General features: G+C 39.7%; 1 protein-coding gene and 1 pseudogene across 2 annotated transcripts; both read right to left on the bottom strand.

Annotated features, from left to right (window-relative positions):
• Positions 1 to 27294: 27294 nt before the first annotated feature.
• On the bottom strand, positions 27295 to 130002 carry CACNG8 (calcium voltage-gated channel auxiliary subunit gamma 8). 2 transcript variants are annotated; one of them, XR_010085986.1, is made up of 6 exons: positions 129801 to 130002; positions 69099 to 69649; positions 32242 to 32325; positions 30653 to 30793; positions 27593 to 30132; positions 27295 to 27555 (listed from the first exon to the last, which is right to left on the bottom strand). XR_010085986.1 is itself a non-coding variant. In XM_063436040.1 (5 exons), exons 2-5 carry the CDS (start codon positions 69319 to 69321, stop codon positions 29552 to 29554), a joined length of 1029 nt encoding a protein of 342 aa, XP_063292110.1. In that variant the 5' UTR covers positions 69322 to 69649; positions 129801 to 130002; the 3' UTR covers positions 27295 to 29551. The 2 variants fall into 2 exon arrangements, 1 of the variants encoding a protein (XP_063292110.1); XM_063436040.1 differs by having other exon boundaries at positions 27295 to 30132.
• On the bottom strand, positions 55502 to 57261 carry LOC134577661 (ubiquitin-like protein 5; annotated as a pseudogene).
• Positions 130003 to 144179: the final 14177 nt, after the last annotated feature.

Raw genomic sequence — 144179 nt, 5'->3', positions numbered from 1 at the left:
TGTTTTTGGAAATAAAAAACATCTGGTTGATCCTTTTTGCCACCGTGTTAGTTTGTGGTGATATGTGGAGAAAAGTGTAATTCAGTTGGTTACAAAAGCAAGATACAATTTTTTTTTTTTTTTCATAAACAATGAAGTATTCGAAGATACAAACTTAAAGCCTATGTCTCATATAATCTTATCTGGAATTCCATAAATACCACAGCCAAATTGGAAGAAGTAGGTAATTTTTTTTTAGAGGCACAAGGGACATCTTAGAAATCCTATTCACTTTTATCAATGTCTCTGTATTCTCTCTAGAGGATGGGAAGTCAACAAAGTTTCTTTGTTATGGGCCAGGTTTGTAAAAGGCCACAAGGAGGAGCATGAGTCATCTTGGAATGGGCACACAATGAGCTTGGCATGCATTAATGTAGTCAATAGTGTAATTTTGAAATGAAGGCCATTCTGTCTTAACACCTGGGTTACCTGCCAACTTGCTTGAATGATTTGAAGACAATAGTTCTTCTCTGTGATGTACCTCAATGTACCTTTCAACCAATTATAACTGCCCTTGCCCTATCTTTTCTTCCTTTGAAGTTCATACTGTCCGCTTACTTATTCGAAGACAATAGTTATTCTCTATGATGTACCGCAATTTACCTTTCGACCAATTATAACTGCCCTTGATTTGCAGAGAAATATGTAGATTGGATAGTTCCCCTTTAAACAAAGATAAGGGGAAACTCCCAATCCGACTGGTATTTGAAAAAGAACACTAGTTGTACAAAATATATACCTTGGGTAAGTGCCAAAAAGGAGTAAAAAAGGTATTTTATAGGGAAAGCATAGTAACACTAGATAAATATGTATCCTAGCCTAAACAGTGATACACTGTAACTTTATTGAAAAAAACTGTAGAGAGGATACAATATAACCGTGTCCAAGATATGCTTAGAGCCCTTAGAAAACCTCCCCTTTAGTGAAGTGGAAAAAATCTCAGTATCCGAATGACAATGAAGGCATTTAAATGCTAGGATATAGAGATAAATTACTATTGAGTAATCCACAGAAAGGAGAGGAAAACAATTTGATACCTTAAATACTTATAGAAGTTAGATAGATGGGGTAGTGGGGACAGTATAGCATAGTCTAAAAAGAGGTACCCAAACTGACCATTAGTAGAGAGTCTGGGGTTACTTATAGTAAAAACGAGGGATGGTAGGATGGGATATAGACAGTGGTATCCACATTTGAATAGAGGAAAAAAAAACCTGATAATCGCCACTGTTCTAAACTCCTATCCACTCCCCCCAACACCTTCATGGGTGTTCTATTCCTTATAGATAGTAAAGGTTGCCTAACACAGCTGAGGATGGATAGGATAGAGTAGAAGTAGTGGTATAAACAGTTCGATAAGGGATTAAAAATCCCAATAATCACCACTATACTAAACTCCTATAAACTCCCCCCAACACCTTCGTGGGTGTTCTATCCTTGTTAGGTCGCTATGCTCTGTCCCCTTAAAATACCATTATCCAACTAGTCCAGCTTCTAAAGAACAGCCAGCAAACATTAATTTAACGAAAAAAATAAGTGAATAAGTGTCAGAAAAAGGATTCCCTCGTGCATCTTAATGTGCTCCGTGAGTGAGTGGAATCCACAACATAAACCCGACGCGCGTTTCGGAGTACTAGACTCCTTCGTCAGGGGTAAGAAATTGCCGCCCGAACCCCCCCGGTATTTAAATGTAGGCTAGCCAATCAGACAAGATGAAGAGGGGTTTCGTCATCAGTGACGTGTCGCCGTGCGGCCACGTGGACTTACTTGTGGGCGGAGCATAAGCCGCCGCGTCATTAGTGACGTGTCACCTTGCGACCACGTGGGATTAGCTGTGGGCGGAGTATCAGCCGCTGTGTCAGGATGATTGGCATCTGGTTTGTTTACCTCAGTGTCCAAACTAGCGGCGATCTCGGGAAAAATTGTAAGTGCTCCATATTAAACACAAAGATATTAGTAATTACTTTGCTATTTATGTTATATGAATTTATATGGGGATATATGGAGATAAACTCCTACTTAGGGACATATTTGCCGATCGCTAGAATAATAGTGACATAAGCTACCCAATTATTTATGTCTCAATCATTGGGAAGAAATGTCTTACATTATATTTTGTATTTTGGAAGAATAGACTCATTGGTTATTTTATTAGCTTGAGTTGCTAGAGACAGATATCTTCTATAATCTCTAGTGGCTAGATGAGTATATACAGATTTAGACAATGTATATATAGGTTTATTATTATTTAATCTTTCAGATGAGGATGGGAGAGGCAGCTTAGAGGGAAAAAAAGGGGGGGGGGCGGGCAATTTCGATACAGAATATATTTGTGATTCAAAGGTGAGACAGCCTATAACGTTAAAGAAAAGAATATATTCGCAGAGGAATTGGACCGCCCAAGTATAGCGGTAATATTGTTAAATGTTCTAAAAGATGTTATTTTTAGAGGCTTTGTTAAATAAAAGGAGAGTATGAAAATCCTTCGTTAAGTCCCCTGGGGGACAGTGTCTTTAGGCGGTATATCCAGTAGCAGTCACGTCGTCTAAGACGTTGATCCCAGTTGCCTTTTCTTTGGTCCGGTCTAATTAGTTCAATGCCCGAAAATTTGAGGACATTGGGGTCCCCATTATGGGCAATTTTGACGTGTCTGGAAACAGGAGTTTCAATGTTCCTTGCTGTTTTGACCGAATTGATGTGCTCAAGAATCCTCTTCTTCAGGGGTCTGAAGGTTTTTCCCACATACATGAGTTGACATTGACATGTAATCAGGTAAACCACCCCCTTTGAATTACAGTTGAAAAATGACAGGGAGTCAAAATTTTCTGTGTGAGTGCTGTTACTGAAGGTTTTTGAGCTTGAGCTTATATGACTACAGGCTTTGCACCTTCCGCATCTGTATGTACCCTTGATTTTATTTGACAGCCAATGTGTTGGTAGTTTCTTTGGTTGGAAGTGGCTGTGCACTAGCATATCTTTTAGATTCCTACCTCTCCTAGCTGTTAGGGAGGCATGCGCAGGAAGAACATCCTTCAATTGTGCGTCTTGTTTTAATAGGGGCCAGAATCGGTTCATGATTGTCCTAACCTGCTCCCAACCGGCGTCAAACGTAGCGATACATCTTAATTGTTTCTGCTCTGTTTCCTTTGTAGTTGAGGAGGAGGTTTTGTCTTCCCTAAGTAGACTTTCCTGTTCTGTTAGGAGGGCCCTATGGTATGCCCTCTTGAGACATTTGTTGGGGTATCCTTTTGACCTGAACATCTGACGCAATTCCTTTGCTTTTATCTTAAAGTCATCTGTATCTGAGCAATTGCGTCTTAGGCGCAGGTATTGACCAATTGGGATCCCCTTTTTCTGTTGAATTGGGTGGTGACTTTTCCAATTCAGCAAACTGTTAGTTGCTGTGCTCTTCCTGAACAAGTTTGTTTTAATCCTACATTGTTGGTCTGGGGATACAACAAGATCTAAAAAGCTTAATGAGGGGGTGCCAATTTCGGCGGTGAATCTAAGGTTAAGATCATTGGTATTAAGATCTTGCACGAAATGGAGGAACTGATCCCCTGACCCAGTCCAGATGATTATAATATCGTCAATATACCTTTTCCAAAGGTGAATGTACTGGGTCAGGGGATTCTTAGGAGGAGATGAAAACACAACTTGCTCCTCCCACCAACCCAGGTGCAGGTTGGCATATGAGGGTGCACACGATGTCCCATAGCCGTCCCCTGCACCTGGTGGTAAAACACCCCATCAAAAAGGAAAAAATTGTGGGTTAGCACAAATTTCAAAAGATTCAATGCAAGATCTGTATGCTTGTCCAGATGTGCACCTCTCTTCCTCAGGAAGTATTCTGTATGTTTGATGCCTAGAGGGTGTGGGATAGAGCTATAAAGGGACTCAACGTCCAAGCTACAAATTAGGGAGTTGGTTGGTAGTTGAACCTGAGTCAGGACTGATAGCGTCTGCTTGGTATCCCTCAGGTATGATGGGAGTTTGATTACCAAAGGTTTCAGAACTTGATCCAAATATACGCTCACATTTTGAGTCATGTTGTCATTTCCTGAGACGATGGGTCTACCTGTTAGTACTTTATACAGTTTATGGATTTTGGGTAAACTGTAAAAAGTAGAGATACGGGGACTGCCAATGGTCATATAATTGAATTCATCTTTCGAGATAACATTGTCATGAAGGCCTTGTGTCAAGATATTTTTTAGTTTACCTAAAAATATTTGAGTAGGATCTTGTTTTAAGATTTTATAAGTAGTCTGATCTTCAAGAATCCGTTTGTTCATCTCAACATAATTTGAGGTGTCCATGATGACAATATTGCCTCCTTTATCAGAGGGTTTGATTGTTATTGCCAATAACAATCAGAAACAATTCAAAACAGAGCAGAAACAATTAAGATGTATCGCTACGTTTGACGCCGGTTGGGAGCAGGTTAGGACAATCATGAACCGATTCTGGCCCCTCTTAAAACAAGACGCACAATTGAAGGATGTTCTTCCTGCGCATGCCTCCCTAACAGCTAGGAGAGGTAGGAATCTAAAAGATATGCTAGTGCACAGCCACTTCCAACCAAAGAAACTACCAACACATTGGCTGTCAAATAAAATCAAGGGTACATACAGATGCGGAAGGTGCAAAGCCTGTAGTCATATAAGCTCAAGCTCAAAAACCTTCAGTAACAGCACTCACACAGAAAATTTTGACTCCCTGTCATTTTTCAACTGTAATTCAAAGGGGGTGGTTTACCTGATTACATGTCAATGTCAACTCATGTATGTGGGAAAAACCTTCAGACCCCTGAAGAAGAGGATTCTTGAGCACATCAATTCGGTCAAAACAGCAAGGAACATTGAAACTCCTGTTTCCAGACACGTCAAAATTGCCCATAATGGGGACCCCAATGTCCTCAAATTTTCGGGCATTGAACTAATTAGACCGGACCAAAGAAAAGGCAACTGGGATCAACGTCTTAGACGACGTGAATGCTACTGGATATACCGCCTAAAGACACTGTCCCCCAGGGGACTTAACGAAGGATTTTCATACTCTCCTTTTATTTAACAAAGCCTCTAAAAATAACATCTTTTAGAACATTTAACAATATTACCGCTATACTTGGGCGGTCCAATTCATCTGCGAATATATTCTTTTCTTTAACGTTATAGGCTGTCTCACCTTTGAATCACAAATATATTCTGTATCGAAATTGCCCGCCCCCCCCCCTTTTTTTCCCTCTAAGCTGCCTCTCCCATTCTCATCTGAAAGATTAAATAATAATAAACCTATATATACATTGTCTAAATCTGTATATACTCATCTAGCCACTAGAGATTATAGAAGATATCTGTCTCTAGCAACTCAAGCTAATAAAATAACCAATGAGTCTATTCTTCCAAAATACAAAATATAATGTAAGACATTTCTTCCCAATGATTGAGACATAAATAATTGGGTAGCTTATGTCACTATTATTCTAGCGATCGGCAAATATGTCCCTAAGTAGGAGTTTATCTCCATATATCCCCATATAAATTCATATAACATAAATAGCAAAGTAATTACTAATATCTTTGTGTTTAATATGGAGCACTTACAATTTTTCCCGAGATCGCCGCTAGTTTGGACACTGAGGTAAACAAACCAGATGCCAATCATCCTGACACAGCGGCTGATACTCCGCCCACAGCTAATCCCACGTGGTCGCAAGGTGACACGTCACTAATGACGCGGCGGCTTATGCTCCGCCCACAAGTAAGTCCACGTGGCCGCACGGCGACACGTCACTGATGACGAAACCCCTCTTCATCTTGTCTGATTGGCTAGCCTACATTTAAATACCGGGGGGGTTCGGGCGGCAATTTCTTACCCCTGACGAAGGAGTCTAGTACTCCGAAACGCGCGTCGGGTTTATGTTGTGGATTCCACTCACTCACGGAGCACATTAAGATGCACGAGGGAATCCTTTTTCTGACACTTATTCACTTATTTTTTTCGTTAAATTAATGTTTGCTGGCTGTTCTTTAGAAGCTGGACTAGTTGGATAATGGTATTTTAAGGGGACAGAGCATAGCGACCTAACAAGGATAGAACACCCACGAAGGTGTTGGGGGGAGTTTATAGGAGTTTAGTATAGTGGTGATTATTGGGATTTTTAATCCCTTATCGAACTGTTTATACCACTACTTCTACTCTATCCTATCCATCCTCAGCTGTGTTAGGCAACCTTTACTATCTATAAGGAATAGAACACCCATGAAGGTGTTGGGGGGAGTGGATAGGAGTTTAGAACAGTGGCGATTATCAGGTTTTTTTTTCCTCTATTCAAATGTGGATACCACTGTCTATATCCCATCCTACCATCCCTCGTTTTTACTATAAGTAACCCCAGACTCTCTACTAATGGTCAGTTTGGGTACCTCTTTTTAGACTATGCTATACTGTCCCCACTACCCCATCTATCTAACTTCTATATGTATTTAAGGTATCAAATTGTTTTCCTCTCCTTTCTGTGGATTACTCAATAGTAATTTATCTCTATATCCTAGCATTTAAATGCCTTCATTGTCATTCGGATACTGAGATTTTTTCCACTTCACTAAAGGGGAGGTTTTCTAAGGGCTCTAAGCATATCTTGGACACGGTTATATTGTATCCTCTCTACAGTTTTTTTCAATAAAGTTACAGTGTATCACTGTTTAGGCTAGGATACATATTTATCTAGTGTTACTATGCTTTCCCTATAAAATACCTTTTTTACTCCTTTTTGGCACTTACCCAAGGTATATATTTTGTACAACTAGTGTTCTTTTTCAAATACCAGTCGGATTGGGAGTTTCCCCTTATCTTTGTTTAAAGGGGAACTATCCAATCTACATATTTCTCTGCAAATCATACGTAATTACAAGGGTTCAAGCCCACACTTTAGGTGGAACTGGTACCACCGCCCTGACCCCATATACCGGTCCCCAACTCAACAGTTTGTTGATTAGGGACGACGGGATCCAATACATAGTATTTATAACTGCCCTTGCCCTATCTTTTTCTTCCTTTGAAGTTCACACTGTCCGCCTATTTAAACTCACTTCTTTAAGAATTAATATCATCTACCACGGGACCCCATTGTCATCATAGGCTATTCATCGAGCATGTTTCTTTCTGGTTACTCCATTTCCTCTCCTACAGCACTCTGACTTGGGGTTTCAATATCCCAATCAACAACTCCAACTGCACTGATGCCTTTCGTGTACTCACTGTAACATCCTCCTTTGGCCTCATGCAATGGTCTAATTCAAAACACAACTGAAAAATATCTACAAAGAAAAATGTAACTCATAGAGTAATAAAGTATGGACACCAGAAATATTAGAATTTCAAGGTTACACTCACACGATAAATAAAAATTCAGGTTCATCAATGTGATGTTGATCCCTTGTCAGGTGATCCCTTGTCAGGCACATATAGAAGGAAACAAAAGCAAAATATAGTACAACATTGTATTTGTAACAAACATACACTTTATTACGTTACACTCACAAGATTAATGTAAAAGGAATGCCCATCAATAAATTAGTCCTGTAGTCACTGGTTCATGTCCTGGGATGTTGTAAAATATGGTAAAGAAATTTTCCAGGTCCAATGAATGGATAAGGCAAGGTAAATAGTAAAACTATTACAAAATTAATAAAGTAGACAATATAAATAGCCCTACATGTTTTGTCTAACACTTAACACTTCCTCAAGGGCAATGAATAATTTGTGGATGTTGTCTCCGTGATGAAAATCCAAATTCTTCCATGTAACAATTTATATGTCTCTACCTGTATTGGCTACCACCACAGAGCCAATCCACTTCTTCCATCTCATCTGATGATAGGTTTCTTCTAACTATCTCCTTCTATTGTGTTCTGGATCTCCAATGTTGGTGGAATGTATATGCGTTCAACCGGTGTTATCATTGTAAGTCCCACATGCGTCTTCTTCCATTGAAACGCACGAGTTGCTGGAACGCAATGTGCATTCCACAGACGCGATCTCCGGCATATTCCAAAAAGATTCCCCTTGTAACTGCCATCTGTTCACAAATTGCAAAGTCCCTGCCCATGCAACGAAATCTCAGATCCCAAAATGGTCTAAATCCGCAACCCATACAGTGGAAAACACTCATGATCTCGTCTTCATCAACCTCTGTACTGCCTCTAATCTCTCTAATGTTCATTTCCCTCTATCTGTCCACCATCTGCTTACCTTTGACATTGGCATACCTAGTACCAAAATGACACCACCCTCAGCACATCAATTTCGTAGTTAACCTAGAGCAATTCTCCACTAACCTCCAAACTCTCCTTTTACCTATCTCAAACCTTTCTTGCCCTAGCTCTGCAAATCCTTCTACAAATCCACCCTCTATCCACCCTCTCCTCTCAACTAGACATTATGGCACCTCCTACACTTAAATGCAGTAAGCGCCACTAACTGCACTAAGGCTCACCAACCTGACTTGATACCTCTAAAAATGCACCAGAACTGCTAAACGCTGCTGGAGAAAGTTTTACTCTGCATCTGACTTTCTCCACTATTAATTAATGCTGCGCTCCTACAGCTTGTCTCCTTCCTCTGCAAAAGTAAATTACTTCAATACCCACAATGTCCTAGGAACCCAGACACCTATTTCACACTTTTAACTTTCTTCTTCGCCTTTTTGCTCCTCTTCTTCTTACCAACTTGACCGCCACAAACATTGCAAGTCACTTCATTGACAAGATCTCTACAATCAGAGAAGAGATCTCTAATCTCTCTTCTTCTCCTAACAATACTTCCCCTAACCTCACTTCCTCTGCTATTCTATGCTCATTCGTGCCCACTACAGCAGAAGAGGGCCCCACCACCTGCTCCATTGAGCCTATTTCCTCGTATCTCATCTTCACTTTGTCTACTTGTCTTCTCAATCTCAATTCTCAATCTCTCCCTCTCCTCTGGCATTTCTATCACTCTTTAAATATGCAACTGTAACCCTGATTAAAAAAAAAAAAAAGCCCAAAACCCTATCTCGCTACTGCCTTTTGCATCCAAGATCCTTTAAATTGTTGTGTATGCGAGATTGACAGACTTCCCCGAATCCAACTCTCTGCTTGACCTGCTGCAGTCTGGTTTCTGCGCTCAGCACTCTGTGGAAATATCTCTGCCCAAGGTATCCAATGATCTAATTGTAGCAAAATCTCTTCGTCACTATTCTATCTTAATTTTCCTTGACCTTTCTGCTTCTTTTGACCATTGGTGTTCCCCAGGGTTATGTCCTTTGTCCCTGTCATGGTTCTCACCGTGACATCCAGACGCGGTCGCCCCAGAAGTGCCCAACAGCAGATTTGAACCTGGGTACTTTGCGGTCCTGGGCCTGCTGTTTTCCCTCTGAGCCACTATTCAGCTCATGTATCAGCCTGAAGTCTGATCTTACCTTGTCTCCAGCACTAGGGGGTTGGATTTTCCTATGACTGGTCTAGTCTCTCAGTATCTCTGTCCACCTGAAGCAGATGCCTAATCAGTCAGGTATAAAACACTGCCTCTCGCTGAGGACAGTGTCAGTTCATTGACTCTGGTTCCTGTGTTGATGTTTGTGATCCAGTTTTCTCCAGTCGGCTCCTGACCTTGGCTTTTTCTTATCGTGTGTCCTGGCCTCTGGCATCCTCTGACTTTCGCTTACCCTCATTTATCTTGACTTCTGGCACCCTCTGACTTTTGGCTTACCCTCGACGATTCTCCTGCTTGCGTCCTTGCCTGTACTGCGACTTGCAGCAATATCCTGCACAGCCCCCATGCACAGACTCACAGGCCAGGTGAATTCTTACCTGACCACCTTGGCCTGTGTTTATTTGCAAGGATGAGCATATATCTCTGCATACCAGACTCCACATCAGGTAAGATCCTGACAGTCCCCTACTATTCTCGATCTATACTGCCTCCCTTGGTAAACACAACAGCTCCTCTGGCTTCCAATATAGTATCTATGAAGATGACACGCAAATTTATCTGTCCTCTCCTGATCTCTCCCCGTTCCTCTTGACTTGTGTCTCTGACTGCCTCTCTGCTATTTCTAATGGCTGCTGCCCACTTCCTTAAACTCAACCTGTCCAAAACAGAACTTCTGATCTTTCCTCACTCAATTGTTGTTACTCCCATTTCTGTCTCCTTCAACATTAATGGCACTACCATCAGGTCCACATTGCAGACTCGCTGCCTAAGTGTTATCTTTGACTCCAACCTCTTCTTCACCCCTCATGTCCAGTCAATCGCCAAGTCCTGCCACTTCCATCTCTCAAATATTGCGTGCATCGGCCCCTATTTAACACAAGATGGGGCTAAGGTGCTGGTCCATGCCACTATCCTTTTTGCCTTGACTACTGTTATCCACTTCTCAGTGGTCTTGCGTGCTCCTAACATGCACTGTTACAGATCTTTTTCCCATAACAGCTCTAATCAAGAAACAAGATCTAATATGGACAACATACCGCAGGATCGAAATTCCCATAGTAGAGATTTTTAGAGAAGGAGTGAGACCCAAGAGCCAAAGAGAAAGAAATAACCCAATATTTTTCTCCAACACCTCCCAGAGTGAGTCTGACCAACTGTTTTGCACCACTCAGAGAGTCCAATACTCAAACAAAAAGGAGGAGGACAAGTGTACAGAGGGGAGATTAAAGTCAGAACAACATATTAAAGAGGAATCTATGGGGATATTTAATATTTCACCCTTACTGAACAGGAATATAAGATTCTAGGTAATGGCTTAAAATATACCCCTAATGTCCCCCCTAATTATTTCCAGGTCTATGTAGACATGCAAAAATGTATTAGGAAAATAAGTCTAAAAAGATGTTTTATAAAGAAAAAAACTAGAAAAATCCTAGAGATTCTGAGAGTACTCAGGCCAGTGAACCGAGCCTATTTAAACACTTCAAACCATCGTCTACTTTTTGCCCCTACGCCAAGGGCAGTCAAATTGAATTGACTTAGATAAATTAACTAAAAAGAAGTAACATTGTAATAATTTAACTAGGAAAGAAATGGAGGTTCTGAATTAATTAAAAGAGAGAGATGACATAATTATCAAAAATGCAGGCAAGGGAGGATACATAGTAGTTATATTGGTTGACTATTATTTGGGTGAAGCATACAGACGTTTGGGTGACACCAATACATATATTAAACTCTCTAGTAACCCAATCAGACGTTCAAAGGGGAATTGTGCAGTTTGTTGGAAAAAGCTCTAAAAAGTGAAATTATTGACACCCGGGTATATCAATTTCTGTATTAAGAATTTCCAAGAATCCCCACTTTCTACTTTCTCCCGAAAGTCCATAAGTCTAAGGAACATCCACCAGGTAGATCCATTATCAGTGGAATTGACTCCCTCACCTCTAGATTGTCACAGTTTATAGATCACTTCTTGCAAAAGTATGCTCAATCAACTCAAGGACACTAAACATCTTTTGCAGGAATTGGACTCCATCAAATGGCATCTGGACTACAGTAGATGTGAGTTCCTTATATACAGTAATAGACCATAATTTGGGACTAGGATCTGTAAAAAAAAACTTGATGAACATACGACCTTGAATCTATGTTTCACTTCGTTTTTTATTAGAATCTATTCAGTTTATACTTGCACACAATTTTTTCATGTTCAATGAAGAATTCTTCCTACAGATTAAGGGAAATGCAATGGGCACCAGGTTTGCCCCTAGTTATGCGAACATATTTATGGATTGTTGGGAACGTTCATTTATTTGGGACAACAACCCATATGGGGCAAGCCTGGTGCTCTGGTGTCGATACGTCGACGATATTCTTGTAATCTGGAAAGGATCTGACGAACAGCTACAGTACCTTGATAAAAATACTTTCTCATTGGCTTTCACTCCTTTTTCAGTTCAGTTTCCGTAGATTTAACTATTTTTCATGTAGACTCCAAAATAAAGATGAAAACGTTTTTTAAACCAACAGATATGAACAGTTTCATCGAGCCAATATACTAGACTCAGACGAAATTACTCAGATCTAGAAACTTATTTTGAACAAGCGGAGATTTTAACCAGAAAATTCCTGGAAAAGGGATACCAACTTGAATCCCTACAATCAGAAGTTCAGAGAGTCAGGGATAATAATAGAGGAGATCTCCTTAGTGATAAACCCAAAAAGGGTCCCTAATTCTAATCGTCAATTTGAGTACTCTTTTAATACGCAATATGACTCCAAGGCCTTCTCTAAAAAACATTGGTCCATTCTTCAGCATGATGAGCACTTGGGATGAGAACTGCCAGATAGACCACCAGTCATTTTTAGGAAAGGAAGGAATTTTGCAACCTACTTGACACCTAGTCTGTTTTCCAATAAGAGAAGACAAGTCTACACTAGGAAGGGTTTTTATACTTGTAGACATTGCAAAGCATGCCGCTTCACACCATCACATACCCATTCTTTCTCCAGCACTATGACTGGGGAGATATTTAAGATTCAGATGGAAAACGTTTCCTGGATAATTATTGAACAGGTTGCTTTGGATGTGAGAGGTGGGAATATTATATTGAAACTAAGACAACGAAAGGGATTTTGGATACACAGGCTTAAAACACTTCAGCCATGTGGGCTGAATGTGGATTTTGATTTAGTTTGTTTTTTTATGATTCTTTTTGATGGTTTTCCATTAGTAGTAATTTTTTATTTTATGTTTGTATTTTTCATTTTTATTCTTATTTTCATATTCATACCATTGATCCTTATCCATTTAAATTTATTTTTTAGCCTGCATTTTTTTTTAGCTTTGGTAGTGTCTCCAGACTCCCTCTCTAGTGTCTGATCCATTGTCTGATCCATTGTATATGGACCATGAGCTCACTTGGTACATATAGTACACACTGGGTAAAATGATTTCATTAGTCCCTTCACTATGTGTTATGTATCAACATATATTATCATTTCATGTTTCCAGATTTCATTATCTATGTCTGATCCACCTATAGTGGATTATGTATTCGCTAATTGTCCTTGTTTCTGGAGAATATAGACTGTTAAAACATTATACGTTATAATGATTCGTTTTCTCTATTTGGTTGCTAATTATTCTTTTGTCGTCTATGTTGTAATATGTGGCTGCGGATTCTCTGTATATATATGGATGATTTGGCGCACCCACTACATCAATTACGGCGGATCTACTATTACAACTTCCTGGTGTGTGGAACGCATTTGCGTTCCAGGGTGAACTACCCGAACTCCGTATATGGACTGTGACTATCCGAGAAAGTCTCAACACATGTGAAGAAAGAAAGGGATTGGCTGAGAACAAGCTGACAGCCGAAAGAGGGATATTTAAAAGAAAGTTCCGGTTTATACAGATCACAGCACTTTAATTATGCACTAACCAGCACTTTTTAATACACCTGAAGAAGTCTATATGTATTAGACGAAATGCATAGAGTGAGTTTTGATTTTTGTTTATACTTTGTTTTATATGCTGCTGTTTTGTTCTGCCTACGGTGCCTGTGAAGATTCCAGTTACCTATACCATTGAGATCTGGACTGGGGACCACAGGATTATACTGATGGGCTTTTAACCTATTTTTACTCTGTAAGTGTGACCATTAAAGCATGTATTTTTACTTTATATTAGTGTTGCACTATGGTTCTTTTAATTTCTTTCCACATGAACCTTTGGATTTCTGAAAGCTATTGAATCCGATGCAATCTACATATTATTGATGAGCTTGAACTTTCTGCTACTCTGTGAGTGCAACCTTAAATTCTGGGGGTCTTTTAATATTACGTTATTACCCTATGAATTATTTCTCCATTTTATGTCTTTAGGTATATTTTGTTTGTCACCTAAGGAACAGTTGACTTGTCTAAGTCTCAGTAAGGCTTTAGCAGTATTACCCCTTCAGGATATAATACAATTTTGAACACTGTTATAAATGTAGCATAACTGTAAACCGATGAGTTACCCTCTCATAAGGAATTTGCCAAAATGAGTGATTTGTCTGTTAAGAGATTTATCATAAAATCCACTTTAGCCCTAAAAGTGGGGCATGAATAAGAAGATAGTAAAATATTAATAGTGATCTGATTCAAGAAGCCTTTACATACAACTATACATATATAACCCAGCGATTGCTCTGACAGCAACTGAGGAAGTGTTCCCTTAAGGCTGAAGACAGGCTTTACGAGTTACCATGATCTGCAATGCCTCGGCAAACTGATCCATTCTATAGTCGAGATCTTCTATGTGGATTTTACATATTGACACCTGAGGGTCCAAGCCTGTGAGGTACATGTTATAATATCAATACACTCAGTACTTGAACTCACTTATCCAGATATGTATTAATGTGTATTACCAGTTCTTAGAATGTCCGGGCTTAACACTGTATCGAGAGAGCGTACTATGAGAGAATAGTTTGAGACAGGTTAAGGTCAAGGAATGCTAGAAATCAGAGAGACAAGCAGAGTCAGGGATACAGAGATAACGAGAGTTAGGACTAAGCCGCGTCAAAAACCATTATATTTCACAACCACGTGGAACACGTTATTGGGATCACCAGGGAACCACAACAGAGCTATTTATATAGGGATTGACACCATGAGTGCTTCCTATGTCAAACTTGCTCACCCAGAACATGTGCATTAGTTATTGTTGGAATGGCGCAGGATGTCCTCCCTCCTAAATTTAATGCATGTTATAAGAAATATAAAAAGACAGAGATTCAAAACATCCTAATTGCCTTAATGGAGCATGTTGGTGTCAAGGTTTGGTAACCAAAGGTTTCCTATCCCTTCTCTACTAAGGATCCGGTGATATTTGCTACAAAGCATTTTTAACTTGCTAATGTGAAATAAACGATGTTCATTTATCTTTACTGGCTGCAGTGGAAGTCTATACATTTGGGCTACTAAAGGTAGAGCAGAATTTTCTGCTCTATGTTTGTGAGTTAATTTCCTATTTTTTTTCATCAATTGAGTACTCTTATACTACAATATTATACTATATATGTTTTTTTGTCCTTTTTTAATGTACTTCAATTGGAGTTGTGGCTTACCTCAGAAATATTGTTAGTGTAAGTTGCAATTAATATATGCACTATATCACTTTAAGTGGTTCTTTGCATTTTGCACTTTTAGATATATCTGTCAGGATTACAGTATGATCCAGCACGTAGAATTGTGTAACACAGAGGACTGATAGGTAACGTATACTGGAACTTAGAATGGCCGGAGTAACGTACCAAAGAATAGTCAGGAATAGCTGAGGTCTAGGGACACAGAAAGAGACACAACGGTCAGGGATGCCAGAAAACAGGGAAGTCAAAATCAATGCCAAAGTCAAATAACCAGAAAAAACAGAATCTCGGACAACCACAAGGGAAACCACGACAGGGCACTGAGCAAAAGGAGAACTGTGCCTAAATACCCTGCCTGTGGATCCGATTGGTTGTAACCGGCCTTTGACCCCAAAAGCAGTTACCAGGTTCCTATTTGCATGATTGCTGCTCTGCACAAACCCTCCTGTGGATTGATTGCTGCTCAGCACAACTTTTCCTGTCAGAACAGTAAATGCCACCAATCACATTTTTATGTGCGGAATATGTGACAATATTACATATTTGTGCTGATTGTTTGTATACACTTTATCACTTGTGAGTGAAGCAGTATATTGCACTTTATATTACACACTTGATGCTGCTATATGAATTTGCACTTTTTTAGCGCACCTTTTTTCTATTTTTACTAATTGGAGTGTTTTTTGGGCTAATACACAATATAGGTAAAATCAAAATAGAGAGTCAGCGCTAAGTTATGGGTAAGGCAGCAACCACAAAGGGAATCCCTCAAAGTCCCCTTAAAAAACAACAGCAGAGAAAATACAGAAAAGAGGCTGCGCCACACAAAATAAATATAATAGGATAACAATAATATATCCCAAAAAAGTCTTAACTTGACAGTTCTTTCTTTAGGTCAAATGGTCTGTAACGTGCTTGGTCAGGGATAGTGTCCACATGGGTCTTCTCCGGAAAGATCCAATAATATATGAAGACAGAAGATAGAACAAAATAGTGCAATATATCCAATAGGGTAAAATAAAAGATAAAAGGAAGACGGTAATGCACTCACATGAGTAAGAGCTATAGCTAGTTCTAGTATGGACAGCGTACAGCGGTACAATCCCCGCTTATGGGATATGGTGCAGGTGTCTTGCTTCAAATGTATGTTCAACACTCAGAGAATAAAATAGAGACAACCGATAGTGCTCTCCGAATAAAACAATGGTGTTAAAATATATATAAAAAGGTACTCACAAGGGTGGGGCAGACAAAATGCCCACTGGTATAAGCTTTGGTGGTTTGATCCCCACCTAGGATCAAAAGAATTATTATAGAGTGTATAAAAGATGATTGGCACAAATAAAAGTAACCAACAGATCTTTAATGAGTAAAATACAGAATATAAAATCCACAAACGCGTTTCGCCTAAAAGGCTTTCTCAATATGGAATTAGAACATAATACCTGGCAGGGTAAGTTTAAATAGGGTAAGAATTAATTGAAATTGGCGCCTAAAATCCGGTCAGCCAATTAAAATACAGATATAAGTAATATTAATAAAACATATTAATAAGATAATAACAATAAGATGGAGTAGTAGACATAATGTAATACATTAAAATATCAAAATGAGCGTTAATCCGCTAGATAGAAACATTATAGTGCAGTCACGTGACTATATTCGTGCCGCAATGGGAGTTAGGAAATGTAGTAGGCGTGCGCGCATATGCGCGCGCACTAGGGGCAGCCGTCGGCACGCATGAGTATTGCGGCCAGTGAGAGAAGGAGGGCAGAAAGTGGGGGTTATGGCTAGATAGCCAATAAGGGAGGGGGGCGGGCAGGGAAAGCAGAGACATGCAGAACAGCTAGAATGGTGATCATAGCCGTCGGCAAGATAGGGGGAGGGGCAAAACAATTAATGTGAGTGGGAAATGGCCTAGGATAAGTACATAAACTAAAAGGTAAATAAATAAATACAAAGACAGAGTAAAATAATACAAAGGGAATTCACAGCATGTACAGTAAATACCAATACAAATAAGTAAAATTGTAATGTGTACATTTTCATAAAAAATTAAACAGATCAAATTCTGCATTCAAACCATGGGGCATAAGTGTCTGAAGCTTATCTACTCTAAGTCACTTTCTAGTTCTGGTATATTGCTTCATCCAGTACAGTATGGGATTTGATTATGTAATAGTTGTGTTTTTCTCAGGGTGTTCTTTCTCATACATACTTCAGGTCCTTCTAGTGGAAGGATGCGCTGTGGGCTAGATTCAGTACATCAGGTATTCAGCGTTCAAGGTAATCTGTTAATTTTCAGTTTCTCCACTTGTCTGCTATGTTATGTTTTGATATGCCTACTTGCTCCAAATTTGCGTCTGTTTGTCCTCCACTAGATAATTTGTGATTGTACCCTCGCCTTGATATATACTTAACAGGGGTCATATTGTTCAATTATTCCAGCCACCTCCTCTTATGGACTTTCTTACATATCGACACACGCTAGGAGTATATCAGTATGTCATGTCTCACCAGGATTACTTCATACCGACCATTGCATGTATGGTCAACTGGGTCACTTTCCTTTGGTTAATTGGTATCAGATATCAAGAGTGTTTGTATTCTGGGCTCATTGCACTTACTATATCTACCTTAACAGCAATCTCGCTGTTGCATTTTCACTGTGTAGTCATAGTTCTGGATTATGAAATCCATTGTGGGATTTTGGTTTTGGACATCTGCACACATTTTCTTTTGCCCATAACTTTTTATTCACTTATTTTTACCATCAACTCTTTGTCTAATTAATCATGCCACAGTTTATTGTTTTGCATTTACATTTTTCAAGTTACCATGCAAGTGACTCGATATATGGTACTACCTCCCTTCTTACAACAACCACTTGCTCTACACAACTTATGTTTAGCTTGGTCTGGCTGTTAGGGTTCCTGAAGTAGTCCTAGATAGATTTTGGCTTCTTGTGCCATTATTTAGCAGTCCCGCGAGGCCAACTCCCATCCTCAACTATGGAGATATTTGCCCCTCGGGCGAAATCATAGTTACTGCCTCGCATTTCTGCCCCTGTGGCAAAAGCAGTTAGGGCCTCACCTGTCATGGCCAACCTATTTTAAATCTCTTTAATCCTCATCAAGAGGCCAACACCTCTCCACAACGCTCGGTGGAAAACGTACCCAACAGGCCAAATCATAGGTACAGCCTCTCATTGCTACTTGGCAATTAGTTAGGTTCCCAAGTCACCAATTTAGCTTAATTGTTTCACCACTTGGCATAACATAGGTCAGCCAGTATCTTGGTGTTATGAGTATCTCCCACTAACAAAATTTCTTTCAGGTATGGTTATAAATGGTTATAAATGTTCAGGTATGGTCATATAAGGCATAATTTATCTGCCAGGTGTATGTCTAATCATGCCACATTTATTGTTTCACATTTACGTTTTTCAAGTCACCACGTAAGTGACTCACTTTATGATACTGCCTCTCTTCTTACAACAACCACTCGCTCTACAGAACTTATGGTGAGCTGGGTCTGGCTATTAGGGTTCCCAAAGAGGCCCCAGATAGTTTTCGGCTTCTTGTGCCATTATTTAGATGTCCTGCAAGGCTAACAACCATCCTCAACTACGGAGGTATTCGCCCCTCAGGCCAAATAATAGTTGCTGCCTCGCATTTCTGTCCTCTTGGAAAAAGCAGTTAGGGCCTCAACTGTCACGGCCAACCTATTTTGAATCTCTTTAATCCTCACTGAGAGGCCAACACCCTGCCACAAGGCTCGGTGGCAAACTTACCCAGTGGGCCAATTCGTAGGCAGAGCCTCTCATCACCACTTGGCAACTAGTAAGGTTCCCAAGTCACCAATTTAGCTTAAATGTTTAGCCACTTGGCATAAAATAGGTTAGTCAGTATCTTGGTGTTGTACAGTATCTCCCACTAACACATTTTCTCTTTCAGGTATAGTTATAAATGCTGATAAAATGTAAATTATTAATTGTGTAATGTAGACATGACATTAAGACATTAAGGTGTTAAGCTATTAACTTTTCCCCCTCTTCTTACAGGCCTACTCGAACTTCAGTTTTGGCACACCACAACCGATAACAGAACTCTGCTTATTGTCCCCGACCACAAATTAAAGGCTGGGCCTGTAGTTGTGGGATGGGTTATTCCAGCCTATAAATACACAGGCTGCACCTTTTACTGGGCTGAGACTGTCTGGTTCACCCCACCCACCACTCACTTTATCAAGCCATTTAAATTGGTGGACCCTCTTTTTACAGGCCTACCCGTACATCAGCTTCGGCATACCACAACTGACTTAGGCACCTATAACATTAGCTTATTGTCCCTGACCACTAATAATGTATGTATGTATTTATTTATTTAGACTTAAATATTTGAAGAAAAAAAACATTTACCTACTTTGGCCCAGGTTCTGAACTTTGTACTTTCACCACGTTACTGTTTAGTAATAAATTGATTGAAAATATAGTAAAGAACATATCCATGTAGCACCTTTGAAAACCATTTGATTGAAGAAAGCTGGTTTAAGTTGATCTATATCCATTTTAAGTTGTCCGATAGGTGATCAAGTATGGGAAAGATGTCTTACTTGAAATGTTCCTTTTATTGATAGGTTACTAATAAGAACATTGTTATAAGCCGGATTCCAAAGTTAATTTCCAAGAATCCGCAAATAGTAGCAAATAGTTCACAAAAGAAATCCTAACACCGCCAATTTACCCATGTTGTAAAAACATTCAAAATATTACAATGTGTAAAAATAAGGAGATGAAATGAACACTCTATATAGGACAGATGGAGCGCCCCGACCAACTGTCTCCCAGACTCCTTAATATTCATGGTGAACCTACAAATACTCTATGTTCTTATGCCGTATTTGATGGTTATTAACAATAATAATAATAACAATGTGTTACAAGGGTAATCCATAGAGTATAGTACCTGAGAGCTCCATCCCAAAACCTCTTGGCTGTGGGAGAGAAAGAAAAGTACAATTGGAAGCCTCTAATTACATATATCAACCTCTAAACCGGCAGACATGCTACAAAGCTATTAAGGACCCAGTTACCCAGCTAACTCATTAAACACAATATTACAGCACACAGGGTGAGAGATGAAGCAGCGAACATTAAGGAAGGCCTTTTTCTGTGCATTACAATTCATACCATTAATTACAGGATGAACGAAGATAAGTGAGCCAATTATTAGGAGAACTGGGATTTATCATTCTCATCCCATAGCACGCTGGATATTAGAAGTGATGGCGGTGGGTAACACATCACTATTAACCTGCAATCTATGGCACATGTGGTAGGAAACAAGGTGTAATTAATAAAGTACAAACAATTTTATTATAGGCTCTGTATACTAAGGACTCAAAGACCTCACAGTTGCCTTGGATTGTATTTAAAGAATTCTAGTGCTCCCATCCAGTTTATTAAGTGGCACACTCATTTATTTATGTACTTATTTAAATTATTTGCCCACTGACATATTCTGCTACCAGGTGGCTTTTACATTAGTTGGTTAATTTCAGAGACATTTGGAACAAATATCCAAAAATCCCATACTTGAATATTTAGTAAACCCTACATATGTTGGCTACAATTTAAAATGAAAAGGCAAGTTCATATACTAGCACTCAGGTGCAGTAGTTGATTTTGCAATCAACTTACCTTTAGTGAGTAGAGAACTTGCAAGTGATTTATTTTTGCTTGACATTGCACTGTTTGTTCAAAAAACATCCGGACTTTTGAGAATAGAAATCTCATGGTTTAAATGAAATCCTAATTCTTCATGTTTCTGTATTTTTTTCCTTACAAGGTTGTCTCGGCTAAAATATTTAAATGTGTCCTACTAACATTTTTAAGGATATACTTCAAAATGTACAATGACTTTTAAAGCATTTAAGCAATGACAAACAATGGTTTATCATTACGTATCCCTAAAGGAGAATGTGACACAAAATTAAAAAAAAAAAAAATCTAAACATATTTCTTAAAGTTTAACTAGCAGAAATGTAGAACATTTTGATGTAAATTCAAAATTATATTTGAAAATCAGAAGTCGTGTTTTTTCATTTCTTAAATACCATTCTTTTTCCGTTTGTATTTTTTTGTTTGTTAGACATTTAAGTTGAAAGACTGATTGCATAATAAAAAATGTATACATTGTTGAATTTTCTTTTTCCATCGAACATCAGATAAAATGTACTTTTAACTTTAATGCAGTCAACCTAATGATATCCATATTGTCATCATATTTATTAACTTCCAGTTCAGTATCTAAACTGTGAATCTGTTTTTTTAAAACTAATACAAAATATAAACTCATATTTTAAATTACAATCAATACAATCAATTTTATACTCCTCTTTAATAATATGATTTAATTTTGCACTGTTATATTAAATCATAGTCATTCCTTATTGGCTCTTGATACAGTCAGCAATTTGTTGGCATTCTTTTTCTACAAGTACCATTTTTTTCTGATGATATGCTCTGTCCATCAGCAAGCATTGTTATGCTTTTAAAATATCAGTACAGCACACCATTAAGTCCTCAAAACATTCACCAGAAGCCATTGAAATTCGAGATCTGGTGTAAAGTCTCAAACTGATTAGAAGAGTAAAATAAACATATTTAATGGCCATAACGTGCAGACAAATACAAAATAGAATTAAAAACAAAAAGGAAAAGAAATCATTTTATGACAACAGTGTAGATGTGCAACATAATGCCAAAGTATTAACCACTGTTATTTTTGCTTTTTTATTGTTTTTTTTATTATTTTTATTTATATTTTTTTATCCCTTGTAGATTTTTATAGGATACAGAAAGTACCTCTGTCAGACATTATAGGATATAGAAATAATTATCGTTCTTCAGTCTCCCAAATAAAGTAGTGAATAATCAGATGAAAAAAAAAGGATAAAATAACTCATATTAATTGAAATAAACAACGTAAGCCCATGTAGTACTATATATCAGTTACTTATTATTATTATTTTTATATTCACACACACACATACATATTTATCATTCAGTCGTTTGATCACCAGCATACACACTCTTTTTTTTTTTTTCTCATTGTGCCCTACATTTGAATGTTATTTTTTATTATTTCACAGTTTATAAGGGCATAATATATAAAGTCCTATCAATATCAATATCAGTCTTCTCTGCCAAATATTCATCTTCACATTTCAAATCAGGGAAACAATTAGACTGTAGCATCACGGAGTATGTTTTGTTTTGTTTTGTTTTCCCAAGGGAAAAAAAAAATCAGTAGTTACAGTTGACTTCCCACAACTTGTGAAGCATGTAATGGCTCTGTATATAATACATTCAAATTATGTAATTGCAAAACCAACTGCCAGTTTTGTTCAAATTATCAGGATTATTGATAAAAGTATCGTGTTCTATTATATCTCATCATTAAAGTTTTTACAGCCTCACACAAAGCCAATAAAATATTTCCATTTTTTTTTTTTTTTTTCTCCCAAAGCTCATTTTTCTCTTCTTGGGATCTGCTATGCCACACACATCTATATACAGAGAACAAGGCTGATCATTCATTTAGAAATCTTAAAAAATTTAAGAGTCCAATATTTAAATGACACTGCAGAGATATTATTCTTTTTAATTAGTGAAATGGATTAATTAGTGTGTGCAGTACTGCAGGAGAGGACATGCTGCTCTTTAACATGTGTGATCATCAACTACCATGTTAGCTTAACTGCGAAAGTAGAGAACGGCCACCTCTGTGCAGTGGAAATATTGGATTAAGTACGGGAGCAATAAGTGGCTTGTTAAAGTGCGTACTGTGTTGGCATGACTAAAAAGGCACTGACATGTCCCTGTATCACCGTTGTTTTTTTTTTTTACTGGTCCCTATTTTTTCGCTCTTCCTTATGGATGTGATTTACAGAAGAGGTATATTAATGCATTTGCAATATGACACTTTGTAAGAGTAGGATTAAATGCATACCTGCATTTGTTTACTGAACAGCTAATTACTTTGAATTGGAATATTAAACCCATAATAGCTAACTTGAGAGACTACTACAAGTTAGTCATCTTCGTGATGTGATACTGTAAATAAATTTTGATTCAGTTCATTACAATTCTCTGTTTAGCAAATAAACCCAAGTCTAAAAATTTTTAGAATTTTTGAAGAATCATCATACAATGCTGGTAACAGTGATATTAACATATTTTCGTCTATACTTTTTCAAAGGCGTTTTAGGGCAAAATATTTTTAGATATATTATTATCTTATTCAAAATATGTTTAAGACAATCATCCATTATACCGTTGTACTGTAGCTTGTATAGTATTTCATCTTGAGTTTTTGATAATTTGGTTAACCAATGGTATGTGATGTCTGACTTAACCTGTTTACAACAGTACTGAATATTGAATTACAGTTGATATATGAATCAGCATATGATGAGCATATCGGCTTTATTCCATCTGAGTCTATAGCTCATTCACTAAACTGAATTTAGGATAAAATAATGCAGCTAGAAAAATAAATTAATCTAGAGATCCTCTTAGCATTTCCAATCCTACATTTTTGCCTTTTATTTAGCAGATTATTTCTAAACTAATCTCAATGCATTTTATGAAATAGACAGCTAAGTAATTTTAAAAAACTACAACAAGTTTATAGAAATAATGCAAGTCATCAATACATTGTATTGCAAATTGGTGACATTGGGAGTCTAGTAACATAAAGATATTCTCCCTTCCCTACAAATAAGGAATGGACAGCTACTGCCCCAGGCAAAAAAAAGGGAGTAGCCAGAGTTAAGTCACTCATCGAGTCAATGAGCTACAAAACCCAACAATGAGGTGTTAAGTCTCAGGGACCCAATATGGCTTTGAGGTGTCCATTTTTAGTTGGGTCCCAGCATGCACTCCATTGTTGTTAAGGCATATAAAGCCCTTAGCTGAGCTTATTTTACCACTAGATTTGGTGTCAATAGATTTATAGACAATCTACATGGATACATAATAAATATATGAAAGCATTTATTAAAATATACAGGGAATTTTTATATAACATATGTTGTGCATCTCTTAATACGCTAATATCATAAAATTTGATGATGTGAATGGAAGACTATCAAACCCTCATAAATAACACATCTGTGCCACTAACCTACAATTTTGTAATTCCAGTTAGTAATACTTCGTACACTTCAGAATATGCTCAAAAATATGTTTAATAAGACGTGGTGTATCTGTCAAAAGTATGCTTGGAGGATCACTGCTGGGAAACAATGAAAAAGTACATGTAAGACTGTTTGCTAGTGATAGTTAGAATGTATTTGTTGTGTCTTTACAAACTACCGAAGCTCAGTTGTTAGGATACTTTTTAAAATATATTAATATATTAATATACGTTAATGGACTTGGAATCTTGGGGGGAAAAAACGTGTGCAGGAAAATGAAATATTCTCTAAAACATTCTGTAGTGGGATAGTAACTGTGTATCAGAAAACTCTAAAGCTAATGTGTTGGTTGGTATCTAAAGTCATTAGGGTGTAGGCTTGGTGTTTACTATTTTGTGTGTGTGTCCTTCCCCCCCCCCCCCACCCCCCGTTCATACGTGTTTTTGAAGATCTATCTAATTACATTATGTGAAAGTACTACGTATTTCATTTTATAAACAGTGCAGTATAGTTAGCCAAGTGAAGGGACACACTGGCAGTAAGAATCTAGTCATTGTAACTGAGGTTAAGAATGTGTTTTATTCCAGATGCCCCCTGTGGCCATGTGTAATAATGCAATAAATCATAGGAGATAAGTGCTAAATGGTTAGCTAAATTTTTTAAATCAGCCCATAGCTGTCTATCCTGGATATTTTAGGAGGTAATTCCAAGTAAAGTGACGTTGGCAGGAACATTAGAAACATATATATATATATCTATGCACAGACATGAAACTCTTTATAAAGATCAATTAAAGTGTATCAGTTTTGGTTAAATATTTGACTTTTAACAACCTCTGACTTTACAGTAAAATAAGTTGCACCTTTGTTAGTTACCAAGTTACCTTTTGAGTTCACTGATACACATTGCCTTCATCACAGTCTAGCCTTAAAAACCTTATTCCAGCATGGAATGTTTTCCTGAGTTAGCTTGAGAACATCTACATGACCCTGCTATACAAAGCGAGTAAAGGAAGGGTTATAATAAGATCTTTAAGAATAAAATTGGTAAAGTGAAACATATTGGTCCTTAATAGATTATGATTTATAGGCGTAATAATATATGTTTAGTGTAGAGAAGAGCTTGTAGTTAAAAAAAAAAACAACTAAAAGCAAAGATTTTGCAAATAGCCTCTAGATAAAAAAAAAATGTTATCTTAAAATGAAAACTGATAAACATGATCTTTTTCATCACATAAAGTCTTCCAAAGAGTATAAACTAATCCTCTAAAACAAACTACACATCATGCAATGAGGTCAGGGAGATAATAGACATTGAGTCATTCTAATAGAATTTTCCCTGAAAGGGATCCTATAGTGCCAGGAAAACAAAGCTGTTTCCCTGGCACTATAGAATTCTAAGGTGTCCCCCTACCTCACACCCTTCAATCGGCGCTGAAACAGTTAAGACCCCTTCAGTCACTTACCTGACTCCAGCGCAGATATCCCTGGGTGCTGGGTCAGGCTCCGCCCACGCTGGTAGACAGACACTGAGGCATGCTTAGAGCTGCAATGTAAATGTTCTCTGGAAATGCAATGTTTTTCATTGCAACAATAAGTGCAAAAGGGACACAGCACCCAGACCACTTAAATCAGCTGAAGTGGTCCGAGTGGCTACAGTATCCCTTTAAGATTTGTTTTAATATACATTTTAGTCCTTTCAGCCCTAATTGCTGCCACCCTATTGTATTGCCCAGAAGAATAACAGCAATCTGTGTTTTTTTTCCCTTTGGGAAGAACAAGTGGAGTTCTCTTCTGTATGGTTATATTCTCTGCTTGGTCTTCTCTGCTGAGGTTTTGATGGGTGCTCATTGCTGGTAACAATTTCCTGGAAAGAGATCTTACTAATTCTATTCTTCATAAAAAGTCTGGCACTATTCTCTACTGGGAGGATAGAATCCCAAATCAGTAAAGGTTTCAAAGTGCTATTAGTTTTTCCTTTACGAGACACATTTTCTCATTGCAGTATGTTATTTTGACATGCTAGATAGATGATTATTTTGCCTATAAAATGGATGAGGCCCAGCAGGTGCTGCTTGCAGAGGTAAATTGCAGTATATGTCAATGTCCATGAACTCGAAGAAGATATATCCCAGCACAGCAGCCTTAAAGACATCTGGCCCACACACCTGTCTTGATGTGTAAACTTCATCTTTCTTAATTTTCTCTTTCACTTTAGTCTGAGAAATATAATTGTCTAATGCATTCCTTGTTGAGCTAAGCAAGTAAATATCTTAACCCCTGAGCCATGCAATAAATTAATTATTTGAGTTTCCTTTCACAATTCTAGTTAGCACAGACCGATTTTATATTTTGTAAATACAGAAGGGCTGCAGAAAAGGCCAATCTGGATTTTGTCATTGAATTACATTACTCTCAAAGTGGTGGGATTATATCATACAGAATGATAGGTATGGTGCTCTGACTCATTGAGAAATGTAGGGGGACAATAACGGAGCTCTTAAAATTATCTGCACCCAATTAAGTGCAGAACATGATGTTCTTGATGAAGTGAGGGGGCACAGGGCCATGCAGAGAGATCTATTGTTCTTCCTGCTGACTCAGAGAGAGGGACTCTACACAAACAGAACTGGAGCCCTAGGCAGGGCCTATGCCTATGCCTCCTTAAGAGTATTCTGGCTCTGATTTAAATATCTGTTCATAATGAAGTGCATAAAACAGATTATCACACAAAACAATACCTACACATTTCTATCTTGAATTAATAGTAAGCTACCTTGGCAAAACAAGTATGATTGCTAGCCTTAAATCTACATATGTGATTGGAAGGACGGACAGATCGATGGTCGGATGGATGGATTAGTAGAAAGATGAAAGACAGACAGATGGAATATATAGATGCATCTATAAAGTGATCAACATATGTATTAATGTATTTATTTATTTGTTTCTAGCTGTGATAAATGTATGGCATTTCATGAATCCGAAAGAAATTTAGAGGAATAAATGCATTGAAGCCCTATATAAATCAAGGCAAATAACAGATTAGAAGAAAAGTTAAATATTCTATTTTATAGAAACGAGGGGAGGCTGTAAAGTGGATATTAGAAAGAAAGGAATGTTGTGGAAAGCCAAAAATCTAAATGATAGCTGAGGGCTTGGCTTACACAAGAAGGAATGCACTTTATGAAATCCTTAGCGGATTACAGACTCCTATTTTTCCTCAGCAACCTTTACTAAAGGTTTGAAAATTGGGATCCAATTCCAATATGACTACCTCCACAGTGTAAATCTGTAAGATATAGCTAAATATACTATAACTTTGTTTGATGGAAATACTTTTCACTTGTTAGCTTTATTGTAAACTGATTAAACAGACAAAAACACTGGTAGCCATGACACTTCACTTAGTGTTTCTATAACACCTTTAATACACGTGACAGACCTATCATTCCCTTTTTATCAACAATTGCCTTTTTGCTGTGTTTCCCGAGGTATTCCAGTGAAATTGTTTTTTTTTCACAGTCTGTATAAAATGTTATTATAAAAGTGAAATATTTAAGGTGAAATATAAGCCTGTGTATGTAACTTTCAACATATATGCATGCAAATAAAGTAAAAAGTATAACAAATCAATATTCAGCACTGATATCCTGTTAGCACAGAGAGACACCCAACCATTGGTTACAACAAACATTCCAATTTGTGAAATATATTTCATTGATGCTCAGTCATTGTTAATAGAAATGGTGTTCAAAAATCCCTCTGGTGAAATGGCTAGTCAACATTGATGTAGTCGATGAGACAGGATAATTCCTATTTTCAGGGTTTTGATGAGAACAGAACAATGCCTATGAGTTAGCTCCTGAATCCCAACATCATGACTGACTCATGATATATATACCCTAATACAAAAGCCCATGGTCAGATCTAGTTACTAGTATGTGACACCATTTTCTCATTTAGTTTAGGACTGCGGTTGTGTCTAGCATGTCTCTGTTACACATTTGTTGTGTTTGAAGTGATATTGTACCCCAAGCTTCATCCTTAAAAAGCAGAATGCATCAAACACCTTGCCAATTTCTATCTCTCAGGAAATGCTCTAAGAATTGAGCAGAGAACTTGTGTAGTGAAACAAGTCCATTATTTGGTTATCACCTGATAAATATAAATGCCAATGGCATAATTTTAATAATTATAATAATTATTATTATTATTGTCACCTAACTATGGCCAGTAGGGTGAAGGAAAACAGACTTCTGCAAATCAGGTACATCGTCTATGCTATAATTTTCCTAGTTTTATTAGAGTCAAAGTTACTTAAACATTCATTCACTCTGACATGTGTTCACTTTTGGCAAATCAAATTGTAAATTGAATAACTTTTGAAGACTGGCAAAATCAGTCATAATTGTAGCTGATCTTAACTCCTAGAGACTAATTTCTCAAGGAAATACATCAAGTCAGCATCATATTTGTTAAAAATTTCTAAGAGTAGAGTAAATTAAAATATTTATACTATTTTCTTTTTCATTTAAGGCTGCTCTGTATATTTAAGTCTCTTATTAAACTAAGCACTTTGGCTTTTAGCACACATGGTATATGTAAATGCAACTGTTGGGGAGATCATCTTGTTGTGAAAAGCAAAACAAAAAAAAACAAGAAAACTTGCAACTGTTTTACACCCAGCTTAATCCTACTATTCTTGTCTATTTTTTTTACTTTCCAAGATCTTGTAATTATCTTTTTCAGTATGTGCTAAGTTTAGATTTTACACTGATTCTAGCTTTATAATTATGTTGCAAATGTGCAATAACATGGTAAAAGAAACTACAGCAGTAAAAGGGACCTTACATATGCCAAATGATGGATGGTTAGATAAAATCATTTTAGCCTATCTGTGAAAAAAAAAGTTGAATTCTATGATCCTTTTTACATGTTCTCTTGGAATATGTATTTTCTTTTTACCAAAATACTTATAATGCAGATTTCAGGATGTATATCATTTGGTTCCAAAATGTAAATATTTCACTGGTACAAAGGTCTAGGGCCATTATGTTCCTCTAGACCAGTAATTGGCAGCTACATGGCATAAAATGGCTCCTATCTCCATTCCAAGACTCACACTATTACACGCATAGAACACACACTTCCTCACACTCATTTAGAATATGTTTGCCTTGGGCCCACCTACACAGGTGTAGTTTTCCTGTTTAGCGTGTTGGTATTGGAACCGTCTTTGCCCAGGGTGCCTGTGTTTGAGGCTGGTCCTGTGACGGTGACGGTAACCCCGGAATCCTTAGGAAAGCAGTTGTGAAGCTGTAGAAAACTGTGATCCCCACGCTCTGTATTATATAAGCTGCTTACATTGGCTTTAGAGGTATCTCTTGACAATGTATACATGGAGATGTCAGTTGATGGTATCCCTTTCACTCCAACGGGAGAAGTGTCCCTTGACTGAGAAGGTTCAGTGGAGCGTGAACTTGATCTAGAGCGTCGACGATATCGAAAACGGTAACTAGGGAGACGAAGGATGGCTGATGGATTTTTAATCAGTTCTGTACGTGATTTACAGTGGGCTTCTCTGTTTTTCTCAATGTAGATATTTACTGCAAGAACTCCTATCATCTCAGCAATGATAAAAGAAAGCCCTCCAAAGTAGAAAGACCAGCCATATGAGTAATGACTTTTCTTCTCATCATCTCTCTTAGTCCCTGGATCTCCTGCATTTGCAGAAATGTAAACAATCACACCAATGATGTTGCTTAGACCTGCCATGTGAAAAAAATATATATGTGTATTATTGTAATAAAATATACATTGCATAAAATGGATTTTGACTTGATTCTAGTATCTTGAGAAGAAAAATAATATTGTTCTCTACTGCAAAATGTATATTTTACATAAAAAAAGACAATTTCATGTTAACAGAATATGTATACAATTATCTGTATATGCTAGTGAATCAAATTCATTATTTGCTTTAAATCTGTTACATTTAATACATCAATGTTTCTAGAATGTTAACCACTTGGCTATTTCAATACAAATCACATCAAATAACCCAACTTTTTTATTTATATAAAGTATTTTGGGATCTGCTTGAAAAGTATACCAAGTCATATTTGAAGAATCTACATATATATATATATATATATATATATATATATACATTCTCAGATTATAGCTATGGTTGTATTATTTGATGGAATTTGTTGGGAATATGACAGATGAAAAGAATATTGTTTCTGAGAAAAAGAAATTATTATTAAGTATTTTTATTTTTCTTACCTGCAGCAACAAATAGAATACCAGCCCCTAAGATTATGTTACGCTTGGATTTGTAAACACGACTGGCAGCAACGCATAGGCCCCCAAGTAAAAGGAGCATGGCACTGAGGATAGGGAAGATGCTTGAGGCACGGACAACACCTGGCACACCGAGAAAAAGAAGATGAGTTATGTGATCATGATTATATTTTGGTTTAATTTGTAATGAATCTGAATGATTCCAAGTGTATGCATATTAAAATGTGTGATACTTAGGAAAAAATTCTAAATATTCCTGGAATGTATTTATTTAATGTGATTATGGCACTGGCTGTAAAAACAAATCTGCAAAACTCAAAGCAAATATTTCAGTTGTGTTGAATCAATGAAATATATGAATAAATCTCTACTGGGCTGTTCTCGGTTATTTTAATTTTTTTTTTTGGGGGGGGTGTGAGGGCGGGGGGAGTTTGCATTAGCTAGGGGCTTGTTCATGGGTGGACTAGCAACTTCTGAGCTGGAGTGCAGGTAGAAACAAATATAATATATAATGCATAATATTTCGGTTAGACAGATGAAGGCTGCTGGAGTTTCAAGATGTGCCATCCTATATCCTTGCAGCCTCAATCCGTATGACCTGTACAGTATGAAGGAATATTCACAGATCTATGCATGCCTAAGAGATGTAGACTCTGTTCTAACACACTCCAACGCCACCCAAGACGCCTATGAATATCATGATCATTGCTTCATCTCACCCTGCAATCACTGTGATCCCTCATGCTTCACCATTTTTGCAGCATGAGCACCTCAACCAACCATGCAGTTAGAGCAGCACAGGTGCAATTAAGAGGAATAGACCACAATTGTAAATACCTAGGCGCACTCACTTTTTACAAAGATGTCAAGTGAAAAAGAGCTGGGGAGACAAAACAGGAGTGAAATCAGAGAGTACTGGTGACAGTGATCTGAATACATAGAGTGAAAGAATGAAACAGATGAGAGAAAAAGAGTAGGATCATGAAAGAATGAGCTGGAGATTTCTAAATAAGTAAAGAGTGATGAAGAAAGTGATTAGAAGGATGTTGTGAGAGAGTTGAGCAAATATAGAGCAGGAATAGGAGAGCTGGAGGAAGAACGACATAGACAGAATCCAAGAGTAAGAAATAGAGAGCTGGGGAGTAAAGCAGAGAGACAGAAAGTTGGAAAGTCAGAGAGAATTGCACAGTTAGACAGAGACAGAGAGGAACAGGAGATTGAGGCACACACAGAGAAACAGAGAGATGTGGACAGTGAGACAAACACAACAAACTTTTTCAATGCTTCAATTCCTGATGTTTGGTTATGAAAGGGAGCATGAGACTAAATAATATATCAATAAACACAGGCCTAACTATAGACATTCATCAGTTTAATATAAAATGAAGTGATTGTGGTCAAGACTAGATATCAAGATTCAAGTCTAGAGGTAGGGTTTACAAAGTTATGGAGTTGGGGAAAATTTAAAGGAGTCTTTTCTAGCTCGCTACAATCGTAAATCTTGATCAGCTACCCTCACTTACTCTTCTAAATTGGTTAAAAACAGAAATATTACAAAGAAAAATACTTACGCAAAAGATATTCAGCACTGTCATGATCATAGTCTGTGTCTTCTGGAAAATGATTTATATTTACACATATACCTCTTTTTTGGCCTATGTTTGAGAGAAGAAAAATACAAATGCTAAATTATTATAAAATATTTTTTTTAAATCACATTTTATTTCATAGTTTTAGAATTGTTCTATTTTAGGTCACCTCAAAGAGCTTAATAATTAAACTGCTGTAACTAATAATAATCAATTTTTTAACAGGTACAATAAACAAATTGGAAAGTCAGTAGTGCTGTAATGTAAATATATGTTAAAAAGTCCAAGGAATGTTTGAATACATTTGTATTAACTATTGTACGTGCTGTTTTTGCTTTTTACAATTTGAATTATCTCTGTGTTTTAGAGAAGGATTGAGTACCATGTTTTTATAGAGGGACAGAACAGTCCTACCAAATATGAAAGACATCACTGATGCTTTTGAAATGTATCAGGCATCATATTTCACAAGTAGAGAAACGTATAGTGGGTCTCCATATGGCTATAACACCATGAGATACCTTTTAGTCAATTGAACATAAACAATAGTTTTAACCATATCAATATGAGCCCAATACACAAAGGAACTGGGTCATTGTAAAGATCAACTGTACCAGATGTTACTTGATACCAGTAGCAGAGGGGTGAGCCTTCTCCTGAAGAAAGCCCTTCAGGACAGACAGTCAGGCTACCTACTCACTCTACAAGCCACATTAACTCCAGCAAGTTAACTACACATCTTTGTCCTAACTACCCTATCTTCTAGCCACCCAGGCTCCCTCCTAGAAATCATTACTCAAATTTCTTGCTAAACATACTGGATTTCTGCCATCTCCTGCAGCTAACCAGCCAATCTCCCTCTCCAGAGTGCTCGAATAGCAAGACTACCCAAACCTACAAATTATTTCTTAAACTTCTAGCAACTTTATCTATTTATTTGACACGCAAAAAGTCTCCCTGCCCCCAATCGTTCTATCTATTTTTACGCTCACATCACCTTCTTTCTTTGTTCGAGTTATAGGTTATATCTCCTAGCCAGACACCATCCTATTCAGCCATCTTCTCTTTTAATATTCTTTCTTCTAGCCATCCTTTATTTTTCCTATTTACCATAATTTCCTCCTAGAATCATTATTTCCTAGCTACATTTACCCAACCTCATTTTGGTTATCTTGTCTCCTAGAATAGTGGCATACAACAATAAACTGACTTTAAGCCTGTAATAATTTGAATACAGTCCTTAAATGTGTGTGTGTTGAAGGTGGGGGGAGAGTTGACTTGTAAAGCTTATTTAATTTTTGAAATATTTCACAAGGTATAAGTACAGTCACAATATTCACAAGTTGCTGTTATACAGAAAATAATGATAGTGTTACTAAACAAAGCAGTAGTACAATAATATATGAAGGTGTACACCTAACGTTGTGTCAAGCTGTGCTCTGTAAATATACTTTACTTGTCATCTACAACTAAAAGGCAGAAGGAACACGAGAACAACAGTGGGTATTCATTATAAGGGGCGGGGATTGATATGAAGATGGGCAGGGCACTTTTCCATTCTCAACTGATGTCACCTCAGATATTAACCTTGGACTTTGCGGTGCCTCTTGTTTATTTGCTGGGATATTATCAATATTTACAATTATAGCATAATGGGAAGTTAACATTTGTAAATTTCCCCTGTGTCTAATCACTATTTTTTTCAATTATTATTATTTATAAAGAGCCAGCAAATTCTGCAGCACTGTACAATGGGCGGACTAGCAGACACGTATTTGTAGCCAGATGAGTTGGACACACAGAAACAGAGGGATTGAGGGCCCTGTTCAATGCACTTACATGATATAGGGAGTGGGGTATAGTGACAAAAAAGTTAAGGGTAGGGTAGAAAAGTAGGTTGCTAGGATAGTGTTCACTGGGGGCTTAGTGTTTTGTTTTGATGACAGTTGCAGGAGAGAATCAGGGTGCGGGGAGAGAAAGCTGTTCACAGTTTAATTGATATGCTTTCCTAAAGAAGTAAGTTTGAAGGAGTGGAGACTGGGTGAAAGTTTAATAGAGAGGGGAAGGGCATTCCATAGGAATGGTGCAGACCTAGAGAAATCTTTAAGGTGAGCATCAGAGGTTAAATGTAGGTCTCCGGCAGAGCATAGGGGCCTAGACGGGACACATTTGTGTATTAGTGAGGATAAGTAGGTTGGAGAAGCGTTGTGTAGAAATTTGTAAGCAAATATCAGGATCTTAAATTGAGTCCTATATATTTTGGGAAACCAATGTAGGGACTGACAGAGGGGGGGGAGGCGTGGTACGGGCGGACAGGAAGATGAGCCTTGCTACCCCATTCATTATAGACTGTAACGGGCTAAGTTGGGAACACATGAGACCACTGAGAAGTGGATTACAGTAGTCAAGGCAAGAGAGGACAGCGGCATGATCAAGCACCTTATCCGTATCAGGCGTTTAATAGGGGCTGATGCATGCTATGTTTTTGAGATGGAAAAAGCGGGATTTGGTGATTGATTGAATATGAGGGGTGAAGGAGAGGTCGGAGTCAAAGAGAACACCTAGGCAGCAAACCTGTGAGGCAGAGTGGATGGTAGCGCTGTTGACTTGGAGTGAAAGAGACAAGGGAGTAGTAACACTTAAGGGAGGGAAGACCAGAAGTTCTGTTTTGGACAGGTTAAGTTTAAGCTGATGAGTTTACCAATGGAGGCAGTGTCGATTGAGAACAACAGAGGACTAATGACTTACCCCTGGGGAACACCAACAGAGAGGGATTGGAGACAAAAATCAAAGCCAGAGAAAGAAACACTGAAACAGCACTGGGGAAGGTAGGAGCACCAGAAGTAGGCAGTTTCTCGTAGACCGAGATTACAGAGGATGAGAAGAAGCTGTTGATGATCAACAGTGTCTAAAACAGCAGAAAGGTTGAAGAGAATTAAGGTAGGCTAGTGGTCATGGGATTGTGAAGTGATTAGATCATTGGATACTTCTGTCACAGCTGTTTCAACAGAGTGGCGACCGGGAAATCCAGATTAAAGTGGAGCAAGCAAAGGGTTGAATTCGAGGTAGTCTGTCAATCTTGCATTCACATCTCTCTCAAGGATCTTGGAGGCAAACAGCAGTAGCGAGATAGGGCGGTAGTTGGACTGGGAATTATGGTTAATGTTGGGCTTTTTCAGAACTGGGGTGATTGTTGCTGTTGCATGTTTGAAGGATAGAGGAAATGTGCCAGAAGAGAGGGAGAGATTGAACATTTTAGTGAGAGGCAGAGACAAAGTGTGGATGAGATACAAGGGAATAGGATTGAGGGAACAGGCAGTGGGGTGGGAGGAACGGAGCAGAGAAGAAACCTTTTTTGCATGAGACAGCTAAGGGAGTGTGGTTGGGGGAAATGTTGGTAGCGGATGGAGAGAGATGAGAGATCTCTTCCCTGATTGTATAAAGTACAAAGTAGAAAGTTGCAAAGTTAGTGGTAGTCAATTTGGTAGTAGGAGGAGGCACAATAGGGCAAAGAAGTTAAAGAGTTAAAAGCACAAAACAGTAATTTGGGCTCATGGGAAAGTGTGGTTATGAGTATATTGAAGTAGTTTTCTTTTGAAGAGGAAAGAACCAGATTGTAGGCGAGGAGCATGAATTTATAGTGGAGGAAGTCAGACGCTGAGTGAGATTTCCTCCAGCAGTGTTTAGCAGTTCTAGAATTTTTTTGGAGATTTGGGTCAGCTTGTGTGCCAGGGTTCTAGTTGGGGGCAAAGAATATATAAAGGTGAACAGCGCTAATGACAAAAAAAATGATTTTTTTTTTTGTATATCTTTTTTTTTTTTATTCTTTTTTTTTTCATGCTTGGTTAAACGTTTAACATACATCAAACACGCAAGCCAGGACATAGGCCTGCTTCCCCCCTTCCTTCTATCGACACCATATTCTTCTCCCCGTCCCCCCATCCCCTCTCTCTTTTGACATGGTCTCATGCTCGATATCCACCAGACAGACACACAATATACAAGATAGATAAATTATTGCACACCCTTCATGTATAAGAATTACTGGAATATTTAAATGTGCTTTTCCCTTCAAGGGACCTGCGAGTCCTGCTCGGGTTACGATACATCGCAAAATAGAGACCTGCACGTCTCATCTAATGATATGCATGAGTCTGATCTGAGACCTGCATGTCTCATATGACAGTACTTACCATTCTTAATTAACACGCTATAAAGACCGGGACCTGCAAGTCCCACCCCTGTTTGAAGCCATACAATATAGCATGCAAAAGAAACACAACAAAAATATATTTACAAAAAAAATCATAAATCAAACATTTCGATAAGTTCAGAAATTTAGTATGATGACTGGAATACAAGATTATTAAGTTTTCATGCAGAACTTTGCTATGTCTTCTTCTGTGGTTGTATCTCGGTCAGCGACCTGTTGTACATCTTTTTTGACCAGGGCTACGTCAGCTGCAAGAAGCTTCTGGATGTCCACCAGGAGCGCTTTCAGGTCCCTTTTGGTAGTGAGGGCTGAATCCTCTGGTTAGAATGGGGGGTTGGGAAGCTCGGGTGTCTGTGTGTCCGGAGTTGCCCCTTTATCTGACTATGGGACAGCAGCCATGTTTGGTGGGTGTTCCGCGTGTGTTGGTGTGGCTTGTGCTGGCCATAGCAGCATTTCCCCAATGTCCCTATCTTGATTGCCGATGCCTGTAGTAGGTTTAGGGGTGCGGCAGCCCATGGTTGGTGTGCTAACAGGCGCGTTAGGTGGGGAGTATTCTGGGTAGTCGCGACCCTCTCCCTGTCCGCAGAGAAGCGACTCGAGGCTTAGGAATGGCGTGGCGCGGTAGGCCGTGGATTTGCGCTGCTGCCTGGGTTGCTTAGCCGCCTGAAAGAAAGGCATCAATCTGTGCGTCTTGTCATCATGGTGCAGGGTAGGTATTTTTTATGAGCAGATGGTCCCTGGTTAAGTGCGATATTCCTCCGATTTTGTTGGGCTCTCAGGAAGCAGGTAGAAATGGCGTCTGGCCAGGATGGCTGACAGGCTCCGCCTGCCCAGAAGAGTATGTTTTAAAGAAAAAGTAAAAAGAAACAATAATAGTGCAGCATGTAGGGGTGATAATGCAAACAATTGTATAGTGCCAAAGGAATGCTCACACTTTGTAGAGCTTTATAAGCCCTATTTTGGGAGCCTGGATGGAATAATCCCTGTCTGTGGATTTCTTCGTGTAAAACAGCACTACTAGGCTCTAAGATGGATGTAGTCAGAACATAAAAAGGAGATAAACCAAATGGTGTAGAACGTTGGTGTGCAATAAAAAGAAAAGGGTAAACCTACTTACATCTACTAGAGCAATGACCTGCTCTAGTGTAATGGGCTTCAGGTGGAACAATCCCCACCTAGGGATATACTGTACCCGGAATCAGCAGGAAAAAAAACTGGATGTGAGGTGAGTAGAGCATAGAAATGACTGGGTATATATAAGAATTTTATAAAGTATTCTATTTATGTCTTTTATTACACTTAAACAGAGTTAAAATAAAGTGATATATATATATATATATATATATATATAAATATATGATAAAAACCAGTCCTATGTAGTAGTCCTCACTCCTCCTCACTGCTCACTTGAAGCGTTTTGCCGAAGCTTTATCAAAAGTGGAAGCTTGCTGGTCGGGTCTCTGGTGTTTTTTTTGTCATTACTGCTGTTCACCTTTATATGTTCTTTACCTCGATTTGTTTTGCACAAGGTTGGGGGAACACCTTGTTGGTGAATTGCAGCTTGTGCCAGAGAGTGAGCGCTTATTTCTGTTTTTTTGTATCTTGTAATTGGGGGCTGTGACGAAAAGTCGTCACTGAGTGCCATGCCTACATATGGGCCCTGTTAAAAGCATGTGAAAATACTTGGTTTATTTTTGGGGTTCCTATATGTGTGGAATGTATATTTAATAGTTTATGTTTTGTGATCTGTAACTCTAGTGCCTAGGGGATAATTAAGTTAAGCAAATGTCTCTTTTCGATATGGTATTGAATCAAGGGTTTCCTTTTTCTGGAAGGCTTGATCATTACCATATCAAAGGACTTCCTATCTTAGAGGTAAGCAAGACATATGGCAAATGTGAGCTCAGATTTCCGGGACACTGCCGTGTGACTTCCCACACTCTACAGAATAGATCTGCTGGAGTCCAAGCTTCAAAGAGGAACTGGTGTGGTAAACTAGGACATTCCATGCAATCAATAAACCCCTTTAGAAATAGTAAAATGTGGGGGGGGGGATTTGAAAACTGTAGATTTGCTGTACCTGAAAGGGGACATAATCCTCTCTCAGACACAGAGGATCATGGGAGGGAGGACCCTGTAATGTTGTGTTGTAAACCCCTTGCAGGGGGCTTATGTCTAAAAGCTGTGTACACCAATAAAGATTGTCAGAGTTGTACCGTTCATCTAGTCTAGGCTGATGTTTGGGGAATTGAGAGCTATATTCGTTGCATCCCTTGGGACTTGGGAGACTTATAACGAGACATATAACGAATATACTCAGCCGGAGTATTGATGTTTGGGGAAGGGATTGCTGAACCACTGAATTTACTTGTATGATTCCTGGGAACGTAAAAATCAGTGCCCGAACTGCGAGCTATAATCACTAAGTACCTAGCAGCTTGGGAGGAACCAAGCAAACAGGGAATGCAATACCAGCATTTGTTACAGGGGCGCTTGCTGCGTTCAAGTGTAGGAGGTGCCATTATATCTAGTTGAGAGGAGCAACTGGAGTTGTAGAAGGAGGTTGCAGTGTTAGGGCAGGTGAGGTTTGAGATTGGTGAAAGGAAACTTTTGAGGTTGGTGGAGAATTGCTATAGGTCAAGACAATGGAGGTTTCTGTGAGACTGATGTGGTGAGGGTGGTGTTATTTGGGTACGGGGTATGCTGATATCAATAGACAGCAGATGGCACTCAGATAGAGAAAATGGAACAATGGAGACATTAGAGGTGGTACAGAGACTGGTGAAGATGACATTAAGAGTTTTTCCTGCTGTATGAGTTGTCTGAAATAGACCATTGTGTGAGTCCAATTGGGGAGGTTAAAGAGAACAGACGAGAGGCATCAGGGCAGTTGGGGTTGTTGATTGGGATATTAAATTATTTCATATCATGCATGGCTCTCGAGTCGCACTCCCAATTTGGTTCTGGTCCAAAGGCATCCTCTCATATTTAAAGTTCAATGAGAATTTAGAAATTAATTCTGGGATTGCTGTAGCCGTAATAAATTTCCATTTTATAAAATTCAATAGGATAGCAGCAATCAAAATTTGGAATATTATTTTTGAAATGTATGTGATTACCTGGTCTTCTGGTAGGATAAAGACAAGGAATATTTATATTGATGGTTCTACTAGAAACTCTACGACTGCTGAATTCAGTGTAGCTATCACTTTCCAGAAAGAGGTCAATAAAGGGCAAATCAATAATATGTGGAGCATAGAACCCACGTTTGTGTGGCATCTCCAATAGAAATTGCTAGTAGTAGGGAACATGTGCACCAATTCCGCTGGTACTAAATACCATCTGTAAATAATTTTTCAAATTATTTCTAAATGTGTAGCACATGCTGTGAGTAGTGATGTCGCGAACATGAAATTTTACGTTCGCGATTGGCGAACACGAACTTCCGCAAATGTTTGCGAACGGGCGAACCCGGCGAACCGCCATAGTCTTCAATAGGCAGGCAAAATTTAAAACCCACAGGGACTCTTTCTGGCCACAATAGTGATGGAAAAGTTGTTTCAAGGGGACTAACACCTGGACTGTGGCATGCCGGAGGGGGATCCATGGCAAAACTCCCATGGAAAATTACATAGTTGATGCAGAGTCTGGTTTTAATCCATAAAGGGCATAAATCACCCAACATTCCTAAATTGTTTGGAATAACGTGCTTTAAAACATCAGGTATGATGTTGTATCGATCAGGTAGTGTAAGGGTTACGCCCGCTTCACAGTGACAGATCAAACTCCCAGTTTAACACACAGCAAACAACCGCAAACAGTCCATTTGCACAACTGCAAACTCCCCTTTTGCACAAGGTTGGATACCAAGCTAGCCATGTCCCGTTCCTTGTCCTCACTGATGTCATTGAAGGTCTCTTCCTCCACCCAGCCACGTACAACACCAAGGGTCCCGAAAGGTGACAACAAGCCCCCTGTATTTTTTTTTTTAAATGCACACTACTGTTACACCAGATAATGTTACTGGCTGTGGGGGGATAATGTATAATAAACACAGGTTACTGGCTATGGGGGGATAATGTATAATAAACACAGGTTACTGGCTATGGGAGGATAATGTATAATAAACACATGCTACTGGCTATGGGGGGATAATGTATAATAAACACAGGTTACTGGCTATGGGAGGATAGTGTATAATAAACACAGGTTACTGGCTATGGGAGGATAATGTATAATAAACACAGGTTACTGGCTATGGGAGGATAATGTATAATAAACACATGTTACTGGCTATGGAGGATAATGTATAATAAACACAGGTTACTGGCTATGGGAGGATAATGTATAAAACAGGTTACTGGCTATGGGGAGGATAATGTATAATAAACACAGGTTACTGGCTATGGGAGGATAATGTATAATAAACACAGGTTACTGGCTATGGGGAGGATAATGTATAATAAACACAGGTTACTGGCTATGGGGGATAATGTATAATAACCACAGGTTACTGGCTATGGGGGGATAATGTATAATAAACACAGGTTACTGGCTATGGGGGATAATGTATAATAAACACAAGTTACTGGCTATGGGGGATAATGTATAATAAACACAGGTTACTGGCTATGGAGGATAATGTATAATAAACACAAAAAAAATAATACAAAAAAAAATGTATGCAGCTTCAGAATTAATCTAAATTGCATGCTGTCTAGGAGGTGGGAGGGTCTGGGAGGGAGGGTCTGCTGCTGATTGGCTGGAATGTGTCTGCTGACTGTGAGGTACAGGGTCAAAGTTTACTCAATGATGACGAAGGGGGCGGACCAAACATCGCATATGTTCGCCATCCGTGGCGAACGCAAACATGCGATGTTCGCCAGGAACTATTCGCCAGCGAACCGTTCGGGACATCACTAGCTGTGAGCCCTTTGTGAGCTTTATAGATACCTGACCAGTTTGCTGGTTCAGTTCCCATGTACTTAGTGGGTAGTTTATTTAGGTAGAAGCCTGTTTTTTGAACGTGCATGTCATTCATTTGGTGTTGGATGTCTGCCACTCACTGAGGTAATGGGGTCACCTGGTTTTTCCGATGTAACACTTACAATGCATAGTCTAGAACCAAGATCCTTTTGTGGTATTTAACAATTTAACATTATGTCTCATATTTGGGTTGTTCTAGTGTCATGGTATGGATTAAAAAAGCTAACCGTATTTTTACTTGAGGTCTTGTAAATATTTATAGAGATATCCAATGTGCTGGAAATGGTGAAATTATTGGGACGAGGTTTGGAAGGAAATGGACACCCACTAGGCCAAAACTAAAACAAGAAAAATAAAACATTTAAAAGAAAAAGAAGCTAAAACAGCACATTGGTAGGGTAAATCATCACTATTAATATTGTGAGGGGCGTGAGAGGCAGTGGATGAAAGGTATTGTCAACTCCAAGACGCTGCTGCTTCAGCACTTATATCAATATGCATAGGTTATACATCAACACTTTTGACAATTGTTAATAAGCCCAAACAGAAATCAACTATGCACGTAGCTGTGATGATTTCTGACCCAATGCTGAAATAATCTTTTTGCATGAATGTTGATTGGAAGGCACCTAAATGTAGACATTAACTCATATCACATATAGTTTTGTTAAATTAACCATGAGCTTTCCTCTTTAGTATATGTTACATAAATTACTTTAACCCCTTAAGGACCAAACTTCTGGAATAAAAGGGAATCATGACATGTCACACATGTCATGTGTCCTTAAGGGGTTAAACAACCAACAAATAAGAGTTTTTCTTTTGTTTGTTTTTTAACTTATAATCTTAGAACTATTGTGAGGATTCCTCACAGTGTACAGTGTCTCTATAAGGACGCTGCATTTTAGGGTCACATAGGGGGTACCCTATGTGACCCTTAACATTATCGACAGTCAGAGACTGTAAACTGAGGATGAGAGGTTATATGGGAGCCCCTATCCCTAGGTCCCATATCCCTACCATAGTGATTAGCATATAACATTGGCTTAGACAAACATAGTTTAATAGTGGTAAAGTGCTTAAACAAAACAGTATTATTGACTGAAAGACCTTAGAGTATATCACACATTGAGACAGTGTTCTACGTGTGCGCACACTTCCACTACCATTGCAAACTTGGTGTACTCGTTGGACTCTTCGGAGGAGGCATTTGTGCATAACCCTAGGAGCAAAACAAGTGAGATACATCTGCTGGGGAGGAGATGGGATCTATCTTTCCAGTCTTTCGCTGGAAAGCCCCATCAATATAGAACTTGGTTGTTGCAGAGAGCCTCTATGGTTTTCTTGAAGGCACTGCGCAGGGTCTCTGCTGAAAGGTTTGCAAACACTTTGACCTCTTTTTAATTATCAGGCAAGTCTCTTTTTGCTCTGCTGAATTAGAGCAGCACTTCTTTAATGTGAAATTAGTTTACGCATGCCAGTACATCCCTGGGCACAGAATTTGGCAAATGTTTTAGCTTTACAACACTGTACGCCTGATTCACCGGCAACATATCAGAGAGCAACATAAGGAGCCAGGGCTTAATAAGGGCCCTGCAGGTAAGCTGTCAGTGCAGTGCGTACCACTTCTACAGGGAAGCCACATAAACAAAGGTTGTTCCTTTAGGATCTAGACTCCTGATAATCCTTGAGGTACATTTTAACATCATATTTCTCTAATTGGGCTTCCAACTGCTCGACTCGGTCAGCTAGACTTTTGTGGGCCTCTGTAAATTCCTCCATTTTGGATTCTAAGTGTGACATGCAGGAACCTAAATCTTGCAAGTCCTTGCAGAATTCTCACATTGCCTGTTTGCCTTTTGTAGTGTAGATTCAAACTTGTTGGACACTCTCTTTTCTAGCTAGCTAACCTTATTATCACCTAGGCATTTACATTTCCTTTGTCCTAGTCAACCAGCTTCCCTATAGTGTAGAAAGCCAACCTGCCTCTACTAGACATCCAGCTTCCCTACTTTTATGCAGACAGCTCACTAATTATCTCAAGACATCCAACATTCACTCAGTCCACCTCCTGGTACTGAGAATTCTATGAAACAAAGTGAACTCCTACGCTAACCTATGAGGAAAGCATATACTTTTAAGGTGCATTAATAGTCTTTGAAAGCACGTAATCAGTTACTGATATTAGTGTTGGCTGGTGCTGATATTGAATTTGAAAATACCTGTATACCACCAATGACACATTTAATTTATGTTACGTTTACCCTGTTGCATAATAGGATCACAATTTTTTGGATATCACTGAAGGCAATTAATTCTGGTAACACTTTAAAGAACATTAAGAGGGATAGAAATGCCTTATTGGTTGGATAATTATGCCAATAAAATTATGAATTTCTACAAAGCAAATATGATCTTCCAGTCTACCATGTTCCAGAGAACTTACTAAAATAAAAAGACTAAAATCATAAGTATCTATACCTTACTGAAAATGCAGTGAGAACAAAGATGTTGCCATCTCTTTAAAATACGTAGTGCAATGCTTAATGTTTTAAAGAGACTCAATTTCTTATCTACTTCATTCGATTACATGGTTGTTTGCTATAGTATTCACAGGAGGGTTTGCGCATATAGACAAGTAACCGTACTGCACTCAACACTAGACTCTTGACTTGTTATCATTTTGAGCTTGACAGTTGAAGTGGCTATAACTGCAAGCTTGGTCAGTGACCATAACACTGATATAATAGTAGCTCTCAGCCTGCCTGCTATAAAATTCTTATATCTAAATGTCCCTTAACAATTATTTATGTATTTCCGCACATGTATTTTGTTACACTAACCATAACTAGGTTGAAATATGGATGCCTCATTGAAAATTACTTGTCAATCAATCGCAAATGTCTCTGCTTAAAACACAACACACACTTTTCTATATGTGCTTATGATCTCCTCACAGGAGGATTGGTATATTATTTTTCTTAATTAAAAAAAAAACACTTATTGGCTGGGATGCAGGGTCTATCATGGGCTTGGAAAGGTATTAACATAGGCATGTAACAATGCCATAAGTTACAAACAGTTATTGCTTACTTAATGCCCATGTTGTGTTCTGCCTGATTATGCTCTTAATAAATACGGTACCTAATGAGATCATTATAGTTATGCAGGTCAACTTTTTTGAGCAACATGCATAATTCCTGTTAAATTGGACTGAGCTGTGCGCATGTTGTTTTCGCTTGCATGTAATTTGTGTCAGGATCCCGCGGGCGGCTGTTAGGGGAGGTTGCAATCCGCGGTCTCCCCTTCCCCTACCTGTTGGCGAGCGGCGTCCTCACAGCCCCGGACGGCGCTCGCATCCTCCTTCTCGTCTCCCAGCGGCAGCATGTATTATGCTGCACGCTGGGAGACCGCGCATTCATACAAACGCCGGGGTCAACCACGTGACCCGGCGTTAAAGTCACAGCACTACAATCACAGTGGGAGGTTTAGATATCTCCCACGTGTCATTGTTAATTCTGATTGGAAATTATCCAATCAGAATTAAACACAGGATTTATATACTTACCTTTCCTGTCTCTCAGTGCCCTGTTGTGGTCTTTGCTTGCTAGTATTGCTCCTGAAACTTGTGCTTCTGGTTACGTACTCTCTGGCTCGATTATCTGACTTTGTGACTTTCTCCTACCCTTTGACCTTGGCTTGTTTCTCGTTATTCTGTCTTCTGGTTCCCCTTACTCGGCTTGTCTCCTGACTATTCTTTGTGTGCTTAGCTCGGCCACTCTAAGGTCCGGTACAGCGCCTTTTCTGTGTGTGTGTTAGCGTGTTTGGTTCCCCCAATCGTGACAATTTGTAGCTGTATTGCAGCATGAAATTCGAATACTCCAGTGATAGTGTTAATGCAGTGGAGAAGCAAGAAAATACATATTCATAAATACTCTCTTAAAATATCAATGGGTATACTAAACATTTTAACAGCATAAGTGAATCACAGTAAAAAAAAACAAAATGCATGTTTAAATAAAACTGTATATACACAAAATTAAAAAGGCATGTATTTATAAACTCATGGATTACTTGAGTTTATAAATATTTCCTGATCAATCATGGCAGCATTTACGCATGGGTTAGCTCCTCCCCTCACAGCAGAAAGGACAGGAAATAGAACTCTTAAGTTGCTATCAGGCAATCTTTTTTCCTGTCATTCATAGCAGTTTTTTATGGAGTCTGCTTAAGCAGGTCTAGATTTTTTTTTTTTTTTATGCTCACCAGGCCAAAACATTTTTGGCCCTGCCAGGGATTAGACTCTAAGCCCTGAGGACACTTTTATTCTACTATTTTGAAATAATTAGTACAATTTACAATATTTTTAACTTTGCATTTAGGTTGACGTTGTTGGCCTACATTGCTTACTTATAATTTAGTAGTTTCCACAATTTCTATGGTCCATACTGATTTTAATTGTTTTTTTCTAATCTAAATGATGCGGTTCTTCATGACCTTGCCTAGTAATATCTACCTTGTGTTATTGGTTTCTACCTCTCCTGTCAGGGGATGACTGTTTTCATCCAACACTATGTATAAATTTCATGGATTGTTCCAGTCTGATATCTGGAAGTTATCCTTTGTCAAGGTTCTGTTTGATACCACCATCCATTTGGTATTTAATTTATATTAGAGAAGGACATTATAGGTCTAGAATTTCTAGACTGTGTCTTGGTTTTAAGGAGTTTATCTAATTTTTTTTTTTATTATCAATAACAGGACAATTGTCTTTTTCTTACAGGAGTTTGTTAATTAAAATACGAATAAGCAATGCTCTTGTGCATGAATCACTTTATACAAAAATAAAATGTAGTTTTGGTAGTACGATCGTTTTCCATGTGGCTGTTCTGCTCATCATAATATCATGCAAGGAAGAAACTATTTGTATCAACCAAAATTGTCCAGTTAGTGCACTGCAAAATATAATGTATAATATATGTCAAAGTACACTAATAGGAACCTTTTCATGCCATTTAGTTCACAGATCAAGAGAGGGAAGGAACAGGAAAAAAAAATCAATATATACATATCCATCAAATATATAATCTATACAGATATATATTTTTACTACTCCTTCTTTGTTATCCTCTTTACCTTTATTACTTACTTGATCTATAACTAAAATCAACACTTAGTGGCTGTTCCAAAACCATCAATCATTTTTCTTTCCCAACAATAATTTCTTTTTTTTGACACCACAACTAAAAAATTTGAATCAAACAAACATGCTCATCCTTTGCACGTGTTATATGTTGCTTACCGTATATACTCGAGTATAAGCCGACCCGAATATAAGCCGAGGCCCCTAATTTTACCCCCAAAAACTGGGAAAACTTATTGACTCGAGTATAAGACTAGGGTGGGAAATGCAGCAGCTACTGGTAAATTTCTAAATAAAATTAGATCCTAAAAAAATTATATTAATTGAACATTTATTTACAGTGTGTGTATATAATGAATGCAGTGTATGTGTATGAGTGCAGTGTGAGTGCAGTGGGTGTGTATGAGTGCAGTGTGTGTGTGTGTATATATTAATTGAATATTTATTTACAGTGTGTGTATATAATGAATGCAGTGTGTGCGTATGAGTGCAGTGTGTGTGTATGAGTGCAGTGTGTGTGTATGAGTGCAGTGTGTGTGTATGAGTGCAGTGTGAGTATGAATGCACTGTGTGTATGAGTGCAGTGTGTGCATGAATGCACTGTGTGTATGAGTGCAGTGTGTATGAATGCAGTGTGTGTGTGCAGTGTGTGTATGAGTGCAGTGTGTGTATGAGTGCAGTGCGTATGAGTGCAGTGCATATGAGTGCAGTGCGTATGAGTGCAGTGCGTATGAGTGCAGTGCGTATGAGTGCAGTGCGTGTGCAGTGCGTGTGCAGTGCGTGTGCAGTGCGTGTGTGCAGTGTGTGTGTGCAGTGCGTGTATGAGTGCAGTGTGTGTATGAGTGCAGTGTGTGTATGAGTGCAGTGTGTGTATGAGTGCAGTGTGTGTATAAGTGCAGTGTGTGTATATGAGTGCAGTGTGTGTATGAGTGCAGTGTGTGTATGAGTGCAGTGTGTGTGTGATGCAGTGTGTGTGATGCAGTGTGTGTGTGTGTGATGCAGTGTGTGTTTGTGTATGTGTTGGTGGGGGTGGGCATTTTGATTGTTCTGTTATTAATTTTATTCATTATTATTTTATTTTTAAATATTATTATTATTTTTTTTATTATCATTTTTTTCGTCCCCCCTCCCTGCTTGCTAGCTGGCCAGGGAGGGGGGCTCTCCTTCCCTGGTGGTCCAGCATTGGTAGTTCAGTGGGGGCTGTGGGGGCTGTGGGGGCTGCAGAGAGCGTTACTTACCTCTCCTGCAGCTCCTGTCAGCTCTCTCCTCCTCCGCGCCGTCCGTGCAGCTCCCTCTGTCAGCTCCCAGTGTAAGTCTCGCGAGAGCCGCAGCTCTCGCGAGACTTACACTGGGAGCTGACTGAGGTGCTGAACGGACAGCGCGGAAGAGGAGAGAGCTGACAGGAGCTGCAGGAGAGGTAAGTAATGCTCTCTGCAGCCCCCACAGCCCCAGTCTGTATTATGGCAATGCAAATTGCCATAATACAGACTATTGACTTGAGTATAAGCCGAGTTGGGGTTTTTCAGCACAAAAAATGTGCTGAAAAACTCGGCTTATACTCGAGTATATACGGTATACATCCATATGGCGTTTCTGAGTTATAGAATTTGGGCGATTAGCCGATCTCAATAAATCCAGATCAATTGCAATTTAGGAAAAAGTTAAATGCACACGTCTATTAAGCAAAAGTTGCACTCTGGTCTCTTCTTGCCTAGATGTGTTATTATATATTATTCACACTTTGATCTGTGGTTTGCTGAAACTGCACCAAAGTTGCCACTTCTTTTGATAAAAACAAGTTGTGACAATTTAAATTTTTTAACCATGTAATGATCCAATTCCTCACACCTAAGAAAAAACATAAATGGAGGAATCCTCAACTTTTTGATTAGGCTGATGTTATTTAAATTACTTTAAAATAGTTTAAGAGAATCTTCTGGACCCTTCCAGATAAAAAAAACAAATAATCTATATATCTAAAATAGGAGACCAGGTTTGTCCTCAAAACATCCTGGCCCCAGATGGATATGGATTCCCAATTGGCCATGAAGAGGTTAGCATCGCTAGGGGCAATCCTGGTCCCCATTGCTGTTCCTTGTTTTTGAAGATAAAAACCAAAAATAATTGTTGTTTAAAATAATGTTGATAGATAAAAAGTAAACAGCAAAATGTAATGTAAAATCAATAATCAATTCTTATAAACAATGAATGGGCTGCTTCACAACACAGAAACAAACGAGCGATACTAGTTATTGAGATAAATCAAACATATGTGTGAGTGAGCGCTCACTCAAGAAACTCAAATATATATATATATATTTCAGCAGTAAAAAAAATACAAAAGATCTAAACAGTGAATCATCTGAAAGTTATCGATCCGTAGCATCAGTTAATGTCTGATGGTAAAAACGAAATAACACAGCTGATATGTCAGAAATGTAATAAAACAGAGTACATAGTATAATCTCTGAATACCAACAAACTAAAGTGTAGAAGTATATAAAATAAAAGTTGACACTAACTTATTCAGCAATCCCTAAGGATAAGAGATCTTAACCAAACAATTACATCAATAATATTTATTCAATAAAAGATGTGAGATAAAACACAATATATATGTGAGATTAAAATTCTGAAGACAATATTGAAGTGTCTACAGTGAGGGGCCCCTTCACTGGAGAATTATCAGATAAGTGACAAAAAATAAACAGTAAGTCCAATGTTAGGTGAAAAATATATATTGATGTTAAAAAGATGGGAAGAGATTCTGCCAGAAGAAAGCTGAAGGTACATGCATGTTAAATATTACTCGGTAGGTGGGACATGGAGCTCTTAAACCCCTCCGGCTAACGTGGCTCTGCTAAGGGTGTGCTGGGACAAAACTCCAAGCCTGAAAAAGCTCTGGGGAAATCCCAGTATCACTTACCCTGTTCGCCACACCAGAAGCCGGGTAGAGGAGCACACCGGTCCACACCCACCCGATGTTGGAAAGACTTGCTCAGTTTTCGGCTGCAAGCGTAAGCCGAGATGTTGTGATCCAAGTCCCAATGAATTGGTGCTGGAACTTTGGGTAGAAATTATGGGAAGTATTCAGTCTGACTTACGCCTATTCATTGAGCAGTTAGCCTGCTCAATTGAATGTGAGTACCCATTCATTACTCCTGGTACCTTTTACACTGTGAACACTATTGTTGTCTCTATTATATTTTTTATGATCTTCATACCGATGACACATGTGCCTACCTACACCTTCTCATGTATCCTATAAGTGGGGATTGTACCACTGTACGCCATTCGGACTAGAGCTAGGTTCAGCTCTATCAATTGTGAGTAGGACCATAGACTTTTTTGTATTTATTTTTAAATTATCCTGGGATTTTCTTCACCATTAGTTCTCTATTTCTGTTTCAAATATGGATGCTAAGGACACTCTGCTCTGACCCCATTCTAAAAGAACTACCCTGATCATTTGAGGTTTTATCTTCCGGCAAGTTTTTACATTGGGACTTATATTTGGACATTCCTTTGCTTTGTTTGGGGTTTTTTGTATGTAATATTTTATATATATGTTTTTACAAATCTGTCTTTATATTCTCTGGCACTACCTGTATCCCCCCTGTTTGACCTATCTCTGTGTGTAAGGCTTAAAGGGACCCTTATGTTTTGAGGTCTGTCGCCTAATTTCATTTTTTATTGTGATATCTTTAAGTAAGGTGTATTAGCGCTGATCCTTTTTACTATTCTGTACGTTATGTGACAATAACATTAACCACTATATCAAAAATAGCACCTGCTGCATATGGTATGTCAATAGCAGTCAGATGTGCAATGTATGGGAAGCACATAAAGACAGATATCAACAGTCTGTCTATGTCGATATCATATTGTCATTAATGGTACATTTTCAGGCTGGACAAAAGTGGTAAGTGGTGTCCCTCAGGGCTCTGTTTTGGGACCACTTCTATTTAACATATTTATAAATGATCTTGAAATAGGCATTGAAAGCTATGTTTTCGTGTTTGCAGATGACACAACATTTTTATGAAGTAATAAAATGTAAACCAGATATTGCTTTGCTGCAGAGGGATTTAGATAAATTGGGGGACTGGGCACTAAAATGGCAGATGGAATTTAATGTAGAGAAATGCAAAGTTATGCACTTTGGGGTCAAGAATGCACAAGCAACTTACGCCCTAAATAGTAGTGAATTAGGGATAAACACACACAAGAAGGATTTGGGAATTGTTATAGACAACAAATTAGGCAGCAATATGTAATGTCAATCTGCAGTTGCTAAGGCCAGTAAGGTTTTCTCATGTATAAATAGGGGCATAAATTCTCGGGATGAAAATATAATTTTGCCTCTTTATAAATTGCTGGTAAGACCACACCTTGAATATACTGTGCAATTTTGGGCACCTGTTCTAAAGAATGATATCATGGCACTAAAAAAAGTGCAGAGACAAGCTACAAAACTGATAAAAGGAATGAAGCATTTTAGTTATGAAGAAAGGTTACAAAATTAAAAACTCTTTAGTTTGGAAAAACGGCACCTCAGAGGGGTTATGATAAAATTAGACAAATATATTGCGCCATTGTCCATTTTTGATGGTCTTTTCCCCATTAAAGGACAGGGACCATCACAGGCACCTTAGCAGTCTGCAGATATGCAGCCCCATACAAAGCAAACTGTAATGCACTTTGTGATATACTTGTGCATACTATTATCCATTTTATCAACTAGTAACCTGCATACTATTCTGCATATTATTTGGAATACCACATTTGTCTATTCCATTGCTAATTATCTGTATTCTATTTTACATCTAACTTTATTACGTGTATCTCACTTCCAATTTACAGCTCCTGGATACCCACACCATATTTTGTGGTGTATTGCTCTTATGTTTTATAGGATTTGGGGAATTCCTAATTTTTCCAGTTTTAGAGCTAGGTTATTAATTCACTTATTGATTGATTACACAATCTGTCTTATCCCCTCTTCTTTTTCTGCGTTATGTGGATATCAGGATTTTATACTTGTAATGCACTTTGCGCCCCAACACCTTTCTGTCATGGCCAGCATTAAGTTTTTCAGCAATCTGAGCTACAGTAGCTCTTCTGTGTGATCAGACCAGACTTTTGCTCAAAATGTGCATCAATGAGCCTTGGGCTCAGATTACCCTGACACCAGTACATCACTTACATTAATTTTGGTAGGTACTAATCATTGCATACTGGGAACACCCCACAATACTTGCCGTTTTGAAGATGCTCTGACCCAGTTATTTAGCCATCACTATTTGGCCCTTGTCAAAGTAATTTAGATCTTTTCACTTGCTTCCAACAGATGAAATTCAAGAACTGACTGATCACATGCTGCCTAAGACATCCCAGCCTTTGACAGGCGCCATGGTAACCATATAATCAATGTTATTCACTTCACTGATTGGTGGTTTTAATGTTGTTGCTGATCCGTGTATACTGTTGTCTGTCTTAAGTAAAACTTTATCTAAAGCAGTTATACTTTTAACCTCTAGACGGTGGAAGGGGTTAAATCTTACCTGTTTTCCCCCGCCGGGCTCCCTCGGCGCAGGGAACTCTCCTCCTCCTTTTCGCCATCATCGGTTGAATGCGCATGCGCGGAAAGAGCCGCGAGCGCATTCAGCCAGTCCACAGGAAAGCATTCTCAATGCTTTCCTATGGACGCTGGCGTCATCTCACTGTGAAAATCACAGTAAAAAGCGTGGAAGCGCCTCTAGCGACTGTCAATGAAACAGCCACTAGAGGCTAGATTAACACTAAAGTAAACATAGCAGTTTCTCTGAAACTGCTATGTTTACAGCAAAAAAGGTTACACCTAGATGGACCTGGCACCCAGACCACTTCATTAAGCTGAAGTGGTCTGGGTGCCTATAGTGGTTCTTTAACATTGAGAGCAAGATTTTCAAAAATCTTAAACCATATTAATTTCTATAGTGTGTTTGCTAAGGAGCATGGCTATGTCTGAACATACTCCCTAACAGTTTTGTTGCAGAATGTTATCTAGAGGGCAGGCAAGAAATGCCCATTCCCGTTAAATTTACCTGCCTTTTCCAGTACCGACACCGAAAATCTAACAAGGGTCTCAAAGGCAAAATGTGTGTCAGATCCACGCTAGTCTTTACTAGCACCTACATTGTTTTAACAATTTGCTTTAGGTAAACTAGAAAAATGGTCAGAGTTGTGGCAACTGACATTTAATGTGGATAAGTGCAAGATAATGCATCTCAGATGTAAAAACCCAAGGGCAGAATACAGAATATTTGATAGAGTCCTAACCTCAACATCTGAGGAAAGGGATTTAGGGGTGATTATTTCTGATGACTTAAAGGTAGGCAGACAATGTAATAGAGCAGCAGGAAATGCTAGCAGAATGCTTGGTTGAATAGGGAGAGGTATTCGCAGTAGAAATAGGGAAGTGCTCATGCCATTATACAAAACACTGGTGAGACCTTACTTGGAGGATTGTATGCAGTACTGGAGACCGTATCTCCAGAAGGATATGGATACTTTAGAGAGAGAGTTCAGAAAAGGGCTACTAAACTGGTTCATGGATTGCAGGATAAAACTTACAAGGAAAGGTTAAAGGAACTTAACATGTATAGCTTGGAGGAAAGATGAGATAGGGGGGATATGATATAAACATTTAAATACATAAAGGGAATCAACACAGTAAAGGAGGAGACTATATATAAAGAAGAAAAACTACCACAACAAGAGGACATAGTCTTAAATTAGGGGGGCAAAGGTTTAAAAATATCAGGAAGTATTACTTTACTGAGAGGCTAGTGGATGCATGGAATAACTTCTACCACTTCAGCAGTAAAGGCGTTTAAACATGCGTAGGATAGGGCTATTCTAACTATAAGATAAGGCCAGGGACTAATGAGAGTATTTAGAAAAGTGTGCAGACTAGATGGGCCGAATGGTTCTTATCTACTGTCACATTCTATGTTTCTATGGTCTTCTGCACTTTGCTCATTATGTGAGATATTAGACATAGGGATTTTGGGGCAAGCTTAGCTTCCAAGCTTTTAACACGTACCTATACTTAGAACTCTTTAACATTAGTCTAGTACATACAGTATCTCACAAAAGTGAGTACACCCCTCACATTTTTTGTGAATATTTTATATCTTTTCATGTGACAACACTGAAGAAATTACACGCTGCTACAATGTAAAGTATAACCGTGTAAATTTGATGTCCCCTCAAAATAACTCAATACACAGTCATTAATGTCTAAACCATTGGTAACAAAAGTGAGTACACCCCTAAGTGGAAATGTCAAAGCTGGGCCCAATTAGCCTTTAGTCATGTGACTCGATAGTGTTACAAGGTCTCAGGTGTAAATGGGAAGCAGGTGTGTTAAATCTGGTGTTATCGCTCTCACACGCTCTCATACTGGTCACTGGAAGTTAACCATGGCACCTCATGGCAAAGAACTCTCTGAGGATCTGAAAAAAAGAATTGTTGCTCTACATAGAGATGGCCTAGGCAAGACAATACAGCGGTTTCATAGGACAGGTCCCACTCAGAACAGGCCTCACCATGGTCAACCAAAGAAGTTTAGTGCACGTGCTCAGCGTCATATTCAGAGGTTTTATTTGGGAAATAGACATATGAGTGCTTTCCACTTAGATGTGTACTCACTTTTCTTGCCAGCGGTTTAGACATTAATGGCTGTGTTAAGTTACTTTGAGGGGACAGCAAATTGACACTGTTATACAGGCTGTACACTTATTACTTTGCATTGTAGCAGAGTGTCATTTTTTTCAGTGTTGTCACATGAAAAGAAATAATACAATATTTACAAAAATGTGAGGGGTGTACTTCACATGGGGTCCGTGACAGCATAGTAACTGCTCTAGAAAGAGAATATTTTCTTATAATTCGGCTCTTTAAAAGTCCGTATACATCTCTATCCTTTCAAAATGATGTCTGCCTCTTTAAACAGTAACTCTCCACTGAAATCAGGCCTTGTTTTTCAGTGCCAACGATAGTTTACATTTTGTTTTTTTATTCTGATTAGGGCCAGTTGCACCAGCATTTTTGCGGGGCAGTGAATAAGGTGTTTGTTCTTTACTAGACTTAGCTACTGTATACTATCAAGTTTTATTCACATATTTAAGCACTCCACTGAATCTGGTACAAAAAAATTCCATCTTTGATGTGATTTTTGGAGAATTGCACAATACGTATTAGAAGTTGAAAGTAGGTTAATAAACTGTCTTATTGACTAAACAGTGCACTAGTAACAGTGATATGGGTTTACTTAAACTCTTAAAATACTAACAATGCTTAGATATTCAATGGTATAGCAGCTCCACAAAACAAGAATATTCCCTAATTCTCAACAATTCAAATACATAAAATCAAGTGGCAGCGCTTAATGAATAATCCCCTGCATTAGTGTTCAGAGGTAACACTCAATTTCTCATAGAGAACTTATTACACAAATATATTACAAAATCCAATCAACAGTAGAGCCCTGGGTGGTCTAATATAAAACTGGGTACTTGGGTGTTCCGTTTCAGTATTCACTTCCAATATGATATTTTGTTGTATACAATGTATCCTTTTCCAGTTACCACTCCACCGGTGTGTTCCGTGCTACCAGTCTCCTTTAATTAGGGGGATCTGGGTGTGTGAAACCACTACAGTGAAACTTTATTACTTAAATTTAATTTTTAAACTATCTAAAAGTTACAGTGCATGGCTTAAATTGAGTATTATGTAGAAATGGTGTTTGAACAAATAAAATAGGATGCAATCTTCACGGTGGACACTATAGAAAGGGCGCAGATGTGCCAATTTCTTCCACAAGACGGTGTGAGGTTTTCTCAGAAGAGGTGAAACTAATGGTAATGCAACTCCATGTTCATCCCATCATGAATTTCATAGTGATTTAATGTAATCACAGGCTCTTTGAAGATTGTATAACATTTTGTTAATCTAATATTGTCATTTTGGGTACTTATTTGGGCTGCAGTGCGTTTCTTTAGATGTATAATTGTGTCTTCTGAATTGTACTTTACTCACTTTACTTTTACTTTCTTCCATAAATGATCACTCATTAAAACATCTTAATTATGACAAATTCTGCTTCTTGCACACTCCCTCACACTCCCTCACAAACTCCCATGGCTTAAGCTGCTAGTAATGCTACTTAAAAAAATGAAAGGAAAAAGTGAGTGGGCATTTTTTTAATGAGATGGGTGAACAAATTGCCATTACTGTGACTCAAAGTTTATGTTACTGCATCCAACAAGTTTAGCCTTTCGCACATCTGTTTTGCTGTTGATCCAAAAGAAGGCATTTTTTTTTTTTTTTTGCAACATATTAGGAAGAAAATCATTCTTGACCCCAGAATGACAGGCTGTCAGACCTCTCCTTGAATTGAGAAGTTGTTACCACATATTAAAAATTATATGCATGAATGTTTTGTTTTTGCAAGTATTCATCCAGTTGCTGAAATTCCACATTCTTTTTTACAATAAAAAAAACAAAAATCTTTCCTCCTTGTTTTTTCCAGTCTAAATGTGTGACCTCCTGTCCCATTTAAATTACGTCCCTGGAATCTTAACACAGGTGGTACGTGTTTGTACAGTTTTTTTGGTTTTTTTTTAAATATGTCAAGCAAAACCCCAATAGGTTCAAGAAGGGTCCCTTCATAGGAGACTAAAGAATGTCCTGGTGGCTGTACTGCATCCAAATGAATTTTAGGGAGAGTGTATATTACTGAATTCTTGGATATCAGGACTACCAAGTAGCTGAAATTGTTTTTTTTTTTGTTTTGTTTGTTTGTTGTTTTTTTGTAGATTCATGCTGCGCCAAAATCTAGATACAATGATAATCAATCAGTATGTACAATCTCTCCTTTGGGTCACTCAGTGTCATGTCATAGACATTACTCTCATTCAATTAGCATAAGATTTCTGCAGGTTAGTTAGTACAGACACTCCTCACTTACCGACCGGGTTCTGTTCCTATGACCCAGTCATAGAACGAATTAGTCGGTGAGTGAGGAGTTAGGGGATTCCCTGCTCTGCTGCGTTCTTCTATGTTCGGGGAAATGTCCCTGAACATAGATTAAGGGATTCACCACTCTGATGCGCATGTCTGTGTTCAGGGACATTTCCCTGAACATAGACGAACGCATAAGAGCAGGGAATCCCTCTAATCTATGCTCGGAGAAATTTCCCCGAGTATAGATTATAGGGATTCCCTGCTCTGTTGCGTTCGTGTATGTTTGGGGCAATATCCCAGAACATGGAAGAACGCAGCAGAGCAGGGAATACTTCTAATTCAGATGATGGCTCGCCCTTACCACCCTGCTAACTGGTCGTAAGTGCGAGCCATCGTAAAGGAGGTAGGTTGTAAAACTAGGACCACCTGTATAGTCTTGATGCACTATTTCTCTGCCTTTAAAATTACATGCTGGGTGTATAGTGATAAATGTATCATTAGCAAGTCTGTTCAAGGCCTTTCCTACATGAGGGTGGCTTTCATGGGGTCCAGTGTGCTGGCTAAGGCTTTTGGGAGTCAGAGCCTCTCCCAGACCAAGCCCCCTCCTACATGCCTGTTCCTCCAGCTTCCTCCCTGCATTGGCTGCCATTATTAATGGGGCTAGGTCTTGCTGTTAAAGGGACGCAGTGCCCAACTGGACCCTTGAAGACACATGCCCATAAATGCATGGGCCACCTGATTTGCCCCCGCAGCATGTGAGCCATATTTGTTGTAAATCCACAGTTCCTGTGGTAAACTATGCCGAAGAATAAGAAGTAACGCAGACAAGACATCATGATGCTATTTTAACTTTGTATGGTAGGGTTGGGCGTTTCTGATAAATCACTAGGTCCTTATGTGCACAGCAGAGGTTTCTGACAGTTGTACTCCAGATAAGCTTTTTGCTAACCACTGAACTATACCTCAAAGGTATCATGTATAGCTGTATCATAGGAGCAAAACAGAAAATATTGCAGCTCAGGAGCAGCAAAAGGTGTCTGTGTCCGACATACAAACTGCTCCTAACATTAATGAGTGACTTGAGGTCTTCGTTAATGACACTATACATGCAACTCTAATTTTAGATGATACAAAATGATTAAGACATTCTTCAAAGTCTTAAATTTAGAACTATTTTTACTGTGAAGATGACTACAGATTTTTATGACATACGCAAGTGAATTTTAGATGGGTAATATTTCTCTAATCTTTTACTAACATCGGTAACTGATTGGACACCTCTTATGATACTGACCTCCAGTGGACTTTCTATCTTTAGTAATAAACTTGGAGATTTATTGTAGGAATTGCTGCAATTTAGCTAACCTAAGCCGATCAGGAAATTGTACAAAATTCCAATATCCGAGATACCACACTCCAGAATCTCAGGGAAACATGCTCTAGCCCGATAATGCTCAATTCAGTTCTTAAATCAGAGTACCATTCCTGACACCAGAAAAAAAGTTGATGGAATAGAGAAAAGGCTGTTTAATTTTTTTTGTTGGGGGCATATACGTTTTCTTAGTTTGCCATGATGGACAATAGGTCTGCTAGTCAAGTATGCTCGATTCCCCCCACCCCCACCCACCGCCCCTTATTTTGTTTGTCAACCGCTTGGAGGAACAAAATACGTTTGTGGGGAGTGTGGTGTTCAATTTAAAAAAAATCCTAGCATGAGTCTATGTCAGGCTTATTGTACTTATACTTACCTGATCCACTCTGCCAGGTTGATGATCACTAAACACTGGATTTTGTCTGGATGGACAAAATCCAGTGAAAATAACTTAATTCTGATGGCAATTCTCATATTTACTAAAGCCAAATGCAGTTGGTATTCGGTACTGAAATTCAGCCAAGCTGAATTTCAATACCAAAATGAATTCTGCCATCCTGAACAAAACTATATATATTTTTTTTCACTCTGCACAAGTCTAGTAGCAGTGTTATAATAGATTAGTAAACTCTTAAATCACTAAATACACCATCATTTCTCCTATACCGATAAGACTGCCACTAAGCTATTTTTATCTTTTTAAATAATAGTATATTCATATGTTAATGCAATCATATTCAAACAGTTCTTAGATAGTGATATATTTTCTGTGTTTAATATTTATTTAAGAATATATTGGAGTCCTCCTTCCAGTGCTCAAATGTAGTTTATCACACACTGGATGTTGCATAGTACGTAAAATCCAGTGTGTGACAAACTAAATTTGACCATTTTAAGAAATACTGGGGCTCCCACAGCACCTCTACCATACTCTGTTTAACTTTCATATTAGCCAAACAGAGGTGCCGGACAGTAGGTACAAAGAGAGACAGTCCCAGTATTTGTCAGACCACTTGGGAATTGTTTGACACAAGCCAGTGAGACAGAAGCTACAAACTATTTATACCATTACGAGTACATTAAGCTGTAGAGCTTAACGCACTTAGGTTGCCATTTTGGGTTCTAATGTATACCCAAAATGCCTGTACATTACGGAGTACTACATAATGAGTATGTTGAAATGCAGTACACACAATATCTTAATAGCTAAAAAACTTTATCACACAACTATTTTTATGAAGTGGAGGGCTATGGTAACTGCATAATCTACAGTAAAAATTATAAATAAAAAATCGACAATTAAAACATAACTAAAAAATAATTTGTCTTTGTGTTAGTTTGTTATAGTAATATATGACATGGCCTCCCAGACTAACCTCACATACCAGCCTCTTGCTCTCTACTAAAGGGCAGCACTCTACTCTCTCCTCCAGCTCTGCTCCACTCCCACCTAATTTGACTTCTATTCCCTGTCCTAATGTGTTTTATACCCCACCGCCTATAGACTGTAAGCTCGTTTGAGCAGGGCCCTCTTCAACCCTTCATTTCTGTAAGTTTTCTTGTAATTGTCCTATTTATAGTCAAATCCCCTCTCTAATATTGTAAAGCGCTATGGAATCTGTTGGCGCTATACAAATCGCAATAAAAATAATAATAATAATGACATTTCCATTGATCCAAGTGTCCTTCTTTGGGAATATGAATTCTCAGCAACAAAATTTTTTTGTGGATTGCATCACTTCATACAGGATTGTTTACTAAAGTGAAAATGCAAAGTGAATTTCAAGTTTAAGGAGATAGAAGCTGAAGTGAAAGCATAGTTGACGTAAAGCGGCACTGTCACCCCATATTAAAAATTAGTATTTCGACAAGCGACGAGCTCCGGGGACAAAGCTATAAAAACCCGGTAAAAAAAAAACGAAAACGAAGCCGCAAAACGGCGGCAAAATCACCCCTCACAAGCATGGGCAGGAAAACCAAAAAATGAAAGCCCGAAAAACCCAGATCCGGCTCGAATATCGGAGATTTGTTCCGCCAAGCATACGGAGCACAAGGGCCCAAAATGGCCGCCGTCATGGGAGACTTCTATGATGACTCTGAGCTTTCTCTGGATGAAGAGGGAGAGGAACACGCGATACCAGTTCAATCCTCCCAGAAAAAACGTGAACCCAAGCCGTGGGACAGCTTCAGGGTCACTGGAAAAGGGTACTGCAGGGACGATTCTAACTGATATGGCAAACTTAAAAAATCAACTTTATTATGGGCACCATAACAACTGTATGGTCCTAGACAAATATATACATATAGAGAAAGGAAACTTAATATACCACAACCACTATGAACCAAATGGGGAAAGCAATATAGAATAGGCTGTACCTATAAAGTGGTATAGAGAGCCTATAAATAAAGCTAGTGGAGCCTGTAGGGACCAGCCCTGCTGTATACTGCCTTTCAGTGGGGTCACTCTATATAGGAAGGCTGGAAATGTATAAGCTAAGGCTAGGTGTCAGGTACTACATAGCGCAGAATTATGCTCTTAGTGGCAACTGCCTATAAGACAGGGATAAATGAGTGAACAAAAAAAACTCTTGTTTGCACTAAAATGACAGGAACAAGTCGATCCAGACAGACTGGGTAGGTGCTATAAAGCTCAGTCTAGGTAGTGGACCACTGTGAGTCAACAATAGAGCACACTCAATCCTGTCTATAGAGGGACTGGATGTTGCCTTGGAAAGAGTCTAATCTCCGTACTGAAGATACTCAAAAACACTTGAAACAGCTGGTGATAATACAATCTTCCATGTAGGGAGAGTGGCTAGCGGTAGCAGACTGTAAGGAGGGAGAGAGATCTAAGTCTCAATGTATAACAAAGCCACTAATAGGTGCCAATTGCTAAGGAGCCCTCTCAGTCTTGCTATCAAGCTTGCCAGTATAACAGCTGGACGGAACACACTCTCCTATATTTGGAGAGGACCCAATGATAGGTAGGGAGATACAAATGTATCTACACTTGGAACGTGAAAACGCTACAAGTGAGTGCAGTAACACCGTCTCACCAATTGCCCACTTGCTGTCTTCACTTGATGTCAACAGCTGGAGAGACCTCTCTCCCTTGAGTAGAGAGGAGCTAGAGTATTCAGCCTGTAAGGAGTAAAAAAAGATTCTGCACTGTAATAGGTGAGTAGCTAGAGAGCTACTTGCTAGCTTAATAGGTGCTAAAGGTGCTTCCCCTGGTGATCACATCAAACCGTGTAGTTAAAATAAAGAAGTTGGCGACCTAACGCACGTTTCGGCACTGCTAAAGTGCCTTTGTCAAAGGTGAGGCATGTACTGCTGCCTACAGCGTTTAAATGCCGGTTCATGCGGCTTGTACAGCCAATCGGGGCGTTGGGCGTGTACTGCCTCTTGGCGCCCGACTGTGAATGGCTGTATTCGCTGTCACTCCGCGTTTAATCCGCCCACATGGGTGTGAGCGGGGAGGAGCTGTCACACTGTCTCTCCGTTCTGGCTAGATACCGACTGTAAATAATCAGTCAGAAATAGTTATTGTCCAGAGTGGGGGATTGTAAGTGAATCGAAAAAGCTTGTGTGCTTGAATGTCCGAGTGGACCTCACCACATGAGATCGTGGGCGGACAGACTGTTCACGGATTTCCAGTGTGTATATGCATATGAGATCGTGGGCAGATAGGCTGCTCGCTGATCACCAGTTTGCTAATGCATAGTATATACACTCGAACTCGATGAATTCGATGACTGGATGTCTAACTCAGTATGTGGGTATGGTGGTGAGGTGCTTCAGGCATTGAGCCCCACGATGTAGGTATAAACGGGTCCTGAGCCTGTGTCATGGTTGGAGGAGGCTGATAGAACAGCTATTAATACCTGGCTGGGGACCGCTGAGGGTGGGGGTTCATGCGAAGATGCACACAGGCATGTCCTCAGGATGGACTCCGATGCCAAGGGAATATAGGTGGTCCCTAGGGTGGTAGGATCACCTACGACATATCCAGCGATATGTTCTTACCCTGGGCTTAAAGAGGACTTATTCAAAGTCTCTACCGTAGTTGGAGGGATTCAGTGTGACAGAATAAGAGCTGCAAGTACATAGTGTTGGGACACTCTATTAATTTGGAAAGTTTGAAAAAGTTGGGGGGGGCCAACAGTGTGAATCAAAACTACATATCTATATACATATATACATGAGGTGCAAAAAAAGTCAAGAGTCAATAAACGGAGTGAAGGTGAAACCTTCATTTAAGCCTTTGGGTGCTAATGTATCCAATTTGTAGATCCAATAGCATTCCCTCCTTTTGAGGGTCAGATCTAAGTCCCCTCCTCTTTTGCCCAGCTGGATTCTCTCGATGCCAGCGAATTTAATGCATTTGGGGGTATCCGATTGATGGATTCTGATGTGTCTAGCTACTGGTGTATCTTTGCTGGAGGTAACAGAGTGGACATGTTCCATAATGTGTCGTTTGAATGGGCGTATGGTTTTGCCCACGTATTTTATTCCACACTTGCATGTCAACAGGTATACCATCCCAGAGGTGTTACAGTTAAAAAATTGTTTTATGGGAATAACGATAGTATTGGTCGAGTCCGTTATGGTTTTGGATCCCTTGGCTATGTGTATGCATGCAACACATTTGCCGCACTGGTATGTGCCATGTACATTCAGCCAGGTAGTGTTTTTCTTTTTCTTAGGTGTAGTGAAGTGACTGGGTACAAGTATCTCCTTCATATTCCTGCCTCTCCTAGCTGTAACTGACACTTTGGTGGAGATAACGTCCTTCAAATGTGGGTCCTGAGTTAATAGGGGCCAAAAACGGCCCATGACCTTCTTAACTTCGTTCCAACCGGCGTCGTAGCTTGCTATGCATCTAATAAGTTTCTGAGAGTCTTGATTAGGCTTGTCTACTAGTAGATCATCGCGTGTACTGCTTAATGCCCTCTGATAGGCATGTTTGAGGCATCTATTGGGATAGCCTTTTTGTTTGAATCTGTGCCTCAGTTCCATGGCTTTAAGTTTGAAATCCTCAATGGATGAACAGTTTCTCCTTAATCTAAGGTACTGGCCCACTGGGATCCCCCTTTTTAGGGGTATGGGATGGTGACTTTCCCAGCGTAACATGCTGTTGGTGGATGTGGGCTTTCGGTCAGGGTGGTCTCAATAGTGAGATCCCCAGTGATCCTTAGTGAGCAGTCCAGGAAATTTAGTGTCTGATCACCAAACTCCATGGTAAGCCTGAGATTAAGGTCATTCTTATTGAGAGTCTCTACAAACTTGACGAAGTGTGTAAAGGTACCTGTCCAGATGATAAGGACATCGTCAATGTACCTCTTCCATAGGAAGATACAATCCGTAAATTCCTTGAGAGACCCAGAAAAGACCAACTCCCTCTCCCACCATCCCAGATGCAGGTTGGCATAGGATGGGGCACAAGACGTCCCCATCGCAGTCCCCTGCACCTGGTGATAGTATTTACTCTGGAAGAGAAAGAAGTTGTGAGTAAGAATGAACCTTAATAGGTTTAATACAAACAAGGTATGGGTGCTGTGTTCGGTGCCTCTTGTCTTGAGGAAGTATTCAACATGATCCAGACCACTAGAGTGTGGTATGGAGGAGTACAGGGCCTCCACATCAAGACTGCAAAGTACTGATCCCTCTGGTACCTTAAGTGGTGCTAGGCATTTGAGGGTGTCCTTGGTGTCTCTTAGGTAGGATGGTAATTTTTCTATGAAAGGGCGTAGAATCCTATCCACATAAATACTGCCTTTGCTCGTGAAGTTACTGGAGCCGGAGACTATTGGTCTTGCTGTCAGGTTTTTTTGTTGTTTATGTATTTTAGGGAGGCAGTAGAATGTGGATATTGTTGGGTTCTTAATATAGATACTACCATGTTCCTCCTTCGAGAGTACACCCTGGTCAAAGGCATGATCCAAAAGGATCTTATATTCACTTTGATACTTTGTAGAGGGGTCAGTGGTCAATAATTTGTAAGTCTTGTCATCGTGGAGGATGACCTCGACCATTCGTACGTAGTGCGCTCTGTTGAGTAGGACGATGTTGCCGCCCTTGCCTGCAGGTTTGATTATGATTTCCTCATTATCCCTGAGATCACACAGGGCTCGCCATTCACTCCCCGAGAGATTACCCCTTGGTTTGACTGTCAGCATGTCGGTATTTATGGTTTTAATCATGTTAGTGATTGAATCAATAAACGTGTCTATGTTTTTAAACTCTCTGAAATTTGGTGTAAATTTACTTCGCTGGCAGAGATTGGTGTAGGGGGCTGTGGGATTGGTATCGTTATCATCGAGGAGAGATACTAACTCCTGTAGGCATTGATACTCTCTGGGGTTGAAACCTAGTTCTTTAGCCCTTTTTTCATCTTTCAGTTTGAAGAACTTATGTAGGGCCAGTTTCCTCCCAAAGAGGTTAATGTCCTTTATCCATTCAAAATGATTGAACGGCGGAGTTGGGACAAAGGATAATCCTCTCATAAGAACCTTAACCTGTGTGGGGGTGAGGGTGACATCTGACAAGTTGACAACTCTTAATTCATCAGTTAATAGCGTCTGCGTGCTCTCCCTCTGTATCGGGTTTGTCTTTGATTTTGAGCCTCCCCCTCTCGGGGGGGCTGCCCTAAAAAAGCCACCCCTTTTTTGAGGATCCCTTTGTTAGACTGAGGATTGGAGTTGCCCGTTGGGGCAGTAGTTTGTTCGTTGTCTGTGTCAGACGTCTCATAATCGGAGGTCATGTACTGATCAGAATCTGCTCTCGTAGTTTTCCTGAACCGTCTGTACACCTTCCCTTTTTTGTAATCATCATTATCTCTGATGAATTTGCTATGTTTTCGGCTTTTTACATTATTCTGATATTTGTTGAGATTTTGCTGTAACCTTTGTTCCTGCACACTGAAGGAAGGGTCATCTTTATAGCTCTGTATACCTTCTACTGCTGTATTGACTTTCTCATTAACTGTTTTAAGCCTTTCTGATTCAAACCTAAGTAGGATATCCATGAATTTATTGGAACAGACATCAGCTGCATCCTCCCATTCCTTCAGGAGCTCAGGACTATCTAGTTCGAGGTTGGGGATGGTTTGTATTCTCAATCCCCTGGGTATCATTGACTTACTCGTATATTTTTGCAATGATGTGACCTCCCATCCTAGCCGGATTTGTTGTTTACACAAATTGGATAAAGATCTAAACTTAGCGTTTATATTGTCCTGCTCTGGTAAGTATGTTACATCTTTATCAGAAAAAACAATGATAGGTAGGGAGATACAAATGTAGGTTGTAGGTGTCCTTACAGGCTGAATACTCTAGCTCCTCTCTACTCAAGGGAGAGAGGTCTCTCCAGCTGTTGACATCAAGTGAAGACAGCAAGTGGGCAATTGGGGAGACGGTGTTACTGCACTCACTTGTAGCGTTTTCACGTTCCAAGTGTAGATACATTTGTATCTCCCTACCTATCATTGGGTCCTCTCCAAATATAGGAGAGTGTGTTCCGTCCAGCTGTTATACTGGCAAGCTTGATAGCAAGACTGAGAGGGCTCCTTAGCAATTGGCACCTATTAGTGGCTTTGTTATACATTGAGACTTAGATCTCTCTCCCTCCTTACAGTCTGCTACCGCTAGCCACTCTCCCTACATGGAAGATTGTATTATCACCAGCTGTTTCAAGTGTTTTTGAGTATCTTCAGTACGGAGATTAGACTCTTTCCAAGGCAACATCCAGTCCCTCTATAGACAGGATTGAGTGTGCTCTATTGTTGACTCACAGTGGTCCACTACCTAGACTGAGCTTTATAGCACCTACCCAGTCTGTCTGGATCGACTTGTTCCTGTCATTTTAGTGCAAACAAGAGGTTTTTTTGTTCACTCATTTATCCCTGTCTTATAGGCAGTTGCCACTAAGAGCATAATTCTGCGCTATGTAGTACCTGACACCTAGCCTTAGCTTATACATTTCCAGCCTTCCTATATAGAGTGACCCCACTGAAAGGCAGTATACAGCAGGGCTGGTCCCTACAGGCTCCACTAGCTTTATTTATAGGCTCTCTATACCACTTTATAGGTACAGCCTATTCTATATTGCTTTCCCCATTTGGTTCATAGTGGTTGTGGTATATTAAGTTTCCTTTCTCTATATGTATATATTTGTCTAGGACCATACAGTTGTTATGGTGCCCATAATAAAGTTGATTTTTTAAGTTTGCCATATCAGTTAGAATCGTCCCTGCAGTACCCTTTTCCAGTGACCCTGAAGCTGTCCCACGGCTTGGGTTCACGTTTTTTCTTTTTGTATATATACAAGGGTTATGCCCTCCTGGGTCTGCAGACACACTCTAGTTCCCACCAATTGGGAACACTTGCACTAACGTGCCGTTTTCTTACAATCCTCCCAGAAGCCTCAGGGGACTGACTCCAGGCCGATCACCGCGACCATGCTGGAAAATATGCTTGGGGCCCTGCAGAAAACAATCCAGGCGGATGTGGCCTTACTCCGGGCAGACATTACAGGCCTGGTAGGCCGCATAGGGACAGTGGAGACCACCTCAGAGCACCTAACCCAGCAGGTAACCCAACTTCAACAAGAAGTACAAACCCTCACCAAGAAACAATCGGCCTCAGACCTCCGATTTGCCGCGCTGGAGGATTCTAGACGCCGAAACAATCTAAAAATCCGGGGAATACCGGAGAGTACTCCCGCATCTGAGCTCCCGCACCTTCTACGGAGGCTCATAACCCACCTGCTAGAGCCCAAACAGGCTAAGAACCTCACTCTGGACAGCCATTTCAGAATCCCAAAACCTAATAGGGCACCAGAGCAGGCGCCCAGGGACCTGATAGTGCGGATCCGGACAGGGGCTGACAAAGTGATGGTGCAAGCAGCTTTGAAGGGGAGCACACCACTTAGCTTCGAAGACATGACGCTTTCGTTCTTCGCCGACCTCACCGGCGACACGCTACACTGGCGCAAAACGCTACAGCCCCTCACAACTGTGCTCCGAAGCCACAACAAAGAATATAGCTGGAGATCTCCACGCACCCTAAGAGTGAAAAACGGGGAAACATCGTACTCAATCTCAGAAATCGCAGAAGCTCCAGCGCTACTCACCAAGTTGGGAATACCAGAAGGCCTGCTGCAAACTTCCCACACCCACGAAACGATGTTGTCTACCCACCGCTGGAACCCGAACGCCATAACACCGTTCTACCCGAAGGAGAAAGCACCCAGAGCCCCTAACACGGCAAAACCCTGAGGCAGCAAGATGACGTGGAGAAACCCACGCACCACTATGTTATAGACTACAGTTAGTCAGCCATAGCCCACCCCACACCGATAACCGAATTTAGGGCACAGGGAGTGCTTTCACATAGGCCCTGCCACCATGACCTACAGACCCATAACGAGGCCCAGACACAGGCAGGCACTAGTCAGGCACCGTACCGGTAAACCTCTCTACCCTTCCTCCCCCCTCCCCCCCCACCTGAATCCCTATAGACCCTCATGACCGGCCTCCCCGAAGAGCAAGAGGTGTAAACCTGTATTCTTACCATATGTCTGGTAGCTGAAGTCATTAGGCTTAAATGAAGAATGCAGACACATCAGATAGAACAGCCGTATACCCTACCTATAACAACTAACAGGATAGACTGGAAGGTATGCTAAATGTTGACCTTTATACTACAGCCGTATACCCTATCAGCCGTACAGCCTATTTTTTACACTAGGGCCGTATACCCTATCTATAGCAACTAACCGAATAGCCTAGAATGCATGCTGAATGTGGCCTTTTACACTACAGCCGTATCCCTACCGTTTATACTATGGCCATATACCCTATCTATAGCAACTAACCGGATAGACTAGAATATATGCTAAATGTGGACTCCTATACCACAACCGTATACACTATCAGCCGTATCCCTATCTTTTATACTAGGGCCGTATACCCTATCTATAGCAACTAACCGGATAGCCTAGAAGGTATGCCAAATGGGGACCTTCCTACTACAGTCGTATACTCTATCAGCCGTATACCCTATTTTTCACACTGTGGCCGTATACCCTATCTAAAGCAATTAACCGGATAGACTAGAATGTACGCTAAATGTGGCCTTGTATACTACGGCCGTCTACCCTATCTTCTATACTAGGGCCGTGTACCCTATTTATAACAACTAACCGAATGGACTAGAATGTATGCTAAATGTGGACTTTTATACTTTATTAATACCGCAGACAGAAAGGACAAACCGAATCCTCTAACCATGTTTAGCCTCTCCACTGTTTTCCTGTTTTGCTCTTTTGTCTTATTATAAAATACAAAATTTGTGCTGTATATCGATTAGCCACCTTTTCACTATAATGTTTATACCAATTTTGTTTGTGAATGTTATTGTGGCTGAGCAAATATGATGCTATATCAAGCACAACAAAAATAAAGAATTAAAAAAAAAAAATAGTATTTTATAAAGATGGTATCTTTATGAAATACTCATTGTGACTGAGTTGGAATTTCACTTAAATTTCAACCCAGTCAAGAGAAATACAAAGACAAAGTAGGAACTACTTTGTCTCTGCATTTCTCCTCCACCTGACATTTCTTGACCCAAGGTAGAGCTAATTTCTTAAGACCTGCATCCTCAAACCATGACGGCTGCAGGTTGTCTGGGTCTATGGAGACGCCTACAGTCCCCATAGGCCTCAATGCTTTACTCTTGTGCATATGTGAGAGTACATCAGTGACGTCAGAAGCACCAGGAGCTGAAGAGGAGCAGTGCTACCAAGATGGCACCCGCAAGGGGCAGGTTCAGGTAAGTAATCTCACTCTTACCTGCCCCTGTGGCCATCAGACCACCAGCAGTGATGTCACCTCAAGGGGACTTTGTGAATTTGCCAAGTCCCCCGACGGTGACAGTACCACTTTGAATTTGAAATTCACTTTGATTTTACCTTGAATTCTCTCTATTTAGTGAGTATCCCTGATAGGGAGTTGTAGTGAGGTGGTCTAAAAAAATAGTAATTGCCAACCACTTTTAGTGAATAAACAGTCTCCTGCCCAATATCTACAATATTAGAAGCAGCATAGTTACCTTCCAAGCAACAAATTCTCCAGAGGCCAGAATGGGTCAGCCCTCCTGGATCTTTTTTATCTTTCAATGTTGCTTCCTCACTCGATATATTAGTAGTGTTACAAATGAAGGCCCTGGCATACAGCCAGTAATCGGTTCCTATGGCGATTGTCATAAGCCCAAATGCAGCAAAAGCTCCTACTGTGGTCATAAGAATCTGAACCCCTTTCTCACACCACACCATTCTGCCTTCATTCCACCTCTTCCACGACTCCAGGGTGACAGGTTGGGGAGTTTCTGATTTACACAAAACAGTTTTTCAGGTGAAGAAGATCTGTATCTTCTTAGGTCAGTGATGTGCTCTTTGGTACCTTCTACTTTCTTCTCCTGTTGCTTTTGTCCTCTATTGTCAACAGTAGCTCAGGTGTTTTTGCCAGATGACAATGGGGGCTACTGACTCACCCAGGATTATTTTCTCAACAAGGCTCAGATTTTGTTCCATTGACTGTGTGGACTTATGTCCATTCGTCTTGGCATCAATTTAAAAGGAATAATACGGGCATCATAACATCCTAAATAAGACAAGAAAATATAAAATTACATATTATAGTGATTAACCTTGAATTATTTTTACGGTATGCTGAAGGTATCATGATTATTTTTTACCATAATAACTTTAAAATATGACCTGCATAGAGATTCCTGAAGAATCTCTATCCAAATAAAATCAAACATATTCATTCACGCTAGGCTAAAACATGACATTTGAGAAGCAATAATAGTGTTTATATTTTAAATGGACATTTTAATCACTACCTGGTAATTAAAATGTGGTTTAATAAATATTGTTGTGTAAGAACATTTTCTGCATACATGGTTTAAGAGATATCACACATTTATGTGGTCATCTGAAAATTAAATTCTGTAGTATCACTATTTAAATGTAAAAAAGAAAAAAGTAAAATTCAAGAAAAATAATAATCAAAATATTAGCTAGAATTTCCCCAAGAGTACACAGGTTTAGGTGTTATGGGCAATTATATTTATTAACTATGTCTAAACCTGGCCATATACACCCAGTAAAGTTTATTACCAAAATGAATACTGATCGATGCACAGTGCAATTTATTGCGAAACCATCTGTGTGCTGTAAAACAAGAGCAAATCAGGTCTGCTTCAATGAGAGGAACAAATATATCAAGAGCCTGACATTATTGCGCATAGGATTTTTCATCGAAATTGCTGCTTGCACACTGCTAATTAGCAAGGTACATTGGATTTTCAATAAAGTAAATGCAACGTAACCATTTTTTTATGACCATTTGAAACGTGTTTCTTTAGTCACCTTTTACAGCTTTTCTGCTTTAAAGTTGTGTATCCAATAGATCATTTGCTTTATTGTGTTAACATTTGAGAGAGCAGTAATATAGTCTTATTATTTTAGCAATTTTTATTACACTTATATTTATTGCTTAAAATTGTATTTATTTTTTTTGCTTTTTTTCATGTCAAGGCTCTTTTCATAATTAAAGACACAAACATATCCACAAATGTTAATGCTGGAGCTTGTTATGTGGGTAAATGGGTCAATAATGACCATATTTTAAAAATATCTGTCAGCAACCGTTAAAGTTAACTCCTTAAGGACGGCAGGCGTTCTATGCCGTCCTTTTTGGGGTGGACCTAAACGCCGGTGGACCGTACTACTTACCGGGTCCCCGCCATTCCCTCACAATCCTGGGGGCTACCTGGAAGCTCAGACAGACCCGCTCTGCCTGATTCGGCCCCCCGGCCATGTGATCGCAGGGTCCTCGCGATCACATGGCCGGAATAGCCGGCTTATGCAGTGCCTGCAGGGGGCCTGTCTGAACTATCAGACAGTCCCCCTCATGCCTGTAAAAAAAGTTTTTAAAAGTTAGTAAAAGTTATTGAGCAGTTTTAAAATTAAATAAAAAATTAGAATATATATATATATATATATATATATATATATATATATATATATATATATATATGATCTAAGTACTTTTATTAATGATGTATGTGTGTATGTAAAAGTACGTAGATTATATATATATATGTAAAAGTGTATTTTAATATATATATATATATATAAAATGATATATATTAATATTAAAATACACTTAGAATGATGTTAAATATATATATATATATATATATATATATATATATATATATATATATAATTATATATAATATGTATAAAATATAATAAAATTGAAAGAAATAAAAAAATGTAAAAAAATTATATACCAGTTTTAATTTGTTCTAACTGTATTTTGATATTAATATACATATATGACATTATAAATACATATATGTGTGTGTGTGTGTGTGTGTATTTGTGTGTATATATATATATATATATATATATATATATATATATATATAATAATTTATATATATATATGTATATATATATATATATATATATATATATATATATATATATATATATATATACATATACATATTAAAATTCTACAAATATATTTATATAATTTTTATTACATAATTAAGTCATTTTATTAATTACAATCTGAGGGATCTGCCTGACAACCCAGGCAGAAAGTCCAGAGAATTTGGCTTGCAAGCCCTGTATTTAACATAGAAACATATAATGTGGCGGCAGATAAGAACCATTCGGTCCATCTAGTCTGCCCAATTTTCTAAATACTTTCATTAGTCCCTAGCCTTATCTTATAGTTAGGATAGCCTTATGCCTATCCCACGCATGCTTAAACTCCTTTACTGTGTTAACCTCTACCACTTCAGCTGGAAGGCTATTCCATGCATCCACTACCCTCTCAGTAAAGTAATACTTCCTGATATTATTTTTAAACCTTTGTCCCTCTAATTTAAGACTATGTCCTCTTGTTGTGGTTAACCCTGTAACTTTCCAAGACACCATGAAACCTGTACATGCGGGAACTGTTTTACTCGGGAGACTTCGCTGAACACAAATATTAGTGTTTAAAAACCATGAAATGTATTACAACGATTATATCGTCAGTACAAAAGCCGTTTTTTGCATTTTTCACACACAAACTGTACTTTCACTGACGATATAATTGTTGTGATGTGTTTTACTATTTTTAAACACTAATATTTGTGTTCAACGAAGTCTCCTGAGTATAACAGTACCCCTCATGTACAGGTTTTATGGAGTTTTCAAAAATTACTGAGTCAAATTTCCTTTTTTTTCACATTAAAATTTGCCAGATTGGCTATGTTGTCTTGAGACAATATGGTAGCCCAGGAATGAGAATTACCCCCGTGTTGGTATACCATTTGCAAAAGTAGACAACCCAAGGTATTGCAAATGGGTCATGTCCAGTCTTTTTTAGTAGCCACTTAGTCACAAACACTGGCTAAAATTAGAGTTCAATTTAGTTTTTTGCATTTTTCACGCACAACAAATATGAATGCTAAATTTGGCTAGTGTTTGTGACTAAGTGGCTACGAAAAAAGACTGGACATACCCCATGTGTAATACCTTGGTTTGTCTACTTTTGCAAATGGTATGGCATCATGGGGGTAATTCTCATTCCTGGACTACCATACGCTCTCAAAGGCAACATAACCAGTCTGGCAAATTTCAATGTGTATAAACTGAAAAATGTCATGTGCTATATTTGACCCTGTAACTTTTCCAAACACCATACACCTTGTATATTGGGGGTACTGTTTTACTCGTGAGGCATCGCTGAATACAAATATGTGTCCCTTATTGCAGTAACCGCTAACAGTGTTGTGATATTCACAGTTAAAAAAATACAAAAAATTTCTGATTTCTCGATTTGTTTTATATTCTTATTAAATTATGTTTAATATACAAATATTTGAAGTGACATAAAAGCCCTGTTTCTCCTGAACAAAATGATAAATGAATGTATAGCTGTAGATTTGATATTACTACAAATGGAGCGAGCGTTCCAGAGTGCAAACTGAATTTTGGTAGAGGAGGATAAACTGCAGGGTATTTGGAGGAGGTTTGCATGGTTTCTGGTTATTTTAGTGTGAGCAGATGAGATGAGGGGCCCTGGGTTGGGAGAGACGTCCCCAGCTGCCAGAAGTAGGAGGAGAGATAGTGACAGGAGGTGTGAATGGGTTTTATATGGGTGGCGACTACTCACTATACCGCCCCCCTACCACCTAACAGCTCCCTTACCCACCTGACAGCTCCCTTACCCACCTGACAGCCCCCCTACCCACCTCACAGCCCCCCTACCCACTATAGAGCCCCCCTACCGTCTATACAGCCCCCATACCCACTACACATCTCCCTACCCACTACACATCTCCCTACCCACATCACAGCCCCCTATCCACTATACAGCCCCCATACCCACCTCACAGCCCCACTACCCACCTTACAGCCCCACTACCAACCATACAGACCCCCTACCCACCTTACAGAACTTCTACCCACTATGCAGCCCCCTTAGCCACCATACAGCCCCCCTAGCCACGTCATATATATATATATATATATATATATATATATATATATATATAACAGGGGGGATGCACTCACCTAAACATGCATAAATTATGTACATGTAGATTTTTCAGTTGTTCCCCGTTCCACTTTTTGTCACTTGATCTGTGAAAATGCACCCTTTAGTATATTGCAAAATATATACATAATTTATTCCATGTATCCTCAATAGAATCTGTTCAACTCTCGGGGTTTAAATACCTGCAGGGTTGACTCAGTCCTTCATCCTTCTGAGGTAGATAAAATGAGTAAGTATATTGGGTAAGGTAACATACCCCTACATGTTGGGCTAAGGTTACATGTTGGGCTAAGGTAAGAGCTGCAGACTCTAGGAAGTTTTTGCAATTTCGTAACCAGTACCTGCTGTTTTTGTTTGTTTGTGTTTTGTTTTGTTTTTAGCTCTGTATATATCTCATAAATTTGTTTGTTGCGAAATAAATTAATAAATAAAGAAAACTATTCCACAATTGAAATGACTTAAAAGTACTCTCTTTTGTGCATCAAAAGATATGAGAAAGCCTATATGGTTTAGACATTGTATATCATGCCTACTGTAAAAAAAAATTTTTTAAACACAAGTCATATTTATTAAATAAAAGAAATATGTAAACATAATAGCAAATATCCAGAGAAATAATACCACATGTCGCTAGAGCAGGTTTGTCAACCTGAGCCTCCCCAAATGCTTTTGGAGAATAATTACTGTAAATCCTTTCGAGTTCATGAGTGGTAGTGAATAATTGGCAATTCTATGCAGAAGAAAACTGCATGTGTATGGGTGCAGAGGCTGCTTTGTAGCCCGTGTGATATTGCATCAGCCACAACATTAAAACCACTTTCAGGTGAAGTGAATAATATGGATTATATAATGACACCTGTCAAGGGGTAGGATATATCTGGCAGCACCCACAAAATGAAAAGTATTGTGGGATGTTCCTAGTATGCACTGGTTAGTGGTTGTCATTCCTTGTACTTACCAAAAGTGATTTAAGGAAGGATAACAAGTGAACCTGCGTCATTGATGCAGGAGCGAAGGCTAGTCCATCTGGTCCAATCACACAAGAGAGATTCTGTAGCTCAAATTGCTGAAAAACCTAATGCTGGTCATGATAGAAAGGTGACAGAAAGCAAAGTGCATCACACTCTGACTGGTCAGAATGCCCACGATGACACCTGTCCTCTGCAAAAAGCGGCTTCCGTGGGAACTTGAGCATCAGTACTGGAGCATGGAGCAATAGAAGAAGTTTGCTGGTCTGATGAATCCTGTTTTCTTTTAGATCAGGTGGCTGGCCAGGTGAATCTGTTTACATGGAGAGAAGATGGAAGCAGGATGCACTATGTGAAGAAGGAAGGCCGGTAGAGGCAGTGTTATGCTCTTTGCAATGTTCTGCTGGGAAACATTTGGTCCTGGCATTCATGTGGCTGTTACTTTGACATGTACCACCTACCCAGATATTTCTGCAGAGCACATCCCTTCATGGCAATGATGTTCCCTGATGACTGTGGCAACCGGCCACACTGCACAAATTGTTCAGGTATGGTTTGAGGAACATGAAAAGGAGTTCATGGTGTCGTTTTGGCTTCAAAATTTCCCAGCTGTGAGATGTGCTCCAGAAAAAAAATCCAATACATGGATCCACCTTGCAACTTGCAGGACTGCTGCTCATGTGCCAGATACCACAGGGCACATTCAGAGGTCTTGTGAAGTAAATGCCTAAACACATAAGAGCTTTTTTGGCTGGATGAGGGCCACATAGACCATATTGGGCAACTGGTTTTAATGTTGTAGCCGATCAGTGTGTGTGTGTGTGAGTGGTTTGCGGAATTGTGAATGTTATGTATGTGTGTGGACTGTGTGTGATATTATATGTTATATAAACAAACAAAACACATCTTGTGCTCATAATAAATACTTATCAAATATCAAAATCTGTACAATTAACACAAAAAAATCTAGTGCAGACCATCTGGTTCAACCAAAAATAATGGTATATTGTGATTGGACTCCATGTCCCAGAGCTGTATCAACCTTGACGCTGGGTGAGAGAAGCACCTTTTGAGAGGAGCCTGCCCAAAATAGTTTCATGAAATTAGGCTGTGCGGTCGGTCTCTTTCGGGAGTACAAAATCCAACAAAATAAACTGTTCATGCATACGTTCCCCCAGTGTCTCTTGTTCAGGAGTTTGTTCCCACTGAACACTGCTTTCCTCAGACGACTAGAGCCGAACATAGGGGTGAGTGGAAGTCTCAGCGGTGTTCGTGCCGTCTAGTGTCCGATAATAGTTCCATGCACTTGACGACCAAACACCGCTGGATGCATTCGACAAAACAAGATGGCATACGAACGGCGGCCACCCAGCTGACCACTTAAAACGTTCAAGTGTTTGCGGTTTAGGAAGGTGTTATGGAGGTCGAGTGGGTCAACTTGCGCCACACGACAGTTCTGGGTGGTCTAGGTGTTCGGTACTTAGTTCAGTATACAAACCAGATGAGGCAATCCATTTAGTTAGGTTCATATGCTGATCAGTCAACAAAAACGTAGTATTAAGAAACAGGGGGATCTGTTACATCATCTATGTCAGTTTGTGAGTTGTATGTGGAGGCTGCTTGTAGGGTTGTGTGTCTGGGATCTGTCTACTGTACCCAGCTGGTACATTTGTGTCGGGCAGACTTACATGTCAAGACACCCCATGTGCCACATGTTTCTGACCCGTACTCAAGTCAGATAATTAATTTTAATGACTCACCTAGTGAGGCCAATACGGTAATAAAGGGGACCTGTCACTTCTCCGGAAATTGCATCATTGAATAAAACATGAAAAAACATAACTTCCATTAACAGCACCATTTTCCTTGTTCCTGTTTTACTCCTGATCCTCTCCATACTAACTGCGGACACAGATTATAGCAGTGATTGACAGAGAGCCATGATGGAAGAGCTTAGTTTAAGAATAGAAGTAAATACAGCATTCTTGTTTTCTACATGTAATTTTATTTTCCAGAAGACAAGTCAATATAACAATAACAATTCTTTAAATAGGCAGTTTCACTTTAAAGAATAAGGAGTTTGTAGTCAGTAACAGAAGCATCATTTATGGTGTTTACTTCCTTGATAATCCCAGGGGAACTACATTAATTATGGAAGAAAATTTACAGATTGGGTAAAATGATTCCAGTTTATCAACCCTTTTAAATTATTGTGAAAATTGAATTTTAAAATGTTTGGTTTATTAAAGCTCGAGGGTTTTGAGGGAGTGATTAGAGCAATAAATCTATCATTTTAAAAACGCAACAACCGTAAGGATATGTATACAAATTATACAATTTGAGTACTTCTTTAATTATCTGTCACGTGTTCATATGCACATAAAAATGTGATTAATGGCATTTACTGTCCTGACATGAAAAGTTGTGCTGAGCAGCAATCAATCCACTGGAGGGTTTGTGCTGGGCAGAAATAATGCAAATAGGAACCTGGTAACTGCCTTTGGGGTCAAAGGCACCGGCCTTTCAGATCCACAGGTGGGGTATTTAGGCCCAGTTCTTCTCTTGCTCTGTGCCCTGTCGTGGTTTCCCTTGTGGTTGTCCGAGAGCGCGTTATTGATTCTGTTTTTTCTAGTTATTTGACTTTGGCATTGATACTGACTTCCCTGGCTTTTTCCTTATCGTTGTGTCTCTTTCTGTATCCCTTGACCTTAGCTATTTCTGTCTATTCTTTGGTACGTTAGTCCGACCATTCTAAGGTCCGGTATACGTTACCTATCAGTCCTCTGTGTTACTCAATTCTACGTGCTGGATCATACTGTAGTCCTGACATTATCTTCACACTACAAAGGTGAATTTGGTGAGGGAACGTCAGGGTGTAGGCCTGGGTTAAATTGCTTAGCAGATTTTGCTAAGGGAAAATCCGTTAAATAAGAAAATGCCGTAGGCTCCTCAAGAAAGTTGTCATGGTAAAGTTTTAAAGTGGCTCTGTCACCACAAACTTACTTTTCTCCTATTGTTTCCTCTTCTTTTCCTCTTTCAAAATCAGATCTTTTTTTAATGTCTGAGATATTTAGTAGCTTCTAATTTGTCTTGTTTATATTCCTTACACTTGACACACTTGATTAAAGGGACACTATAGGCAACCAGACCACTTTAGCTCATTATGCCTGCCCCTCTTATTTATGCAATGTAAATCATTGCAGTTTTAACCCCTCCCTTTATAAGACATTGGAGGAGGCGGAGGGCTGATCCAGCGCCAAAGGAGATTGACGATAAAATCTTGTGAGTAACTAAAGAGTTTGTTAACCTTTAATTGGCATGGGGAGATATGTTTTCCACACACTATAAAATTCCTTTAAGGCAAGCTCCACTTCCTTTAAAACAGGCAGTAAAGATAACCTTAAGTTCCACCCTTTGTCAAGATTGTCAAGCATAGGACAAATAAATAAGACACAGAAGTCCTTTTACTTACTTATGTTTTAAAGAGAAATAGAGCAGAAATTAAGAATGGAAGCACAGATTCTGAAACAGAGGAAACAATAGAAGAATGGTAAGTTTCAGGTGACACATCCACTTCAAGGTTGTTAGAAAATACTTTTGGAATTTTACTTCCTGTCTCTTTGAACTCCACATCCACATTAACCTTTTAAACTCTACCCACTTAAAGCGTCACTGTCATCGCTGCATCTTTTTTTTCTATCCCCCCTCCTGACTCTACCTTTGATTGTCCCCCTTAGTCACACCTATAGGTCCCCCACTTCACCTTGTTTTATTGGTTTATTTTTGTCCTAGGCACCGCCATCTTAGTGTTCCCGAATGAATTGCCTAGCTCGTGCTGTGAAATTCGCACACATGCACACTTGAACACTAAGGCATTTGCTTTTGTCCGAATTCCAGACCGAATATTCGTCAATTAATCAGAAAGACAAATGAACACATAGAAATTACAAGAAGCAAATACCAAATTGCAAATCACTCTTAGTTTGTTTAGTTTATTACAAGGATAAACTTTTAAAATGATTTAGTATTATGAAATATTTTCTAAAGTTTGTAATATTTAGTTTTTTATATATATTGATATACTTTTTAATATGATTTTTTAAATATATTTTAATATATTAAAGAAAAGTATTTTAAAAGTTTATCCCATAATTTGTTATCATTTTGAATGCTTAGCTAACAATATTAAACAGACACTACAGTCACTAGACCAACTATAGCTTAATGTAGTTGTATAGTCAGCCCCTGCAGGCTTTTTGCAGTAAACACTGTCTTTTCAGAGACAAAACAGTATTTACATTACTGCATAGGGATTCCTCAGATGGCTACTAGAGGTGCTTCCTGGGGCAGTGCTGCATACTGGGCAGCATTGGCATTGTCTATACCCTCTGCATTGAGACACTGAACTTTCCTCATAGAGATGCATTGATTCAATAAGGAGATGCTGATTGGTCAGGGTAGCGTTTGGCTCTGCCCCCGGCCCACCTTCTTGGCTCAGAATTGACAATCTCAGCCAATCCAATGCTTTCCTATGGTAAAACATTGTGATTGGCTGAAATAATCTGTTCTGATGATGTCGGCCAAGGAGGCAGATCAGGAGCAGAGACAGCACCAGCAGACTGGAATAAAGGTAATATTTTGCTGTATTTGGTGGTGGGGGGCAAGGTGGGAAGACAGGAGGGGCTAGGTAGTATTAGTACTCGGTAGTGTATTATACATGTGTCTTTAAATTGAGGCCTCATCACTCACATGGCACCCAATGGGTATCTCATTCTGAAATAGGCATATCAGGGGTCTTAAAAGTGAGCCCAAAAGTTATTTAACCATTAACCTTGATAGGTCATTATTGCCAGGTTAACTATGCATGTTTATTATATTTCACAAGTTATATTTATGTTTCACAAGTTATATTTTAGTTGCTGGGCCTATTTGTCCATTACTTTGGTCTAATTGATTAGTTAATGTTGCTTGTACATGTCATCTAGCCATGAGGGTCATTTGTGTTGTTAATTTTGCTCATGCCCAAACACCTTTATTTGGGCTATTTGCTACAATAGAACTTCCAAGTTCTTGTTGAAAAGGTGTGGTTCCATTAAAGTGCTGATATCTCTTTGCGGAATTGCTCTTATTGAAACATGAGTGCTTAATGCAGGTGATGCAACTATTGAAAAAAAAACAAGTTTGCATGATTTATATAGCCACCAATCATATGCTCTCATACACTTGGTGCTCCAACCCAAAGAAAGGATCCACGAAAACTAATGAACCAAAACACAAAGCATGCAAGTGTTATTCTTAAATTACCCCTGTGTATTTAGCATTATATGATGTTGAATGAAGACATTCAGTAAATATTAAAGACTAAAGTTACTCACTTTTATATAGGCTTTTAGTGTGACAGTCTGTTTACAAGTGTTTTAAACTTAATGCAAGATATAGGGCAGTTTTTTACTTCTACAGTAATGGTAAAATAGTTCTCAAAGTATTGGGGTGGTGGAATTGCGATTGCTTCAACATCGGCAGGCATTACTATATTGATAAACAATAGATATGATGTTGTGATTTCTCTATTAGTTTTAAAATATGTGTACAACACTGTGCGTACTGGCATTCTACGGCTAATGGTTTAATTGTACCTAACCTAAACCCACCTATGTTTTTTTTCTATTCAGAAATATTGGTTACACTGAAATATTATAAAAAAATAATGAAAATAAGAAATGTAACTTGATGGCTTTTAAACACGATTCAATCTTATGACAATTCTCGTGCAAAATAGTGCTTGTAAAACAAACTTTTTTTAATAAGAAATATATAATCATGCAATATTATATATCAAACTTTATATCAGTAAACAAATTTCAAAAAAATGATAACCTGGCAAATTAAATAAAAACATTTAAATTTTTTAGTGAATACAACCCAAAAAAGTTTACATTTATTTCATAATTTACTTCCAGAGCTAATTTTTATAGGAGAACCCACGTTGAAGCTATGATTTAAGGAATCGCTTACTAAACAGTGACATGTAAGGAATTGGAAACTGAATTGCAAAATGAATTCCAAAATAATAGGATTAGATAAGTAAATAAGACCTTAACTTTATAATCTGCATGTCAAATATCTCTTAGTATTGATGCTCCTGCCTTGTTTTTCCCACCGACATGTATGCTTAGCTATACGGCAGTAATCTATAGCAATGCAGTGATTCAACATTTATGTTCAGCCTGTTATTATCTAGTTTGTTTATGTTTAAAAAGTGCACACACTCATGCCAATGTTAAGCCTGTATGTATCTATATGAACGCTGTTGTGGCGCTTGACAAAAACCTGTAATCAAAGAACAAGAATGCTCTCATATCTGTGCCACTGTTCAGCATGTTTAAATGCACGTGTATGCTGTTGTGGCGTTTGTGTATGTTTGTGTACTCACCTGCGCAACAAAAATAAAGAATTTAATAAAAAACTGACAAATGTAATTGCAAATGGAAATGTTCTAAACATAGAAAGAAAATGCCTTTGGTTGTGACATTTAACAAAAGAAAAAAACAAATCAATATTATTGATACATTAAAATGGCGGTAGCAGTTCCCTTGCATTCTGGGTAATGCCTTTTATGCATGGTGGTATTTATAATAAAATTATGTATCCTAAAATTCAAGGGTCTGTTTAAAGAATTTCTTAGAACATATTTATTTATCAAATGTAAAAAAAAAGAAACATTCATTTTGCATTTCTAGAATACAAAAGTATAAAACTCACATATCTTCAATTATAGATTACAATTTTATATACACATTATCTGTAGAGAGAGAACGGGTGACCAGTGCTCCAGCTGAGAAATTTATTTCTTAGCTGAATACTGGTGCTGAAATTGAAAGAAAGATAAGTAAGCCTTAGTCAGCTAAATTTAGTTTTGGGTTGCTTAGTCAGGGATCAAAATTTATACTCGCCCACTCACTGTAGGCGAGGGGAAATTTAACTACTCCAAGTGAAGATGTAGTAAAACGTTTTAAGTCGCTAAATTTTCGGAAATATGAGGCAGTATACCCAAATATCAGCCTGGACCATACTGCCAGAGGGAAAAAAAAACAAAATACAAAGAAATCTAAATGATTGCATAATTCTAATATTAAAAAATATGGAAGGCAGTGGGATATGAGGATACACACACATGTCGGAATACGTGATAGGAAATATATTATGATAGATATGGTCTACTTAGCACACTACATCAACTCATACAGTGAAGAATATGAGGCAAATAAAATATTTAGAGTCTCTTGCAGCCTATAGTTCTTTGTTATTTAGTTGCACTTGATGTGTAAATGTTTTTTACAAGTAAAAATGTGAAACAAAGTGTTTATTTTTTTAATAATTACATTTTTTAACCAATTCATAAAATTGTATCCATACTTAATGTTAGATAGGTATGTGTATAGAATAATAAATTAAAAACCCTTTAAAAAATGTATAATATGTATAGATGCTCATAAAGAGAATGCAGAAAAAAAAAAAAGAAAGAATTACGATGAAACAAACACACAGCACAAATTCTCAGTCAGAAGTTGGGCAATTGCCTGTGCCCTTAAGGGGTTAATTATTGTGAAGCAGATTTGCTGATCAAAGCACTGATTGTTTAACTTCCAAAACAACCAATCACTGTGCTGTGAAAAAGATGTGAACACTCAATCTGTGTTTTTTTTTTTTACATACTAGAAATCTTTTTTGATTTTTTTTGGTAACTTGGATATTTCTTTTATATTTTCATTTAGCTGCAATGGGATATGTTGAAGCTGAAGAAACACTTTAACAAGTTTTTTTAAAATAGTTTTACAGGTAATTTCTAACGGTCTAGAAGATTTGTCCCCCACTATTAACAATTAGTGTGATGGGGTAGGTATTGTAGGATTGGGGACACATAGCCACTCGGAGGGATATATATTAAAGGTACAACCCTGAAATAAAACAAAAATATTTGGTTACTGGAAATAAGAAACTAGGACATTATGTAATATATCACTTTTACTTTAAACTAAAATCTAAAGTATTTCAAAATCACTTTGTATTTGTCAGTTTCTCTTGTTGATAAAGGAAAACATTTGTGAACAAAGATTTACTCTAAATTGAGTTGAGCTAGATATCTTTCACTATTATTATTATTTTATTTATATAGTGCCTTCATATTCTGCAGCGCTGTACAATAGAGGGAATATAGACATATAATGAATATGTGCTGATGCAAACAAAATGACTAGGAAGAAAGGACTAGGAAGGATGGACTAGAGAAAGTAATAGAAAACTGGTGAAGCTGAAACCACCAGGCCCTCTATGTTTTATTCCCTCCTCATAAGCCCCTCCATGTGTCTCTCCCCCCTCTCCTGTACCTGCTCCCTATGGTACCCAGTCTGACTGGAAGTGCTCTCTCAGTGAGCACTTCCTGTTAGACTTCAGTCTGCTTGACCACACTACAGCACAGTGTTCCCCTCCTGCCGGTCAACTGGAAACCCCGTGCCCTGGGCCTGTGCGTCCGTGCACCAGCCCTGAAGTTAAGCTGGCCCACGGTTGCAGGGGTAGCAGCTGCAGCCAAACCCCTTGAAGTGACAGGCCTGGTAGCAGTTGTGACCCCTCCAACCCTATAATTGGACTGATACCCACATTTAATCATTATTGTTAAATTCTTGTGATATTTTGAAGGTACTTTTTAGAGATGCATACTACATGCAGGGTACATCATTTTGCTTTTCCATCTTGTATCATTCTTACTACACGTGACAAGAAAAGGTACCTCTGTGTCTACACAATATTTTTATAACCTTTCTCAAATATTGTAAAAAAAAAAGAAAAAAAAAAAAGGATGCTATATAAATACTTAAATTTGTTATATCTAATATGTTTTAAGGATGAATGGAAAAATATATTAAAGCTAGTTTACATAACTATATTTTATATAACTGAAAAGCAATCAATATACAAAACCACTATTTTTCCTACCTTTATGATCTAGTTATGCAGCCTGTTGCTCAAATCAATATTCTTTAAAAAAACAAAAAACAAAAAAAAAACATTTTTAGTTAAGGGGATAATATAGTGCGCAGAGACTTTTTGTTTATAGTTCATGAAACACAGCTAAATCTTTGACTCTCTGACCAGTCTGTGGCTATGCAGCCCCATAAGCAGTAAACTGCAATGCACTGTGTGTACGGACACCTTTCTATCATGGCCAGCATTAACTTTTTCAGCAATCTGAGCTACAGTAACCTTACTGTGTGATCAGATCACGTGCTCCCCACGTGCATCAATGAGCCTGCTTTAGTATGCGCTCAAATGCTATCCTTACCTTTTTGTGTCATTTTACCCCACTCCCTCTAGCATGTAAGCTCATTGAGCAGGGCCCTCAACCCCTCTGTTCCTGTGTGTCCAACGTGTCTGGTTACAACGACATGTCTGTTCGTTCACCCATTGTATTCCTGATAGGGAGTACAGCTTCACCAAACATCTGTTCTGTTGCAGTTTTCTATTATTTTCTAGTCCTTCCTTCCTAGTCATTTTGTTTGCATCAGCACATATTCATTATATGTCTATGTTCCCTCTATTGTACACGTGCGGAATTTGATGGCGCTATATACATAACATAATAATAATAATAATATTAATGCACTCACATGTACCGGTTTGTGCACGTGCTCTGATCTGTGGTGTGTGGAGGATCTCGAATTGCTGAAGACGCTGGTCAAGTAGAGCATGCCTACCACTTTGTCAGCCCATTTTCTTGCTTTCTTCACATGAAATTCAAGAACTGACTGTTCACTTGCTGCAATATATATATTCAATTGACAGTTTCCTTTGTAACGATTAATCAATGCTATTCACTTTACCTGTCACCACGGCCGGACTGGGGAAAAAAATCACCCCACTAAAAAAGGCAAGGTGCCAAAGTGCTTGTCATCACCAATGACAAGCACTCACCCTCTAAGTGAACATGTTGGTCTATGCTCTTCCAGGGCTGACCATATGCAGAGCACTGCTAACGAGCTCTTGCATAAGAAAAAGGCATTGTTTGTTCTGTGCAGCGCAAGCATTTTGCTTGTGACTTGTCTCTGGTGTCTCTATAAGTGGGATAAGAGAAACAAAAGTGCCAGGAAAGCATATTCTGCATGTGTTTGGAGGCTGCTTGTGGGATTGTGTGTGTGTGTGTGTGTGTGTGTGTAGAATGAGCAGATTGTGGTGTGGGGTTTTGAGTAAATAGGTTGGTTTCAGTTGTGTTGTGTAATATGTGTGGTAAGGGGCTGTAGTGAGTGATAGTGTGTGTGTGTGTGTGTGTGTGTGTGTGTATAGGGGCTGTAGTGTCTGTTGGGGTCCTTTACATACAGGGAATCTTCTGTGTGCATATGGGATCCAGCGTGTGCTTGTCAGGGGTGCAATGTGTGTGTGTGAGGGCTACAGTGTGTTTTTCAGGGGTGCAGTGTGTTTGTGAGAGGCAGAGTGTGTGTGAGGGGTACAATATGTGTGTATGAGTGAGGGCTGCAATGTGTTTGTGAGGGGTACAGTGTGTGTACAAGTGAGGGGTACAGTGAGTGGTGCAGTGTGTGTGTGAGGGGTGCAGTGTGTGTGGGTGAAGGATACAGTGTGTGTATATGAGTGAGGGGTACGGTGAGTATGTGTGTGGTGTGTGTTTGGGTGGGGTACAGTGTGTGTGAGAGGTATATTGTGTGTGTGTGTGTGTGTGTGTGTGTTTGTGTGTGTGTGTAAGAAGGGTACAGTGTGCACAATTTGGTCATTGATTGATATGGAACACCAAAAGAATAAAATTAAGAAAAAGGCACTTCTTAATTTTGCTCTATCAACTGTTTAGTATATAGCTCCCTTGTTTGGTAGCCTTAAACATGGCGGTCCCACATGAGGGTACAATATTATGGTGCTATCTAATAAACAGCTAAAAATGAAGATATTCCCTTTCTTAATTTTGATAGGTCAGCTGTTTAATAGATATCAACAGCATTGTTTGTTTAGTCAATATTACTATCCAACTATCTAACTGCCTGCGGGTTGTTTGGGTAGGCTATGAATAATAGGGGTTATACTAATAAATTGAGAATAATCAAGCAATTCCGTAAGCAAGATGGCTGAAATTTTCAAACATTATCAGGACTATTTACTAAAATGAGAAATGTCGGGAATTCAAAGTGGATTTCAAATTTAAAGGATCACTATAGGGTCAGGGACACAAACTCTATAGTGTCAAAACCACAATTTAACTGAGTTGCCCCTTCTTCATCCCCCTTAAAACGTACAAAAACTTACCTTATTTCTATATGCTAGTGCTGGCACTAGCCCCACCCCCGCCCCCAATCCGCCTCCTTGGCTGACATCAGAATTGATCATCTCCGCCAATCCAATGCTTTCCCATAGGCAAAGCATTTGATTGCCTGAGATCGTCATGGGTCGGTGCATGGGCGGGGCCAAACACCAGCTTGGCCAGTCAGCATCTTCCCTTAGAGATGCATTGATCACTTCACAGTATCTTATTTTGTTCTGCACTTTCGTAGGACCTCACCTTGCTCTTTATCCTTCAATTACCTCCATGACTTGGAGACTGGTTAGTTCCCTGCATGTTTTTTGGGACTATCATCTGTATCACCATGAACCCTTTTTTTTCTCTTAACTACCATGCTTGTTTACTGTATATGTAATGACGCAATGACATCACACGCAGTCCTGCGACACTTCCGGGTTCCTATTGGGTAGAGGGTCAGCACCAGTCATGATTGGTAAGTGTGTATTTCATTCTCTTACATATTTCCACTTAATTTCTTTTTTTTACCTATTGTACAGCGTTATGGAATATACTTGTGCTATATAAATAATTGTAATTATGTTTATTATTTTATACCATCTGCGCATCTTACGCTAGTGATATCTTCAATCGTTTTTACTCTAAGTTGACAGATACCTTTTTAAAGTAAGTTTATTTTTCAAGATATCTACAATTTAAATCTTACAGAGATGTCCTTAAAAACTACATGAACACCATTGGTCACTAACAGTGATTCACGGCCTGGGGAAACAATTGTTTCCTAAGATGTTCATTTCATGACCTTTTCACATGATAAATTATAGCTTTCTTTTGAAGTTGCCATAAGAAGCTCTACATCAGCTTTCTGTCGGTTCAATAGCTTTTCTGTTATAATCTTGAAAGTTGAAAGAACGCATTGATAGCATTTGGGTCATACAGAACCAGCTTAGAGAATATCTATTTACTATTAATATGAACTGATTTAATGTCTATTTCACAGGATTCATCATTTATGAGAACATTTATACCTTTCTACTGTTTTTTTGTTTGATGAAAAATAATGACTTACTGAAAACAAATTACAGGACTATCTCCCTTCACAATAATTTATTTCTCATCTTATATCAATGTAAACCATGAGCCCTTTTCTCTCCATTTCTACCTTCCTCCCGCCCATCTTTCTTCCCTCCCTCCTCACCTCCCCCCTGCCCCCCACAAAAAAAAAACAAGTTGTTGTGTAGATACTATGCCATGATGTGGGTAAAGTGCTGTTGGGGTTACTATTTTATTTCAAAAATGGCATGGATCCAGTAAATTAATCAGTACAAAATGGAAATTTAAATGTTGAAATGGGCATATTTGTAACTTGACCCTCTAACTTGGCAACATCTGGCAAAGGTCTACATAAAGATTACTGTTGTAAATGAGAACAGTTGCAAATTACAAATGTGTTTTTTATAGCAGTGGGACAATTGCAGTCTGTGAGATTCCTTGAGAAAACATAAAATAACATCCGCATAGCGTGGTAATAAAGATTGTTAAATAAAAATTCAAAATGCTCTTAGTTAAAGAAACACTCCAGGCAACATAAAAAACTTCATGTTGATAAAGTTGTTATGGTGTGAGGATGTCTTAGGCGCCGTCTTAACCTTAAGTGTTTAAACCGTTCACAAATAATGTAAACCAAAACTTTCAAAGATGGCTCCTGATTGCTCTACCCAACTACTTTCTGCAGAGGTCTAAAGCTTTAACTGCGATAAGCATCTATTTCACTTGGCTTTTTGAATGGGGATTGAGTGATGAGCTAAGAATGTCAGCTGATGCACTCAGCCTATCAGTGGTGCCCAGTTTGAGGCTTCCTGATTAAACCTCTGCAGAAAGTAGATGTGCAAAGCGATCAAGTGCTGTCTGAGGACAGGGCCGGCACGTCCATAAGGCAGCACAGGCGACCCTTAGGGTGCACAAGATTTGAGTGACTGGCATGAGTGGAGCGCACAGTGCTCCCTCCTACCTGTCATTCATTGTAGTGTGGCGGAGTGGACACCAAGGGACAGAGAGAGTGCACTAGGTACACTAAGGGACAGGGAGGGGAGAGGAACACTTGGGACAGGGAAGGGAAGGGAAGGGAAAGGAGCACTAAGGGACAGGGAAGGGAGGGAAAAGGGAACACTAAGGGACACTGAGGGGAAGGAGAAGAAACACTAAGGGACATGGAAGGGAGGGGAGAGGAACACAAAGGGAAGGGAGGAGAAAGGAACCATAAGGAACAAGGCGAGGAGGTGGGGAGGACCACTAAGGAACAGGGAAGGTAGGGGTAGGAACACTAAGGACAGGGACGGGAGGGGAGAAAAACACTAAGGGACAGGGAAGGGAAAGGAGGAGAGATGACGACTAAGGGACATGGAAAGTAGGGGAGAGGAATCCACTAAGGGACAGAGAAAGGTGGGTGAGGAAACCACTAAGGGGGGCGGGGGCCACTAAGGTGGGGAGAAGACCGATAAGGGACAGGGAGGAGCGGAGAAGACCACTAAGAGTCAGGGAGAGGAGGGAAGTTTGAAGAGATAGCGGGGGGGTGGGGGGGAGGAGATCACTAAGGGACAGGGTAAGGGAGAGGAGAGACCACTAAGGAACAAGAGCGTAGTGGAAAAGATTACAAAGAAATGGGGTTATGGGTGAAAGAGACACAGATGGGCTGGGGATGAAAAAGAGACACAGTTAGGGGTTTGGAACTGCCATAGACATGTACACTGTGGTAGGGGATGTCATTTATAACACCAGCCTACTTTAGATTGCATAAATTATTTAGCTCCTACCTCAGCATAAATAATGGTTCCGGAAGGAGTTGTTAAATAAATGCTCAATCGTATTAACCTGTCTACCAAAAAAGTCTATATGATATCACTAAAGAATGTCTAGTAAAATACTGCTATATAGAATGTAATCAATACAATATTTAATACACATTTAGAAATGGCTACATCATAGTTCAACATTTTTCTTTATTTATCCTATATATGTTTGAAACTCGAAGTAGAATAAATAGTGACAAACTCCCTTATCTCCTAAGCAATTTTATATTTTAGTATTGCTAATGACAAAAACTCCTATAATTTTGAAGGTCGTCTTGGCCAGACCAATTTCATGCACCATAAGCTGTCTTGTTTAAAGATAAAAAATTCTAAATATTGGCTTCACTTCTTGCTACTACTTGGACATAATCAATGAGTGAATGGTGAGAGTTTGGCCCTAAGTTAAAGGATTTAACTCTCTGTGGTAATAATTTATGCAAGTGTTAGATGTTAGCATTAACTTTATTAATGGAATTCTTAAGTATGCCAGCTAGTGCTTATTTTATTGGTTATGCAAATTGTGAAGGCTAAAATGTTTGCATATATTGGTTTATAGCAAAATAAAATTTTCACACTCTATTCATAAATTGGATTGTGATAATAAAAAGAACTATTAAAACTGCCAAATGTACTGTTTAGAGTCAACAATTTTCTAATTACAAAATAAAAAGCTACTGGTTTATTTTGTAAATTTTTTACTAAAATGTTATTAATTACATACATTAATTTACTGCCTTCAGTATATGTTTTTATTTTAGACAAGTTGTTAAAACTACTGCAGGAGAGGCTCCGGAGGAATCTGGCCTATTAGACTACAATTCATGGCTTTTGAACTCAAACTGAGCCCTAGAGATACCCACACGGCTGTGGAAGAGGTAGCAGCCCCAAGATCGCGAGGTTTGGACCGACTGTGGGAAGCACGAAGCTTCGGAGGCCTTCGGAGGCCGCGGCCCACTCGGGAGGAGAGCGGGGTGGATGGCAAGACGCCCTGCCTCTCTTCCCAGCTGCCACACACTGGCTTACTGACACGCCTGCCGGTCTCGTTTCCGCCCCACCCTCTCTGGGCTGGGGGGTCATCCAGGTCCCCACTGGAGAGAGCCCGAGCTGTGGCGAGACTAAGGGGCACTACACACCTAAGGCCTACCTCGAAAGATGGTGGCAGCTCAGGGCACATCTAATAAAACAAAAAATGAAAGTGTAGGTACACTGAAAACAGAGATGGGTCAGTTAGTCAATGAAGACCAGGAAAAGGCAGAAATTTTAAATAACTATTTTTCTTCAGTATATATTAATGAGGGTCCTATGGCAAGAGATAAGCAAATGATTGCTGCAACAAACTTGCAGATAACTTGTGATTGGATAACTCGAGACAAGGTTAATATAAAAAAAGCTCCTGGGCCTGACGGTATCCACCCACGAGTACTTAAGGAGCTAAGTGGGGAAATAAGTGAACCTCTGTATTTAATTTTTTAAGATTCTTTTGTTTTAGGTATTGAACCGGAGGATTGGAGGAAGGCAGATGTTGTTCCTATATTTAAAAAGGGTTCAAAATCCTTGCCTGGAAATTATAGACCTGTGAGCTTAACTTCTGTGACTGGGAAATTATTTGAACGGCTATTAAGGGATAATATTCAGGAACTCATTGGGAAGAACTGTGTTATTAGCAATAATCAGCATGGTTTTATGAAACATAGGTCATGTCAAACTAACCTAATTGCATTCTACGAAGAAGTAAGTAGAAGTATAGATCAGGGTGGATGTGATCTGCTTGGATTTTGCCAAGGCATTTGATACGGTTCCTCACAATAGGTTAGTCTTCAAACTAAAAGAAATTGGTCTAGATGAATATTCTTGTTCTTGGGTAGAACATTGGCTTAAGGATAGAGTACAACAAGTTGTCATTAATGGTACATTTTCAAGCTGAACAAAAGTGGTAAGTGGTGTCCCTCAGGGTTCTGTTTTGGGACTGCTTCTATTTAACATATTTATAAATGATCTTGAAATGGGCATTGAAAGCCATGTATCAGTGTTTACAGATGACACAAAACTTTGTAAAGTAATAAAATGTGAGCAGGATATTTCCTTGCTGCAGAGGGATTTGAATAGATTGAGGGACTGGGCACTAAAATGGCAGATGAAATTTAATGTAGAGAAATGCAAAGTTATGCACTTCGGGGTTAAGAATGCACAAGCAATTTCCACCCTAAATGGTAGTGAACTAGGGATAACCAGACACGAGAAGGATTTGGGAATTGTTATAGACAACAAATTAGGCAGCAATATGCAATGTCAATCTGACGTTGCTAAGGCCAGTAAGGTTTTGGCATGTATAAATAGGGGCATAAATTCTCGAGATGAAAATATAATTTTGCCTCTTTATAAATCGCTGGTAAGACCACACCTTGAATATGCTGTGCAATTTTGGGCACCTGTTCTAAAGAAAGATATCATGGCACTAGAAAAAGTGCAGAGACGAGCTACAAAATTGACTAAAGGAATGGAGCATTTTAGTTATGAAGAAAGGTTAAAAAATGTAAATCTCTTTAGTTTGGAAAAACGGCGCTTGAGAGGGCGCCTGACATTATACAAATATATTCGGGGCCAATACAAACCATTATCTGGAAATCTATTCATAAACAGGGCTATACATAGGACACGAGGTCACACATTTAGGCTTGAAGAAAGGAGATTTCATCTAAGGCAAAGAAAAGGTTTTTTTTACAGTAAGAGCAATAAGGATATGGAATTATTTGCCTGAATAGGTGGTTTTGTCAGAGTTTATACAGATGTTTAAACTGCAATTGGATAATTACTTGCAAACACATAACATACAAGGATATAATTTCTAATTAGTGGGGTTCCAAGGAGACATCTGACTGCTATTTTGGGGTCAAGAAGGATTTTTTTCCTAGTTTGTTGCAAACTTGGAAGCGCATCAGACTGTTTTTTTTTTTTGCCTTCTTTTGGATCAACAGCAAAAACATATACGTGAGGAAGGCTGAACTTGATGGACGCAAGTCTCTTTTCAGCTATGTAACTATGTAACTATGTAACCAACTGCATGGAGGAGCCCCCGACATCACACCACATGCCGAAACAATAGACAGCAAAGCGTGTCCAGTGATGAGTCCACCGACCACCCCCGCAGGGAAGAGAATGGGACTGTGAGAGCCACTGGATCCTCTGCCCACTACAGAAGACCCCTGATGGGGCCAGAAGTAGGGGGAGAGCTTTAAGCCCATGCCACAATGCGGATCTATCAAGCAGACATACCACACACTTACCAAGCCTGCCCAATATTGAAATCATGTAAAAGAAAATTGGGTGTTGGAAAATGGGTGTTGGAACATAGAGATACTGCTATGTTTACATATGGGTTAATTCAGCCTCTAGTGGCTGTCTCATTGACAGCCACTAGAGGCGCTTCCGCGCTTCTCACTGTAATTTTCACAGTGAGAAGACGCCAGCGTCCATAGGAAAGCATTGAGAATGCTGCGCATGCGCATTCAGCCGATGACGTCGCTATGGAGGAGGAAAGGAGGAGGGGAGTTCCCGCCCCGGCGCTGGAGAGGGAGGTAAGTTCCTCCCTCTAGAGCCCGGCGGGAGTGGGGGCACCCTCGGGGCACTATAGTGCCAGGAAAACTAGTATGTTTTTGTGGCACTATAGTAATCCTTTAACAGCATGTGTTCAGACCCCATATACACTACACTTCTTGTACACGATTCTACCATGCTATTCGATGTCATTTGTAAGGTTTGCTATGCATGTTTCACTCATATCAACTGACTATGGAACTACACGCCAGTCTCTCTAATCGGGAACACCTACTTCTTGCTTATGAGACATGTCAGCAATGTTAAGCATATTCATAACACAAAAAATGTGCAATTTTTCTATGTAACTGTTTAACCTGTATGTCTACGCGTATGTTGTCGTTGCGTTTGTTGATGTTATGTACTCTCATGCACAAAAAACAAAAACAAAAAAAACTGTATTGACTGACATTGTGTAAGGTAGGAACCCTAACCCACATCTGGGATATATGTGTCCTGGCCTATTTTTATTAGTGAGAATTACACATTATCCTCTGTGGAGGATACTCTTGATGCCCCAGACAATATTCCTGATACAGGGGACCTTAATACCTCTTGGTCCACAGAGGACCTCAACACCAAAGCCACCAAGGGGGATATCTTGGATCTGATGAAGAATGTGAGAGCTTTCTTTAACGCATACCTAGCAGTGGTGAGAGAAGAAATCTCTGCAATGAAGGCTAGAATTCAAGCCGCAGAGGAAGATGCCTCCTCCATAGCCCAGAGACAGGAGTGTGCAGCAGATCAAACGGCATTACTACAAGCCACACAGCAAAAACTGTCGCACCAGCTTGACGCAATGGACGACAACACAAGGCGCAAAAACATCAAGATCAGGGGCGGAGTCGGTGGATGATGGTGAATTACCGCATTTTATTAGACGCCATCCTTACCCCAATGGCAAGCTAAATCAATACAGGTGGAAAGCTGTCATCGCCTGTCCACCTCGGCCAAAACTGCCGGCTGGAGCACCCAGGGATGTCTTGATCCACTTCCACTAAAAGTCACAGCCACTAAAAGGTGTTACTAAGCTGCATTGTAAACACTGCCTCTGAGTTTACCTTGCTGAGCCTGCAGGGACTGGCTATAGACACTAGAATCCGTACAATAATCTGTATTGGTTCTGGTAACTCTACTGTCCCTTTAAAGTGACATCTAACTATGCTAAATTTTATTATAGTGTTTGTGTTGAGAGTCTTTGGATGCAATCACCATATTCTGTAATTTGTTTTGTGACAACAGGCCCCAGCAACCAAAATTAAACATTCTTCTGCATTATTTGTCCAAAGTTATCTAACCTTCAACATTAATGATAATGCAGGAGTTAGTTAGAGAATTGGAATGTGCAAATGAGATGGTTTGGCACAATAGGAATAAAATTTGTTGAAACCTCCACTGCCCCCCTGCACAGTCCAAATTCCTCTCCATACTGTCCACAGCTCCCATCCTTCTCTGCACCCCCCACAGCCCCATCCCTCTCTGCACCGTCCATAGCCCCGTGCACAGTCCTCATCTCTCCCTGCACCACCCACAGATCCCAACCCACTCTGCCAATAAATAAAGTATTTTAAGGCACTTCCATTATTTATTTTTCAAATGTGTATAGAACATGTAATTCAATACGTTTCCTTTCACACAAATAAAAAGTTAAACATAGTGTTCATTGATTCTGTAATAATAAATATTGAAAGGAACAATTCTCTGCCCAAATGGGCAAACATTTATTTTTAAAATTACTGTTTAGTAGACATACACCCAAGTTAATACATAAATTATTTTTTCATGTATTTATTCATTAGGAGTATATCGTAAAAGCACTTGCAAAGGCTGCAAATCATATGAACTGCTTTTTTTGTCTGCTTGATTGACAGCCAGGGGGGTGTTCCCTAGTTCATTTATAAAATCGCTGATTTCTTATAGAAATCAGCATTTTGGAAACTGGAGTTAAACTAGGATACTTCTCACCCATAAAGCACTTTAGCAAGCTTAGATGCTTTTGGAGTGTGGAGTGTTCATTTAAAGAGGACATTATTAGCACTTAGACCACTACAGGTTATTGAAGTGGCATGGGTGCAGTGTCCCTGCCCCCCTTGGTCCTGCAATATAAAAAAATTGCAGTGTTCGCAATGTTTACATTGCAGTAATTAGACTGCCTCTAGTGGCTGTCAATCAGGAGAGTAGTAGTAGGCACTCTGAATGTGTGCACTTATGCTCGAGTGTGTCTGATCTTAAGTCTGTGAAGTTACTGAAGACGCTGGTCTGTGGAGCCAATGTAAGGAGGAAGCAAGCCTCCCTGGCTGTTCCATAATTTAATTATAAAAGTGTAGATTTTTCATAGAAATCATCACTTTTATAAACTGGGGGTTAAAAAAGTATACTTTTAACCAAGGAGTATGCTATTTGAACCCCAGATTAACTAAAGCTGAAGTGCAAATTAAAATAATGCTATTGGTATTATAGTCACTATTGACCTAGCCATACAAAATATTATTCCAGCCCAGTCTCATATTTAATTTTAAATTAAACTGAAAATGTGAAAACTGTATTTCATAAAATAAGTATATATTCAGAAACTAATTCAAGTGTCAATAGTTTTAGTTTAAATGTTAGTCATTCTGCACTTCAATGAGAAGATTGCTGCAATCAGGGAAGACATCTACAATTTCTCTCCTACTCCTACCACTTCCCCAGCCCCACTTCCTCCTCTATCCTATACTTATTAGTAGTCACAACACAAGAGGTTATTGTTCTGCTTCACTCACCCCATCCTACCACCTGTTCCCTGATCTAATTCCCTCACATCTTATTCTCAAACTGTCTCCTTCTCTTGCTCTGCCTCACTAAAATAATCAATCTCTCCTTCTTCTCTGGTGTATTTCCAGAGCTTAAGCAAACCAATCATCATAGTGTGTTATGGGTATATGCAAATATTGAAGTTGTATAGAATAAAAAGTTGCATTTTTAACATGTGTACTTTGTCTAAAAAAGATTATGCATACTGACAAGTTGCTAGAAATGGAACATATTGATTCTCATACAATGTTTCTTTAATAATTGACCTCCTACCAAGAGTCCATAAATATGATGTTTAGACTTTAGGCGTCATCTTGTCCTAGACTAGTGTGACACCAAGTCAGGATATTGTCTACGTCATGTCCAAGCTTTAGTTTTACATAAAAAAGGTGAACTGGAGGGTTTGTACTACCAGCAGTGCAAATAGTGAAGCACTTACAAATCAACTTACCCTTGTAACTTAAGGGATAATTATACAACAATTTGCTAAGTGAAAAAGAAAAACATATAGTGTAGTATATTAAGTGCTCAAGTGTATGAATATATATATGTATATATATATATATATATATATATATATATATATATATATATATTCATACACTCACATTTTATTAGATTAGAGCATAACAAGGACAGGCTCAGATCTCACAGATTGGTGTGTTCTAGGGCAGGGGTCCCCAGCCCCCGGTCAGCAAGAATTTATCCGCAAAAGCTTTCACCCGACTATACCGCAAGATATTTCCCTGGTGCCATGATCTTATGATCATAGCACCGGGAAATATGCCTCTCTCTCCCCTGCCGACTCTGCAGGACCGTGTCAGGAACTGCTCTGCTCTGTTCTGATGTTTGACCATGGCTTCTGGTATCCAGTACTCTTTTTACAATTTTTGTTTAGTTTTTCTTGTTTTTTTTTGGTTTTCTATTCTGTGTTTGGTTTTCTTTACGTTGGGTTTTCTGGGTTCATTCCTTTATTCCATTCCTGGAATTCCCAGTCTCCTGGATTCCTTTATATGTTTGTTTTATGTTGCCACACCCTTTCCTTTTCCATTAATCCTTTTGTTTCAGTTGGTTCCTGCAGGCAGTTACTTCATGTCCTCTGCCCCTTTCTTTACAGGTAAGTACTGTGTGTGTTTTATTGTTTATTTAGTCATGCATATCTAGGCAGTTAGGACCCACGGTACTTGGAGTACTTTGGCAGAGTGGTGGGCTGAATACATCTTGGCCATTTATGTATGTCTAAATCTCCAATGTTTTACATATATAGTACTTAGTTTTGTCTCCTCTTGTTTTGCCTTATATTGCTTGTCTTGTTTTATTTTGTATTCTCAGTACATGTACAGTCCTGTCCTGCCCATGTTCTGTTAATGTTTCTCAAATGTATTGTGTACATGTTCTGGGTTCTATCCTTCTCCGGTTCTGGGGACTTCTAGTTTTGTCTTGTTTTCTAGTTTGGTGCCTATTCTAGTCTTACCTTGTTTCTAGTACTGGATACATATCAGCATTTCATCTGCTCTGGCTTCCACTAAGCGGCCACAGGGTCTTTGTTTGTGGCCGCACAGACGCTGGTGCTCAACACCAGGGTGTGTGTGGTTACCCTGCACCAGACCCACCTTATCTACTTCCACGCTGAAGACTCTGCTCATCTTCTACCACAGGCATACAGGCCCCGGTCTTTGGACTGCCACTCTGACAGACCGGAGGGGAGATCAAAGATCTCACTATCCGGCCTGCTTGCAGTGTACTGCTGGCAGCCAACAGGGGAGGGAGAGAAAACTCGGGGGAGCTCTAACCAGCAGCTCCGCAGGGTTCTCTTCTCGTAATCTCGGAGTGTTGCCGTGGTTACCACGGCAATGCTCCGAATCTCGCAAGAGTGAAATCTAGCAGCTCCTGAGGCTGCTAAGGTACACTCTCACCACTGAGACCACCAGGGCTTCCCCACCGGACCACCAGGGATGGCAGGAAAGGTCCCCTCTCCCAGGCAAAGGTAAGCAGGGAGGGGGGATATCAAAATGACTATTTTTCTTTTAATTAAAAAAAATAATAATAAATAAAAAAAATATATATTTATTAACCCACCCTCCAACCCCACAGACGCACAATCATTCTGCCCCTATACACACACTGCCCCTATACCCATACCCACACACACACTCTGCCCCCCCATACACACACACACACACACTGCCCCCTCCTACCCCCCCCCCCCTCCATACACACATAATTGCTCCCATACACACACACACTGCATCCCTCACATATAGCATTGGGTTTTATTTCTGGCTGACGCCGGTCCGCAAAATATTTCTCCTCTTTTCGCTGTTCCCCGGGTGCTAAAATGTTGCAGAACACTGTTCGAGGGGACACAGGCACTCTTCTGTCTTTTTCCATGTGTACTCAAAAGGAAACACACAACAAAAGCAGATAGCTACTGGTGAAATACATTAACAAAGCAAGTATGTGATATAAGAAAAAGTTGGATCCAGAGCCAATGAAACCTGGCTATGAGATACTCAGCTTGTGTGTCACTAAAGGGGACACATTCCTTCTTTTGCAGGAAGCCGATGGGATTGAAGTATCAGACTGATTTGTATAATTAAAAGTAAATTTATTGAATAAAACAAATAATAATAGCATATACTTTAATCTCACAAACTCTGCTGTAAATTATTATACTAGATTAAGTTATTCTATGTCTATATTTATATGTTTAATGTAATAAAATATTGTAAAATACAAAACTTTATTGCCCCCAAGACAATATTTTTATTGTACTCTCAAATGTTTATATATTTTTTTAATAGAGGAACTCTTACTAACTATATACAATTATAGCTAAGATTTCTGCACGGTAAGCCCTGCTAAATTCTATGCTTTAAGACTTTATAGTGGTATATAGGGGAACGAGGTTGGAGCTGGAGGACCCTGTTTCATTTATGCCCCCCCAGAAACGTGGGAGAGGTCACCAGTGCCGAGGGAGCCCAGCGCTGGATTAAGGTAAGTGGCTGAAGGGGTTTTAACCCCTTCAGCACCACGGGAGGGGGACCCTGAGGGTGGGGGCACCCTCAGGGCACTATAGTGTCAGGAAAACCGCTTTGTTTTCCTGACACTATAGTGATCCTTTACCAAATGGACAACTTTTGAACAAAACGTACATTTAAATGGTTCCCAGTATACAAAATATCACAAGTTTGTATAAATATTTAGCACTTAAAAATCCTGAGGCAATTTTTTTTTTTAAAAGGTGACACTTTAACTGTACATTTTTTATGAAACTGTCAAACATTGTTATTTTTTTACTATTCAAATTGTGAAAACTGGCTCTGTAACCATATCATTTTAATTTTTTAATTTTTTTAACTCTAAACTTTGGATGAAATAACATTCCAGATCATCTTTAAAAGTCCAAGAAAAATCAGTCCAGACAAAAAACGTTTTTATTTGAGGTTAGCAATCTCTACTTGTCAGAAACTAACAATGTTATATTGTATCCTTTTGGATCTTGTCTGAGTAGTTAGAATGATATGCTACAAATACGCTGCTACCTCAATAACTCTGCTTCAGGATAGGTTGTTTTATTAAACTCCCCAGTGTATCTTGTATAGTGACTCGGGGGAGGAAAGAAACCTAAATGATTCAGGAGTTTTATTGTAATGTAGGAAGATGTAATAGACCGGGATAGTAAATCTTGGCCATTATATACAAACAGTTCTCTGAAGATGATACCTGAGGTTTAATTTTTCATAAAATACACTTTGATAATAGGTAAATATGAATGAAAGTATTGTTAAATAAGACATCAGTCTATGTCAAATTAGCAGCACTAAATTTGCAGCAAAGCTAAATGTCTTATACAGATAGACTTAAGAACTTGTTGAAACATTATTACTATTTTTGGCTTTTAAAGGGACCGCACACCATTTTCTTTTAGTGATTAATCTAATGAAATAATCATCAGAGTAAACAGTGAAAGCCAAGTAAGTAAGGTTTCATTACAGTGACTGGCTCCATTGATGATAAGGCTGGGATGCATTCAATCAATATTGCTAGACTGTTTTAAAGCACTCCAGTAATAGCCTGGTACATGGCAACCACTGCGAGTGGGGAGTACAGATAATTACAGCAGCATAGGCTTGTTGGCATCAGAATGTTCAGAGGGGTTTTAAATGCAAAAAATTATCTGTAATTCGTCTGTCATTAATCATGTAACCACAATTTATCAGGGCTGCGTAGAATGGGCTCAATATATAGGAAATTGCCAATGGCAGACTTGGCATAAGCCAACCATGTTCCACATCAGGCTAAGCCCTTAACCATGGGTACAGCCAGACACATTTGTGAAATGGGTGCTAGATTAACATAGCCTAACAGGAATTTGTTCCCTTAATGGAAGCGAATTAGGGATAACAACACACGAAAAGGACTTGGGAATTGTTATAGACAACAAACTATGCAACAATGTGCAATGTCAATCAGCAGTGGCCAAGGCCAGTAGGGTATTGTCATGCATGAAAAAGGGCATTCATTCTCGGGACGAGACTATCATTTTGATTCTTTATAAATCACTGGTAAGACCACACATTGAACATGCTGTGCAATTTTGGGCACCTGTTCTAAAGAAGGATATTATGGCACTAGAAAAAGTGCAGAGGCGGGCTACAAAATTAATAAAAGGAATGGAACATATCAGCTATGAAGAAAGGTTAACAAATTTAAGCCTATTTAGCTTAGAAAAACGTCGCTTGAGAGGGGATTTGATAACATTATACAAATATATTCGAGGCCAATACAAACCATTGTGTGGAAATCTATTCACAAACCGGACTTTACACAGGACACGAGGTCATGCGTTTAGACTAGAAGAAAGAAGATTTTGTCTAAGGCAAAGGAAAGGTTTTTTCACTGTAAGAACAATCAGGATGTGGAATTCCCCGCCTGAAGAAGTGGTTTCATCAGAGTCCATACAGATGTTCAAACAGCTACTAGATGCATACTTGCAATAACAGAATATTCAAGGATATAATCTTTCAATGTAGGGTAATAACTGCTTGATCCAAGGATAAATCTGACTGCCCTTCTGGGGTCAAGAAGGAATTTTTTTCCTAGCTTGTTGCAAAATTGGAAGTGCTTCAAACTGGGTTTTTTTGCCTTCTTTTGGATCAACAGCAAAAAACATATGTGAGGAAGGCTGAGTTTGATGGACGCAAGTCTCTTTTCAGCTATGTAACTATGTAACTACGTAACTTGCGCAAGTAAACATAACACATAAAGCCCTGACCGGATCAGAGAAGATGATGCAAAAAGTTATCAGGATTCCACTTTGGTGTTAAAATTAAAACGTGGGTGGAAAATATAGGCTACATGCCACAGTCTATAAAACCTGGATTCATAAACCATATCAATCTACCATAGGGGATATGGAATGTGTCAAAATAGTGTACATTTTTTCTTCCTATATCATACATTGTTACAAATAAACATAGAAAACATAAAAAACATACAAACAATATATTCGAAACAGCGCAATCAGAAATAACATTTTTTCTTTTCCCTCTTTTTTCTCCTTCCCTTTCTCTCTCTCTTTCTTTTAATCTGTCCTGATATAGTTATTATCTTTCTCTTGATAACCTTTTTCCTTTTTTATCTACACCTTTTTTAATAGTTTTGTCATTCACATATAGGTCTTTCAAGGGTATTAATCCATTTATCCCATATTTTATAGTTTTTCGTATTATTACAATAATAGGAGGATATTCCTCTTTCCATTTTACATTGATATATAATGGCTTCTTTACATTGTTGCCAGGAGTCTATAGTGTAAATTAAAGGGCAAACAAAGAAATGCCGGGTAGGATCACCTGAATATCTATTTAGAGAAATAAATCTCCTTACTAACCTTGTAAAGTTTTTTTTAAATTCAGTCCTATTTATCAAATCAAATTATTGAGTTGATTTAAATTGTTTAGTTATAAAAAGTTAGCCAAAGTTATTGTAAAAAAATTTTTTAAAGGCAGCATTTCATGACCATATGAAGTTAATAGCATAAGTGTTTGCATGCCTACTGGAATTTACCTTTGAAAATACTACTTATCTGTCCCTGAATTCAAGGTGTAAGCTTCACATTCAGAGGCAATTAATTGACAGTTTTTTGCAGATTTTTGGCTTGACTGCTCTTTATTTATGAGGTCCCCTTGGCTTGTCAAAGAACATCTAACAAGGATAATTTCCTATTTAGCCCAGAATTTTTACTCTCCTAGACATACGATTGAAATGCTCTCGTTAAGGATAAACCGTTACATTCCAATTTCTTTTTCAATTAATGTACGATTAGCTTATATTTAGTACAAATATCCCAATATGACAGATATAAAGTGTTTGCGGCTGAAAGCTAGAAGATTAGAGAAAGATTAGGAAAATATATTCAAGACAAGTTATACTTAAAGGACCACTCTAGGCACCCAGACCACTTCAGCTTAATGAAGTGGTCTGGGTGCCAGGTCCAGTTAGGGTTAACTAATTGTTTTATAAACATAGCAGTTTCAGAGAAACTGCTATGTTTATCAATTAGTTAAGCCTTCCCCCTAATTCTCTAGTGGCTGTCTCACTGACAGCCGCTAGAGGCGCTTGCGTGATTCTCACTGTGAAAATCACAGTGAGAGCACGCAAGCGTCCATAGGAAAGCATTATGAATGCTTTCCTATGTGACCGGCTGAATGCGCGCGCAGCTCTTGCCGCGCGTGCGCATTCAGCCGACGGGGAGGAACGGAGGCGGAGAGGAGGAGGAGAGCTCCCCGCCCAGCGCTGGAAAAAGGTAAGTTTTTACCCCTTTCCAGAGCCGGGCGGGAGTGGGTCCCTGAGGGTGGGGGCACCCTCAGGGCACTCTAGTGCCAGGAAAACGAGTATGCTTTCCTGGCACTAGAGTGGTCCTTTAAACTGTTGTGTAATTCTACATATATCTGTGACCATACATTTAAGAGTAATTCGCTATTTTATCCTTCTTGTAAAAAGAGCAGCTGAGCACAGAGATCTGATTCACACAATAGTAAAGATCGCCTTTTTCCTTATGCAGTCATATTATTCCGTGGCTTGCCTGTGGCAAATGTGCCTATGCCACGAGCTCCTGGAGGAGCCTCCTAGCTAGCCTCCTCCTGCCCAAATACTATGGGCCATAAACAAAGACCCTGTTTGTGAGTTAACCCTGCCCAGCCGCTATTAGTAGCTTTCCCTGGGTGCCCTTGGTTCGGCACTTTCCCTTCATTCGAATGGAACTAAACACTAGCACCCTGATGGCCGTTCGCATGAAGAAACCCACAAATTGTCCTCAGCAGTACTGGGCTGTGATCGTTATGGAACTAAATTCGGCATGAGTACTTTGTGGATACCAGTCACCTCAGCGGGACGTAGCCGTGAATGTTATTGAATGGTTTTCTGCATGAGGTGACCATGCGGTTCCTGGACAACTTGGTCCGGGATTTTGAATGACTTTGCATCCCGCCAGGAGAGCGCTTATTGAAGGGGAACTAAGGGATCTAAGGGGAACAAACGCTACCTAAGAGCCAGCCAGCCAGAGCACCCTATATTTTTGACACAGGAGCTCCCGAAAGCTGACCGGCCAATAGTAAAGATCGCCTTTTTCCTTATGCAGTCATATTATTCCGTGGCTTGCCTGTGGCAAATGTGCCTATGCCACGAGCTCCTGGAGGAGCCTCCTAGCTAGCCTCCTCCTGCCCAAATACTATGGGCCATAAACAAAGACCCTGTTTGTGAGTTAACCCTGCCCAGCCGCTATTAGTAGCTTTCCCTGGGTGCCCTTGGTTCGGCACTTTCCCTTCATTCGAATGGAACTAAACACTAGCACCCTGATGGCCGTTCGCATGAAGAAACCCACAAATTGTCCTCAGCAGTACTGGGCTGTGATCGTTATGGAACTAAATTCGGCATGAGTACTTTGTGGATACCAGTCACCTCAGCGGGACGTAGCCGTGAATGTTATTGAATGGTTTTCTGCATGAGGTGACCATGCGGTTCCTGGACAACTTGGTCCGGGATTTTGAATGACTTTGCATCCCGCCAGGAGAGCGCTTATTGAAGGGGAACTAAGGGATCTAAGGGGAACAAACGCTACCTAAGAGCCAGCCAGCCAGAGCACCCTATATTTTTGACACAGGAGCTCCCGAAAGCTGACCGGCCAATAGTAAAGATCGCCTTTTTCCTTATGCAGTCATATTATTCCGTGGCTTGCCTGTGGCAAATGTGCCTATGCCACGAGCTCCTGGAGGAGCCTCCTAGCTAGCCTCCTCCTGCCCAAGGACTATGGGCCATAAACAAAGACCCTGTTTGGGAGTTAACCCTGCCCAGCCGCTATTAGTAGCTTTCCCTGGGTGCCCTTGGTTCAGCACTTTCCCTTCATTCGAATGGAACCAAACACTAGCACCCTGATGGCCGTTCGCATGAAGAAACCCACAAATTGTCCTCAGCAGTACTGGGCTGTGATCGTTATGGAACTAAATTCGGCATGAGTACTTTGTGGATACCAGTCACCTCAGCGGGACGTAGCCGCGAATGTTATTGAATGGTTTTCTGCATGAGGTGACCATGCGGTTCCTGGACAACTTGGTCCGGGATTTTGAATGACTTTGCATCCCGCCAGGAGAGCGCTTATTGAAGGGGAACTAAGGGAACTAAGGGGAACAAACGCTACCTAAGAGCCAGCCAGAGCACCCTATATTTTTGACACAGGAGCTCCCGAAAGCTGACCGGCCAAAGCATCAAACGCCCTGGCATAGGTCCATGTGTGCGGCCGGTTAGAACTTTGACACAGCATTTCCCCTACACTGCATGGATCTGAGTGCTGGGCGCTCAGATCAGTTCTATTTGGGGATGTATTATTAGTGAAGTTATTATAAATTTTTATATATATATATTTTTATATTCTATATTTTTATGATGGTTTTGGGTATTTTTATTTTTGCCTCTCTGTTCCTGGGAGATAATTAGCTTACCAGTTTTAATGCAATTATCTCCCAGGCACAGAGATTTATGGGAGGGGCTTGTCTTGCATTGAATGGAGACCCTTCACTCAGTCTAGGCTAGGGTTTGGGTGGGTTAGCTATACTCTCTGCCGGAGAGCTTAATCACCGGAAGCTGCACCCAGGTCCCTGTTCCAGGGTGGGAAGCAACAGAGAGACCCCAGCCAAGCTGTGGCAGCTAGGGGCTGAAGCATTCCTGTGTCCCAGCGGAGAAATAGGAAGCAAACGTGATGGAGGTACCCAGTCAGGGTGCCACGCGGTGCGTCACATTGTCAATTAACATTCTGATAGAGAAACTGTGGACATGGCAAAAAACAAGCAAAACCTGCAAATCATAGGAACTCTAATCCCATTGTAATGAGGGGTATAACATTGGGACTGGCTGGTGGGCACTTAGGCCTGTCGCCTGTGAAGAACCTAGTATTACTGGTGATGACCATAATAGGTGAGTCTGAATGGAAAGTAGACCTGCCCATCCAGTAAAAAGTGTGTCAGCATGGAATCCAGCTTTCAGGGGTCACTGCTGAAGTGCTCTCTGCATGGTACTAGTGACCACCATACAGTGTCTGATTCGGGACACCAAGGAACTAAATCGGGTAAGCGGAACAGGACCATGAAATAGGGACTGTCCTGACAAGTGGGAGAGTTAGGATCTCTGCTACGGTTAGAGATGTTAAAATGTTTAATTATAGAAACATATACTTTAATTGTTTTAGAACAGATTTCATTAGGTATTTTTAGAAAAGCAATGTTTTGGGGTAATATGAACTTTAATTAAGGCTTTGATCAGGATAAGGAGTTTGACTCCCAATGAGCCATTTAACAGTTTAGATTCATTAAATAAATGCACTTAAAGGCTTATTGAAAGCTGATAATTATCGGTTTGAATTTTGAAACCAATAAACATACATTTATTAATATATTGGCTGAGGTAATTTAACTCCTTTTATCGGTCACATATCGACAGATAAATGGCCTTGGATAACTAAAAGCTGTTGTAAATCAGTTTTTTTACTATTTGTCCACTGGAAGCACTAGGAGCCAGGTAAAAAAAAAGAAAAAAACACTATCCCAGTCCTTTTACTACCTCCCCCGACTCCCTTATCATACAATATTTAGCCTATATTGCCTTGAGAGCCTGTTTAAGGGGAATAGGCCTCGTCTAGAGCATGTTGGTTGATTATCGCCTTTTATATCCTGCTTCATAATTAGAGGCATCTGTGTGCCACTTGCAACTCATTGGCCACTTCCTTACCTCATAACATGATTACAGATGCCCCCACCAACATGCAGCATGGTGGGTAGGGGCATAAGGGAGGTATTATATTTCCTCTATACTAATATGGGGATCATATTAGCTTTTTTTCATTTGTTTTTTTTAAATAACACAAACAGGGCTATTCATTATAGACTGATAATCATGATTTTGATGAATATTTATGTGCAATTTTATTTTGGTCTACTGACCCATTTATCAATATCAACTGGCATTAAATCCAGCCAAATTTCCATAAAATATTGGGTAAAAACAATCACTGTTTATGAGCTGCTATCATCTGAATGAAATCAAGGCCTTAGTGCTCAGTGATGGTCACAAATATTAAGAATGGAGAAATCACAGAGAGAAACTGTAGTTAAATGTTCAGCGAAATCATAGAATTAAACACATTCTTATTATTCTATAGAATTTTAACCCAGTACATCTGTTAGCAGATCCATGCACATATGTATTTGAAATAGAAACTTGTAGGATCAAGATAACCGTAGAACACATTATTTATAGGACCGATAGCCCTGTGGGAAATTTGTAACAACTGAAAGGTATATTTATGTCTGACAGAGCTGTCAATCATAGACCTTTCTATATCCTGCCTGACAATTACATATTCTGCAGAATGCCACTGTATCTGATGTTGGACACATGCCATACAGGACTTTCTAAATGATGTCATCCAGATAAAATGGTAAATCAATTTAGCAGTAAATTATAAATGTATATTATAAAGTCTGATAAAGACAATACATATTAGTTTGCATGCATAACATTAAGTTAAGAAAACAAAAATAGAAAATAAGAATTTAACATAATCCTATCAACTGGACACTGTTTACAGATTATTCATTGGGTGGCCTTTGTTAGCTACCTAGGGAGCAAACTCAGATATTAGTAGGCTTTTTTAATACCAATTGGACCACATTTTTCAGCCATGCAAAATTCCATCATGTATATTTCAGATTATTTAACCTCACCCCCATTAATATTATTATTGTGAGGGAAGTAGTTGGGGTCATAATCAAGAAATGTTCAGTGACCTGGGGACCCATAGCCACCGATTTTTATTTTATTAATATGTTAGTTCCTTAAGGCCCAGGAAATGGCCATGTAGATACAAAATCCCAGCAAGATTCATGAAATATACAGCAACTCCAGACAATCATTTTGACCATTGTTGGGCCTCATCGGTACTTACACCACTCTGAACCTCTTGCTCAAGATGTCAAGAAATACAAAATCCCAGCAAGATTCATTAAATATACAGCAACTCTAGACAATCATTTTGACCATTGTTGGGCCTCATCGGTACTTACACCACTCTGAACCTCTTGCTCAAGATGTCAAGAGAGGAACCTTACTGATTAGGCTTAACGTGGCCAAAACAATTAACTGAAGTTGTTTTGGTCGATTTTGATATGTAAGTGCATTTTGGGTGGATTCTGATATGTAAATGGAAAGGTTCTGAGAGAGGATTGACCAAAGGGCAAACAACTGAGTTTTTCCCATAAAAAAAAAAATGCTCTTACTCAAAGTCAAATTCTTTAATACTTTTTTTTTTTATCATGAAGAGGATACTATAATATTTAGGATTATCTGTACAGAATGGTTATTTATAAAAGTTATATTTTTGACTATAGTGAAATTATATATCTCAGCTACAATTCATCACAATACCATCTACTTTACCTTGATGTTATAGCTTTGAGGGAACTCCAATTATCTCTCATAAACTCATTCCATCAAATCAGTTAGTGCAATAGGCACCAGACCAGACATTACTCAATTGGGTCTAATTTTATGACCAGGTTTTTTCTCACTAATTATAATTATTATAACACATCCAAATACATGACAACATATTAACAATAGCCACTCTCGGAACCTTTTAGAATTTCACCACAAGATACCTTTTTCTTATCGTTGACATGCAACAAAAATACATTGAACTAAGTGCTTCAGTGTTACATCAACAGTGTGTAGATGATTGTATTTTATAATTATATATACACTGCTCAAAAAAATAAAGGGAACACTTAAAAAAACACAATGTAACTCCAAGTCAATCACACTTCTGTGAAATCAAACTGTCCACTTAGGAAGCAACACTGAGTGACAATCAATTTCACATTCTGTTGTGCAAATGGGATAGACAACAGGGGTAAATTATAGGCAATTAGCAACACACCCCCAATAAAGGAGTGGTTCTGCAGATGGTGACCACAGACCACTTCTCAGTTCCTATGCTTCCTTGCTGATGTTTTGGTCACTTTTGAATGCTGGCGGTGCTTTCACTCTAGTGGTAGCATGAGAGTCTACAACCCACACAAGCTCAGGTAGTGCAGCTCATCCAGGATGGCACATCAATGTGAGCTGTGGCAAGAAGGTTTGCTGTGTCTGGCAGTGTAGTGTCCAGAGCAATAAGGCGCTACCAGGAGACAGGCCAGTACATCAGGAGACGTGGAGGAAGCCGTAGGAGGGCAACAATCCAACAGCAGGACCGCTACCTCCACCTTTGTGCAAGGAGGAACAGGAGGAGCACTGCCAGAGCCCTGCAAAATGACCTCCAGCAGGCCACAAATGTGCATGTGTCTGCTCAAATGGTCAGAAACAGATTCCATGAGGGTGGTATGAGGGCCCGACGTCCACAGGTGGGGGTTGTGCTTACAGCCCAACACCGTGCAGGATGTTTGGCATTTGCCAGAGAACACCAAGATTGGCAAATTCGCCACTGGCGCCCTGTGCTCTTCACAGATGAAAGCAGGTTCACACTGAGCACATGTGACAGACGCGACAGAGTCTGGAGACGCTGTGGAGAACGTTCTGCTGCCTGCAACATCCTCCAGCATGACCGGTTTCACAGTGGGTCAGCAATGGTGTGGGGTAGCATTTTTTGGGGGGCCGCACAGCCCTCCATGTGCTCGCCAGAGGTAGCCTGACTGCCATTAGGTACTGAGATGAGATCCTCAGACCCCTTTTGAGACTATATGCTGGTGCGGTTGGCCCTGGGTTCCTCCTAATGCAAGACAATGCTAGACCTCATGTGGCTGGAGTGTGTCAGCAGTTCCTGCAAGATGAAGGCATTGATGCTATGGACTGGCCCGCCCGTTCCCCAGACCTGAATCCAATTGAGCACATCTGGGACATCATGTCCCGCTCCATCCACCAATGTCACGTTGCACTGCAGACTGTCAAGGAGTTGGCAGATGCTTTAGTCCAGGTCTGGGAGGAGATCCATCAGGAGACCATCCGCCACCTCATCAGGAGCATGCACAGGAGTTGTAGGGAGGTCATACAGGCACGTGGAGACCACACACACTACTGAGCCTCATTTTGACTTGTTTTAAGGACATTACATCAAAGTTGGATCAGCCTGTAGTGTGTTTTTCCACTTTAATTTTGAGTGTGACTCCAAATCCAGACCTCCATGGGTTGAAACATTTGATTTCTATTTTACATTTTTGTGTGATTTTGTTGTCAGCACATTCAATTATGTAAAGAACAAATTATTTCAGAAGAACATTTAATTCATTCAGATCTAGGATGTGTTATTTTTGTGTATATATGTGTTTTGTGTATATATATACAGTTGCAAGAAAAAGTATGTGAACCCTTTGGAATGATATGGATTTCTGCACAAATTGGTCATAAAATGTGATCTGATCATCATCTAAGTCACAAAAATAGACAATCACAGTCTGATTAAACTAATAACACACAAAGAATAAAATGTTGCCATGTTTTTATTGAACACACCATGTAAACATTCACAGTGCAGGTGGAAACAGTATGTGAACCCCTAGACTAATTACATCTCCAAGAGCTAATTGGAGTGAGATGTCAGCCAACTGCGAGGGAGCACTTCCTCTGAGCTGTCTGCTCAGCTCCCTCGCGCCGCAGAGTGAGGCTGGGAGCCGGAATATGACATGTGTGTGCGTGTGTGTGTGTCTGACTGTGTGTGTCTGACTGTTAGTGAGTGTGTGTTTGTCTGTTAGCTAATGTATGCGTATCTGTCAGTGAATGTGTGTATTTAGAAGGCGGGGCGGGGGGAAGGGTTGGGTTGGGGATGAGGGGGGCGTCTGAGTTTTGTCCTGGTCATAAAATGTGATCTGATCATAATCAGATCAGCCCAGGCCCCCCCAGCTTCAGAATCTCCTTTAGAGGTGGCCACAGGTGTGTATATTAAGGAGGAGTTTGTCATTAGTCTAGTCACTTTTATTATTTTTTCCAGTGAACACAGTCATCTGCATTAGTGAGTAATCTCATTTTCAGCACTAACACATTAATTATTTAGTTTTAACACTGCTTTTAATTGCTTTCATCACTTTTGTTTGTATACTCACTATGCTCTTACTAGTATTTAACACTATTTTATTTATGACACTATTACTATTTATTTGTCTCCCACATTGTAGTGTAGGACCCACCGATAATGGGGTACTTTGAAAGTAGTGGTGGGCTTAACAACATATGGCCATATGGTGGAACCAAATCCCCATATTTATACTTAGTTAGGCATTTTAGTAGCCTTCTTTGTTTTTTTGTATTTTTGTAGTCTGAGTGCGCTGCACTACTTTCTCATTCTGATCATAATCTAAGTCACAACAATAGACAATCACAGTCTGCTTAAACTAATAACACACAAAGAATGAAATGTTGCCATGTTTTTATTGAACACACCATATAAACATTCACAGTGCAGGTGGAAAAAGTATGTGAACCCCTAGACTAATGACATCTCCAAGAGCTAATTGGAGTGAGATGTCAGCCAACTGCGACGGAGCACTTCCTCTGAGCTGTCTGCTTAGCTCCCTTGCGCCGCAGAGTGAGACTGGGAGCCGGAATATGACGTGTGTCTGTTAGTGAGTGTGATTGTGTCTGTTAGTGAGTGTGTGTGTGTCTGACTGTGTGTGTCTGTTAGTTAATGTATGCGTATCTGTCAGTGAATGTGTGTATTTAGAAGGCTGGGCGGGGGGAAGGGTTGGGTTGGGGATGAGGGGGGGCGTCTGAGTTTTGTCCTGGTCATAAAATGTGATCTGATCATCATCTAAGTCACAACAATAGACAATCACAGTCTGCTTAAACTAATAACACACAAAGAATGACGTTTTACATCACTGGCTATGGCACTTGAAAGTATAATGCACCTTCTCTTTTTAAATCTTCTCAGCAACAGGTTGTCCTGTAGGACTACATGTGTCTGCATCCCCCTAAAAAATTAAATGCCATGTTATAAGCACCACAAGTTAGTGTGAATTTTAATTGACAGACATACTGACCAACTGACTGGTCAATCAATGGATCGATGGATAATAGGCAAATATACAATAGTCATTTGCTCGATATTGATCATGGAGTCATTGTTAAGAGGACTTTTGTAGGTAAAGGCAATTTCTTAATTTGAGCTGTAAGAGTAAAATGTCACTAGAACTGAGAGGCCTTAAATGTCAAATAACTAATCATTGTTTATAACATTTATAGGCATACATAATGATTGTTTAGATAAATTAATTGTATATCTAAATGCCAAGGACAGTATATAAAAAAGCATATGGAATACACAAGCAGAAGAACAAATTCCAATCATGATGGCTAAGAACAGAAAGATAAAGCTATAGTTCTCCTGTAAACATTAGTAGTTGATGATGTCAACACTTTTCTGCTGTGACATAGACGGGGTTATTTACTAAAGTGAGAAATCAAAGTAAATTTTAAGGCAAGAGTAGCTGAACTGAAAGCATTTCCGGCTTGGATAATTTTTCCAGTACAACATTTTTGGCATTAAATTTGAAATTCACTTTGAATTCACCTTAAGTTCTCACTTTTGTGAATAACCATGAGTAACTTTACCCCAATCTGTACATAAGACATTCTTGACTCCTGCTTATATCAACAAGAAAGTTGAGGCAGATCAAGGGTATATGCCCCCTGTGTGGAATAGTCAGTGGATGCCCACCACAGAATTAGAATTTTTTTGTGTCTCTCCTGGTCCCACTTCACTCGTTTGTGTGTCTTTCCTGATCCCCCTAACACTTTTATATGCCTGATATGACCCCCTTAAACCCTCTTGTGTCTCATTTCTTGATTTTCTTTCCAGCTCCCTTACCCACCTGTGTCTCACTCCAACCACTCCTCCCTCCTTATGTCTCTCCAACTTGGGCCAGACTGGCCCACCAGGAAACCATAAAACATCCCGGTTGGCCTCTGTAAATGGGTCTGGCTGCGATGTGCAGGGGCTCTAATTAATGTTTGGAGTTGAGATTCGTAACGGCAGCCAGTTGATCTAAGCGATGTCACAGAGTTAAGGCCACAGAGTTAAGGCCAACTCGATGTTAGACGCCGCCAGCCAGATACCCTTCACTCCTTGTGTGTCGCTCCAGATGACTTCCTTGGCAGACAAACACAGATGGATATATCTTAGACTTTTGCAAGGTGCAAAAAATGTGGTTTGGCCAAATTGATTCTTCTGAAAAATACATTTAATCTTGGTGGCCCAGAATAAATTTGTATTCATTTCATAATATATGTGAGCCTGGTGGAAGAGGGTTGTACTAATCATGGCATACAAAAAATATAGACTGGAAAATGTAATTATTTAAATTCAGTGCCCCTCAATGTCAATGTATTCTTGCAATCTTAAAAAAAAAAAAAAAACTGAGCGTTAACACTTAAGGATAATGATTTTTGTGGTTAATTCTAGCCAATCATGTTGGTCTATTAATTTCCGGTTTGACTTTTATATCCAACTTGAAGGTCTCTTGGAAAATTTTATACAAGATGTTATTATGCAATTTGTTTTATATAGAGATAGATAGACAGACCTCAATATGATATTCAACAATTTTACTTTTTTTTTACATTAAAGTGGCACTGTCACTTAAATATTTCCTTAAATTAGTTTAAGAGAATAATGCAAATATTAACATCGTTACATAGGCTGATCTACATAAAAGAAGGCAATTTTTTTACAACAAACTTGGAAAAAATCCTTATCACCCAAAGAATGGCAGTCAGATATTTCCTTGGATCAAGAAACGGTTACCTCACATGTCAATATTAGTTATGTGACTCATGCAATCTTATGTGTATAGCATGCAATTCAAACCTTGTTTTAATGTGCACTAAGGCTATCCAATAATACTTATCTGTACAGCATGATGTGCAAGCCTCATTTTGATTTGCACTATATGACCTTATACTAATGATGAGATTCATATTATTTTTGTGATCTGTGCATTCAGTTATCTGTTTTTGATGGTCATGATTATTTTTTAGAGAATGAGAATTGGGGGTTGGGGATCTTGTGATCAACAATCCTTACAAACTTGGTATCATAGTGATGGGTGGATCCATTGTTCCCAGTGGGTGGCAACCAACTATCCAGGTATCATCCATGTTTTTAATTACTGTGACTATTTATATGCACGTTTGAAGCATCATATCCTCCCTTGATAAAGGCATGTCTGCTAAAACATTGGCGATTATGTGTCTTTATGACTACCTTCTTTAACTGGTTACCTCACATAATAAATATTATAATCCTTAATATCATGTTGTTGCAAGAATTCATCCAGCTACTGTTTAAAAATTTGTAGAGACTCATAAAACCACCTCTTGAGGCAGAGAATCCCACATCTTTATTGCTCTTACTGTAAAGAACTCGTTCCTCTGCTGGAGACTAAATTTTATTTTTTTCCAGTCAAATGGGTGTCCTTGTGTTCTATGTACAGTCCTATTTATGAATATATTTCCAGGTAATGGTTTGTATTAGCCCTGAATATATTTGTAATGTTATATCTCCTCTGATGCACCACTTGTTAGCCTTTCTTCATAACCTAAATCTTCCATTCCTCTTAATAATGTTGCAGCATACCTCTGCACTTTACTAGTGCCATAATAGTCCTCTTTTGAACAGGTACCAAAAATTGCATGGCATATTCAATGTGTATTCTTACCATTGATTTGTAAAGAGGCAAAATTATATATTTTGTTCTGCTATGGTATATACATGTGTAACGGATCACCTGGCACCCCGACTGGGTACCTCCATTAAAAAGTTAGCTGGAAGAATACACGAATGGGGCCGTTCTTGCAAATAGCTTAGTATAGCTGTGTGTTCAAATAGCCGAACGGGACTTAGTCTCTGTGGCTGAAAACTCAGTGGAGGAGAAGGTAAGGGTCAGCAGTGTTCGGCTAAATGTGTAGCCGATTTCAGTTCCATGAATTTGGCTGCACACACCGCTGACCGCGTTCGCCTGAATAAAGATGGCCGCCGCCACATGTTTGTTTGTATGAACGGCGGCCCCCCAGCGGTCGGTTATTTACCTACAGCAGCCTCCCAGCCTGGGAGGTAAATTGCCTGCACACTTCAACTTCTGGGTGGTCCGCCTGTGTGGTACTTGGTTCAGTAAGCCCCAGTTACTGAACCAAGTGGGAGAAAGCCATGCACAAAGGATTTTAAAGGTCTGGGGACGGTTCTTAAAGGGCCAGCATGGTCCAATACAAGTCCATAAGCCCCAATGCTGTTTTTAAAGTGTCCAATCTCCCAGGGGCCATAGTCCCAAGGCATGAGGCTTGCAATCAGTCCCCTCCAAAAATCAGTGGCGAGGTCGCTTTCGCCATAACATGACAATACTTTTCTGGCTTTACAACTGTTGATTGACATTGGACATTGTTGCCTAATTTTATGTCTATAGCAGTTTCTAAATCATTTTCATATTTTGTTTTTACTAACTCACTACCACTGAGAGTTTAAATTAGATATGTTTTCCTTACCCCAAAGTGCATAACTTTGTATTTATTTATATTAAATACTGGCTCTGGAACAAACTCCTGAGGGACATCACTTAGTACTTTGTCCAGATTAAACATGTAGTATTAATGACCACCCTCTGTACTTTATCTTTACTACAATGCTCTATCCCAAAAATTATTTTTATCTAGACTAATTTCCTTTCATTTAAACACAAAACTTTTGCGTGCATCTGTATCGGAAGCCTTGGCAAAATCCATGTAGATCACATCTACTGTAACACCCGGATCTATACTTCTAGCTACTTCTTCATAGAATGCAATTAAGTTACTTTAACATGTTCTATATTTCACGAAACCATGCTGATTTCTTCTAATTATATTGTTGCTCCCTGAATAATAACCTCTAATATTCCTTCAAATACTTTTCCAGTCACAGAAGGGACGTTCAGAGGCCTATAATTACCGGCAGATATTTTGAACCATTTTTGAATAGGAATCATGTGCCTTTCAACAATAGAGTCTGTTGAACAAAACAGTATGATTTGCGGAAGAGAAATCCTTACAGATAAAAGATTTAAAAAAAACTGGTTTGCTTACTTCTATACTTGGCTCCCTAAGTACTTGTGGGTGAATACCATCAACCCTGATGAATGATGTGGGTGAATACCATCATGTATACATTAACTTTCTTTGGTTGCTGCAGCACCTTGTCTTTTTGCAGCAATGATTTGCATATCTCTTGACATAGGTTACTCATTCCTCCTTGTTATATACTGAAGAATATTAATTATGTAATATATCTGCATTTTCCTGATCTTCATTTACTAACACACCAGTCTCTGATTTTAGTGACCTTTCAATGTCATTCTAAAAACTTTGTTGAGGTTGATCTTGTTATTTTTGGCTTTCATATTTTCTCATTTTGTTTACAGTGCTTTCTTCACCTCTCATATATGCCCCTTTCTATAATTGTAAAGCTCACCAGAATATGTTGGCGCTATATAAATAATAATAAGTCTTCTCTGTGGCGAAACCAACCTCGCCACTGTGAACTGGAGAAGCCTGGTTGCTCGCCTGCTCCCTTTGGACTATGGCCCTGCCGGTTAAACCGTTTATTTTCCCTGCAGAAAGGCTTATTCGTGTGATCTGAGTGCCATTCATCTAATAATGTGCGCTCAGATCAAAGCTATCTGGGGATATGTAGAAATGTGTGTTTTATGTACTAAATGTATTAGTATGTAATTTTATGTCTTTTACTGTCTTTTTGTCTGCCATGTGGGTAATGGAGTTTTGCCTATGCCCTGGGAGATAATTAGATTCCTTCCCCAATTATCTCTAGGCCAGAGGGGAGGGATTGTGAGGCATTGTGGGAGGTAACGCATGTGTGATTGGTGTATTGTGTAATTACTGTAAATCCCTCCCTTGCATGAGATAATCCCATATAGCCTGTTGTGTGAATAAATCAGTGTTGTTGCTGTTTAACCCTGAAGCTGAAGTGTTGTCTCTTTCTTGGGAGGAATTTGACTGTATGCCGATTGCCAGGAGTGTAAGCTGTTCGTATTGCTTTTCCTGTTCGGCTGCTTCCAGGGTTTGTGTGTCTGCTGTTCGAGAGTTGGTGAATACGTGCAGTTTGGAGTTCGGGAGGTTGGTGATTGCAGTAGCTGCTGGTCTATGGGAAAGGGGATTATCGCCTAACTGTTTTTTATCCTCTTGTGAGAGAAACAGTCCGTTACATTCTCCATTTTCCTCATTGTATACCACTTGCTTAAAGGGACACTAAAGCAACTTAGCAGCAAGTTAGAAGTTAAATCAATTTTGTTTATGCAGCCCTTATCATACCTTCCCTGCATGTGACATACACAGCCTCTCTACACACGTCATGTAAAGAGAAAACTATTTTTTAAACTTTCTGTATTGCACAGTTTGTTTAACTAGTATTTCTCATCTCCTGCTCTGCTGATTGCCGGTTTGAGCCTACAGCAACCTAATGTGTGTGGTGAAAGTGAAATTAGCATAGCAATAGATAACTTTTACAGTAAACATACTGTGCTGCAAGATCTAAATTCAAATAGAACCATTTTTCCACAGAGGCAGCCTCATGGTTTCAAATATATATATATATATATATATATATATATATTTGGGAGTCCAGACCAACACCCGGTTTTGCACCCCTCCCTGTCACAGGTGCCTCATTCAAGGGCACTATTTAACCTTGACCCGTAGAGAATCTCAGGAGGAAGCCTTTCCCAAGTAGGTGGATACATCTTGTAAGAGCAGGCATTAGGTGGCTAGAGTAGGACTTGCCAAGACTGGCGTACATTGACATTGTGGCAGGCTTATGCAATGTATGGTCATATACTGTAACTAAACACCAATTATTCTTTGCCTAGTTGAGGTGTTTTAATAAAACTATTACATTCTGTGAGACTTGAAATTGACGTTTAGTGAATGAACGAGTGCACTGGATCTTGTATGATATAAATGAATATGTTTATCATATATATATGATAAGGGTCTCCGCCCACCATCTGAAAATGTGTCACATTAAACTGCCATAGTGCTGAAAAATAATTATTTCTGCATAATTTAGCATTGTCAAAAAAAATCCCCAAGATTACATAATACTATAAAAATACAGAAGAATTAGGGAAATAAAAAAGGTTTAGACCTAAAGGAAGTAATTGACCAGATTGACTTAACAGGTTTTGCGCATGGCCTAAGAAATATGCAGACTACCATGATAACTCTGCATTTACTTCTTTTCTACTGTACCTGGGATTGCTCCACTCTAACCTAAAAGCAGATATGGATGATATGTATTGTGACATTAAAAAAAATCCTGATCTCAAACTTGAAAACACTGATTTGCAGAATTCACAAGGCTGAAGCAGTCACTGGGGTGGTGACAAAAACAATCCCCTCCTTGCGGTTCTACAAGTTTGAGTCACTGTCCTGACGACACTGAAGGTAATTGCAGAAGATAATACATATTACATATAAGATAATACATATTTCTGTATTCATATACAGATCAGAATATATAAAGTAAAAATGTCATGTAGCTATTTCTAAATCCATATCCATTGACACAACTGCCACAAGTTGGGTTCCTCATCAGATGGAACATGCATTTAGGCCCACCCAAAAGGGCATGTCTGATAAGGCGCTCAGGTGCCATGACCCTTTAGCAGCGTGACCAGACACCTGTCAGATTGGCATTTTGAAGATGGTAATGCTTACAGAAAGTTGCATGGGGAGAGGAAATATAGACAAAGGGAAGGTATCTCTATGACTAGAGCCAATGATGGGGGATTAGGACCACCCAAGTGGTCTGTAGATCGACAGAGTATTTGGTGCTGGGCTCTGCCCCTCAGGTAGATCCTACCTCCTCTCATTAGAATCTACCAGAGGCCGAAGAGCCTATCATTAAACACCGCTCCTATCTACAGAGTATCTGGGAAGTCCAAACCCACCCATCATCGGCTCTGGTCTTATGGATATAGGATGCTGGTCCAAGGTTTCTCTCCTTTCTCTAAAATGCCAGCACTACATAAAAACACCCCCCAGCATTGAAATGTAAACTTTACATACAAATATCTATTGACTTTCAAGTGTGTTACTACATACAACACACCACTGGATTAACGGTACCTACAAACCCAGTCCTACATTCACAAACACACAAGACACACAAACACTGCTCACAAAGAGAAGTCTGTGATAATGGGTAAATGGTAGATCCTAGATGGCAAAACATTGTGGGAGCTATATAACCTTTTGCTTTTTAATTTAGCTTTTTGCAAAATAACCAGGGTTCACTCTACATTAGTTCCTACCTATCTGATCACGCTACTATGAGACTGAGCACTACCCTTACTAGTGAGGCATCAAGCCTTAGGCAGGTCACCCCTCTGGACAATTAAAATCTAACCCTTTTTCTTCAAGTATGACAGTATGTTGAAACTGAAGAAACTAGCCTGCACATGGCATATATTACTTTAACATTGTGTGACTGTTTCCTATGCAAAAAAGCCAATGATAACATTAGAAGATATACTAATATTTATTTTGCACTGACTTAATTTTCATCAATGCTTGTCAATGTACTCAATGCCAAAAAGGGCAGTATATTGACTATCCATTTTTACCTATTGCCATCTTTGATAGTCACTTCTGCTATGGCTGCTTAGTCCAAAAAAGTAATATGGAATTGGATAATACACCCTCTTTAGGCAGAGAATTGTCCATCTTTATTTTTCTTACTATAAAGGACCTTTTCTCTATCACAGGTGAAATTTCAATTTTCTAAATGGAGTCACCATTGGTGCCCTCTTATCCTTAGTACATTCCACTTTTTGCATTTTACAGTTGTAATGTGTGGTTACTACCAATTATTCTTAGAGTATCTTAAAAGTAATCTGCATTTATAGTTGGGTATCTAGATTCACATTCCATTGTTTACTATGTCACGTTAGAACATATTTCATTATCTCACCTCTCATACTATGCATTGGTAGCTGATCACTGGACCACCCAAACCCTCATTTGTTACACTTGGTTATTGTAATGTTTATTGCTCATTCATGCAGTTTTTTAAATCTAAGAAAAAAATTAAAATAACACACAAAAGCTATTCTGTTTTCAGCATATGGAGATTGAGACATAATGGATAGGGACACTCTTGACTTCAAAATGCATTCAAACTGATCTTTGTATTAACATCTTCCATATTTTTTTTAAATACATACCCATATATGACCTTCTCAAGGACAAAGGCTGCAGTCACCAGAACTAAATAATGGGTTCTGTAATACCACCGCTTTCTCTGTGAAAACTACCATTCAGTGTTTAAGCTTAAACTGCTTCATTTACAATTTGAAAGGGAATATTCACCTGAATATTTCAGACATAGCCAATAAAACTAATGTTAAAACTAGAAAGATTGTGATGAACATGTATGTATATATGAACGACGGAGTTTACTATATGCACACACAATGTTTTAGGTGACTGAACAAAACCAATAAAACACAAAGAAAATAACCACTTGGGTTATTCAGCACAGTCCAATGTGTTAATGTGATCAATGGCTTGCAATATATGTACTAAAAGTGCTTTGAGTTTGATACATTCTTTACATTCTCCTCAATTAGCTATATTTTCAAACTACATTACTTTGGCTAAAGTTTGCCAAGTTATCATCAAGTTGTCAAAGACCCCATCATATCTATAAACAATAATGTTGTTGTTCGAACAGTAATGGAAGACTCCAAGCACCATAATCAGTAGACTTCATCCTACAGTAAGATTCCAAACCACTTTAGTACGACTTGCCTGGGTCATCTAAGCTTCACACTGTATTTGGATTTGTCCAGCAGACCTAACTAGACGTCTCTGCAGAGTAACAAATGGCTGATGCAGGGCCATGATCGTTGGCTGAGAGAACTGACATTTCCTACATGATCTTGCTTTTCTCCAACGAGCAATACAGCTTTTACTTCTGAGGAAGACCAGATGATGCAGAGAAGATACCAGCTCCTGGCAGACCCCAGCTAAACTGTTAATCCATGCTAAACCAGTTTGACATCTTGCTGGGGTATGGAGCCATGGCCTCTTAGCAACATAACAACTATAGTGGGCAGAAGTGGTTATGGAGTTTTGAGTGTCTCTTTTACAGATAAATCCCTAGGCTAGTATAAATGCGTACTGTTAAAAAGTCACTCAGGTAAGTATAACATAAGCCAATATGTTTATGTCTATGCATTTTTTAGACAAATAAAACACTTAAATCAGAAGTATGGCTCCATAAAATGTTTAAAATCGAGGAATGAAGAAATTAGACTTCCCTATACCTAGATTACAGGTAAACATTTTTACATTAAAGTTTCAAAACAAGAACACATGGAAAGTTATTTTTAAAAAGTAACTGTTGCTGAACACATTTTGGTAGCAGACATTTAAGTATCCTGTGGTAGAAAACATTTACAAGAAAAGTGATATGATTGAACAGACCCTTCAAAAGATTTAGATGGCTCATAACAATGAACAAAGATGGATTTAGCACCATAAATCTGTGAATTGTATGGACAAGTCTCTTCCATCCTCAAATAGGAGCACCATTAATCAGGAAAACACACTTGCCCGGTATAGCACTGCAGCTTTCTTAATTGATACTTATGGGATGTCTGCCCCTGCAGGTTTATTTTGTCAAAGTGGAGAGAAGTCTGTACTTTTATAAATCCTTTTAGTAATACGTTTTCTGCCTAACTCGTATTGAACTATAGTTCAAACTGTAAGTGGGTGCTGCACTGGTTTCAATGATTCTCTGTGGGAAGCAGTGTAGGTGTGTCCTGATGATTCTCTAAGGGAAGCATATGAATGGATGCAAGTTCTAGCGTGGACGCAAGTTCAATCTCTACTTGCCCAACAAAATGAAGGCTCCACAAAACAACCCTGCCATCTTAGGATAAGACTACTGCTTGGCTCTTTGACTTCCATCACTATGTTGGCTACTTCATCTAAGAGCTAAGAAATGTACTGTGCCACAGTCAACCAAACGTACCCTTAGAGCCTTAGAAAATGCCCTAATTTCCCTTTAATACTACCCCAAAGAAGCTTAAATTTCTTGTCTATAAGTCTTAGCTTTACATACTCTGCTAAGCAAGGGGACTTCAAACATTTAACAACTCTAACATTCCTACAAGTTAAAGTCCTTTCAGGGGCTCACATTGGAATCTTATTTGGGCACTACAATTGACTGATGTTTATAGATGACATGTCTAACTTCACAATTCAGTAAAATAATATTTCAGGGAGAAGAACTCAGCATTAAATTACTGTTTTTGAGAGGTGAAGCCACCATGGTCATTGCTTTATGTCCTCATGTAATAAGAACTAAACTACTCGTTAGGCAGCAACTTATTTAAGTGGACTTCAATACATCATCAAGTGGATGGACCTGAGAACATGTTGACCTATTCTACCATTGTAACGCCTAACTTGACTTTTCCATTGGTGCCTAAGCCCTGTTGACTGGCTCATGATTTTTTTTTTACCAATATTTTAGAATTGCTAGAGATGCACCACTGACTGAGGTGCATCTCTAGCAAAACATTTCATGTGTTTATATTTAAATCTTTATGGAGGAAAAGGTTCACTCCTATAGATGAACCTCTAGTGATGTTCCATTTATTGTAACGAGTATATACCTCTACACGCAGGATCCAGCCTAACAGAAGACAGTACAGAGGAGAGATGCGTCTACCGGACCTTAGAGTGGCCGGACTCGACGTAATAGGATAAGACAGAGTCAGGAACGATCCGAGGTCAAGGGCACAAAGAGACAGCGTAAACGAAAACTAGCCGGGGACTGGTACACAGGAATCAGCAAGCCGGCAAACAGTACAGAATAGGATAAAGCGAAAACGAAGTCAGAATACAAAGCCAAGGTCAAATACGGAGAAACACAACTGAACACAACAAGCACTAAAGGGAACTGTAGCAGAAACCACGATAGGGCAAGGAACTAAGGGAAAAGGGTAAGTATAAGTAGCCTTCAAACTAATGTGATTGGCTCCTGTCACTTCCACTCCCCCAACAGGTAAGTGTATGGGGTGATTGGCATGACAGGAGCCAATGGGAGCCTTTTTGCAATTTAGGCTCCCACTGTCTCTTTAAGAGCGCGCCCGAGATTCGCGGCGCGCTCTTAGCTGCAGGCGGGACACGTGACCGCTTCTCGCGGTCACTGCCCGCCTTCCTGTCTGAACAGTCGGACGAGCCGCGCGCGGCTCGTGCAGCCGCAGGACCGCGCGCGGCTTGAAGAGAGGACCGCGTCCGGCCCCCGGATAAGGTAAGTACCGCTACAGTACCCCCCCCTGAGGACACGCCCTCCGGGCGGGCAGGACCAGGCCTGGCAGGAAAACGCGAATGGAAAGAACGTACAAGGCGGGGAGCATGAACAGCATCCGCAGAAATCCAACTGCGCTCCTCAGGCCCATAACCCTTCCAATGTACCAAGTACTGAAGCCGACCCCTGAGAAAACGAGAGTCAATAACAGCAGATACTTCGAACTCCTCATGACCCTCCACAGAGACAGGAGGGGGAGGGGGAGTATGCCGGGTATAGCGGTTGCGTACGTAAGGCTTCAACAAAGAGGTGTGAAATACATTGGGTATACGCAGATTCTTAGGCAGACCCAAGGCATAAGAAACGGGATTAACCTTATGTATAATGCGATAAGGACCAATGAAGCGGGGAGCCAATTTCATAGAAGGCACCCGGAGGCGAATATTCCGTGTGGAAAGCAAAACCCTGTCCCCCACAACATAGGAAGGAGCCGCTCTGCGATGCTTGTCAGCCTGAGCCTTCTGGCGGGCAGCAGAGTCCACCAAAGAACGCTGAACCTGCTCCCAAGTATTACGCAAACCAGCCAAATGCTCATCCAGAACTGGCATGCCCTGTGAGGAGAATGCAGCCGGAAGAACAACGGGATGCTGGCCATAGACAACGTAAAAAGGGCTTTTGCCGGAAGAATCATGAGTGGCATTATTCCGAGCAAATTCAGCCCAAGGAAGCAGGTCAGACCAATTGTCCTGATGGTGAGACACAAAACAACGGAGGTACTGCTCAAGAGACTGGTTGGCACGTTCAGCAGCTCCATTAGACTGGGGATGGTAAGCGGAAGAAAATGAGAGGGAAATACCCATCTCCGAACAAAAGGCTTTCCAGAACCTGGAAACAAATTGGCTACCCCTATCGGATACAATAGATAAGGGAATACCATGTAATCGAAACACTTCCCTAGCGAAGATAAGAGCCAATTCCTTGGAAGTGGGCAACTTGCGAAGAGACACAAAGTGAGCCATTTTGGAAAACCGATCTACTATCATTAGGATGACTGTGTTACCATTCGAAGGGGGTAATTCAACAATAAAATCCATTGATAGATTAGACCAAGGTCTCTCGGGAACGGGCAACGGGTGCAACAGCCCACAAGGAACTCTACGAGAAGTTTTCATACATGCACAAGTAGTACAAGCACTTATATAGTCAGTAACATCCTTACGTAAGGTATCCCACCAGAAATACCGAGAAACGGCTGACACTGTTTTGGAAATACCAGGATGTCCAGCAGTCTTAGTATCGTGATAAAGTGACAGAATATCCCGTCTCTCGGGAATGTCAACGAACAATTTATCATTAGGCCTCTCGCTGGGTGCCATGCCTTGTTTCGCTTGTATGGCCTGCAAGAGGGACGAGGAAATAGACAATATAGTAGTTGCTATTATCCTGTCTGGGGGAATGACAGGAGTGACATCAATCTCCTGTTTGTCAATAGTCTCGAATTGTCTGGACAGAGCGTCCGCTTTGGTGTTCCGGTCACCTGGCCTATAGGTGATTATATAATTAAAATGAGACAAGAACAGTGACCACCTAGCCTGCCTTGAAGACAATCTTTTAGCTTCGCTAAGGTAGGATAGGTTCTTATGATCTGTAAATATGAGAATAGGATCCTTAGTTCCTTCTAGCAAATGTCTCCATTCTTTGAGTGCTAAAATGATAGCAAGGAGTTCGCGATTACCCACATCATAATTCCTCTCTGCCTTGGACATTTGTTTAGAAAAGAAGCCACAAGGATGCAATGGCTTGTCAGGAGACTCTCTTTGGGATAAGACAGCACCTACCCCTATATCGGAAGCATCAACCTCAAGTATATATGGCAATGAGGGGACAGGATGCTGTAAAATAGGGGCAGAGGCGAACGTAGTTTTAAGAAAGTCAAAAGCCTGAAGTGCCTCAGTAGACCAGACACGTGTATTGCCATCCTTTTTAGTCATACGAGTAATAGGCGCTACTATAGACGAAAAACCTTTGATAAAACGTCTATAATAATTAGAGAAACCCAGAAAACGCTGGATGGCTTTCAGACCTTGCGGCAGAGGCCATTCTATGACTGCAGCGAGCTTCTGGGGATCCATCCGAAAACCCTCGGCGGAAATCAAATACCCTAGAAACTGGACCTCGGACTGGTCGAATAGACATTTTTCTAATTTGCAATAAAGACCATTAGCAAGAAGGGTCTTCAGAACTGTCGTAACATGTCTGTGATGAGTGTGAATGTCTGTAGAATATATTAAAATGTCATCCAAGTACACAATAACAAATGAATGAATAAAGTCCCTTAAGACATCATTAATAAATTCTTGGAACACTGCTGGGGCATTGCAAAGCCCAAATGGCATGACGGTATACTCATAATGACCTGACCGAGTGTTAAAGGCTGTCTTCCATTCGTGGTCCTTTTTAATACGTATCAAATTGTATGCTCCCCTAAGATCCAATTTGGTGAATACCGTAGCATGTTTGAGCCTGTCAAACAATTCTGTTATTAGAGGTATAGGGTAAGCATTTTTGATGGTGATCTTGTTAAGACCTCTATAATCAATGCAAGGTCTTAAATCACCTTCTTTCTTTGATACAAAGAAGAACCCCGCTCCAGCCGGAGAAGAGGATCTTCTAATAAATCCCTTGTCTAATGACTCTTTAATGTATTCCTCCATGACACGGTTTTCTTGAACCGATAGGGGGTACACCCTGCCCTTAGGAGGTATAGTACCAGGCAACAAATCAATAGCACAATCGTAGGGTCTGTGAGGCGGTAATTTGTCAGCTTCTCTTTTATCAAAGACAGTCTTTAAAGTTAAATACTGAGAGGGTATTGTCGTAGATAAAGGAGGAACAGTAGGAACGTTAATAGAATTCACAGGCGTGACTTCAATAGTACATGACTCATGGCAGGCTTCACTCCATGATTTTATCTGCCCTGTCTCCCAGTCAAAAATGGGATTGTGGGCACGTAACCATGGATACCCTAACACCAACTGTGAAGAGGGAGAGGTGATGACCTGGAACCGAATGGTTTCATAGTGTAGAACCCCTGTGTACATGTGTAGCGGTGCAGTCTCGTGAGTAACAACAGGAGATATCAATGGTCTACCATCTATGGCCTCAACGGCCAAGGGTATCTCCTTCTCTCTGATGGGAATATTGTTTCTCTTTACAAAACCAGAGTCTATAAAGTTCTCGGCTGCCCCAGAATCAACCAGGGCGTCTATGTTTTCAACTATACAACTCTCTCCCATATGTAAAGAAACAGGGAGAAGCAATCGGTTAGGAGGCAATGTAGGAGACTTAGAAATCACACCCAAGGCCAGTCCCCTATAAGGTCTTAGGTGCGAGAGTTTTCCGGGAGCAGAGGACACTCCTTTACCATATGGTCTCTCTTACCACAATATAGGCAGAGTCCCTCCCTTCTCCTATGTAATTTCTCAGTATCTGAGAGTTTGGCAACCCCTAATTGCATAGGTTCCTCTTCAGGTACTTTAACACTCTCCGGTATATTAACTCTGGGTTGAATAGGTGTAACAAAACGTCTATTCCTGTTCTTAGTATAGAGCCTGTCACGAATCCTATTATCTATATCGATGAGGTAGTCAATAAGGTCCTCTAAGGCAATAGGAAGCTCCTTAGCTGCTACCTCATCCAATATAGAGTCTGATAAACCTTCCATGAAGGCCGTAGTTAACCCATTATTGGTCCAATCGACCTGTGAGGCAAGGGTACGAAACTGTATAGCGTAATCAGCCACAGACCTAGAACCCTGTTTAACCCTCATTAATGCTCTAGCGGCATTCTTAGACCTTTTCATAGTATCAAAAGTTCTGCGAAAAGCTGTTAGGAAACTGTGAAAGTTATGCACCATAGGTCCATTAGCCTCCCAAATAGGGTTTGCCCATTCAAGTGCTTTGTCGGTAAGTTGGTGCATAAAGAATCCAACTTTAGACCTCTCTGTGGGAAATGAACGTGGATACATTTCAAAATGAAACTCTATTTGGTTAATGAACCCTCTGCATGTCTTAGAATCCCCTCCGTACCTAGGAGGAGGCGTTAAATGTGCTGTAGCGTTAGGCATAGTCGATACTTCAGGAAGCAGGGGTGCAGGAGGGTTAGGTGCGGTTGCTGGAATGGTTCTAGTTAAGAGCGTCTGGAGAGCCTGAGCTATTTGATCCATACGGTGATCCTGCTCTACAAATCTAGCCTCATGGGTCGCCATCTGTTGAGCTAAATCTGCGGGGTCCATGGCCCTATCGTAATGTAACGAGTATATACCCCTACACGCAGGATCCAGCCTAACAGAAGACAGTACAGAGGAGAGATGCGTCTACCGGACCTTAGAGTGGCCGGACTCGACGTAATAGGATAAGACAGAGTCAGGAACGATCCGAGGTCAAGGGCACAAAGAGACAGCGTAAACGAAAACTAGCCGGGGACTGGTACACAGGAATCAGCAAGCCGGCAAACAGTACAGAATAGGATAAAGCGAAAACGAAGTCAGAATACAAAGCCAAGGTCAAATACAGAGAAACACAACTGAACACAACAAGCACTAAAGGGAACTGTAGCAGAAACCACGATAGGGCAAGGAACTAAGGGAAAAGGGTAAGTATAAGTAGCCTTCAAACTAATGTGATTGGCTCCTGTCACTTCCACTCCCCCAACAGGTAAGTGTATGGGGTGATTGGCATGACAGGAGCCAATGGGAGCCTTTTTGCAATTTAGGCTCCCACTGTCTCTTTAAGAGCGCGCCCGAGATTCGCGGCGCGCTCTTAGCTGCAGGCGGGACACGTGACCGCTTCTCGCGGTCACTGCCCGCCTTCCTGTCTGAACAGTCGGACGAGCCGCGCGCGGCTCGTGCAGCCGCAGGACCGCGCGCGGCTTGAAGAGAGGACCGCGTCCGGCCCCCGGATAAGGTAAGTACCGCTACATTTATAAGCCCAACTAAGCTCTTGTAAATTTGGATTTAAGAAATGCTTAACTCACTTTTTCATAGTAGCCGCTATTTAGCATATCCCACAAGGCCCACTCCACATCTCCTTTAGTACAGCTCCAAATTGAATGCTGAGGTCACCAAAGATTTAAACAATTCACAGAAGTAACATCCATGAACTGTCTCCATGAATAATCATCAACAGCAGACAGTAACTAGCAAGGACTGGTGTGATCTGACCCCCTTGTTTGGGTACCTATTTGTACAATAAATAGTTCAGATTGCAAAGAACTGCTGTTACTGATTATTTATAAAGGCAGTTGCTGAATATTACTTCGGTGAACCTTTTGCATCAAGTAATGACCTCTAATTGTTCCTTGCCATAGTGAAAAGCTCCTCTGCAGTTCTTATTGATAACAAACAAAACTTTCCTCACTGAAAGAAGTGCCGCAAACATTAAACTCCCAATATTTATATGAACTGGGACTTTATGCCCAGTTAAGACACATTTTTGAATATCTATAAACAATGGAAATACTTGGCAAAGTTCCATATTTAATCATGCAGACCTTCTACTGAGCTTCACTGCTCTCCTTTCCATTTTGGTTAATAGTTTGAATAGTTATCCTATCTGATTTCACTGAGGGTTTTTTTATGGGACATATATGCATTAAAATAAATCATAAAGATCACTGTTACAAAAACAAATAAATACAGCAGGCTGGCAAAACCATTGCAAGTTCTGTAATTGACAACCTCCCTCTCTTATATTAGATTGTCTACCTTTCCTGGTTCTAAGCCATCCCACTTCTTTCAATACATTCTTCTTTCTTCAATTCAATGGCGTAGTTCATGAGACCACACTAAAGTATATGTCTCTACATAATACATTTTTATCCAAAAAACTGCATTGCTTCTTGTATAAGATTATGAGATGGGCCAACGACCTTTTACACATCAAAAACGAAAATTATCTTTATCTTTATCATTTTAAAGAGCCTTTATTCTAAGTATTACTGTGTAATTATTTTATACTTAAAGGTAAACTGGTATACCCAGAATGCATTTTCAAGAGAAATGGAAAATGAGCCAAGTTATAGTATAGGGCTAGGCCATGGGCAAATGAAAGTGAAAAACGATGAAATCCCCATGCTATAAAATTTTCATGATCCGTCTACACCATTTTATTACCATATTTAGCCATGCATCACACTTTAATGTATTCTAAAAACACACAGATTATTTCCAATCATTCCAATTCCAATCACTTAAATTGCAAAAAACATGCTTCTACATGTATTTTTACTGTATATCTTATACTATTCCTGCAAATTGTATCAATAATTAATTGACTTATTGCATTGTAAGAATTATTTTTGTTGTGACATATATAAAGTTGGAGAAATAGAGCATATATTCCTCATTAACAAAATATTAAGTAGAATATCTTGAAATAATTACATTTATGTTAAAATATGAACTTTGTTTATTTTCTTTTTCAAATATCTCTATAAGTTCACAGTGTTACTGGATGTAGTAATCAATAAATCACAGTGAATTAAGTGCAACAAAATTGCAGTGATGTGTGAGTGGGCATATACACATTCTCATATATGGTATCCTACACATACAGCATATCTATTCTAACATCGCATTTCAATATTATAATATAAGTGAACACAGAGTGAAGCTAAATGAATATAGGGCTCTAATTAGTTATGTACAGTCACCTACAAAGTAAGAACACATCTCTCCAACAGCACTCTAAAACCTTTTTCTGGAGATGCTGCAATTTTGAAATTCCCAACCCACCTTCTTCTGACCAGGGACCACCTGCCCAGAGCATGCTCCGAGGCTGGAGAGGGCACTTCACATGTACATTTTATTTGCACGATAAAGATCATGTCAGTATTTCAAACGCCACTGATGGGGAGGAGGGAAAGGGACAACGGAAATAAAACAAAGCCGCTTCCTGAGCCCTTTCCCTTTCTAGGAGACATTCAAATCTAAGCATCATATAGCTAGACAGAAATCATGATCTCAGCATTACCATTCCAGGTGTACACTGCACATCCAGTGCAATATATGAGATTTGTGATATATATGTTACACACACATATACAAATCTATAGTATATGTATATATTCAATAAATATGATATATATCTGTCTGTCTGCCTGTCTATCTATCTATTTATCTATATATCTATTCTATATAAATTGGTACAGCTTTGCAAATAAAATTGTATTAACAATCCTAATCCCTGTAATGCCTATTAAATGAGCATCTAGTGCCACATGTCAAAAGGAGAACCAGTGATTCACTAAATAAAACATTACACTCTGTTTGAATAGCAGCATTTAAATGTCTTGTTTTTTTGTTTTGTTTTTTTTTTTCTGTTTTTTTTAAATCAATACAATGAAAGACATATAACACTGCTTCGGAGATTATTAACATGTTTTGGCTTTCCCCTGATCTCCTGATCATTGGTATTTAGTAATCCCCAGGAAAATGTCAGTGGAAGCCAAATTTTAAGCATCAACTAAGTATCTGTTGCATTTTGTTGCAAATAAATATGCCCATTTTTGGTGCATAAAAAGAGAAAATCATTAACAGTTTTCATATATATGATCCATTATCTTACTGTGTATGTATATATACATATATAATAGCATGCAGGTATAAAATGTATAAATAAACTGATTATTACATAAAATGCATGGTTGCACATTACATCTTCTTCTAGTTAAGAAAGCATAGCCAATAGCTACCATGATATTGAAATGAGCATCTTACCTTTGTTAAAACGTGTGCTTTGATGAGGATGTATGTATGTATGTATGTATATATATGTGTGTGTTCATCGGAGGTTGCCTGTAAAATCTCTGTATGAAGTGGCTTGTCTTTTCCCCTGCCCTGGAAGAATCTGTGAAATGGCGTTTATTTTAAGAGGGGATATTTTGCAGAAAAGAAAAAAGACTTCAGCATCCTGTTATTATGTCACTGGGAGAAACCACTGTGAAAAGAAGTACAAGAGAAAAAAAGGGGAGAGATAGAGAGAGGGAGAGAGAGAGAGAGAGAGAGGAAAGGCAAAGAGCATGTACACAGCAGTGGGAATGAGAGGGGGAGGGGGAGAAATGCAGAATGAAACAGTGGGACAAAAGAGTATACAGTATATGAGGGTTAAAATGTATTGAACCAACACGTAGCAATAAGGAGAGAAAGGGTTGTTATGAAAATGAGAATGCCAAACCATTGATTGGAAGAATAACCACAGAATTTTTGGAAGTAAGAGACAAGGTGAGGAAAAAGAAATTATAGCTTAAGTGCCTTTTAGAAGACAAATGAGATAAGCAGTGTAAAAGCTGAGCATAATTTGTACACATTTGCACGAATAACAGCTTTAATAAGAGTGAGGAAAGTGTACAGTGTTGCTCATTGTAGTCAGGTAAGGAAAGGGAAAGCTTTAGAGAAGCTGAGGGTTGTCGAAGAGCCTTTCAGGGTAAAATAACATATAAAAATCAAATACTGATATGAGTACAATATGAAATAGACACTAACGTATAGGAAATTTAAACTTTAGGAAAAATTAAGCAGTGGCATATATTAGGGTGCAGGAGCATCTGCAAATAAGCAGAAGCAGATGATGTGGTGTCCTTTAAATTCTAGATATTTTTGCAGAAGAGCATAGTGATTTGTCAGGATATATGGGAGGCAGGGTTTTCCAGCATGGTTAAGTGGTTGTAATTATAAGACTTTGGTAAATTCTGCTACAATATAAGGATATGTCTCAGCCAGGCCATTTTTTTCCTTTAGCTCATGTTTCCATAGCAACTGCAGATGCTCATCTCCGAGAGTCTTCTGCTAAATTATTTTCTAAGGATAAAGTGATTCCCATCCATATGTTTCCAAACCTGTTTTATAATCACGGAAGCCGGGGTACTGCTGAAAGCTTTACTGTACATAAGAGGTGGTCAGTTTATTACAGGGTAGTCAGTAAATTGAGAAAAAGCCTCACTTGCTCAAGACTTTAGCTTTAATGAACACAGATACACATACACATATACACATTACATGAACATATACAGTGTCTGTCTGTCTATCTATTTATATGCTCTGTCGCTCTCTCTCACACCAACAATTCTGCAGCACTGTATTATCAATCCATTCATCTTTTTTTATTGTATTTATGCAACATAGTCCTTTTGTTAGTAGTCTATATTATTCCAGTCATATACTCCTCTATTTTGTATAAAGACTTGTATGTAAATGTTACCTATGCACAAAAATGTATATCAGGGACCACAAAAACATGACTGGGTGCTGTGCTTTTCAAGACACCTTTTATGTTAGCAGCTTTCAGCAACCATCTATCAGGGGTAGGCACCCTTCAGCAATACAAATTCTGTGGAATACAAGTCCCATAATGCTTTTACAGCCATAATGCTGGCAGAGCATCAGGGCAGATGTAGTCCATAACATCTGGAGTGCTGAAGGTGGCCTATACATTAACATAGAATGCCTACAAGGGGCTTAATCCCAAGGGTAAATTGTATGACTCCTCAAATATATTTTCTCCCTGTTATCGATTAATAGTCATACCCTAAACCCTATCATGTTTTATGAATCACATTATGACACCAATTTTTTTAATTAATTTAAACCAGGAGTGCCGGTGTGGGGGTGACCTGGGCTAGACCCCTGAGTGAATCTCCAAAAAGTTCGGGATCTCCAAAGTGGCATTTAGAATTATTAACCTCAAGTCACAAGCAATAGGGTAGGCCAGTGACTCTGGCCTATGAACATGCTGTGCATAGTGGAACTTTAGTGATTGGTTTCACATACAACACTTACAACACAGCAGGGGTGTGGGCTGGCTCAGCAGTTTGCCAGGTGACAGGTAAAATTGCCAGAATCCCTCTCAGTGTTTGGCTATCTGTGTGCTGTAGCAGAAACCCACAGGACAAAAAAGCCGTCAGGACACAGAGCTCCCTTATGAAGAAATTGGCAGCCAGCAGCAGTGGGGACACAATGAGCAGAGCCACTAGGAGACCCCACTCCAGCAAGCCGCCGCTGCACCATTCCGTGGATGCAAGTACAGTGGTCTTTATTGGCTGCAGTGAACACACACAGTGTGCTGCACATATAAAGAAAATCCAAAGCACACACAGACACACGCACCTTATTCCCAGCACACGCAGACACACGGCATCCCCACCACACAGACAGACACTGCATCCCCAGTACAGACAGATACACACTGCAGACCCCAACACACACAAACACACTACATCTCCAGCACACAGGCACACATTACATCCCCAGTACACACACAGATACACACTGCATTTTCAGAACAAAGATACACACTGCATTCCAAGCACACACATATACTCACTGCATCCCCAGCATACACACAGACAGACACTAAATTCCCAGCACAGATACACATTACCTCCTATAATCACAACATCCCCTATACACACAGTGATGGAATCTGTACAAACCCTCACAGTGCAGAAGCACAGAGTTATCATCAATAAAGCTACAAATTCCAAATGGCAGAAACATAAATGCTAGCCATTCAAAAACAGAACACCAGAAAAGCATTATTATTGAAAATTAGCATAATCTATAGACATGTGCAATTCGTTTCGGTCTGAAGTACTTTGAATTTCTGAAAAGTGGCAAAACAGGAGATGGAGGTAAAATTAAGGGAATGATGACAGGAATCTAACCATAACCAACCTTACTCCAACCTTCCTCTAACCCTACCCCTACTTCTAACCCTACCACTAGTAGAGTAGGGTAAGGGGTAGAGATAGAGGTAGGCGTTAGGGGTATGATAGGGGTTAGGGGTATGATAGGGGTTAGGGATAGGATTAGATTTAGGGCTATGGAGTAGGGTTAGGGAATTTCCGAGCTCCCAAATTGTGCTGAATTGCCGTGGTCCTGAATTTTGGAAGTGCCAAACAGAACAGAACCATATTTTTTGCCCATGGACATCACTACTAAACTACTACTCCGCACATAAACATGTGGCTATTTACACACGTTAATTTGAAGGAATATCAGATAGAAATTCAATGCGTTATTAACTACCTGACTGCAACACAACAGTCACAAAATAATGACTGACAGGAGAATCAGGAGATAGAGCACACACATCATCCCACAGGCATCCTTGGGGATTTGCCCTGAATTTGTGGGAGTAGTTATCATCCTATATAAACCCTACCCCCCTACTTGCCTTTGTCGTGCAAGCTGTTTGTCTCCATAGTTACCTGCACTTCCGGTTCGTCGTTCCCGCCAAGTCCTGTCTCAAGCAGTCTCCAGCAAGCAGTCTGTCGCCAGCAGCTTCTGCCTCTGTCTTCCATGCCCGTCCACTGGCTTCTACCCGACTTCGCCACTCGCTACCCGGCATCCGGTCACGAGACCGGTACGTCCACGTAAGCATAAACATGGGATTCGGGTATGTATTGGTTATGGGCAATGATAAATGTTCTATTATTGTGTTCCCATTCATGTGCAATAACTTATGATACCTATAGGGGGTGTAGTGAGCTATGTGACATTAAGAGCAAGAAGATGGCTGCTGCATATTTAATGAGACATGTGCTTTAGGGAGGAAGTGACCTATAGGTGGCCTAGTGAGCACTGTGATGTCGAGTGAATAAAGATGGCTGCCGCATAGTCAATGAGACATGTGCTTTAGGAAGGTATTGAGAATTCTTAAGTCACTTCCTTTCACAAATGACCACATGTAGTATCCGCCTCCTAGAGATGATCATTACTTATTGGTTATGTTACCTCTGTGGGTGGATACTAGATGGGAGGTTATTCAAGGGGTTACCAGAAACTATAGAGCAGTTTCATGACTGGGTCGGAAGAAGCCAGGTGTCTTTAGAGGTGCCCATGTAAATCCATTTAACATGTGGCAAGGAACTCACCTCATTGTTCTGTGTGTTATGCTGATTCAATTATCCTGTGTAAGCTGCTGAATCTCCATGAATAGAGCTAAGTAGATTTCTTACCTGAATGTATTGTTTATAGCAGTGTGTGTTTTTAAAGTATGTTTTTTGTGTGCTTGATAATTGTATTCCCAGTAAAGTTTTGTTTATACTTTCATCAAAACTTTGCCTCTTGTCTGTCATTCAAGATATTCACTAATATTTATGTGATTGACCAGTATACCTTTTATTATTTTATTTGTGGTATAATTTCATATTTATGAAATTCAGAACTTCATAAATATCAAGAAATTACTTAATTTACCATTACAGGCTATTTCCCACCTTCAGGCCTAAAAACGCGGGGATAAGCTCCCTTCATTACTTACCCATTCATGCTCTAACTCCGTTCATGTACTTCTGCGTTCATGCGGCTAACAGCCGACCACAGAGTACACACTCCTGATGTTTACATTTTCCTATAAACTACGACCGCACTAAACAAACTTACGTTCGACTATTTCATCCGTTCATTCGGTTGTTCAGCCGAACACATATACATTGGCTTTCGTTTAAAATTTGTTTGTATGCTCAATTTTACCGAACACATGAGTTTTTCTCATTACAGTTCTCCTGTTCATTCGTTTACCGAAAGCAAGAGGCTACAATGTTTAAATACTCAAATCTACTGTAATTGTACATAGTTTGCTTTCACGTAACTAAGCACTAGCATTATTTATCCTATTTGGATTTATGTGTATTTATTACATGTCTCTTAAAGTCACCACTGGTTAAATAATGTGTTTCTAATTTTCCCACCCATGGTCACATAATTATGGGACTCCTATCTTTTACAGGTTAATCTTCTTAACCCCTTAAGGACACATGACATGTGTGACATGTCACGATTCCCTTTTATTCCAGAAGGTTGGTCCTTAAAGCACAGTTTCACCACTTTATCTTATCAGTTAGGTTTAAAAAAATACACCTCCAGGCATTATCATACCCTGCCGTGAGTTAGGTTATTGTACTTTCCCTTATGTATTAGTCTTCTATGCAACTAAGTTCTCTCCGCTCATAGGTTAAGCCTTCCGGTCCTTTTTCTCCAGGCTCTTTACAGACCATTAGCACGATTTAAAACCTCAGTTCCTGAAAAGTCCTTATATACTGGTTCCTTACACTTAGCATCTTTTTCCCTAAGGTTTCCCAGACCGGGCCCGTTCCGTGCAGAAGCAAGAATACATGGGAATCTTCCTGCGCATCAAAGAAAGAGGACAAACACTCAAGGTTTAAATATCTACATATGTTATATCACAACATTCTAAGAGACAAGCCCCATCAGGCTAGAGAACTGGCATTGAGGGTTAGGTGCTGGCCTTAGTTTTCCTAAGTAATACTACGGTCCCGCAAGGTCTACACCCCACCTCATACACGGAGGTTTCAGCCCCACGACCAAATCATAATTAGCCACCTCACTCGCCCTTCTTTAGGGCTACAGTTAGGGCCTCCCAAGTCACGGCCACACGTTTTGAATCTCTTACAGTCACTGAGAGGCCAACATCCTGCCACCACGTTCTAGTGGCCACAAAATTCCCATGGCTCAAATCATAGGTAGAACCTCTCTCCACCACTTGGCACTAGCAGGGCCTCACCTGTTACTTGGTTCTAGGTAAATTCTTCGCCTCGGCACTAGCTAGCAGGCCAGTTCTTCGAAGATCTCATCCATACCTCTAAGACACATTACTTATCCAAATCATTATTTCTTTTTCAGAATGTCACAAGTATCCATCCCAATAATCGGTCTGCTGTTGGACGAAATACCCAGCACGACAGTCTGGCCTGGGTCTCAAAAGGAATCCCTCACCCCTTCTCAGACACAGAGGTATCCCCTCCCCAGCCACTGCCAGTAAGGCAGAACTACACAGGCTCACGATGGCTCAGACCAACGTTCCCAGGCCCGGCTCTGGTTCACAATGGCCATCAGCTTTCTACTCAGATTCCAATCAGGAGACCCTGGTCGCTATCCTGGCCAGCCTCCAAATGATTAACAGGCTTATAAATGGAATTGGCTATAGCCACACCAGGTGTCTCTTTAAGCCTGATAGGCCCTCATCTGGCGATCTCGGTCATACAGTCTGGCTTACCCCTCATTTCCCTCCACGTCCCCCACCACCCACTATCACTGCTCCATCCGTCTCAACGGCCCACTCTGTTCCAATTTCCATGGAGAAGGTAATTCTCGATGGAAAGGACGTTAAACTAACATCACTACTTAATTTCACAAGACACCCTTCAGTACTAAGGTTACATTCATGGTGACATTTCAGTAGTCCTAAACAGTCAGACCACGACTTAACAAAGCTTTCCATTCCTCTGTTTATCACTGCCTCTCGCATAGTCAGCCACTTCCACTTCTCACCACTCCTTCACCCCACTCACTAGTCAGGGAGGCGGCCAGAGGGACTAGCCGGGCTGACCATTTCATTTCTGGGGAGGGCTCAGGAGCACTAGTCTTTGATACGCAGACCGTCTGTCACCTAAGATACGCCCAACTAAGGTTAACATTGATATCCTGGAATACTATCTGCATTTACACCCAGCTAGGCATCTGGTGGATTCTGGTGCCGGGTTTCTCACAGGGGTTCACACAGGCCTTATCGCCATTCCCACAGGTACACTCGTATGCCCTAACCTATTATCTGCACCCATTGACCCTCTTACAATGGACCACCTTCTGTCCACAGCAGTCATACGCTGGTTTCACGATCGCCTCCTTCCGGTCTTCACACTTCTCATCTTGGCGTACCATTCCCATCGAGGTAGCCATTCACTATACCCTATAATACGTCTGATCATAGACCTCTTCCGCACCGCACTCTACATCCATTCCCAGCATCAAACTCCCTCATTCCCACTATGAAGTTCTCACTGCACTACGAAAATCAACCATGCCATACAAACTATCACTTCAGCAAGTAGTAAGGCTTGGTTGAGCAAGACGGACTTATCCAACGCCTTTAATCTACTACCTATTCACCCTTTACTATGCACCTGGCCTACGTTCAGGCAGCCATCCTCACTAACCATTTTGTGGCTAATTTACAGGCTGACTTGGCTGGCAGCAACCTCTCAGCTCTTTTTAGTCTGCCTTTACATTCCTGGCGTCCCCAACACAGCTGCTGACACTCTTTCACGCTCACTTCAAGGTCTTCTTTCAGGCACCCCCTACGACCCACTACGTACCATCCAGGATACCACCTTTCCATGAGCTAATTTTGGACTGAGCACACAATTACACCTCGTACAGTTACACACGCTTCACGCAGTTTCACGACTACTCTATTACTCATGCTAGGGCTTTCTATATTGTACCATGTCACATGTAGAGTTTGCTTGATTCATGACTCTTGCAGTTAAACTATTGTATTTTTTGCCTCTTCCTCTAAACCTACAAATCAAGCATCTTATTTATACCTCCTATGCTGTCACTACGTTTTTTACGTATTCAAGGTCAGCTACACACTATCAGTACTAATCCATTACTTCACGTCTAAACCTTCCATTAAGGTAAGCTGCCTCCAAGATCCTCGAGAGAGTTGTGTATGCCAGATTGACAGACTTTCTCGAATACAACTCTCTGCTTGACCTCCTTCAGTCTGGATTCCGCGCTGGTCACTCTGTCGAAAGTGCTGTGACCAAAGTATCCAACGACTTAATTGCTGCTAAATCTCGCGGCCAATACTCTATCCTAATCCTCCTTGATCTTTCTGCCGCCTTTGACACTGTTGATCATCAACAGCTTCTTCACATTCTCCGTAACTTTGGTCTACGGGATACTGCTTTATCCTGGTGCTCCTCCTACCTCTTTCAGTTCCTTAAACTCAACCTGTCCAAAACAGAACTTCTAGTTTTTCCTCCCTCAAGTGCTTCTACTCCTGTGTCTGTCTCCATCCAAGTCAACGGCGCTACTATCACTTCTACCTCACAAGCTCGCTGCTTAGGGGTTCTTCTTGATTCTGACCTCTCTTTTACTCCCCATGTCAAATCGATAGCCAAATCCTGCCACTTCCAACTCAAGAACATAGCGCGCATCCGCCCATATCTAACGCCGGACGCAGCGAAGGTACTGGTTCATGCTGTTGTTCTCTCTCGCCTTGACTATTGCAATCCCCTTCTCACCGGTCTTACATGTTCCCAGCTTGCACCGCTGCAATCTATAATGAATGCGGCTGTGAGGCTTATTTTCCTGTCCGGTCGCACCTCCCACGCCTCCACGCTCTGGCAGTCCCTGCACTGGCTTCCAGTTAGATATAGGGCCCAATTCAAAATTCTGGCGCTTGCTTACAAATCCCTACATAATGCTGCTCCAACATACCTATCCTCCCTCATACACAAGTATGTCCCGTCGAGACCCCTGTGCTCAGCCCAAGACCTACGCCTATCCTCTGCCCGGATCCCCACCTCTGATGCTAGCGTTCAAAACTTCTCAATCAGACTTTCACCCAGCCTCCACTCCTTCAAAAAATCTCTGAAAACTCACTTCTTCATTAAAGCGTATCAATTACACTGTCAGCGGGTTTCTCATCCCCCACCCCATGACTCCTTTCCTGCAACTGTCAAAAATGACATACCAAGCACTCAATAAACCATTCTCTAACAAACTATTTAATTCCCCTACTTTACCCCTTTGTGTCACTATACCCCACTCCCTCTAGCATGTAAGCTCATCGAGCAGGGCCCTCAACACCCTCTGTTCCTGTACGTCCAGTTGTCTGATCTCAATTATGTGTCTGTTAGTCCACCCATTGTACAGCGCTACGGAATTTGTTGACGCTATATAACGTATATACTCGAGTATAAGCCGAGTTTTTCAGCACATTTTTTGTGCTGAAAAAACCCAACTCGGCTTATACTCGAGTCAATAGTCTGTATTATGGCAATTTGCATTGCCATAATACAGACTGGGGCTGTGGGGGCTGCAGAGAGTGTTACTTACCTTTCCTGCAGCTCCTGTCAGCTTTCTCCTCCTCCGCGCCGTCCGTTCAGCACCTCGGTCAGCTCCCAGTGTAAATCTTGCAGTGTGAGCTGACAGAGGGAGCTGACCGGACGGCGCGGAGGAGGAGAGAGCTGACAGGAGCTGCAGGAAAGGTAAGTAACATCTCTGCAGCCCCCACAGCCCCCCCACTGAACAACCAACCCCACTGGACCACCAGGGAAGGAGCCCCCCTCCCTGGCCAGCTAGCAAGCAGGGAGGGGGGACGAAACAAATAAATTAATAATAAAATAATAATTTAAAAAAAAAATAACATTACAAATAATAAATAATAATAAAAAAATATGAAAATAATAAAAAAAAAATAATAAGTAAATAAAAAAAATAATGAAAAAAAATATTAAAATAATGTAAAAAAAAATAATAAAATTGCCCACCCCCCCAAGGCTCCGCAACACACATACACACACACACACACACACACACACACATACACACACACACACACTGCACTCATCTCATACACACACACACACACTGCACTCATACACACACTGCACTCATACACACACACACTGCACTCATACACACTGCACTCATACACACACACACACACACACTGCATTCATACACACTGCACTCATACACACTGCACTCATACAAACTGCACTCATACACACACACACTGCATTCATACACACACTGCACTCATACACACTGCACTCATACACACTGCATTCATACACACTGCATTCATACACACTGCACTCATACACACTGCACTCATACACACACACACACACACTGCATTCATACACACACTGCACTCATACACGCACTGCACTCATACACACACTGCACTCATACACACTGCACTCATACACACTGCACTCATACACACAAACACACACACTGCATTCATACACACACTGCATTCATACACACACTGCACTCATACACACACACTGCATTCATACACACACGCTGCATCATACACACACGCTGAACTCATACACACACGCTGCACTCATACACACACGCTGCACTCATACACACGCTGCACTCATACACACGCTGCACTCATACACACGCTGCACTCATACACACACTGCATTCATACACATACACACTGCATTCATACACACACACACTGCACTCATACACACGCTGCATTCATTATATTCACACACTGGAAATAAATATTCAATTAATATAATTTTTTTAGGATCTAATTTTATTTAGAAATTTTACCAGTAGCTGCTGCATTTCCCACCCTAGTCTTATACTCGAGTCAATACGTTTTCCCAGTTTTTTGGGGTAAAATTAGGGGCCTCGGCTTATATTCGGGTCGGCTTATACTCAAGTATATACGGTAAATAATAAAATAATAATAATATTCATGGCTTCCTTCGCTGGTCTCTCTTTTTTCGCAAAAGCGCTGCATCAGCAGCTTCAAGCTCTTACACCCCTACATCACTAAGTGATGGGGCCACAGGTAATCCTCAGCTCAGTTACATATATACCTCAATCAGAGTAAAACTCCTTACAAGCTTTCAGTACACAAGCTGTATAAACTTGCAATAAAGTGTGTTTTTCTTTGAATCCTCTTTTGCCCTCTTTTAACTTACTCGTACGTTGGTTTCGGCACACCTCAAGCAACTTTGCTTCTCCTTCTACATTCCATTACGTATTAGATAAATTCCGAGCATATATTTGTTCATATATTTGAACAGGTTAAATTGTGAAAAAAAGTGGAGATCCGGTACAGTGACATGTGATATCACAATGTGATACTAACACAAAATGTAATACAAATTTATAAATAAATACAACAAATAAAAAACTAAATCATGGGTGGTTCATATGAGGTTTTGTTTATCTAACTTCAAGACCTGTTAAGGAACAGATTATTGTTATTACGTCCTGATATGTAAAATCATAGAATTCAAAGCAGGTGTACTTTATTTTTCTTATGACTGTACATATATTTCTGTTTTAACACAAAATACATTAAGATAATAATATTAGAATATTGGTGGTGGGGCCGGACCGCCGAGCGAAGCGGTCACGCAAAGTTGGAGCTCCAGGTGGCATCGAGCTTTAAACTAACCTTATGGACTCCTGATCCACAATTTCCAAGCCTGAAACACCCTACTATGTGCATGAGTACCATCACCCATTAACGCACCAGTCCTGCTGCTTTGAAAACTCCGGCAGCGGCGGCTGCCGAGGGGCGGCCGACCACGCGGTCACTCACTAACCTGGAGCTGGGCCCTTGGCTGTGAGAGTTATCCCGGTGCCCACACAAGCAAATGGCCCTGAGCTACTTGCCTAAGCTGGTTCCCGCTTATCATTGCAGCACGAGCACTCATAATATACCAGACACTCCGGATGCACAAGCAGGCGCAGCAGCACAGCTACAACGGGATCTTCCTAATCCAGTAGACCAATTCATGCAGAGGCTGGATGAAGCCTTCTCACGGTTCTGGGCACAACTTGACACCCGCATGGCGAAAGCCTCGAGACAACCTCTGGAGAGAGATAGGAGGGGTAAGCACCAGGAAGAGAGGGAGACTCCTTCTGGCAAAGCCTTTCAAACTACTCCTGCCACCAACGAAGTTAGCCCACCTTGGCCGAAAGCCACAAGGGGCCTAGACCCTGTGCATCGACCGCACAGACAGAGAGCACCCGCCGCGGGCAGCATAAAACCATTACTGCCTCATGTTCCCCAGAAGGGAGAAGGTCAGGGACTATCGGAGACTCTGTGACCGCAGCTCGAAGATGCAGGCTTCACCAAGAGCCTGGGGCTGGAGGGATACATCCTCTCGCTCCCACCACTTTGCTACCCCCATCGAATGCCTTGCAAGAACTGTACAAAGCCTATGGATGGGAATTGGATGACCGATGACAAGCATTGCCATGCTGCTCCCAACTGGGATACGTGAATCACAATAACCCCTGCGGATGCCAGCTCACCGTTGTGGGATTCTCTTCATCCTTTCTGACGAAACAGCTAACTGCTTAAACTAGTTTTTACTCACTCTGACCTAAAGTTACTCCTAATGTTTAACCCCTTAACCTCTTCGTGACCGGTGACGGTTCAGGACCGTCATTGGTATTTTACCGTTGAGGACTGCTGACGGTCCTGAACTGTCACAACGGTAATATGTACTTACACGATTGCCGTTGTTCCGCCGGTGGCGATCAGCGGTGCTCCCGGTGTGGGGAGACTGCCTGCAGCCCAGGCAGTCTCCCGGCGGCGAATTAGGACCCCGGGGGCCATGTGATAGCTCAACAGAGCGGTCACATGGTCACAATAGGTGGCCTAGTGTCTGCCTGCAGGGGAACTGTTTGTGCTGACAGGCAGTCTCCCTGCTGCTGTAAAATAAAAAAATAAAAAAATGTTAATGTTAATAAATAATATAATTATAAATAATATGATTATATATATGATATATAGACATATATTATAGCTATATAATATATGTCTATATATCATATATATAATGGCATATAAGTGTATTTTTATATTAATATATACAAATATTAATATAAAAATACACTTATAATTAAATTACACATGTATATATATAATATATATAATATCTATATATATTGTATATATATAAATATATTATTATTATAAAATACAAATAATAAGTAAATTAAATTAATGTAAAAAAAATTAAAAACAATAATAATAAAAATATATATATATATATATATATATATATATGAAATTTTATTCTAACTGTATTTTGATATTAACACACATATATATATATATATATATATATATATATATATATATATATATATATATATATATATATATATATTTATATCAAAATACACTTAGAATGTACCCCTGCCAAAGATGGGGTACATTGACGTTGTGGCAGGCTTATGCAATGTATGATCATATAATGTAACTAAATCCCCATTATTTTTTGCCTAGATAAGGTGTTTTTAAAAAAAACCTTTTAAAAACTAATAAAATCTGTCAACATTGAAGTTGCTGTTTAGTAGATAGGAGAGTGCGCTGGATCTTGTGTATTGTTTATTGTATAATATGGCCCCCAGCAGCACCCCATTTAAGCATGTTCAGGTGAGTGCAGCCACCCCCCATGTTCCATATGTATATATTTGGGAGTCTAGCCAACTCCTTGGTTTTGCACCCCTCCCTGTCACAGGTGCCTCATCTCAGGTCCCTATTTAGCCTTGTACTGCAGAGAGCCTCAGATGGAATTTTTTTCCCAAGTAAGTGGGTTAATCTCATAAGAGCAGACATTAGACTGTGAGAGTAGGACCTGCCAAAGATGGGGTACATTGACGTTGTGGCAGGCTTATGCAATGTATGATCATATAATGTAACTAAATCCCCATTATTTTTTGCCTAGATAAGGTGTTTTTAAAAAAAACCTTTTAAAAACTAATAAAATCTGTCAACATTGAAGTTGCTGTTTAGTAGATAGGAGAGTGCGCTGGATCTTGTGTATTGTTTATTGTATAATATGGCCCCCAGCAGCACCCCATTTAAGCATGTTCAGGTGAGTGCAGCCACCCCCCCATGTTCCATATGTATATATTTGGGAGTCTAGCCAACTCCTTGGTTTTGCACCCCTCCCTGTCACAGGTGCCTCATCTCAGGTCCCTATTTAGCCTTGTACTGCAGAGAGCCTCAGATGGAATTTTTTTCCCAAGTAAGTGGGTTAATCTCATAAGAGCAGACATTAGACTGTGAGAGTAGGACCTGCCAAAGATGGGGTACATTGACGTTGTGGCAGGCTTATGCAATGTATGATCATATAATGTAACTAAATCCCCATTATTTTTTGCCTAGATAAGGTGTTTTTAAAAAAAACCTTTTAAAAACTAATAAAATCTGTCAACATTGAAGTTGCTGTTTAGTAGATAGGAGAGTGCGCTGGATCTTGTGTATTGTTTATTGTATAATATGGCCCCCAGCAGCACCCCATTTAAGCATGTTCAGGTGAGTGCAGCCACCCCCCCATGTTCCATATGTATATATTTGGGAGTCTAGCCAACTCCTTGGTTTTGCACCCCTCCCTGTCACAGGTGCCTCATCTCAGGTCCCTATTTAGCCTTGTACTGCAGAGAGCCTCAGATGGAATTTTTTCCCCAAGTAAGTGGGTTAATCTCATAAGAGCAGACATTAGACTGTGAGAGTAGGACCTGCCAAAGATGGGGTACATTGACGTTGTGGCAGGC

The sequence above is a fragment of the Pelobates fuscus genome, chromosome 11 (genome assembly GCF_036172605.1).
Source record: "Pelobates fuscus isolate aPelFus1 chromosome 11, aPelFus1.pri, whole genome shotgun sequence".
Taxonomy (NCBI): Eukaryota; Metazoa; Chordata; class Amphibia; order Anura; family Pelobatidae; genus Pelobates; species Pelobates fuscus.
This window is presented reverse-complemented; position numbering and strand designations above follow the sequence as displayed.

Excerpts from the sequence above, each read along its gene's own strand:
- CACNG8 (XM_063436040.1), bottom strand. The coding sequence starts at position 69,321 with ATGGTGTGGTGTGAGAAAGGGGTTCAGATTCTTATGACCACAGTAGGA. Across the intron at positions 30,794-32,241 it reads CAGTGCTGAATATCTTTTGC|GTGTTGTCCGTGCCTCAAGC; the intron begins GTAAGTATTTTT and ends TCGGTGTGCCAG. Across the intron at positions 30,133-30,652 it reads TATTCTATTTGTTGCTGCAG|GTCTAAGCAACATCATTGGT; the intron begins GTAAGAAAAATA and ends TTCACATGGCAG.